Source organism: Mus caroli, unplaced genomic scaffold (assembly GCF_978045245.1).
Source record: "Mus caroli unplaced genomic scaffold, Mus_caroli_1 scaffold_19, whole genome shotgun sequence".
Lineage (NCBI taxonomy): Eukaryota > Metazoa > Chordata > Mammalia > Rodentia > Muridae > Mus > Mus caroli.
This window is the reverse complement of record NW_028227274.1, coordinates 74524531-74668709: the sequence shown is the minus strand read 5'-3', so window position 1 is coordinate 74668709 and position 144179 is coordinate 74524531. Positions and strand designations below refer to the sequence as shown.

The following is a 144179-nucleotide window of genomic DNA, read 5'->3' as shown; positions in this document are numbered from 1 at the left end:
GATCTATAGGGGCCCGAAGATACTGATGGCTTGCTTCTTTGTGTCCCTGTAGCTGTGCCTGCACTTGCAGATCTTTCCTGAGAGCCTTAGTGGAGATGCAGGAGAGGGGAGCGAGTGTGGAGAACCTCCCCCTTCCCAGCTGACTTGATGCAGAACTCTTCCCCAGTGCGCACTGGGCCAGACAGAGGCAGAGAAGGAGGAAGGACATGGGCCTCCGGCAAGAGAAACACAGAAGAGAGATGGAGGGAGCTCAGGAACAGAGAGGGAGAGGATACAGAGAAGAAGGGGAAGGAAGAAGAGAGAGCAGGAAAAGGAAGAACAGCAGAAAAGGCAGAACAAAGAGAGGAAAATGGGGAGAAAGGAAGAGCAGGAGGGGAGGAATAAAGAAGAGAAAGGAGTGTGTGAGCTTGCTGGGCAGGGAGGAGCAGAGCTGGGGAGGGACAGACAGCGGGCCCTGCTGCTTCCCGCCCAGGAGGGAGTGGAGAGAAAGGGAAGGCAAGACCTTGAGAGTCTTACATCTTGATCAAGGCATGACTGATAGCATTCCCGCCGACCATCTTTCAGGCCCCTTGTTTGATGACAAAGCTCATCCCCCCACCCGCCATCCATTACTGACTCTCCCTCCCCGAGGCAAGAGCATCAATAATGCTCCCTCTCCTCGATGATGCTGAGCTGAGACCGGCCGGCCAGCACGGGTGGGCATCCCGAACACCATTACTGGGCTCCCATCCTTCACCCCACCTGCTGGGTGGCTGACCGCCCTCCCAACAGAGTGGGCCGCGCTCCGCAACACCCGCAGAGGTTCTGCCAGGGCTGACCCTGCCGGCCAGCAGACAGTCAAGGGTCTCTGCAGCTGATCTCTGACAACTTGGTGCCGGGGCCTCCGATTTTAAAAATGATTGTTTAGTTTTGTTTTTGCTTTAATTAAGAGAGAGCCCCGAACTTCCCCATTCTGGTTGGCGCTTCCAAGAGACCTAACAGTTTGAATTTGAATATAAACATCTTCAAACATCTGTTGCCATAATTTGGTTGGATTAACTGACTAGTTTGCTGGGCCATCTGCTCTTCTCCCCCAAACCCCATCATTACTTCTTCCCCTGGCCACACCTGGGGTCGTCCTGACTCTCCTCTACGGGTGGAAGAAGCGTTCTAAGAGACAAGCGTCCTGGTCAAGGTGTTGAGTCTTCTTCCAGAGAAACTTGGAAGCAGATCATCCGTGATCTACAAATTCCAGAGGTCAAAGCCAGCCCTGAGGAGAGAGGGCTGTGTGCAGATCTCTGTTAGGCCACCCCTTTGGCCTGCCTGTTCTAAAAGAGGTTTTCTCTTTGATTAACTGAGCCTTCACCTCTCGGAACAAGGCTGCCTGGGAGGATATTATGGTGGTGCCTCCACAGTTCCAGATCCATTACTGCACAGGCGGCATCCCTAGAGCTCTGCAGTAGACCACATGGGCAGCTGTCTTGGATAGCCTTGTTTTTCAGCCCTCGCAGGACCATCTGCCATTTGTAGATGCCTTGACTATAGGACAATAGGCTAAATCAGGGAGGGCAGGGGAAACCCAGACCTCTCTCATCCTCCTTGTCCAACCACTATACAAAGGTCTCCACCAAGAGGGAGCCTCCTAGTCCCTGCCCAGACACACCTCATGGTGGCTGGCACACCCAACCTACCAACAGCTAAACTCAGGCTCTTGGGATCCTGTGTATCTTTGGAGGGAAGACTGCCCTCCAAACAGGACTCCACATGGCTCTGCAGGGGATGTCCCAGCCCTGTGGACTGAGAGCTGTTTTCCCAACAGGACCCAGTGCTAGAGATGAGGGTCACAGAGTCAGCTTCAGCAAGGACTCAGTGCATGTGCTCCCAGGGATCAGCTCTGTGGGGTCCTAGCCAGAATCCATTCTCAGGCCACGTGACAGCAAAGTGAGAAGAGACTGATACACAGCAGGGAGGGAGAAGGCGCTCCGAGGTCCATCATCCCAGTTCACCGGTTCCAGTTCACCGGTTCTGTCCCTTCACATAGCTCAGCCTCCTTACTATCTCCTAAGCAACATATGTCCCTTGGTGTGCACCATTTTTGAGTCTACATAGCTCCTTCTTTCTCTGTCTTCCATGGAGCCCCAAGAAGCCATCCTCCTGCCTCACACTCCATGGCATTTGTTTCGATCTACTTCCTCGATCCCTTAACTACCTGATTTCGCCTGCACATTCACGGTGACATAGAGTTTGCAACAACGCGCAGCTGAGAGAATAAAAGATTGACTGATTGAGTCTACCCAGTCCGGCATTAACATTATAGCTAAGGTCCCAGCAACTGCGAAACCCCTTGTGCATATTCAACACACAGACAAAAGACTCCCAACCCTTTAGCACCTGTAACTGATTTGAGAGTCCAGGAGAGCTGGCCTGGTGCTGCTGGCAAAGCCCTCATTTCTCTGGTGGCTGCGAACAAAGTCGCCAGCTAATAGAAACCCATTTCTAATTGCTTGACACAGAATAGAGACACCTCCAGCCAGCTGAGACCGCCCGACTCGCATTCACACCCTGCTTCCTGGCTTACACCTAAGCCTTTCAGGTTTTATTAGAGGTTTGTTCATTTCATTTCCTTTTATGTGAGGAGGAAAATGGTCCCTGGGTGCTGGGAAGGATGGTCACAGTTACTTTTACCCATTGGAGGAGGGCAGCTGTGTAGAATGCCAACCCCAGCATCAAGTCTGTGGGTTCAGATCAGCAAAGGGAGAAAAAGTAGGTCTCCTTTCCCTGCAACATTAGATGGGGGAGACAGAGCCCCTGCTCCCTGGCGCTGGCTGCATGGGTGGCTCTCAGAGTGCAGCATCCTCCAGCACATTCAAGCCATAGCTGGTACCCAGTAGAGTAGACAGACAGCAAATACGGTCACAGACCAGCATGCTCCAACAGTCCCCTGGCCCCTGCACCCTATTACCACAACCACCACCTTCACCACTCTGCTGCCAGAATGCCAGCAGCCTGGACCACAGCCACCAGCCTTGGCTGGGAATCCACAGCTGTGCTCAAGCAAGGGCCTATGCTAGGGTTGCGATGGACCTCGGCTCCTGAGGATTCTGAGAATAGCAGATCTCCTGAACTGCTTGTGTGCCTCTCCTCCAGCCAGAGCAGCAGGATGGGACTGTGTTCCTTAATTCATTGGCTGTGAACTTCTGTCTCTGCTAGACTAAGGCCATGCTTGGCTTGAGACACCAGGCCCAGCTGTTATCCTGTGTCCTCAGCCCTACCCTGAGCCCTACCCCTGAGCCGATTTCCTTCCATGGGTTAACTGCTCTTTCCAAAAGTTAAAGTAGAGAATTGCTTCTGATGGGCATCTCCATCCACATCCAAGTCCGAGACACTACAACCCCACGTGGTAGCTTTTAGAAACTGGGCGTCAGAGGGGGCCAGTTCCATAACCTCCCACCTCCCTGTGACAAGCAATACGGGTGTTTGTAGCAGCTAAAGAACTGGATTGAGCAAATGACATTCACTGTATCACAAGGTCACGGTCACCTCCCAGAACCTCCCAAAGTAAAAACTTGAACAGAGAAGCTTCACTACGGGACAAGGACAAAGTAGAATGGAACCTCAGTCAAGGTCAGCATCGCCCTCTCTCAGGAGCAGAAGCACACCTCCCCCGCCCCTTTTCTGTAGGTTAGAGATTTCAAGAGCAACACTGACCCCATTGTCTACCTGCTTAAAATACCTCACTGTGGGCTGGAGCATGGCGCAGAGGTATAACACTCACCTAGCATTCACAAGACCCTGGGTTTAGTCTCTCACACAGGAAAAGAAAAAGCCAAAAGAATCCTGACTGGGTCCCCAGGGCTGGGGTTGGGGATTTCACACCTGCTTGCACCCACCCTCAGTGCCTGACTGTTCTTTGATGACTCCTCTTTCACTTTGGAATTGAAGCTCTGATACTGACTCCTGGGGAAGCTTCCCGATAGCAGCTGAGAAAGGCAGGCCTTCTCTCCTTCCTGCTTAGCCCTCAAGCTTCTTTCTCATCTCCATCATCCTGCAATATGACCATCAGGACTCCTTTGACTTCCAGGTCTGCCTTCCAGTAGACGGTAAGCTCAAGGAAGAGAAACCGCTGACCATCTCCTGCCCGACTAGTGCAGTGCCCGACTAGTGCAGTGCCTGACACGAGACAGAGACTCCAGGTCTGCTCTCAGGGTGAGTGACCCCTGAGAATGTGTCATAGAAAGGTCAGAGCTCAGGACTCTGACTGGCAGGGCCCAGCAGGAGTGAAACCTGTGCTATACATTAGAAAAAGACCCAGTCTTCCCCAGTTGAAGGGCTATGCAGATTCCAGTCCCGTCCCTCTGATGAATACAAAATACACTCAATCCCACAGGGCCCAGAATTATCAACCAAGCCCAATTCCCAGGAGAAAGCAGTGGCCTCTGCCTGGTTGGAATAGTGTCACAGAACCCGTGGCATAGCAGATGGCAGCCTAGGGCTGCTACCACACATCTAGACCTAATTACCCAGGAACACTAGCGCCTGACATGTGTATGCCTCAGGGAGAAGGAGGACATGGGAGAAGCTCATCTGTCTCAGGTTCCCCTGATTCAGCTGGGTTATTTGTCTCAGCCTCTGCCTGCCTAGGGTCAGGTATGGAACTGCCTTAGTCCAGAAACCCACGTACCTGACCAAAGAGGGGTCAAGGGAAAGAGAACGTCTAATTGTGTTGGGAAGCGATGAGCATGGAGATCCTCGATCCTCGTTTTTCAATAATTTCTATGAACGCATACTCGTTGCACCTAGTGGGTCTGATGAAGACTTATTTTTCCAGTAAGCGTATTGTAATACATATTGTATATGCTTGTTTGTTCTTTTGTTCTGCCGCGTATCCCAGGTTGAGCTGGAGCCTCACCAGGGATCATCCTCAGAGATTATCCTGCCTCTGCCTGCCATGTACTATGATAACAGGTGGGCAGCATCATACCTGAACTTCAACTAGTTCTCTCGTGCGTGTGTGTTCATATGTGTGAGGCTGCACGGGCACATGCGTGCATAGACGTGTAGCAGCCAGAGGACAGCACTGGGTGTCACTCTCCTGGGTGTGACGTCACCTGTCTCTGTTTTAAGGTTTATTGGGTGTGGTTGAGTGTTTGCCTGCATGTGTGTTGCCTGTTTTGCTTGGTGCCTCTGGAGGCCAGAAGAGGGCATCCTATTTCCTAGAACTGGAGTTGCAGATGTTGTAAGCAGGCACATGGGTGCTGGAAACCAGTCTTGGATCCTCTGCAGGGGTAGCAAATGCTCTTGGCTGCAAACCCATCTCTCCCACCTCCAATTGACATTTTTTGGTAGTTGATGCAAGACCTCTTACTATGTAGGCTCGACTGGCTGGCAGTAAAGCCCAGGGCCCAGCCTTCCTCTGCGCTCTGTGCTGGGCTTACAAGTGTGTGTAGCCATGCCTGTCTCTTTTCACATGGGTTCAGCAAGCGCTTTCCTGGACGAGCCAGCTCCTCAACCCACAGCCTGTCTTAACCAGATTTTTACCTGTTTTCTTACATGCATCCAGATGCTCTCCCTTGGCCTCCCAGAGATGCCATGGGACCATCATCCACTCCTCTCCAGACTTCTGTAGACTGAGAGTGTGACATCATTCCGCCCAAGGAAGTGCAGGCCTTAGCCCTGTAGAATTTCCTTCAAACCCTCTGAGCACTACTGTCGACTGTCCTGCTTTCTGTGACCCCGTCACTTAGTGTCTTTCCATCTTCCTAATGTGATTATAGCAAACATTCCAAGGAAGGCGATATGGTACATTTCGTTGAATAGAGTCTAAAACTATATCCTGCACATGCCTTCCCCTCAAATGCCCACATCCGTAACAGTCGACTACCTTCACCAGCTCTTTCTCATTATAACTTGGCTCTAAATGAGCACGGCACCTGTCAGTGTCAAAAAGCGGGGAGCCCTGTGACCTGTCCACCTTTAAACTATGGCCCTACCATTCTTCAAAGTACTTGGGCTTTAGACACATGAAGTATTACATCCACTTCCTTAGCACTCTTGGAGTTCTCAGAGGGCAAAGGCTCTGTGACACCTTGCTTCAAACGCCTAGACTCCAGAACTCATAGAGAAATCTCTATCCCTGGAGGTCACCTGGTCTGTGGCATTTTGTCCCAGTAGGCTTTAAGACCTTCTTCCACTACCATGTTTTTCCTAATATGTGTCCTAGATTGTATCTATCGTGACTTTAGTCTTCATTGAGCTATGGCAAAGCACAGGGCAGAAGAATCCCCAACTGTTTCTGTCCAGGCAAGTCTTCACAAGCTAGGTAGAGGTGTGGGGAGGGAGCAGTGCCATGTAGATGGGCCATCAATCTAGAACCCTTAAGCAGATCAGTCAAAGAAAGGAGAAAAGGCTTTGCCTCCGCATGGAAATGGGTTCCAGAGACAAAGATGTGCTTTCCCCATCACTGTTGTCTGGTGCACGGCTCCAGGGGAGCCCTTGGTGGGCTTACAAGAATATCTTCTTTCCCAATGCCAGGACAAACCCGGGCAGCTCAGGGACCATCCCGTTTGGCTCTACACAAACTCAGCATTGGTGTTTAACTTTTTTTCTCCTTAAAAAAAATATGCCTCCCTGTTATTTAAATGGTTTTAAACATGAAACTAGGCCAGGAAAAGGGGGTAGCATTGTTTTAATAATTAGCAATTATGATCGCTGCAATATTAATTGCATATTTCCATAGCAAACACTTCCCCAGAGGGCCAAGGGTGGTTAGAGACTGACAGAGCCTAAAACTGGAATTCCTGAGAACAGAAAAAGGAGAGAAAAGCAACTTCTTCCATTTAAGCAAATTACCACGGGGACTGCAGGCCCCTCTAATTAGCCTGGCTCACCATGGCAGCGAGGCGAGGCTGCTGCGCAGTCTCACTCAGTATGAGGGCCTGTCGAGCAGTTCTTTCAATCCCATCTCCTCCTCTGTTATTTGAACAAGGGAACAACTTCTTTCCAAGGGTGGTTGTGCTGATCTGGGAGTCTGCCCCTCACCAGCTGGCTCCCCCGACCCCCAAGCTGGGGACCCGGAGTTCACTCCTAAGTTCATTTGTGCAGATAGTGGCCACCGCAGGGAGAAGGGCAAAATGGGACAGGACCTGAGGCAATTCTTTATGATGACACTCACTCACGGGAGGCCACCAAATCAGTCTCCCCAATTCTAGGACACAGATTGTGGGGTTCAGGTTGAAACGAGGTATCTAAAGAAAAAAGCAAGAAGGGAGTAGAGAGGGAGGGATGCAGAGAGGAAAGGAGATGGGGAGGAAAGGGAGGGAAGAAAGAAGAGGAAGTGGGAAGGATCGAGGAAAGGAAGGAGGGAGGAGGGAGAGGGACATCGGAGAGGGAGTGGGCAAACAGAGGAAAAGAAGACACAGAGCCAGAGCGAGCTGGCAGTGGTGAAGGCGCAATGGACACTCACACTTCCTGGATATGACTTCCTTTATAGATAGCTGAGCAACTCTCCCAAGAAGGGCCTTGAAAGCACCTGGCATTCCCACTGCACCCCATGCCAGCAGCCACCCAGGAAGCTGAAGAAGCAGGAAGGCTAGCTGCAGAATCACCACCACCACCCCCAATCTCTCCCGCGCCTGCCAGGGGAGCTCAGAGCCCATGGCTGCAGATCCCACACAGTCACACATGGTGAATTAGGGCATCAGAGGAAGAAGGCATTACCGACCCCATGCCACAGCTGAGAAGACAGACGCAGCCTGTCCCAGGTCACGGTCACACACTTAGAAAGAGGCTGAGGCTAAGTCTCTTTCTAGCACTAGGCCCAGGTCACAATCTTGGTAGCCTGAGTACTGCTGATCAAACCTGCCAATCAAACAGCTGAATTGCCTGGCTGCCCTGCTGTGGCTTCCAGCTTCTGGCTTCCGGCTTCTGGCTTCCGGCTTCTGGCTTCTGACTGTGACCTGGTCCTGTCTCCCAGAATCTGCGGGAGACTAATCAACAGGATTCCTAGTTTTGTCCTGGGTAAATCATCTCCATTGCAAAGCAAAACTCCAAACTCTCAAGTGGAGAAAGTTCAGGGCAATAATTCTCATTGTAAAAGGCCTCTCCCTCAGGTGCCTTTAAACGGGAGCTCCCTTGTGCGTTGAAGCAGTTGTTTACAGAGCATCATTCACATCTCCTGGGTGGAGAAGCAGGGAGACTTGACAGAGAGACTCACAAACAAAATGTCTTGGGTGATCAGCATCTGCCACACCTGTGGGAGAGAGAAACTGGGTGACTGGGCACAGATGCTCGGCATGCAAGAGCTGCTGCCCTTCCACAGGTCTCCTGCCCTTCGCTGGCCCCTAGGTCAGCATGGTAAGATGCTGTCACCTTAGCATGACAGAGAGCCCATAGCACACATTGTCCCCTTGGCCTTGGCCACATGAGCAGCTCGGGGGCGGGAGGGAGCAGAAGAAGTGAGCCCCTAGAGGTTTGGTCCTAGCCTGAGGTCATTTGTCCTGTCGTGTGGAGACACCAAACCCCACCCTGCTATCTCTGAAGCTATTGTGACACCTCATGTTGGCACTGTTGTCAAGGACAGTGTCCCCACCTGGGGTTGTGGGGACACCCAGACCCATGACACCTGGCACTGCACAGAGGACAGTGGCTAGAAATCAATCACGAGTCCCATGAAAGGAGGTTGCTACATCACACACTTGAAACACACAGGACCCTAGGAGCAGGCTTTGTCATGGGTCGGGGGTGAATGACCACCCATTCCCACAGGAGAATGTGATTGGCTTTTCTGAGCAGTCCTGCAGCTGACCGCAGGCTGAAACCCAGTCACTCTGACTCACCCCCCAAAACAAGGAAGGCTTGGCTGAGTAGCTGCTCCATGCAAAAAAGAGAGAAGAGAGCATGCTCTAAGCTCAGGGAGCCCTCCAGGTGTCAGGGGTAGCCTATGGCTTCAGATATTAATTTTAGGATTCGTGCTACAGAAAGCCCCAGCTTCCCCCAGAGCCTTGAGAAGCTCAGCATCACTATCATAGCCATAGGCTTCAAAGAAACAGATCCACTCAACACCCAGACCAGGCCAGGAGACCCAGGTTCTAAAGGAGGCTCCCTGCTCCAGAGGCTTCTGCAGTTCCGGGCTGGGCAATGGGCTCTGTAGCCCCAGCCTGGAGACTGCCCTGCCCACCCTCTCTCCAGGCTCCTCACAGACCTGGGCAGCTTTGCTCACTGCGCCAGTGTACAAACATTACCCAGCAGATTTCAGATCTTACTTATCCCTGGGAATCCATCTCAAAGCCGCCTTTGGAAACTCCTAAGTAGGAGATAATGCGTGGATTTCAGCCTCACCAAATAGTTTGTGGTATAGTTATTCCCAAAGCCTTAGCATGCAGGAAGAAACAACTCAGTGGAACAGTGTTTAAGCAAACAGCAGTGTGGGGTGGAAAAAGAAAGAGAGAGGGAGGGAGGGATGGGGAGGATAGGGAAGGCTAGACACATACACACTCATACAGACTCTCTCTCACACACACACACATACACACTCACATACATCCTTATTCATATATTCTCTCTCACACACACACTTTTATATAGACTCTCTCTTACACACACTCACACACACATACATACTCGTGTACACACTTATTCATATACTCTCTCTCACACACACACATACACACACAGCTATCCAGACTCTCTCTCACACATACACACACACACCTATCCAGACTCTCTCTCTCACACTCACACACACACATACACACTCACATACACATTTATTCATATACTCTCTCTCTCACACACACACACACCTATCCAGACTCTCTCACACTCACACACACACACATACACACTCACATACATACTTATTCCTGTATTCTCTTACACTCACACACACACATACACACTCACACACATACTTATTCCTGTATTCTCTCACACTCATACACACACATACACACTCACACTCACATACATACTTATTCATATATTCTCTCTTTCTCACACACACACACACTTATACAGACTCTCTTTCATACACACTCACGTACACACTTATTCATATGCTCTCTCTCACACACACATACACACACACCTATCCAAACTATCTCTCTCACACTCACACACACATACACACTCACGTACACACTTATTCATATACTCTCTCACACACACACATCCCCCGCCCCCAGGACAACCTCTTCCATCACTTTTCATACCTATCCACTCTCTCACCCCAAGCAAGGACAGAGAATGCTGGGTACGCTGGGTGACTGGGCAGGGCTAGCTCCTCGGCTGGAGAACGGAGGATGATACATTCAGCACCACATCTTTCCTGAGAGCTGCTTTGGAACGGGAAGAACAACTGATATAATGATGATGTCTGTGGGTTCACTTGACTGAGCCAGAGAAAGCACAGATATCCGGTTTCCTGCCTGTGCCATGAGCCTCTGCCCTGACATCCAGAATCCAGAGGAGCCACCTTGCTGGGTTTTAATCACGAGTCAGGCTCACAGTGGCCCCTAAGTCTCTGCTTTGTTTGTTCTTTCCCTGATGTCTGCCTTAGCCCTCACCCACCACAACGCCTGGAACCGAATCCCACCACTGACACACCATCCCCTTTTCGTGAAGCCCTACGATCTTCCAGGCAAGGCTGCACATGCCTGTAATCCCAGCACAGACAGGATTGGAAGTTCAAGGCAACCCTCGGGTGCACTGTGCGTTTTAGGGAAGTCTGGACTGCAAAAGAGCCTGTGTCAACACAAACAAATAAACGATCCATGATTGGTCTCTACTGTGTGTTCCCTGACGCCATCCTGAGCTGACTATATCTCATCTGCCGAGTCCTGGCCACTCTGACCCTCCCCAGTAGCCACTCCCATTTGCTACAGAATGTGCCATACAGCATCCTCCATCTGAGGCCCCACCACTGTCCTGTCGCCTAACCTGGACCTATGTCTCCCTTGCCAATCACCCTTGCTCAGAAGGAGTGAGAGACAAAAAGCCAGCAGAACAATGGGACGGTTGAGTTGAATTTCATTTCCCTCCCAACCTCTGGCTGTGTGAGGAGTTAGAAGCCAGGCTTTGGCTCGCTGTATGTATGTACACATTTCCTCTATGTGACTGCCTATTCTGTTTATCCTGGGGAATTTGTTTCAAAGCCACCTTTTGGAAACTCCTAAGTAGGCTGTAATTCGGTGGATTTTCTGTTCTGCTCACTGCCTGGCAAAGTCGTTTATTCCACAAACACATCAGCTTGGGGGTTGGGGGGGGGAGAGAAAGGGCTGCATAAAATATGGGGCTGGGCTTTCCCCAGATAGTCCCATAGTGTTCCAGCCTGGATTTGAGGAAGGGACCTCTTAGCTGGGCAGGGTTTATGCAAAGATTCTTAATGTCTAAACTTCTACATCCCCATAACCTGTGTTATTAGTATGAAAGGAGTTGTCTCTGAATGGCATTTAAGAGCAAATTGGATTTTCTTCCCCTAGCTGATACTGCCCTCAGATCCACTGGCCAGAGGATGCAGTTTACTTCTTGTCTGAAGCAGCCATTTATCATGTGTCACAGGATCTGAAATAAAATTCCTTTGTCGGCGACTGTCTAATAAAGAGGCTCTTAGTGTTCCTAATTTACTTCACATGTCATTTACACACCAACTCTCTCCCACCCTCAGTCTAAGGTATGGAGCTGAGAGGTTCCTGGTGATTTTCTGAAGATCCTAAATTCGTGTTCTGGAATAGCATTTCCATTAAACACCAGCTTCTTACAGGCCATCAGAAAAGCCACCTGCTGGGCGGGGAGGAAGTAGAGATCCTTGGAGCCCAGGGAGGGGGAAGGCTCCCCATCAAACAGCAAGAACAGGGTTCTGTGACTTCAGACATTCAGCAGTGTATGCACAGGGTTTTCAACATGGCAGCCTCTTGCTTGGTAGAGGACCAGAGTGGGGACTGAAATCTTTACCTTCAAGATCTTTCTGGATGCAATGCTGGCAAATTAATTGAGGAGTACAGATCAAACCAGCACATTCAACTTTATTTATTAAAAGGCATGGGGGGGGAGGGGGAGGTTGAAAGCTAGACACAGTTGAGCAAGGCTATACTCTCACATACTTGAGGCTCAGGAAAGATCACAAGTTCAAGACTTGCCTGGGCTACAGAGTAAATTCAATCCCCAGTAATACCTACATCAATCAAGTAATCAAGTAAAGCTTATGTGACCCCTACCCTGAACTTTGTCATCACTGTTAGATACGGGGCACCTCGCCAGCTCCTTTTGAACCTCAGTCACATACTCTTTAGACAGATCTTCATTGTTACCATGTATGTGTGGACCCACTGGACAAAGGTTTCTCAAGGGCCCTTTGTCTCCCCAACATTGGGGCCACTGCTTGTCACTTAGAGGGCACCAAACAAGCAGTTGAATAAACAGAAGAACCAGTCCCTTCTCCCATGTTGTACATTCCAATATAAGAGACAGGGCATACCAAGGGCCAGCACAGGGCCTGGTTGTCCATCAGCCAGCCCAAGCTGATGATCCCAGCCATGACAAGGGTGGACCCCAACTGCTGTGTCTTCCAACAGTAAGTTCTTCTTCTTCCCCTGGACATCGCAGGACTACCCGATTTGTTTTAGGAACAAGAAGAAAGGAAGCCAGTCTTAGGACAGGGGAAGAGACTATTAGTAGAGCCACACAGGAGGCTTCTGGAGCGTCTGAGCCAATGTGACACATGTCACTAGCCACCAGGCAACCAGGGAACACCCTCCTCTACACTTGGCCTAATAAGGAAAGGAATAAAGTACAAGACCACAGCACAACCACAGATAGCTGCAGACGCCATGATAGCAAGACCGAGTCAGGGAGGACCGAGGAGGGGAAATGAGAAGACTCTGCCCCAAATCATCCTAGAATGACTCGGAGAGACCTGTGGTTCCCAACTGAGTCCCTGTCGTTTGCAACCAAAGCAGTGCAGCTTGAGTGGACCCTTCCTCTCAGTCAGCTAGGGGCTGTTCACAAGTGTTAAGGCTCAGGCGAGACTCTACTCTCGGGCCATGGACCCTAGAGGTGTAAGCTGGCTTGCAACACTTCCAGAATGGCTGAAACCCATCTGGAGAGAACTGTTGAAGCTGTATCGAACGCGGTAGCACCTTACAATACTCTATAAAATGATGACTGTCACAGGCATTGAAGCACACCATTAACTTGCACGAGTCAGGAGAGACAGGCTAATGACTACAGTTAGCTGACACAAACACCTGAGTCAGAACTTTCACATGGACACTTTTCTCCACGTCATATGCTTTTCTCATTTTCCTGCTGTAATTTCTAGTTCCTTCTGTTGCTTGGTTGTAGATTAGTAATGTTTTCCATCAGTCTTGACAAAGGGTATCCACTCTACCGGTCTGTTTTAAAGGAAAGACTTTGGCTTTACCAGTGAGGCCAACCCTTTCTTTCACATTCATTTGAGATTTTATCATTATTAGCGCCTTCATTCTACTGTGTGTGGCTCTGGGTTACCGGTCTTTACCTAGTCTCTTCAAATGAAATCTTAGATTACTCGTTTGCAGGCCTGATGTTTCCTAATGACCCCTAACTCTGTTTGCATTGGCATAGTATGTTCTGGCGATTACTCTACGGTGTGCATTTGTGGTCTGACTAACCCTCTGATCCAGTTACCACAGAGGTGAGTGTAGTGCCTCAGTCCCAGGTGCAAGGGCTTATTTCCACTGTTCTGTGGGGTGGCTCGTTGCTATATTATACAACGCTGGCAGACATGGCATTGAACTATGACGGTCCTCTTCCAAAATCACGGTGAGTTATTTCTGACCCGATATATAGGTGGTTATACCATGTGTGTGTTTGAAGGGAATTTTCATCCATTACCGGGTTGGTAGCTACACAAGGTCAGCCTTGTTAATTGTGTTACCGCGTGTGACCTCCACGCCCTAACTTAGTTTCTTTGTTGGTCTGTCTTGTTGTTGATCTGTTGAGAAGTAAGTTAAAATCCCTGACTGTAAGAATATATTTATCTGCATCTTCCAGTGATGCTATCAATTTTTGCTGTTTATGTTTTCAAGCTTTTTGCTATGTGCATAATGGCCCATGATCGTTATATATCATCTTAACAGGGAACTTCCTTCCTTACCATAAAGCAGTGCTCTTTATCAGCTATTAATATCGCTATCCCTATTTCTGTGTTATTAGCCTGCACCGGCACATATCTTTATATTTTCCTCTTATTTTCAACTTTGCTATTTGTTTTCTATATGTATTTTCCAACTACCCAAACAGGATTTTTAAAAGGCTAATTTGAGGAGAATACAACTCATTCCAAAGCGGCGTGATTGCTGGAATAGTTAGAGTTGCTTGCACTAATGGTTGGGGGTGGGGGTGGGGATCTCGGGGGGAATGCCTGTGCCTGTCCACATGTGTCCTACAGAACATACTTTTATTTCTAACCCCTTTTCCTTCCTTTCCTTACATCCTTCACTTGCCATCACTCCGTTCCACTGTTGCCAGTGTTTGAGAGTTATCTTCTAGATCCTCATTTTTCTAGAGCTGACCATACAGAGAGTCAGCGCCTATTTTCACCCCCGCCCTGGTTAATCTAAGAGCAAACGACCTGTCCCTCCCTCTGTCCTTTGCTATCCTATGGAAGCACCTGACATTTTTCTTCTGTATTTCCTTTTAATTTTTTTTTTAATTTCTAATTTCTTTGGAGCTTTTGTGAGTTGTGCGTTGAGAGCATTGCTCACTCTCACGCGTGCATTGAGAGATCTTTGAGTGTACGTGTAAGGTTACGTCGTGAAGGAAAATACGTCATTTTCTCTATGGAATCATTTAGGAATAACCTGGGCTTTGCTTAACAAAAGCTCACAAAATAGTAGTTTAAAAATGCACAAATGTACATGATACATAGAAGGACATTTTTCTACCAAGTAAAGGAAGCCCAGAAACGCTGAGTCCAGTGAGGGTCCCTGCAGGGGCTGGGAATTTATGCCTTGTAATCCTGCTGCCTCACAGAACATGGCTTCTGGTCCCAAAGTTATCTATCCCATGGCTCAAATGTCTGCTAGGACATCCATCCAGGCAAGAGGGGAGAGAAGAAAAATAAGAACCCCCTTTTAAGGAACTTCCTAGAATATAATAGTTCTATTTATACTTATAGCCTATATATAGCTGAAAAAAAGGCTAAGAAACTAGTTTTGTTTTGTTTTTTAAATCGGGTGGTCATATGCACTCATTAGGGCTCATCGTTGTGATGTTGAAGAATAGCAAGAATCAATAGAAGGCCCTAAAAAGCTTCCAGGAGGGCAGGGAGAGGTCATGTTAAAAACAAAAGATGCTTTCAGACGATTCAGAATTCCAGGATTTGAAGCGATACTGGAAGCTGAGAGACCACATAGAAATACTTTGGGAGGTTTATGGGGAAATGGCCTCAAATTTGGAATTTTATGTCCAGCCAAAGCCCTAACTAGAAGAGTGTTCCTCTTTCATAGGAGGCTCCCAAAGCAGAGTTCACCGGAATGAGGGTGTTCAACAAGAGGAGAGGCATGCAGTCCAGGAAGCCAGCCTCACAAGAGGACGAAGAGAAATTCCAGTTTATCATCAGCTGGAGTAGCTAGTATATTTGGACACACCGGGAAGATGATCTCCCGTCTGTGGGACATTGAGAAATGGGTTCACAAGCAGGGCTGCTGAATTTGTAAAGCCAACCAAGAAACGTGAGAGTGGGGACCACTCCAGATCGAGAAGAAATTCACAGTCGACACACACCTGTGCCTTAAGATGAGAATGGTCACGCTGATCAACACCCAGTGGTGACTTGGTGAGAAGCTGTGCAGTCACTCTCAGAAGATGGGGGAAAGTAAAAGGTCTACCCGCAACTTAAAGCAGACATTTCCATAGATGAAAGTTAGTTGGTAACTCTCAGAATGGAGAAGAGACGACTGTGGTACGGCAGAAATTTCAAAATATAGAAGCAACTAGCTGTCGACAGCTGGGAGAGTGGAGATTCTAGGGTTTTCTCCCTACCGTAGAGTGGTTGCTTTGGGGAGTAGGAATCTAGGGTAGCAAGATGAGGTGCCGGCTGCTCTTCCCTATACAGACCTGGTCATACGTCCTGTCAAAGGAGCTTGCTAAACAAATAAAGTAAGCACATTTCTCTGTCAACATCAGGCAACTCCGGGTTCCTTTTTGTTTGTTGTCAAGGGAGGAGGGGGCCACGGCCAAATACAATAATTCTTCCAAAGAGGAATTCGGAGGCTGGTAAATGTTCTGAGTCCTTCTTTGTCTGATACGGCTTCATTTTACCCTCACACTTGAATGATAATTTATGTTCAGAGCCATTTCCCCTCCGTGCCTCGAAAACATCGCACCATTATTTTCTTGTATCCAATTTTGCTGATGAGGAGTGCGGTAGCAATCCAGCCCTTGCTCCTCTGTCAGGCCCGCTAAATGGAATCCCATCAAAATAAACGCAGGTCCTCAGTCAGCACCCGTGAGAGCGCCCCCATCAGGAAGAGGGTGGTACAGGTCAAGAGGGTCTGCAGGTGGAATCATTTAGGACAAGACCTACCTCCAAAAACCAGTGTCTCTGAAGGGGGGGGGGTACAGAGGATAAAGACACAGAAGAAGGCCACATTCTGACAGGGACAGCGGAGGGGACACAGAGCTACAAGTGATTGACTAGAGGAGCTACCAGAGGTAGGGGAGGGACTGGAAAAGACTCATTTGGAGCCTCCGGAGAGACCACTCACAGCTCCACTTGAGACTCTGGTCCCCCAGCTGGGATCATTATAAAGCCCTGGGAGTCACTCTCCTACAGCAACTCTGGAAAATTAATAGCACACACACTCTGTAAATATATACATATATATATATATATATATATATACATACACATATATATACATGTATATATACACACATATATGTATATATACATACATACACATATATGTCTTTTCTTATTCCTCTAGTGTTCTAGAATCTCATGTGTCTATGCTATCTTCCTCCTCCTCCTCCTCTTCTGATTCTTTTTTTTCTTTTTATTGGATATTTTCTTTATTTACATCTTCTGGTTCTTTAAATCTGAAAAGTGGTATTCATTTTTTTGGTTCTAGAAAGTTCTCTCCTGTGACTTCTCGCCTGTTGCCTCTCCCTCCTCCATTGTTTCTATCTCCCTGTTTACACTCCCTACAGAGGTGTCCTCTTATGGCGGTCAGCGTCCCCTTTGGGCTCTCTTCTTGTATTTGTCTTGTGCTGCTGGAGAAGTCTTGATCTTTTGGGCTGCCGTTCTGTCTTCATCTATGCACTCATCTTGCACTTCAACACATTGCTTTTGAGGTTTTAAAACTCTTCAACTACAAACGAGTTCATTTCTGTGAGCACTCGTTGATTGTTAGTATTTAGATGCAAGGCCTCCATGTCTCTTATAGAATATTAATCACCCTCACTGTGTCTGCTTTCTGCTGCTATAACAGGTACTCGAGATGACCAATTTTTAATTAGGTTGTTTGGGGTTCAAAGGTCTAGAGGTTTAGGATCAATTGGCCTATTGGTTCTCTGTGGGAAAGAGCACACAGAAAAGTCAGTGCTCACTTACAGATGGGGGAAGGAAAAGATGGGAGAAGGAGGAGAGGGAGAGGGAGGGAGGAAGAAAGAGAGACTAACCATCAAGGGTATTAGCATTCTGTCTAAGCTCTGCCCCACAGTCACCGGGCAAATGCCTGACTCACTATAAAGGGAGCTGCTTGCCCCCTCCTCACTCTCTTGCTCCTCTTTTGCTCCTGCTCTGTCCTTTCGCCCCTTCCCCCCTCTTTCCCCATCCCCCCCCCACATGTACTCATGGCCGGCCTCTACTTCTCTTCTCTCCTCTCCTCTCCTCTCCTCTCCTCTCCTCTCCTCTCCTCTCCTCTCCTCTCCTCTCCTCTCCTCTCCTCTCCTCTCCTCTCCTCTCCTCTCCCCTCCCCTCCCCTCCCCTCCCCTCCCCTCCCCTCCCCTCCCCTCCCCTCCCCTCCCCTCCCCTCCCCTCCCCTCCCCTCCTCTCTCTCTCTCTCTCTCTCTCTCTCTCTCTCTCTCTCTCTCTGTCTCTCTCTCTCTCTCTCTCCCTTTCTCTGCCTCTACTATCCTCTTGACTTCCCTCCCCATGTCTTGAATAAACTCTATTCTATACTATACCTTCACGTGGCTGGTCCCTGGGGAGAAGGGATATCTTGGCATGGCCCCACCGAGCCTCCCCCTTCCCCCACACCTCCATAGAACATATTCCTCTCCTATCTTTATCTTTTTATGAACACAACAAAGGGTAAGCCCCAGACCTAAAAGCTCCCATTATATTCCTCCTCCTAAAGGTCCCCACAGCTCCACAATGAGTCCCAGAAAACCTCCACTCAAGTCCACAACTGCTGCTTCCTCTTCTCCTTGAGGTCCATCTGATCATTCCTTAAGCTGGGCACATCCACTCAGTGATGGCACCTTGCAAATCCTCAGAGAGTCTTGATTGCTTTTTGGTCTTTGGGGAGAGCATCAAAGAACCTGGGTGTTCAGCTACCAGACGGTCAAGGCTCCCTCTGGGTGTGATGCTTGAGCCCCTGTGGGGGCCAGCAAGTGTACATGGCCACTCTCATCTGCCTCCGAGTGGTTGAGACACATCCCTTCTAGAACATTCCAAGTCCCAAAGGGACTTCTGGTGCTTACTTCCAAATCTCCCATATGCACCAGTCTCAGGTGTCCATCCCTATGGACATTCATAGAAGAGGCAAGAAACTGGACAGGGGTCACTCCTGTTCCCAGCATGGCGCCCTGCCTAGTATTGCCATGAGCTCTTGTCTCCACACACCTCCACTCTGGAATGTGTTAGCATCACCTCTACTGTAGCCTCTTGGTTAACACAGCCTCTCTGCCCTTTCATCTAAGACTTCTGAGTATGTTCCAATAAACTGTGTAAAAAAGTGTTTTCTGTGCTTCTAGGGTTGTCGCTTGAAGGATGGGAAGTCATGGTTTGTCTTTCAAACACCACGGTCTGGCATCTTGGCTGGTTCCTCTAATCCGACGAAGTCTCAAACTGCCTTCTGATTGTCTCCCCTGTTAATTGAGCCCTTTCAAAGTGCCAGGTAATCTGTTGAGCATTTAACAATTATGGTCTGGCTCCAGAATGCGAGCCCTTGGCTACTGGGCTGCTTAGTTTCTGACAACTGGACGCTACCTTGGTCACCTGGGAAGTGGGAATCTCAATAGAGGAACTGTCTCCATCAGACTAGCCTCTAGACGTGTCTGTGGGGCATCTTCTTGATTAATGGTTGGTGTAGGAGAGCCCAGCCAAGGGTAGATGGTCCTAGATTGTATAAGAAAGCAAAATGAATAGTTCGTGGGGGAGAAAACCAGTAAGTGTTCCCCCCATGGCTTCTTCCTGTGCTCTTGCTTAAACCTCTACCCCACTGTTATCAGGATACCTAAGCCTAATAAATTCTTTCCCCCTCCGAGTTGGTTTTGGTCAGTTATCACACCAACAGACAGCCTTCAATCATGGTCCCTATGTCACATGGCATGTCTGGGTATCAGCCTGTGCAATTGTTAAAGGAGATCATAGTACACTGGGTTCTCACTGGGAGTGACTCTTCTCCACAGGACATTTGACACATCTCTAGATACATGTCAGATGATCACAAGAAGGACAGCAGACATATGCCTCTAATGGGCAGAGCACAGGGACCCTCCAGTGTCAACAGTGTCTGTCCCTGCAGGTAGATAATCCCCTACCTCAGTGTGGACTATCTGAGCCTCTTCTTCATCAGGGTCTGTGGGCCACTGCACAGCTCTTGGTCAATAATGCCAGTGTCAGTGTAGAAGAGCCCAAAGGACATGAGTGGAACAGGCAGTTTCAGGGAGAAAGGACCTCAAAGGTGAGTGGCACATGTAGCCATTGTGAACCGCTTTGTCCACACACACACACACACACACACACACACACTCTTCCCCCATAATGGAGCACTGTGGCCCGACATTCCAGAGCTTCCAGGTCATGCTCAAAGCATCTTTCCGCCTTTTGTGATTTCTGACTCCCGCTGGCTGCCTCCCCTCCCCCACTCTCACCTGAGAAGCCTTGTCTGATCCAAACAAACAAGGCCGGCAAACAGAACCCACAGTGGACCCTGTCCTGGACACAGAGGTGACTAGCCACACGGGGATCCTGACGTAACTCAGTTAACCCCACTTGCGGGATTCTCCGCCTACTGATGAGGAACCATACATAGCGTGAATGAGACCAGGCTGGAAGACTCCAGACCATTCGTGAACCTCTCTAGCTCCCCCGTGTGGCCGCACCCCTTCCCCCCGCACATCTAGTCTCCATCCTGGCCTTGACCTGCCCAGTGACAGATGAACAGGGAAGACTTAGCTTATGACAGCCCTGGTTTTGAACTCAAATCGCATTTCCCTATTGACCCAGGACGGCTTAGGAGATCGTTAATCTTCATTTCTGATCGATTTTCTGTCAATACTTCCCTGCCGCCCCCACCAACCTTTCCATCACGTGGTTAATGAGCTGTAAACACCACCTGGAATGCACTGGGGGAGTTGTTTTCCCAAAGGCCCTTACATCTCTGCATCAACGACCCAAACTGCACTCTCTGGTTTTCTTCTGGTGGATTTGTGGGTTCAGATTTCCTCACTGGGGTTCCTATGACAGAGAAGAGGGGACCATGCCCCAGCCCTCTAGGCAAATTAAGTAGTAACTACCCAAATGAAACCCAGTACGTTGAACAGATCCCCAGTGTCTCCCCCTGGGCTTCCCAGCTGTGTATAACTGTTTCAATGGGTCAATGGTTCCAGAAGGTTCTGCGAAACAGGATTCGCAGTATTAGGCCCGCGAGTATGGTATAGGTACCAGATTCCATCTTGGCATGCTCAGGCTTCGATGGAATTAAATGGAGAAAAGTTTGAAAGCTGCTTTTGTGAGAGGGGAAAATCCAAGACGGGTACACCAGGGGTCTGTTACAGTCCTGAGAGCTTCGAACCCCCTAAACATGAGAAGAACCTATCCAGTCAGTGTTGGCCCTAGGATGTTACCAAGACCCCTACCCTTGGTCTTTCTCCTCAGTCAGATGGAGAGACTAGTTCCTTTATTTCTACCTTCAAGGGTCTGAAGGTCAAGCACACAGGGTCCGAGGCTAGCCTAAAGGTGTATAAATGCGAGGGAACCCATCTGGCCCCCACTCCCCGGGACACCCCCATCTGCCCTCCCTATCGACAAGGTGCAAGTTTCTCTGCAGCCCGCCTGCATGTTAACACGCAGGACAAACTTCAAGGAAAACATACAGCTGATAAAAATTTAATGCTATATGTAACAAAGCAGAATGAATATTTAATCCGTGCTTTTATGCGAAACCACATAACCAAGCAGGCCCTCGCGGCGGCCCCTCCCGGCGCCCGCGCCTGGCAGCGAAGCAGTTAAGCTGCTGGCAACAAGCAGCTCCTAATAAACACTCGGCTAATTCTGTAGGAAAAGCACTAATTAGAAAAGCAATAATAATCGGTGTAATTGCTCTAAATTACCCTCCTAACAGAGAATGGCGCTCCGAGCCCGGAACGCAGCTGCCGCGCCCAGGCCCGCGCATCGCGCCGCCGCAGCCCGCGCTCTGCTGCCCCCTGGCGGCCACCGCGCGCCCCGCCTGCCTGGCCGCGAGCTGACTCGGCGCGAAGCCCGACGTACGGGCGCCCCCTGGTGCCCGACCTGCCGCACGGACCCGCGGATGGGCGGAGGTCCGCCAACCAGAGGATGAGAGCGGAGCCAGCTTGCTGGACTCTGGATTCCCCCTCCTTCGACCTCATTTCTCCAGGCTCCAGGGCAAAAACCACAGCCATATTGTTCAAAACCAAAGTCGAGAGGCCAAGGCCAAATTGTGATTCAAGAATGGACCTCCACACTGTCCAGCTATTCGGTATGATGTGCACCCGGGGTATTGTTTGGGAATGGAGTACAAAATGAACAAGGCTGCTGTGCTGGTGTGTTTGCCAATGCTGAAAGAATCACTTCCGAGATCTATCTATCCCTGCCAGAAGCCCTCCTGTATCAGCCACAGCTTTTGAAGCAGGTCGTGCACCGTATTATGAGTCAGTTCTCTTGAGGCCAAACCACAGCGGTTGACTCCATCATCAGGGTCTGCTCAGCACCCGTGTATGCACACACGGGGCAGCAGGTACACACAGGCTTGTCATAGTGTGCCCAGTTCCTGATGCCTACAATAGCAGTCAATAAATGTTCAACGGGTGAACACACACAGCTCACTGGATACCAAGCTGAGGGCAGAGGACACCGTTTGGATGGGACAGCAGGTGCAAAGCCAGGACGGAAGTGGCCAGGGAGAATCAAACAAGAGTTCATGTGCTCTGCCCATCCAGGACAGAGACAAGTTGCCTGCTGCCCAGGGAGGGGCCGGGAGTAGCCTGAGTCCACTGCTGGAGGCTGACGATAAGGATTTGGGGGTTCACAGGGTCTCTAACCCCTGTCTCTCACGGCAAGGAGCACAGGAAATAGTGTGCTCCAAAGAAAAACAAAATATCGCTCCCCACCTTCCAAAACTCACATAGCACCAGTGCCCTCAACACAAGAGCAAATGAAAGGGGGCCTGCCTGGCCTCCTGTGACACTGAGCCCCCCACCCTCGTGCACACTCGCATGTGCACTTTCATGCACACACTACACACACCCCAACAGACACATACACACACAGAGGAATCCCCAAGAGTCTTCCTCCTCTCTGCAGCTTGTAATCTGGAATCTGGCTGTTCTCAGAAAACCAAGGTTGGAGACCAACGAAGGGTCTCTCCTGCAGTCCTACCTTGGCCTCTTCTGGAGGCTAGGGCTTTTGGATTAAAGACATTCCAAAGCTATAGAAGTATCTGATGACAGGAAATGTCTTCCTCCAGGAAGCCTTCCCTGACTTACAACAGATTTAGAACAACTGACAATACATGGTGCAGCCTGGGAACCAGACAGCATGAGATCTTTGTTGAGTGACAAAGGGCAAATTTCTTAACTCCTCTAGGCCTCATATTTCTATAAAAAGAGGAGGCTAGCAGTATTAACCTATTGCAATTATTGGGGAAATTAACTGACTCAAAGTACCTGCCCTTATAGTAAGCACTCAGTATGCATTTGCTATCAACATTGACTAATTTCTTCTTCTTCTTCTTCTTCTTCTTCTTCTTCTTCTTCTTCTTCTTCTTCTTCTTCTTCTTCTTCTTCTTCTTCTTCTTCTTCTTCTTCTTCTTCTTCTTCTCCTCCTCCTCCTCCTCCTCCTCCTCCTCCTCCTCCTCCTCCTTCTCCTTCTCCTCATCCTCCTCCTTCCTCTTCTCCCAAATAGCAGGCTTGAACGTGTTTGAAAACCTGTCAGATCTGGTGATTCCTGAGCTCCTCCTGTCTCCAAAAGTCTAAAATTAAAATGGCTTCTTTTAACTTGGTCACTTCCAAGCCTGTACACCTGCTCTTCTCCCTGTTCCCTCTCTGCCTTCTGGAAACTTCTTCTTGCCCTTCAAGTCTGCCTTAGAGCATGTCTCCCTGAGAAACTCCTTCAGTCAGGCATAACCAGGCCAGTTGACTTCCACACTCACCACACCCAGGTCTGTAAAGAACCGTGGGCACCGAGGAGGTTTACTTCACCTGGCCTGGCATAGGCTGCCCAGATGATGGGTCCAATAACAACTATGCAGTCAGAGAAACTGAAGCACAGGGAGCAAGTGGCTGGAGACACTCAGCAGGTCAGAGAGTGGGAGACACTGGGCCTTTAGGCTGCCAGGCTGGCACTGATGCGTCTCATCTCAGACTCTTATATCCCAGGGATAACATCAGCACAGCCAGGTAGGAAGGTCTCCACCAGAGGATGCTGAGAAGGACTGAAGGTAAGAGGCCAGCCCGCCAACACACATGCACACACACACACACACTCATCATATCACACACTCATCACATCACATACACACACATACACACACACCACACATATACAACACACACATACATATCACATACATACACACAGCACACATATTACACACATACCTACCCACAACATACACATCACATACACACACAACACACATACCACACACATACTACACACATATGCCACATACACATTACATACACAGACACAACACACACATACACAACACGCACAACACACATATACCACACACACAACACACATACTACACACATACACCACACATACATATACACACTTCACATACTACACACATACACCACACACCCACACATACTACACACATACACCACACATATACCACATACACACACAACACACACATACACATCACACACACACACACAAAGCATTTGCAAACAAGCACTTGGAACCCTGCAAACAGGCAGTTGGAACCTGATGCCATCTTGAATCTAGACCATTGTGGTGGCCTCTGCTTGGCCTCATGGCTTCTACCCACACCTCCACTTAAAGCTTCCATGTATCAGCAGGGGTAAATGGTGTCATGTTCTGTGCCTAATCACCCAGAAGTAAAGCCAACGTCCTCTGGACCTTCCTCCCTCCAGCTCTTCTCCTCCCTGCCCATGTGTGCATGTTTGAGACCCAGAACCAGCTCTCCTAAGAACACTGTCTCTCCCTGTGCCTGCAGAGCACCTCCCAGGTATCCACGGCAACACCCTCCTCTCGGGAAACCTCTGCCACATCTCAAGAAGAGCTCCTCACCCCACCCTGTTCTCCATCACTTTCTTCTCTTAGGACTTCTTCGCTAGAAACTCATCTCTGTCTCTGTTTTTGTTTCCTCTGTTGGACTGAAGGCTCCAAAGAGCGGGAACACAAAATCCCTCGATGTGCATTGCGCTTGGGTACCATAGTGCTAGACACAATGTGGGACCAGAAACCACTTAGAGAATGCCAGGCCTTTCTGGTGGACTATTTAAGTAGCCTCGTTGCATGGCACTTTGGACTAGTTAGCTGTATGAAGAGAGAACACACTGTGTGTGTGTGTGTGTGTGTGTGTGTGTGTGTGTGTGTGTGTCCCGGGTCTCCACAGTTGGAGGGCTCACTGAAGTACACAGCACTTTTTCCCACTCACTTTAGGTCCCCACACCCATTTGTTTCTGGCTGACCAAAAGGAAAATTTAGTTTCCAGCTAGTTAGCTTTGAATTGGGTGCCCCTCTTCAAGTTACGGGACTACCGTTCTCCCAAGGGGGAAGGGGGTGTCCTTGCACACACGTGGCCACCATTTGACACTACTCTTTTGGGAAAGAAACAAAGGCCTCCCCAGCCCAGCCATTGTCTCTGTGCGGAGTTCGCCCGCAGGCTGACACAAAGGTTGGATGAATTCTTCATGACTCTCTGAAAGCCTGCCCCTCCAGGGGTCCTCCTAGCTTTGCCCACAAGTGAGTCCTTGAATGGGGAGACAGACGTCATCTTCCTCTGGGAACCCACTTCCTTTCTGGGATATTTGAACGGGTCTCCTCTCCCTCTTTCTCTCCCTCCTCTCAGAGATGCCACCTTAAAGGTTAGCTGAAACCGGAGGTGTCTCCGTCCCCCTGACCCACACGTGCACTCTATACAAGACAAGGTCACCTAACATCCAGAGTAATTCTCTAGTCATCCACGCCAGGGTCTGCTGCTAGGCCAGGCGTTCAACACAGAGCAAGACCCTGCTTCTCAACGGAGTGTCCCCTCCCTGCTCCAGTCAGGGTCCCCAGAGACAGTGTGCCCTTCCTTCTATGGGGAGGTCCAGGAGTGGTTCTCCTGCTTCTTAGCCCTCATTGAGCTCCCACGTACAAGGCTGGCTGTGCCATGCCGCCCTCTGCCGGTAGGATTTAAGCATTGCACGGGCTGCAGTGTTCTCCCAGGTCCTGACCCCTTCACCTGTGTCCCTACCTCCACCCCACATCTAAACCACTGTCCTTCAACCCAAGCCCCTTCTTCCGCCCGTCCCTCGAGCCTTCAGAAAGAAGAGACAGCAGTAGTCTGGAAAAAAGGAGGGAGGGAGGCCAAAGCCTGGGGGAGGGGCTGGATTTGAGTTAATGAGCTATGTATTTTCCTCTCCCTATAATCCACGGTATTTGATGCAGCAGCCAATTTAACATAGCAGTGGGATAATTTGTCATGAGGTTGTTAGGATTCAGAGGGAGGCTGTATAGGATGAGGAAGAGTAGGAAAGGAAAGCAGGGCCACGAGAAGAGATCTCTCTCTCTCTCTCTCTCTCTCTCTCTCTCTCTCTCTCTCTCTCTCTCTCCCTAGAAACAAACCAAGGAGGAAGAAGACCCACGCGCCCATGTCTAGCAAGGATGACTGTCCTACCAAGGATGAGGGAGCGCCTTACTTGAAGGCAAGAACCTGGGGCTCTTGGAGCCTGGGATGGCTGTTTCCTGCACGCTGACTGCGTCTGTGTGAACCATAGATGGCTGGCTGGATTGGGATCGCCTGATCCGTGACCCAATGCCGAGTTCCACTTCAATCTCCACTCATCGCAGTATAAGGCATCACCTGGGCGCTCTGGCCTGTTGCCTGTGACCCTGATGGTCAGAATTCAGAGGATCCAAGTGAGAAGGTCCTGGAAAAGCCACCATTGCTCAGGGAAGCTGAGAGGACATATATTCTTGTTTGCCCAGGACAGCCATCCCAGAGCAATTTTTTCCATTATTTTAAAACTGACCAGGTAATTCAATGGCTGGGCGAACAATTTCCTAGCCTAATCTAACAGTATCCTTTTCCATTCTCCTTGGCCTCTGCCGGTGGCGGAGACTACATACTATAGGTACCCCGAGAGACCTACAGGGCTGTGTTTCCTATCTGCTCCACAACCTGGTCTGAATTCCCCAGTCCTCCCTGAGTCCCCTTTTCTTCCACCTGGGACCCGGAAATCCCACCTTTTCCTGTACACCCAGCAATTGGCTTCTGCTGTCTTCGTTGACATAAGCAAGAAACAATTAGGGAATCAGATTTCAGTTATCAGCTCCACACTCTACGTCACAATTTTTTCCCCAGATTTTTTACAAAGATGCTAAGTGGTTTAATTTGGATGTTCACCATAGAAAAGTTGCTCTCTCTTTCACTTTCACATAATAAATGAGGTTTCCCGTGTCCCTGTATACAAATACATACATTTTTTTTGGATTGGATATTTTCTTTATTTATATTTCAAATGTTTTCCCCTTTCCAGGTCTCCCCTTCGGAAGCCCCCTATCCCATCCCCCTCCCTCTGTTCAGGGTGATTCCTAACCGTACTCCTTTCATGTGCCACATCATTCTAGCATGGCCAACAGATGTGATTATCCCACCAAAGGAGAACTCAGTCTGAGATGAAGCCACTGCCCACAGATAATCCACAGATAATCTTAACAACCTGTGTGATTTAGGCTTGTTTCCTTTATTTCTGTTTGCGTGTCTGTTTTGTTTTCCTGCTAAGTTAAACTAGCACCGAGCTCTGACACTGAAGGTTGGAGGTCCTCCTATCAGGAACCTCCTCTCTGGAAGCGTTCTCTGGTCCACACAAACACCACCCACATACATCCATCTATAACTGGTCCCTACAGGTATGGGACCTCCCAGTACTGCACATAGCTTGTGTTCTCCACCAGGACTCAGCCAGGCCAGATAGGAACATGTTGAAATGTCCATGGAAGAAGATGCTCTGGTGACAGAGGATTGATGACCTCACGCCAAAAACTTCACAGCTTCCCCCAACATGGAAACTCAACAATGGGGGTGCCACTAGGATATACTAGGACTGGAGTCCGCTCGTTGACGGCCATTTGTGCATTGTGGTGCTGGGCAGGGAGAAAGGCAGATCCTCTCCACCAAGAGCCTGAAAAGATGCTTTTCTATCAGCTGGCCCTGTCTCCAGTCCACCCAGAGCTGTGGTCAGATGACCACTGAATTGGCTTCTCCGTAGTTGGGTTCCATTTTTCTGACTGCCAGCCTTTCTGGGAAGGAACTTCAGGCACCAGTGAAAGCTGTAAGTGTTCCTCTCTCGTCCCTCTCCTCCGGAGCTATGAGTCTTTTCCTTCAGCACGCCTTCCAACTTCTTAATGGACCATCCATCTCCTTTCCCAATGTAATGAACCCAGGGCTGGGTAGCAGCCATTGTCCACTAGCTGGGGTGCAGCGCCATCTAGTGTCCACATTCGACCTGGCAGTTCCACCGGTAGAATTTCAGGGTGAGGTTTTATGAAATAACCATAGAGAGTACATAGAGCATGGCACACACACACACACACACACACACACACACACACACACAAAAAAAAAAACTTATTGCATGCTTCTGGCACCTGAAGCACTTGCTACCCAGTAGGAAACTGAGCCTAACACAGTGCAACAGAAATAATGCAGCCCGATAGTCATAGGCACACGTTCTAAGTAACTCCACCCAGGGACAAAATCCTGGTTCTCTCTGCCACTCACAAGCTGAGTGGTCCTACATCTATTATCTATTCCCTGTGAGCCTGGGTGCCCTATTGTAACATGGGAGTGATTAAAATGTCACTCTTAACAGACAGTTGTGAAGATCTCATTAGAAGTACCAAACATAGCACAATGCTTGACAGGCAAGAAATGGCTTCTAAATGCATGCTGTTTATTATTATTATTATTATTATTACTGTTTAAATGATAAAATATTTATTCTGGCTAACTGCTATAAAAAAATTGGGGGAAAAAGTCAACCTCGATGGAGATTACAATGAAGAATGTAATGGGGGAGGTAAGAATTGGAGAAGCCCTGGAGAAACGCAGGTTGTGTGACTGACCATGTGCCAGTCAGCGATCCTCTTTAGGCCTAATCTGTAAATAAACATAAAATAAAGCACTTAAACATGGGACCTGGCCCAGTGAAGCCTCTGGGTAACGTGTTTGAGTGATGGACATACACTAACAGCTATGATGTGCAAGGTCGTGAAGGTTTGCAGAATGGTTGCTGACCTCAAAGTTACAATCTGGCTCACATCACAGAGAAGAGATGGAGGACTTCTAATCTCATCTTGACCTCCACTGCAAACCCAGAAAGTTTAGTACATTGTCCCCAGCAGACCAAGATCTCCAGAGTCCATCCCAGCTTGAATGAGAATGACACCCGGTGGGTGGAACTGTTTGGGAAGGACTAGGAGGCGTGGCCTTGTTGGAAGAGGTGGGTCACGGGGGGTGGGCTTTGAGGTTTCAAAAGACTCATAGCATTCCCAAGAGCTCTCTCTCTCTCTGTCTGTCTCTGTCTGTCTCTGTCTATGTCTCTGTCTCCCCATCCCCTCCTTCCCTCCTCCTCCTCCTCCTACCTGTGCATCAAGATGTGAGCTCTCGGCTGCTCCTGATCCCATGCCTTTGCCCCTCCATCGTGGACTCTAACTCTCTGAAACCATAAATCCAAATTAAACACTTTTCTTTTTTCAGTTGCCTTTGGCCATGGTATCTTATCACAACAATAAACAAGTAATTAAGACAGATTCCAATCCTTCCCACCACAAAAGCGCCAAGAGTTTGGGAAGACCAGGTGGTAGATAATGATTAGATTCCAAGCCCAAGCCCAGTCTTCCGAGACTTCTGCTCTGTGACCCTTACACCTAGATCTCCCCCCACACACACATGCACACATTCACACATGCACACATACACACACAGACACACAGAAATACATACACAGACACATGCATACACAGAACATACATACATACACACACACACACACACACACACACACACACACCTCAGCTGGAATCCCTCTCCTCCCCACCTCAGCCCAGATCTGAAATTTGGAGACACAAGGCTCAGGAGAGGAGTGTTCCAGCCATGTGGTTCTCCAAGGAAGGCGCAGTAATATTCCAAAGTGTTTAGTGGGGTCTGGAGAGAGATCATGATGGTGGGACACACATGAAGAGGCTCCTTTTAAGTGTATGAGTAATTTAATTAAAATTTTGAAAGGTAACCCACTGCAAGCCCATTCCTCAGGCCTAACAGCATCATACACGAGGCCTTTCAAAATGTTTCCATCCCTCAAGGTCTCCTTGCAGAACAGTGGTTCTCAACCTGTGGGTCTTGTCAGAAACGCTGCGTATCAGATTCTTACAAGTCCTAGCAGTAGCAAAGTTACAAGTATTACTGGGTAGCCATGAAATAATTTCATGGTTGGATATTAATGGATGGCAGCGTTAGGAAGTCTGAGAACCTCTGCCCTAGAGGTGAAGAGCATGCAGACTCTTCCTAGCCATTAGCCCCAAATAGCATGTTTGATCTATTCTACTCACCATTCTACTGTGTCTCTTTTTGCTGAGTACAATGGCAAATTTCTTGATGGCTAAAACTTTCTTAGTTGTTGAACATTAATTCACTATAGTGGACTTACGCTAAGCATGATAATAAAGAATATTATCTGGGCCAACGGGAAATTATTTCAGACAGAAGTTTAGAAATTCAGGAAGAAGGGCTGGAGATCAAGCTCAGTGGTGGGGCACTTGTCCGTCATACATGAAGCCCGGGGAAGGAGACAGGCAGACAGATGGACAGGCAGGCAGGCAGACAGACAGGCAGACAGAAGACAGACAGGCAGACAGACACAGTTAGGCAGACAGGCAGGCAGACAGGCAGAAAGACAGACAGGTAGGCAGACAGACAGACAGGCAGGCAGGCAGACAGACACAGACAGATAGGCAGACAGGCAGACAGGCAGAAAGACAGACAGGTAGGCAGGCAGACAGACAGGCAGGCAGGCAGACAGACACAGACAGATAGGCAGACAGGCAGGCAGACAAGCAGAAAGACAGACAGGTAGGCAGACTGACAGACAGGCAGGCAGGCAGACAGACAGGCAGACAGACATAGACAGATAGGCAGACAGGCAGGCAGACAGGCAGAAAGACAGACAGGCAGGCAGGCAGGCAGACAGTAATGGGAATACAGACAGGAAGGACAATGCTCATGTGGAGAATAACAATTGTGTGGGAAACTGGACGACTCTTGTTATTCCCTAGCAAAGAACGTGGCGGTGTTCTTCCCATATCCTGAAGTTTTGACTGAGGCTGAATTGAAACGCCATGGATTAACTTGGTAGACCTTTCAAGTCACTAAAGCACTTAGACCACGACTTAGTTATTGATCACGGCTTGAAGCCATGTTTACAATGAGAGAGAACTGAAAATTGAACAGCAACAATATGGAAAAAAAATTGTGTGTTTTGTCAAGGACAAAAATGCGAAGAAAGGTAAGGTTGCAGACAAGGCGGATGTGAGTAAAGCACCTTTAATTATTAGAGAATTATTGACATTAGATAGACGCCTTTGACTTCGCACTGGGATGATAGGAAAGATACATTTAAAAAAGTAAGACTCCATCTGTCGAGGGCTCCAGAGTAAAGCCATGCAGTTCATTTGGATGGAGTGTGCCTTGCTGGAAGGCAGCTGCCTGGGCACAGAGAGGCCCATGGCAGCTGTGGTTCAGGTAGGTCTGGCTACTCCATCTCAGACCCGGAGCAAAACTTGGGACTGTCCACGTGACGCAGATAGAGGAGTGAGGGTTGTGGAGGTTTGTACTATGGCTACGGAAAGTTGCTGGTGCCAGACCCTGCAGTGGAGCCGGGTTCTCTTAACAGACCTTTTGAGTGGTGTGTGAATGAACAGGTGAAGCTACATTCCAGTGGAGATAGCAGAGATGCCAGAAACACGAATATTCACCAAAGAAAGCTCCAGGCACTGTGTAGATCTGACCTAAGAGGGAGGCTAAACATGTCACAGGTAATGAGACGAAAGGGGCAGAGCTACTGACAGATTGCCAGAGCCCAGAGGATGCTGTGTGTTACTCCAGGTTCCCAGCTTTTGTGAGCGGTCACCCACACTGGGGTGGGCTTTGATAATACAGCTGTCTGAGTCATTTCTGCTCCTAAAAGTAACCCTTCACCCATATTCCTGTAAGTCACTCTGTGGTGGTTTGAATATGCTTGGCCCAAGGGAAGTGACACTATTAGGAGGTGTGGCCTTTTTGGAAGAAGTGTGTCACTGTGGGGGGAAGGGGGTGAGCATTGGAGGTCTCCTCCTATGCTAAGGCTCTACCTATTGCAAAAGAGTGCTTCCTCCTAGCTGCCCAAGGGTACCAATCTCTCCCAGTTGCCTTCAAATTGAGATGTAGAATTCTCAGCTCGTTCTCCAGCACCGTGTCTGCCTGCACACTGCCATGCTTCCTGCTATGATAATAATGGACTACACCTCTGAAAGTGTAAGGCAGCCCTCATTAAATGTTTGCCTTTATGAGAGTTTCCTTGGTCGTGGTGTCTCTTCATAGCAATGCAAGCCCTGACCAAGACAAGTACAATAAGACTCATTGATTACTAAGTTGGACTTTGGTGGCATCCACACTTTGTCTGTTGAGGGCTCCCTATCTGGGCTAAGTAGACACTGGTGGTCCATCTAGCCGAGAAAAGCCTTACATAAATATGAGAGCCAAGCAAATGCTCCTAAGCCAGTGAGCCCAGGCTGGGGCTTCCAGGGAAGATGTAGAGAAGCAGATAAGGGTGAGGCGGCTCATGCCAGCAAGACTACCAGTGAGACCAGTTCTGATCTGTCTAGCTGTGCAGCCTTAGGCAAGTCTTATCACCAGTCTGGGCTTCTTTGGGAAATGGGTGTGACTTCAACACACCTCTCAGGATGCAGTAGAGTTCCAAAGTTAACCTAAGGGAAGTCTCCCAGTGTGTGCAAAGCTACGTCTTTCTCCATATGTCTACCAAGATTTCTTAGCAATTCTGTCCCCAGAAGCTCCCCCCTCCTCACCCAAGTCCATTCTAGGCTCACCTCTGTGTGTGTGTGCATTTTTATGTGTATGTGTGTGCTTACTCTGTGTGTATATGTGTGTATGTGTGTGTGTTTACTGTGAGTGTGTGTATGTGTGTGCATGTGTGTATGTGTGTATATATTTACTCTGTGTGTGTGTGTGTGTGTGTGTGTGTGTGTGTGCGTGCACGCGCTCTGGGTTCCTAGAGTACCTCTCAGTGAGACTCGGAGAGAGCCAAATACAGAGTGAGCTGCCCTTCTAGATTTGGACCAAGACAATTTGCATCCTTTGGAAAAGAAGGCAACTATACTCAGACATTAGAAATGTCTTCGATCTTTCCCACGGCTTCACCAGACAAGAAGCAAACTCAGAGGCTGTAGTTCATCCGAGCAACTACCAGGTAGCCCCAGGAACCAGCTAACGCCTGCATCCCTCCTCTTGGGGCTCTGAAGACAGAGCCAGAAGCCTGAAGACCAGACGAGCACCCCTCACCTTCTGGAAGTCACAGATGTCTTCAAGGATCCCACAAAAGCTATGGGTCCTCTTCCCACAAACACACACACACACACACACATACTACAGAACACACAACAGCACACATGGCAGAACACTCTGCAATCTCCAAACATGCCCGCGCACACCCTAGGAGTTCTCTTAACTCAGCCCAACTAGCCTGCCTTGACCTTGGCCATGCCTCACCAACTCGGCAAACAGAAACCTCATACATAGCTCCACTACGTGCAGACCTGTGTTCATCCTGACCAAATCAACAGCATACTTCAGCAATGAAGTCAGATTAGCTTATTAGGAAAAGACTAAACAGGAGGAGGGACTTTGAGGTTTGAGGGATTATATGAGTCCTGGGCCTGAAATGTGTTTAAAAATCAGTCACCAGGGCTCCTTTTCCCTGCCACTCCCCCAGTGTGTCCACAACTCAGTGTACAGATGGATCAAGGGTATTAGAAAAGGGAAATGATGAAAGAAGCGTAGGACATAGAAACATTGTATCCTTTTTGGTACCCTGGGGGTTGCTCTGAGGTCTCAGTGGGCCTGTGAACTAAGGAGAGCAGGCACGAAATCTCAGGAAACATCCCACCAGTCCCACCACCACCGTGGCTACACCACTGCAAACAAGATTGTAAGCTGACTAGGTGTAATAAAAGACAAGTGTGAAGGTTGGGAGGTTCGCAAAGGACAAGAGGTTCAGTCAAACCAGGGAGCCAGAAACTCAGTCATCATCTCTCTTCCTTTCCAGCACCTTCTATGTCATTCAGCCTGGAACAAGAGTCAGTCGTCACAGTGTGCCTTCAGGGTTATTATCATCTGTCAGGTCAAAGAAGTCCGGGAGTGTCCTGATGACAGAGACTCCCACCCTGTCCTTTGAGAGCTGGAGCTGAGAGGAGAAGCCAGGCACTGAGAAGGGCAGTTTTGAGAAGTGTCCAGGAAAGCAGCCTTCCAGCTGGTACAGGAAGAGCCTATGGTTAACCTGCAGGTTACTTGTGAGTCCTTCGGTGAGAACAGAGGTTAGGGTGGTTACAGTTAACACGGCAAGGGGACACTGGGGAAGATGAACAAGAGGGCTTGTATTTGGATATGAGATAGTCAACTAGACAGGTAAGTGTGAGGATGGGTCTCTGAGCCAGTGGTGACAGTCTGGCAGTACCTCTATCCCCCTCCCCATAAGCCCTTGAGGGATATATGTAAGGCCCTTTTGCCTCTCATATTCTTGCTTCTAATGCAGATAACTGTAGTATGTTAAATAAAGGAAGTTTCTAAGAAACACTCCACCTCTTTCCAGAGACCATCCCACAGACAAGGAGCTAAACATGATGTCACCCAGAAAGACTGCAGCTACCGCTGGTGGCTCGATTAGAGTTAAGTCTGCCATTGTGTAGAGGCCCAAGCAGATGACGTAAATGTGAGAGCGTGCTATAACTAGCAGCCCTTGAGATACCTGCAGAGCTAGAGTGCAGTTAATGCTGGCCAAGTGAATTATAGCACCAGACGGTCAAGGTCAATAATTATCAAAGGCAGAGTCTGAGACGGTCAATGAGTGAACAATGCACCCTCATCTCTTTGGTTAGGCCAGAAGGACAGGCTTAGGGAGAGTGTGTAGACCCTCCATTGGCTTGGCCCATGGTAGCCCAGGAAATCAACCAATCAGAATAGAGATTACACCAGTCTTTGTCTGGTTTCTTCCTTCCTATTAAGAATCCCAGACAAAGGAGTTTGAGGGCTCTTTCCTTGTTTAGAAATGCCTTCCATGCACCCAAGTTTCTTCTACTTAATTTCTCACTTCCTGTTGGTGATGGTGGCTACCGTTGTTATTGAGTCAGGGTCTCACTATATTTCGCCCTGGATGACCTGAAACTCACTATGTAGACGAGGTCGGCCTCAATGGTGCAGAGAGCCACTTGCCTCTTGAAAGCTGGGGTCAGAGACATGTATCATCAGGACTGGCAATTTCTATAATTCTTAATAAAACTTGCTTACTTACCACCTTGAACAGTCCCATGGGAGTCTGAGCCATTTATCGTCACCCGAAGGAGACATGAACTCATATGCACTGTCCCAGATCATAAATGACCTTGCCAGGCATGCACAGCTGGGCTCTGAAAAGGTCCCGTCACACTCAAACCTTCATTACGGGATATTATCAGGGACAGCATGACAATGGAAACAGGGTATGACCATACATGACCTTTTAAAAAAAAGATTTTATTTATTATACATAAGTACACTGTAGCTGTCATCAGACACACCAGAAAAGGGCATCAGATTTCATTACAGGTGGTTGTGAGCCACCATGTGGTTGCTGGGATTTGAACTCAGGACCTCTGGAAGAGCAGTCAGTGCTCTTACCCGCTGAGCCATCTCTCCAGCCCCCATACATGACCTTAATATGTAATACAGGAGTCACATCAGCAAGGACCCAGAGTCTAGAGAAGCTAGCTGGAGACACCAAGACAGAACACGGAACGTTCCGGATATCACCAGTCACCTTTGTCTTCCTCTCTCTTCTCCACTCTCAGAAGGAAAAAAAAAAAAAAACCTCACTGAGATGTGTTTTGAGCACGTCTATCATAGTCTATGCATTCCACGAGTTTCATGTGCATTTCACATGTGTTGGGTGCTATCCAAGGCAGTTTGAGTCTCAAGGGAAAAAAAAAACAACTAAAGGAAACAATATTTTGCATAGGACAGTTTCTTGAAATTAGATTTCTTTTCTACCTCTTGGCAAAGCTTCAGACTCCAAATTTAATATTAACCTTCTTGTATCTCTCAGAAATGGACCCAAATCCTTAAGTTCTGACAATGCAGAAGACCACGGGGCTGTCAGCTTCCCTTGGTCTCTAATCCTAGGCATGGATAGTTGGGTCCAAATAAAGAGGTGCTCACCCTGCTTCTATCCGTTACGAGCTGAGACGAAGCGAGACATCAGCTCCTAACACTACCTTATGAGTGAGTAGAGAGAGATTCTGAGCAAATGACATTACAACGTGGCTCCAAATAAGTCACTGGAGATCTGGTTCTGTCTATTAGAGATTTGTAACCATGCCCCATGAGTTAATGATAGAATTCAAGGAACTACTGGGACACATGGCAGGGTCATCTATCAGTCAGGTTCTCAGTGATCTAAGGTGATCCATGACAGACTCATGTTCATACACAGCTGTCAACTATGTAGCAACCCTACATGGTGGTCACTGTCACTTTTCCAAGCCCACACCATGATCCTGCTGCAGAAACACCCAACTAGGTAGTGAACTCCTGAGAACCCATTCACAGAGCGAGCCAGGATTCCTGTGAAACACCAAGGGCTACCATTTGAGCTCTTCTTCTCGGGACCACTTTCTAGAGGATCATATACAGTCCTCCTCACTATGTAGCTCCAGGCTGAGGTTGAACTTGCGCCCCTGGCTTTGCCTTACCTGTACTGGTGTGAGAGGTACACACCACTCTGCCTTATTTACTCTATGTCCTCTTAAGGGGAAAGAACTGGAGAGTGTGCAGACTTTTCTCCACTTTTCAGAGTGAGTCTTATATCTGAATAGTCTGGGTAGGTGGCAACTTTGTGCCAGGCACAGGGATACCATAGTGGCCATCAACATCCATGCCCCTGTCCTACAATCCAGTGAAACAAAATTAAATCGAGGTCTAGAAAGACGCCTGACTGGTTAAGAGCACCTGCTGTTCTTGCAAAGGACCTGAGTTTGAGTTCCAACAATGTCACGTCAGACAACTCACAACCACCTATAACTCCAGTTGCAGGGCATCCAATGCCCTCCTCTGGCATCCTCAGGCAGAGGCAAACACACAGTATATACACTCAGGCATACATGCATATATGTGTATATATATATAAAATATATAATAAATACATAAACATATGTATTTATATATACATAAAACAAACATGTATACAATATACAGTATATAAAATATATAAATAAATATGTTATATAATATATATACATGTACATATACATAAAATAAATACATCATATTTACTCCTAAAAGATAATTGCACTATAATAATTAACTGTAGCCAAGTGGTAAGCATCAAGAAATGGGCTCTGTGGGTATGAAGAGTGATCTGAAAGAGGACAAATTTTTTTTTCCTTGAGAATAGGATGTTTAAGCTGAGGCTCAGGGAGCGTAGAGGAACGCGAAGCAGAGAAGAAAGGGCCTGGGGCTTTCCCAGGAAAAATGTGGCTGGTGACAGCTCCAGTGGCTAGGATAGGGGCATCAGGAACAGTGGTCGCTGCTCTGCCTTGTGCCTTGGAGACATCTCAAAGTTACAGAGCTGGCAACTGCACAGAGACAGAAGGTAGATTTGGGCAGCTCAGAGGGCAGTCGCTACCGCTACTGCCCATGCTAGGGGGGTCAAGCGCTTGGTTTAGGCTGATGGAGATGTTTTACAATGAATTGTGGTGCCTCCGTGAACGTAATAAAAGCCATAATATTATACACTTTAGATGGTTGGGCGGTATGGTGTGCGAATTGTATTCCAGGAAAGCAGCTTTTAGAAAGTGTCAAATCCCATTACTTAACCTGGAGGAGGCGGGGCCGTGGTTTTCGTGTTACTTCATGGTCTCTACTGTTTTCTATATTTTGCCCCACATGTCTTACCGCTAACCTGTCTCTCTGCTGCCTCCCTCCTTTTCCGCCCCATCTGCCTTCCCCCATTCTCTCTTTCTCTTCTTCCCTCCCCATTCTGCTCCCTCTTCTCTTCTTCCTCTTCCTCCTTCCCCTGCCTTTGGGACCCAGCCACTAGGTTATGAAAAAGCTCGGACCTCATTGGAGGACACACGTGGGCTCCAGCCAACCGTGGAGTGAGAAGCCTGCACGTGACTCCATCCTCAGTCTCCTTTTGAAACTGCATTTTGCCAAGGCATTAGCAATCTGTGCCGCATAACAACGTAAGTCAGTGGCTAAGACAAAGCGGGTTTCCTTACAGCCTTTGAAGGCAAGAACCATGAGTAAGACAGCCGGGGTTTGGGTCAGGGTCTTTCTCAGGCTGAGCTTGTTGACTAGGTAACTCACGTGGAAGGGCTGTCTCCCAACCTCTCTCATCAATAGCTGCAGAGAGGCCCCCTTTCCCTGGGGACTGCTGAGTTCTAGCTAGCTTTCAGCTCCTTGTCACTGGGCGTCTCTCACAGGACAGCCTACAACAGGGCAGTGAAGTAAGCAGTCGGGAATACAGAAAGCTTAACTTAGGGCCCCATTAGGATTGGGTTAGTCACATACACCCTTTGTAACAATGTCCGTGGCAGCCTAGTTTCTTCACCTGCAGGCACTATGAACATCCACCCTCTTCAAACCATGAACCTGGCAACCGCAGTGCTCCCTCAAAGACCCGATCAGCACCGAGCTACGCATATCCCCATCTTTGAATGATGGTATGAGTTTTCCCATTTCTAATAACAATCAGATTTAGACAATTTATATTCAGGTATGCTCTGGATTGTGTCTGGATTTGAGAAACAGAAGGGCCACCCCAGCCTGAACTAGTTTTGGGTGCATGCATAGTAGGGCTAACTGTATCTTCTAGGAACCTTTTAGAGTGATATCCCTCTTACCATCGCATGCTTATTCGTGAATAACTAATGCGTTAAATTAAAATCAGATGCATTGTAGGAGAGGAGAAATCTATCAAACAAAATAGAAAACAGGCTACACCATGCTGCTTAATAACCAAGCCCTTCTCTTGAGTCCCATAAAAGGAAGTCCCAAGTGGACTCTCCTGTGGCCCGCTGTCGACAATGTTTCCCTCTGCATCCCACGCTATTGCTCTGATCTAAATGAAGCTATCTTGCCTCTTCAGCAAATCTGTGTGAGTCATTATTTTCAATCACTGGGATAAGAGGCTAAGAACCTAGACACATCCAGCCCAGATACCAACCACCAGCAACAAAAGCGACACCCAAACCCAACCTCTGATAAGATAACCGAAAGATAACTCCCTCGCTCCTGCGCTTTCCATCCATTGGAAGCAGGTGGTGACCAGCCCCACCCAGGAGAAGGGAGTCTGTGAGATGAGAACTGCAGCGGGCACAGCAGAAGCCCCCTTGCTGAATGAATGCTCTGTCATCTCAACTCAGAGGTTTGGGGGTGGCCCATAAGGCGTTATCAGCTAGACAGCAAGTGGGGGAAGAGCTAGAGAGGAAAACTGTATCTAACATATTTGCTATGTGCCAGGATCACTTTACAGATAATAATGGAGGCTTAGAGAGGGTCACAGCAGCTGAGCCAGAGGGGAATCAACAACCGTGTTGGACTCTGTGACCCCTGACCTTTGCACGTTTCCACTCTACTTCCTGGGCTCTGAAGACACAAAATTTCAAGCCTTCTGAATATCAAAGAGTGTTTTAAGTGTAGGTGTAACTGCCTGCATGTGAGCCTGGGTACCACATGCATGCCAGTACCTCAGGAAGCCAGAAGTGCCAGTGTCCTGGAATTGGAGTTACAGACAGTTGTGAGCCACCGTGTGGATGCTGAAAACCGAACCCAAAGCAGCAAGCGCTCTTAATCATGGAGCCATCTCTCCAGTCCCTCATCTTTAAAACAAATTGTGTTTTAAAGATGACTTCATCTTCCACCCCTAAATTTAAGCAGCCAGAGGCTATTTCCAGGCACTCTCCCTACACACAGCCCCTCAGGTCTGAGTTATGAAAGACTTTCCTCTTAATGCAGTTCTGTATTTTATGAAGCTGGCAGGACCCGTGGACCAGGTTTAGCTGGATTTTCCTCCATAAAAACAAGCTTTCGGGAATACTATCACTTGCCCGTGGTGAGGACATAGATTCCAGGAAGCTGGCTTCAAATGCTAAAAAAAGCATATGAGGTGGCCATCTGCTGGAGTGGAGAGGGAAGCTAAGAGCCAACTGAGCCGCCGCCTGCTGCTGCTGCTGCTGCTGCTGCTGCTGCTGCTGCTGCTGCTGCTGCAAGCCCACCCCTGCAGAGGAAACTTAGACTGGACACACACAGGCACACACATAGAAACACAAACACATGCACACAAACACATATACACAAACATACACACACAGACACATACATAGACACACAAACACATGCATACAAACACATATACACAAACATACACACACCCACATACACACAAACACACACACAGACACACACATATGCACAAACACACACAAACACATACACACACACAAACACATACACAGAGACACACACAGACACACAAACACACGCAAACATACATAGACACACATATGCACAAACACATACAAACACACATACACACACAAACACATACACACAAACACATACCTACAGACACACACACACATTTGTCTATATTGATTGAAAAATACAAGAGTTAAAAATACTGATTTTTTTCCCACAACAAATACTTGTGTATGGAACATAAAAATATGTGCCGTGCCTGTTAGCACCTTTTAAAAACTCTCCTTAGAAACTGATCTTGGATGGAAAATTCCAAAGAAAACTGAGGCACAGGTCAGGGGGAAATCCATGAGCAATGTGCTGCCCGCTTTGGGCTGATTCTGTGCTGCTCTGAGCATCTGCAGCCCGGGCATTCAGAGGGAGCACACGGGCAGCCTGTTTAGAAGCACCTGGTTGCTGGGTGCAGACAACTTAGAGTCAAGCCCTGGACACTCACACACTGAAGAATATTCTAAAAAGATGATCAATCAGATCAAAGCCCAGCCCCGCCTTAATGCAGCCTGTGGTGGAGAGGGTGGCGGTAGTAACAGGGATTGGGACAGTTTTATTTTAAAAGGTTTTCATGCTATATATTTTGTTCATATTTTCTCATCCCACAACTCCTCCAAAATCTTGCCCACCTACCAAACAAACAAACCAATAAAACTAAAAATGCCGAAACAATGGCACGTGCCTGCACACACACACACACACACACACACACACACACACACACACACACACACACACACACAGATGGAGTCTGTCTGTTTTATGTTGGTCAACAACTGCTGGGCCTGCCTTTGAGTGTGGTTGATATACCCAGCAGTGATTTTTACTCTCCCAAGAGGTATCAATTGCAAATTGGTTAGGGGTAGGATTTTGTGTCTACTTCCCCCTCTCTGTGCTGGGATTTTTGTCTGGGCCTCTGCATGCCACCACAGTCTCTGAGTTCACATGTGTATCAGCTCTGTTGTGTCTGGAAGGTGATGTTTCCATGGAATCACCCGCCATCTCTGGCTCTCGCCATCTCCCCTCCTCTTCTGGATAGACAGAAACCCTGAGCCTTGAAAGGAGGAATGTGATAAAGACATCCCATTTAAAGTGGAGTGCTCCAAGGCCTCTCACTCTCCACACATTATCCAGAAATAGCAACTTCTTAATTGAATGATATATTCCCATTCAATTATTAATATGATTGGAATTAGGTCTACCATTTCATCATTTGGCCTCCATCTGACAATTCCAACTTTGCTGTTGTTCTGGTTTGATTCAGTTTGGGGATTTTCTTCCTCTCTTCTCATTTTCTTTCCCCTTCACACAGTTTGAGCACATTTCAGAATCCCATTTTGATGCATCTGGTGCCTTTCCAAGTCGAATTATTTGCATTATTTTTGGAGGCTGCTCTGAGGATCACAGTTAGACACTGGTTTCTCCTGGTGTTACTATCACGCCCTTTGTATATAACAGATATTTTACATCGCTGTGGTTGGGTTAGTCCCTTCTGCTAAGCCACCCAGAGCCCTCTGTTTGCCACTGTGGTTATATGCATGGCATTCTTCTATTTTGATGGACACAAAACCCACTGTAGCAAACATCCTCGTGGTGTTACCTACCTGGAGAACATGGGCAGTGTGAATTTGTGTCACACCTTTGAATGATTGCTTTTGGCCTCTGTGGTTTTGCAAAGCAACATATTGACTCCATTCTGTGAGACCAATGACAAAAAGGCATGTTAAGCTTTCATTTGGTGGACTTTCCCTATAGGGAAGATGATTATGTTGAAAATAATTTCATACTCAACACTAGAGTTGAACAAATAAGTATATAAGTTATAGAGGAGAGTCAAATTTTGTACAGCTGGAGACAGAAGTTACAAATAAGCATGGGAGAGGAGAGACAGAGAGGGAGAGATGGCTCAGGAGTTAGGAGCATGGACTGCTCTTCCAGAGGACCTGGGTTCAATTCCCAGCACCCACATGGCATCTCACAGTCATCTGTAACTCCAGTTCCTGGAGATCTGTTCTGGCTGGTTCTGTGTGTCAACTTGTCACAAGCTGGAGTTATCACAGCAAAAGAAGCCTCCCTTGAGGAGATGCCTCCATGAGATCCAGCTGTAAGGCATTTTCTCAATTAGTGATCAAGGGGGGAGGGCCCAGCCCATTGTAGGTGGTGCCATCCCTGGGCTGGTAGTCCTGGATTCTATAAGAAAGTAGGCGGAGCAAGCCAGGGGAAGCAAGCCAGTAAGCAGCACCCTCTCCATGGCCTCTGCATCAGCTCCTGCCTCCAAGTTCCTGCCCTGTGTGAGTTCCAGTCCTGACTTCCTTTGGTGATGAACAGTGATGTGGAAGTGTAAGCTGAATAAACCCTTTCCTCCCCAACTTGCTTCTTGGTCATGATGTTTTCTGCAAGAATACAAACCCTGACTAAGACAGAATCTAACATCCTTTCTGGCTTTCTTTGACAATGCATGCTGTGGTGCACAGACATACATGCAGGCAAATCACCAGTACAAATAAAATATAATAAATAAATCTTCAAAAACATAAGCAAGCAGAAGGCTGGGATTACCCCTGTTGGCTGGATTAGCACTACAGATATCAGCATAAACTCATTTTTATTATCATAATGGGGACAAGCCAGAGCAATGATAGATGACAGCTTCACGTGAATAAATATGCACACCTACATCCTTCCACCCTTAGATCTGGCTGCTGAGAGGATTTGGATCAGTGATAGCAAGAGCAATGGCTCAGCAGTACCACCAGTGGCCAGTTCTCAGTTTCTAAATATCAGACTCCGATAGAAAGAGACAAGGTTCCTTGGAGAAATGGCTGGAGACAAAGAGACAAAGATGAACAACTGAGTGTCTTAAAGTATTAGAAAATAAAGTCTCTCTCTCTCTCTCTCTCTCTCTCTCTCTCTCTCTCTCTCTCTGTGTGTGTGTGTGTGTGTGTGTGTGTGTGTGTGTGCTTGTCAAAGGTTATGTACCTCTCTGAAAGTGATCCCAGAATTATTGTATTGAATTATACCCCAAGAAATAAAATAAATTACTATCTGTCCATTCCGATACAAATAAATAATTGATTACATAAAATAAGGGTTTAAAAATATCAGGAGGGAAATATTAAGGAATTATGTTACATAGTAGTATTGTCTTAGTTAGAGTTTTACTGCTGTGAACAGACACCATGACCAAGGCAACACCTATAAGAACAACATTTAATTATGGCTGGCTTACAGGTTCAGAGGTTCAGTCCATTATCATCAAGGTGGAAACACAGCAGCATCCAGCTGGCATGGTGCAGGAGGAGCTAAGAGTTCTACATCTTCATCTGAAGGCTGCTAGCAGAAGACTGGCTTCCAGACAGCTAGGATGAGGGTCTTAAAACCCACATCCACAGTGACACACCTAATCCAACAGGGCCATATTTTCTAATAGTGCCACTTTCTGAGCCGAGCATATACAAACCATCACAAGTATCTTCTGAAATGAAATGTTTTCATCCTGGCAAGGAGCCTGTTAAGACTCCAGAAGCTCCAACTTGAGGCATTCTATCCAAGAACGGGGTGAACAACTCACAAATCTCAGGAAGCCCCTGAAACCCAAAATATTCACAAGACCCTTCACTCCCAAAGTTATATAAGCAGTAAAGGTTACTAGGAGACAGGCCACTCTCCATCACGCCCATCTGTCTGTAAGTCATGCAGACAGCCCCAGGGCTTCAGCTTTCCTGAGTCATTCCCCATGATAGTGTGGACTCTTTTGTAACACAGCTGCCTTTGACTCGTCCATAGTCTTTTACCCATAATCCTATAAGTAACCACAATAAACTTTTTGGTTCACCAAGTTTGACTCTGGTAGAATGTGGAATTTTGGGGGGTCGGTTGGTGATAGCCTATCAGGGGTATGTAAATGTTTTTCACATCCCCCCACCCAGCAAAAGTCACACAATAGTGTGCGTTGCTCCCAATGTTCTCAGTAAAAATGTATTGAATTATTGTGCCTCATTTGAGAGCCTCAAAAGACCATCAAGGAGCTGACTCTGATACAATGGCACTAGGGTCTCTTTAGTCTAAGCTCAGGCTTGGGCCACACTGCCATCTCTGGTGAAGTAGAAGGGGAGGATGAAGCCCTCAGCTCTCAGTAGGACAAGGTTTTCTAGGAAATGGCAAGCAAGCGAGGGGGGTCTCTAGCCTGGCACACATTTGATTGGGGGGCCATTATGGAATTTTGTTGTCCTTTAACATAATTGGCTGGTGTTGGGAGCCAAACCATAAACTTGACTTCTGCTTTCCTCCTGATTGGTGATAGTTAGGAAGTGAAGTGCCAGGGATAGGCTTGTAATCTCCTCAGGTCTGTTGAGGAGTAACCTGGGTGCTAGAGAGTTCAACCTTAGGTCAGGTTTTCTAAGATGGAGTGTGAACCCAAGATGCGGTCTCTTCATCCCTAAGAATAAAATAAGCATGCAATAGTCCACACCCATGTAACCAAACGATTAAACAGATACCTGGGAAAGACAGAACACTCTTCCTTTATAAGTCCTTTATAAGAACTCCAAACTAATAAAAACAGAACAAATGAAGGAACTGAGTCACCATTACGTCATCACGACGGCAAATCACTGTGGGTGGGATCCAGCAATGAATGATAAAATTAGTGACAAAAGGTTTAAGGAGAAACAGGCAATAGTTTCAAAACATCTCCCTCAAAATGTTTACTAATTCCCATGGCAGGTCCCATTCACAAACTCTGACGCATCCCTTTCCAGGGGGTGCATTTCGACTCCCCTTCCTGTGAATGTGTGTTAGATTCAGAAAACCTGTTCTAACAATAGCATCCAAAGGTAAATATACTGATGGCCGTCAGGAGAAATGTAACTGACACCATCTTCAGCAAGTAGCGGAAGATAAGATCACCAGGATTAAGGTATAATGACATCATGTGCCCTTTGGTGAGAACAACACCTCGGTTCTCTACCCTCCTTCCCCAAAGCCTGTAATCTTGGTCTCATCACGGGAAACATCAGAAAAACCCAAATTGAAGATCATCCTACAAAATAGCCAAACAAGATGTGATAGTTAATTGTGGCTGTCAACATGGCTAGACTTACGAGACATTCCTCTGGGCATCTCTGCGAGGCATTGTCAGAGAAATGAAGAGAAGACGGGGAGAGGCCAAGGAACATCGCAGTTTGGAAGGGACCAGGGAAAACACAAAGATCGGTGTGGCATGGTGCCCTGGGTTAGATCCTGGACACAAAGCAAATGTTGTTATGAGGTGGGTGGCCATCTAGGGGATCTGTTAACTTCATTCATGGAACAGACAAGGGGTTGATTGGATGTCAGGGAGAGCCACTAAAGTAGCAAAGGGAGACACCCCACAAGCTGCAAGCACAGCACACAAAAGGGCAGGAGCAGGGAAAGTGAGTGTGGCTGGATGAGGATATAGGGGCCGAGAAGCAGGGAACAGGGAAGTGATCGTCAGAGAGAGGCGGGGAGAGGAAGAGAAAGACACATTTGATTATGGCAGACAAACCACTCCCATTGGGGTGGGAAGAACCTCAGGGCTGGGAATCTGCCCGTGGACTCTGCGTTGGACATTTTATAGGATGCCAGAGCCTTCCTCTTCCCAGATTTCCTTATTGGTCCCACTAGGGTATCCTCCTTGGGCATACCATTTTCCTCCCACTGAGCGCTTCTCTTCCAGCTAGCCATTAATGATTGGAACAGTCAGGCAGGGCACAAGACGTAGCTCCTCTTAAAGGGATTTCCTTGCTTTCCCAACCTGTCTAAGGTCCCTTGACCCTCCTTTTGAGGTTACTAGTACAAAAACTGAAAAAATCTGAATTAGGGCTTTGCCATTGTTAATCCATATTGGATTGGGTTGGTTAGATCATTAGCTATATTAGTCTCTCTCTCTCTCTCTCTCTCTCTCTCTCTCTCTCTCTCTCTCTCTCTCTCTCTCTCTCTCTCTCTCTCTCTCTCTCTCTCTCTCTCTCTCTCTCTCTCTCTCCAGATCATTGCACCGTGATACAGGTTACTGACATTCAGGGAAGCCAGGTGAAGGGGGTAGATAAAGTCTCTGGGCTCCATAGCAACTCCTCCGTAAACAGAAATTATTTCCAAGTAGAGAGTTGTTCTCATCTTCCCACCAAGAGTAGATAAGAATTCCTGTCTCTTTGGCCCCTCACCAACACTAGAGATTGTTAGTCTTTGAATCTCTACTAGTTTGATGGGTAAAATATATATGGCTCTTTTGACACCTACTTCATCATTGTAGGGAAAGTGCTTAGGCATTTGTCATGTGCAGTATATCAATTTGTGTTGTGTGTGGACACACACATGCACGCACATATGCACATGTTGCCTATTCAATATATTATCCTGCGTTTCTTCAATATCCCTATTCAATAATTATTATTCTGCTCATTTCACAGCTGTAAAAACTGAGGCTGAGTAGGGTAAGAAACTAACCCCCAAACACCCTAGCAGCACATAATTCAAGGTGCTTCAGTCAAGAGCCACATAACTCCAAGGCCCATGACCCTCCATTATCCTGGATAAGTTGGGACCCAGCTAGACATCAAACTCTCCTGCTTCCCACTGCCTCCTGGGACAAAGCTCAACTAAATGCTAAAAGTCCCTGAGGCAGTCTGGTGGGTCTGACTCAAAATGAGAAGACGTGACTAGTTACCAGGCGAGGACGAGAATCCATATCTCTTGGCTCCCAGCCATGGAAGCCTCAGCAGTTAGCAGTCTAGGCCAGAGAGGTCACATGTCTGTCCTCACAAGCTCAGAGATGGAAAGTCTTAGCTGTGATCTTCCCAGCCTCCCATTACCTCACCCAGCAGCAGTGGGACCACGTTCTTCATTTTGTTTCTCTACAATAGACATTTTCTATTACAGGTCAAGTGTTGAATTAAAAACTTTAACAGGGCTGGAAAGATGGCTCAGCAGTTAAGAGCACTGATTGCTCTTCCAGAGGTCCTGAGTTCAAATCCCAGCAACCACATGGTGGCTCACAACCATCTGTAATGAGATCTGATGCCCTCCTCTGATGTGTCTTCGGACATATAAATATAATAAACAAGTAAATCTTTTTAAAAAATAAATGAACAATTTTTTCTAGAAATAAAGTTTTAACAAAGACCTTCATTAAACCCTAATTGTATGGAAACAGATGCCAGAGTGGCTGGAGAGAAGGCTCTGTGGTCAAAAGCACTGGCTGCTCTTCCAAGTTATTTCCAGCACCCATGTGACAGCTTACAACTGTCTGTAACTCCAGTTTCAGGGTATCTGATGCCCCTCTTAGGCACCAGACACACACACTGGTGCACAGGCAACACATTCATTCACATAGGATGAAATAAAAACAAATTTTAAAATATTTTACAAAAGAAAATGAATGCCACATATTCCTTCTCTTCATGGTCATCTTGGGATTCAAATTGAAGGTCACCTGACATGGCAGAGTTTTCATCTTCAGTGTGCTGGCCCTCCATGGTCTCTGTTCTCACATTGCCATGTTAAGTATGGTATTTGCCTTTGTGCTGAATGCAAAACTCATCTTCCCACTAAGACGTGAAACTTTCTAATCATCAAAATAGTGACTTCACTCCAAGTGTTTAACTGCTTACTGTCGACACCACCTTACTGGTGTGTTCTAGCCACCCTCACAAGAATCACAAGGGCCAGCATTTATTGAACACTTAATGTATACCAGCCACTACTGGGTACTGGGTACTTTCTATACACTTTGTCACTGGACACCATCAGCTCCATATTGCAAATGGGATGCAGGTTTTTTTCGTTTGCCTAACATCACACGACTAGCAATTGGAAGAGCCGGGGAGTCTGGCTTCAGAGCCCACGCGCTCTATGATGCTTGGTCTGTGGGGATCTTTATTGAATTACTGCTCTGAGATGCTAGGAAAACCCATTCTAAGCATACTTTGAATCATCAAAAACAAGAGCCATAAATGTCACAGGAAGCAATATCCAGTAGAGATTCTCTGGGGCAGCCCACTCTAGAGCCTTCATTCCCAGACATCTGGCATCCACCAGCCACTCCACAGCCTTGTTATATTGTTTCAGATAAAACCTATTCTCTTAGTCACTTAATATCTTTTAAATGGACTCAATTGTTTCTGCTTAAGCAAATTATTTAAAAAGGAAAGTGACCTCATGTCACTATTGTAAATGGAAAGGCAGTATCATTTACTTTAAGTAAATGGCAACCTAAAAATAAATACTATGGAAATGAAACAATGCCAATAAATTATAGTCAGATGCCCTTGCCTGCCAAAGCACTGAGGCTTGCTAAATCCAAGTCTCTCTTTGCTAAAATGGGAGATTTAGCAAGCCTTAAGAGGGGTAGTTGTGACAGACTTTTAACGATAATCAAAAGTGCAAGAATATGGAAGAAAAGAGTTCCTGTGAATTTAAGCTTTGGGGACATGCCGTGTCCCATCACTGAAGGAAGTCAGGGCAGGAAATCAAAGCAGAGCCTCGAGGCAGGAGACTGGAGGCAGGAGTCGATGCAGAGGCCATGAGGGTGTGTTGCTTACTGGCTTGCTCCTTGTGGCTCCCTCTGCCTGCTTTCTTATTGAACCCAGGACTACCAGCCCAGGGTTATCCTCATTCACAATAGGCTAGGTTCCCACATCAATCATTAATCAAGAAAATGTCCCACAGTCTTCTCTAGAGGCCAATCTGATGGAGGCAGTCCCTCTATTAATACTCTCTCTTCCCCAAACGACTCTATCTTGTGTCAAGTTGACATAAAACTACCCAACCAAACAAATAAAAGAAGAAACAGTGTTGCCGGAATTACTAGAGAAGAGGGAAATGGCTAGCTGAAAGTGATCTGCGGTCTGAACATTTCCTTCACTACACCCTGGTGTTCTACAACTACCTTAGCTATTACATAGGTCTACCCAAGCCTGGGTCTTCAGTAGTCCCCAGCCCCTGCCTCCGAAGGCTGCTTAACCCCAGGGCTGCTCTGGACACAGCTCCTTTAGAGCTGAGGAAAGTATTTCTCTTTCCCATTACAGGTGCATTTAATTCTCACATCTCTGAAGGGCTGCCCTCTGGGATCCATGGTTTACAAGCGCTCCAGCCAAGGGGGCGGTGGTGTAGCATGGTACCAGGATGGGGAAAGCATTGCTTATGGGCTCATTTTTCTGCCTTGCACCAGGGATTTAACAGTCCACTCTCTGTGCCTTTTCCTTGTGGAACCGAATGCTGCGACCCAAGAATCTCTGGCCACAAGCTGAACGGACTCACAGCCCTAGACTCTGGATGACTGCGGCTATTAGCATCCTGGTGTTTCAGGAATTTAAGATCTTAACAGGAAGGTGTGCCATGTCATCATGAAGGCATACAAAAGCCAGTCCAGCAGCCAAGGATGGCCCTGGCAAGCGTCAGCAAGTTGCAGACAGAACCTCCCAGGTCAAGTGACCTTGCAATATAGTCTGCATCAAGAAGACCTACGTATTTCTTCCTCCAATATTATGGCTCCTGCTTTTAATAATTCAAAGTATTTTTGGTTTGTTTTGAATTTTTAAATTAAAATGATTTATTTTACATGCATGGTTGTTTGGCCTGCAGAGAGGGTCTGTGTGAAGATGTCAGATTCCCTGGAACTGGAGTTACAGTTGTGAGTTGTACTCCATGTGAGTACTGAGGGTTGAACCTGGGTCCTCTGGAAGAGCAGCCAGCACTCTTAACCCCTAAGCCATGTCTCCAGCCCCTAGAGGCACAGGCTTGACAACTCAAAGATGAGTCACAGATAGTGGACCCCTTCTACCTAGGGAACTGTTTGATTGTGAAAACTTGCCCGTAGCTTTTTGTACTTGGGTCTAAGTTGCCAGGTAAGCTTTGAAGGAAAAGACTGGATGCTGAGGGCTTGACCTATAGGTGAACAAATTCCTTGATAAGCATTATAAGGTAAGGAGTAAGAGGTAGAAGGATGCAGGTTACTGTGGTCATGTTGTTGGGGCTCTGCTTGCCTTTGCCCCTTCCTGTGTTCCCCTTTCTCTGCTTTTTTTTTTTCAAGACAGAGTTTCTCTGTATAGCCCTGGATGTCCTCAAACTGACTCTGTAGACCAGTCTGGCCTCAAACTCGGAAATCCTCCTGCCTCTTCCTCCCAAGTGTTGGGATTAAAGGCGTGCACCACCACTGCCCGGCTCTGAGATTTGTTAATGTGAGCAGGCTGTGCTTTAACATATTCCCAACCATGATGGACTGAGCTCTTTCTGAAACCACGAGCTAGCCAAATAATCCTTGTTGAGTTGTTCTCTGGGTGTTGTGGTCACAGCAATGCAAATGTTAAGTAGACATGGTGGGGGAGGGGAGTCTCCTGGAGCAGGGGCAGATGGGAGACCTGGCCAAGAAGATGCACTTTTTAAAATCAAAAACGTCCTTTCTGAAAATTTCCAATGTGGGGGGCTAGAGAGATGGCTCAGCGGTTAAGATTACTGACTGCTCTTCCAGAGGTCCTGAGTTCAACTCCCAGCAACCACACGGTGGCTCACAAGCATCTGTAATGGAATCTGATGCCCTCTCCTGGTGTCTCTGAACAGCTACAGTATGTATATACATAAAATAAATAAATAAGACCTATTTTTTAAATTTCCAGTTTTGAACACCTACTTTTATAAAGTTCTTTACCAGTTAAACTGGACAAGGTTTTTAGAATCCGATGCATTGCTTATGTTTCCACCTAAGACACAGATCTACTGATCAATGAGTCTGATAAGCCTGACCTGAGGGATGCTGGCATTCAAAGAGTCTGCTCAGACACATACAAAAGGAAACCCAGCGCTGAAGATAGGGTCTCTTTTTTCAGGTTTTAATTTATTTGCTGGGTATGCATATCTGCATGTCTCACAGATGGACTTCAGAGGTCAACTTGCGGGACTTGGTTCTTTTTCTCCACCATGTGGTTCAAGGGGTCAAACTTGGGTCACTGGGCTAGATAGCAAGTGCCTTTATCAACCTGAACTATCTTGCCAGCCCTACTTAGGAGTTTCTAAAACCCCCAAGACCGTGGATGAAGCCATCCTACCTTTAGTATCTTTTACCATCTTGCTGACCTCTGATCTTCTGGACTGCATCACACGTTCCCAGAGGAAGGCTTTCAGGACCATCCACACCCAAGAAAGTAAGAGACTCCAGGGTCAGAAGGCCAAAGCCACGCCATAAGTGCCTTAAACTAAGCAGCCAAACATGCCCGACTTGTTCTAATTACCCAGAAGACTGGCAGTCTGAAGGCTGCAGGCTGTGTGGTGGGGTCACAGTGTGAGTCCAGCTCATTATATGATCTCTGAGAAGTGATAAGTGAACTGTTGCCTCTCCCGATCGCCATCTAGATAAAGTTCAGGGTTAGACCACCCAGAAGGCACCTGTGTCTCGTCACACGCCACAGAACCCGCTCACCAGGTGTTATTCCCAGCCTGTGATGAAGTGCACAGAGCACGCTCACAACTGTGGTGTGGCCAGAGATGCTGGTATCAGCCTTATGTTCTCATGGATTAGATGTCCACAACTCTCAAGGGCTCAGGTCCAAGGTCTCTCAGTCATAAAGTGCTAGTTTAGAGCCATTGTGTTGCCTGCTAGAGCCACAGCAACAAAGTACCAGAGCTTGAAAGACTTAAACAGCAAGAACACATCGTCTCAACTCTGAATGTCTAAGTCCAAGGTTAAGGTGTCTGTTAGCAGGGTGAGACATGTTCCAAGTCTCTGTCTTCTCCTTCTCCTTCTCCTTCTCCTTCTCCTTCTCCTTCTCCTTCTCCTTCTCCTTCTCCTTCTCCTTCTCCTTCTCCTTCTCCTTCTCCTTCTCCTTCTCCTCTTCTCTTCCCTTCTCCTCTTCCTCCTTCCTCTCCCTCTGTCTCTCTGTCTCTCTGTCTCTCTCTGTCTCTCTGTCTCTCTGTCTCTCTCTGTCTCTCTGTCTCACTGTCTGTCTGTCTGTCTGTCTGTCTGTCTGTCTGTCTCTCTCTCTCTCTCTCTCTGTTTGCTAGTAATCTCTGCACACCCTATCTCTACCTCTGTCATATCATGTCCCCTGCATATGTATCTGGGTCCCGGTTCCTCTTTTGTGTAAAGACACTGGTCTCATTGGTTTGAGGCACACGACCTAGATGGCTTACAACCATCTAGGTCCAGGGGTTCTGCCACACCCTACTGGACTCTGTAGGCCTTGAACACATGTGGTGCACAGACATACATGCAAGCCACACATCCATACACATAAAATAAAACTATAATATATTGTTCTATCAATAAAAATATACTGAGAGTATCCATACACCTTTTATATCCACCTTTCATTGCATGTTTAAAACTTGATAAAATGCCACCCAACTGGTAGTCCCTCTGCAGCTTCTTTCCACTCAATAATCCATCTCTGAGGCATACTCACATTGGCCTATGTCCACGGTCATTTTAGCTGCTGTGTAGACAGGCAGCTAAAGTGACATCGGGAGTTTGTTGTTGTTGTTGTTTGTTTCTTTCTTTTTTCTTGTATTTTGTTTTTGCAGCCGACCTCATGAGAAGATTCTTTTCCTGCCAGGTTTCTCGTTCTCCTCTACATTGTAGCCCCAGAGCGAGACGCCAGGAATGAGAAGAATGCCCTCGAGTCTTCTGGCTGCGACTGAAGCGACTTCCGAGGCTTTCCACTCCCATCCGTACACCTGTAAACCCCACCCCACCGGAGCTACCTTTATCAGACCTTTTACAATGTTACCAAGCTCACATGTATGAAATGATATGTTGGTGAAATTTTCATTTTCATTTTTTTTCTCTTTTCAGCGGGGAAGGAGATCATTCTCTCTACCTGTATTTAAACGGTCTAGTCTTAGATATCTCTCCTGGTAAAGACTGGATTCAAGGGAAGAGAAACGGAAATTTGAATTGAGTCGTGGCTCTCAATAACTCCTATAACTCCTATCCTGATCCATGGGAAAGAACTCAGTTACCTGAACTATCTCTGCCAGTTGACCTTGTGGAGGCTGAAGGTTAAAAGGGAAGGATCTAGTTCCACCCGACTCCACTTGGATGACTGGAGGCAGACAGTGCCCCTGATGGTAAACTCTGGTATGGCAAGCGCTATAAAGTTTAAGGGGCTGGAGAAATGAAATGGCTCTGTGGTTAAGAGCGCTGACTGTTCTTACAGAGGACCTAGGTTCAATTCCCAGAGCCCACATGGTGGCTTAAAACAGTCTGTAAGCCTAATAACAGGGGATTCAATGGCCTCTTCTGGCCTCTGGGAGTACCAGGAATACATGTGTACAGACATATATGTAAACAAAACACCCATACATGTAAAATAATAATCATCACCACCATCCCACCATCATCACCATCACCACCATCACCATCATCATCATCATCATAAAGAAAATTCATTTTATCCAAGCTCAGTGACACACAGCTATAATCCCAGGAATTTGGGAGGCGGAGGCAGGACAATTATAAATGCAAAGCCAGTCAGCTCTACATAAAGAAACTCTGAGAAGAGACAGAGGAGACAGAGGAAGGGATGGAGGGAGGGAGAGAGAGAATGAGAGAGACAGGGAGAGGAAAAGAGAAGGAAAGATTATCTTGGTTTCAATTTTAAAAAAAAAATATTTATTTTATGTATGTGAGTAGCCTGTCACTCTCTTCAGACACACCAGAAGAGGGCGTCAGATCCCATTACAGACGGTTGTGAGCCACCATGTGGTTGCTAGGAACTGAACTCAGGACCTCTGGAAGAGCAGTCAGTGCTCTTAACTGCTAAGCCATCTCTCCAGCATGGCCTTGGAACAGTAGGCTGCTCCCGCACCCACAACTCGCTCCTCAGCCAACCTGAACTTCACACCAAGCTCCTGTCATTGAGGCTGACATACCAAGTGGCACTTAAATATATATATTTAAATCCTCATTTAATAGAAGAAGCAGCAGCCAGGGCAATGTGATTAGCAGGGATCACCCAAGCTTGAGGAAGGCAATTGCATCACTCCCCATGGCTCTTAGGTCTGAGCTCCAGGAACCAGCTCTGGAGCCACAGGAGTGACCACTCGCAGGAGTGTCCACTTGCCTGAGGGCTCACAGCACCTTCTTGTTGGTCCTCTCCATGCTCAGGGGATTGCTAGAGGAGAGAATGGGATCTCTTCTTCCTGCAGGCACACAGCACTCCCTCAGAGAGAAAAGTATGAAATGTGGGTGTTTGCCAGAGCACATTGGGATTGCCACAGCTGCCCCTCATCAGCTGTGCTCAGGCCAGGACAGAATTTGGCTTTGATCAAGCCCTAAGCAGAAAGCCAAAGCAAACAACAGCCAGGACCCCTGCCCCACCCAGGCCCTCACCTCAGTACCTGGTGACTCCGACCTCTTCCTCTCCCTCCCCCCTTCCCCTCCCAGGGGAGCTGTCTTTGCAGGAAATGGCCTCAGAGCACAAAGGAAGAGCTGTGTGTGGATGAGTCTCAGGAAGGCCCCGGTCTCCAGGAAGGAAAAACAGAGATTGGATTTAAGTCACAACATTTGACAACAGAAGTCTCCATGGCACCAGGTACCTGGTGAGTGACATGCAGGAAGCATGCAGGGGAGGGGGACTGTGCTAGGCTGGATCCAATCCATGGTTCCCTGGCCATGCTGGGACTCCCTCTCCAGCCTGGTGGCAGGAACAAAGATGGAATTGGACCCAAGGGTCCTGTCTTCTACAAAACAAGATCTTGTGACTGACGCGCTCCGCCCCAGGCTCAGGACAGGACTATTTCAATACCACTGCCCAAGGCTAGCTTCTGAAAACCTTTTTATAACTGTATGCCATATTTTCATTATCTACTCTCTCTCCCCCACCCGCCCCGCTTCCCTCCAGCCCCTCCCATGTCCCCTCCTCTTCTCTTTTGTGGCCCCTTTCTCTCAACTATCATTGCTACATAAATAAACAAATATGTCAATGCAACCTGCTGAGTCCACTTAGCATTGCTTAAATGTGTATGGTTTTTAACTCTCATCACTTGAATAATGAGGATAATGAACTAGGGGCTCATCTCTGGAGACCACTGACTATCCCTCCCTCAGCAGTCATTCATTGGTTACTTCAATTAGGGGTGGAGCCACAAGGCTAGCTTTTTTTTTTTTTTTTTTTTTTTTTTTTTTTGCTGGTTCTTTATGAATTTCACATCATCCACCCTGATCCCACCCATCTTCCCCTCCCCCTGTGCCCACCCTCCACTCTTACAACCCCTCCCCTATAGGGGGAAAAAAATCTCATTGTGGAAGCTGTAGTGTGTCACGGTGCGTCCCACAGTATACCCTTTTGTCCACACTTTCTGCTTGCAATTGTTCATTGCATTGAGTCATTGGTAGGTTCGAAGCCTCTGGCTTCTGCTGCACTATCAATACTGGGTCCTCACTGGCACTCCTCTCAGATACCCTGTTGTTGCCCTGTGTCACGGAGAGCCAGCAGCCTTGGATCTGTAGGGCAGGCCCTTTCACATGCTCCAGTGGTTCATCGGTGATGTAGATGCTGGGGTGGGACAACTCAACACCCTGGATCTGAGGTGGTCAGCCTGCCGGCCTGCCAGCTCGCCCGCACCCACATCACCAGGGTGAGCTCTGCAGCATTGCTCCGGCTAGCTCATCCAATGCCACCTCCTGGCAAGGGGCAGAGTCAGCTCTCCTGTTCTCTGGGCTGGCACACCCCTGGCCATCAGGCCCAGCCCTACTGTGCTACTCAGGCAAGGGGCAGGGCCCACTCTCCCAAGTAAGGCTAGCATCTTTTAAAACTTCTATTTCAAACTTCTGACCATAAGAGTAGGGGCCATCTTTGCAGGAAGTCACAGATACGGTGAAAGCCTAATGAAACAATGTAGACTTCCAACTCCAAGTCCTGCACACCTGCCACCAGCTCTCAAAACTCTTAACTAAAGCCACACAGCTCAGGCGATCTGGAGAGGACGCTAACATAAGGGTGTCAGGGTCCAGGGCTCCCAGAGGAGCTGCTCACAGCTGGAGAGGGGGAGAGTCCAGGACGGGATGTCTGTCCTTCCTACATCGGTCCCGCACTCGGGGGGGCTGAGAACCATCCCTGTCAAGCACTGTGCTGCAGGAACACTAAGTTACAGAATAAAGTCTCTGTCTCCAAGGCCATGGTGATGGTGCTGTGTGAGGAAGCTCCTAGAGAGTGAGGATGAGCAGAGAAGAGAGGTATAGAGAGAGTTCAGACCGAATGTGCTGATCATTCTCCCGGGAGAGAGGAGAGCAAAGACGGAAGATGGTCTGAGGCTCAGGTGGGCCCTGGCACCTCTTAGTCATCAGAGCAGGACAGACATGAGCAGCAAGCAAGGCTCCAAGAACCAGCCCCTCCCTCTACACCCTCTGCCCCACCCCACTGGGAAACTCTTGCTTAGCCGAGACCCCATCTCCCACCCATTTAGGACCCACCCTGCTCCCTTTCCCACCCCACCAAGACCAGCCTTGAGGGTTTTCTTCCTCCCCTCCAGCCTCAGCCATCTCAAGGTCTGAATGCACTTTAAACCCAACTCCGTGCAACCCCTCCTTAATCCTGCACCCGGGCCAGTCCCACTGCTGGAGGAAGGTATTGGCTTCGCTCTGGTCCAGTGGGGCTCATGGAGGAGGGGGACACAGGGCTGGCCCTCTTATTTTTCCTACCACCTCCATCAGCTGTGTGACCCTCTCCTTCCCGCCCACACAGAAGAGGAGGACCAGATTCACCCCAGCCCAGGACTTGCCCTCAGGACCCACCAAGGAGCTAACAGCAGGCACCAGGGTGCAGAAAAGCACAAGAAGGTCAAACGCCAGGAGCGTCCACAGGAGCGCCTCAATCCTGTTTGGGCTTACCAGAGCTACTCTGCACACACCACCCAGAACAGTGTTCTTTATAGCTCCAAAGTCCTCTTTTGATAGAAAAATATAAAATGTCTGGGTATATGACACCGTATCGTGTTGATATAAACTGTCTGGGAAGCCAGATCCCGTTCCCCCCCCCCATTTTCACATACATTATCATCGCGGTCTTCAGAGAACGAGAGAGGCTGGGATTGTCAGCCCCCTGCCTCAGAAACTGACTGTGGGGGGGGGGCTGAGAGGAGCTGGGGTGCACAGGCCTGCCCCCAGCGTGCCATGTCAGATTGGTTAGTTTCGTCATGGTCCTGCGCTCCTGAATGCTTTTTTTTTCTCCGAAATGTCTCAGCTCTAAACGATCGTGACCCAAAGCAATTTACGGCTCCTTCCATTTTTTTTTTTTAATGAAGTCTGATTTAATAGTCGGAATGGTTAATGGCCTCGTCTGTCACACATAATAAAACAGAGCCTAATTGTGTTTTAAAAAGGCCCTTTTGGTATGAACAGAAGCAACTTGATTGAATTGTGAGAGGGCTTTGGCGTGCACTAAGATGGCTTCCCAAGGGTTCCAGGCGAACTCTTGCTGAGCTGCCATTCCGTTCTCCCCTCGCCAGCCCGCCATCATCCCTTCTTCAACAGGAATTGCCAAACTCCCCAAACCAGTTCCATGCCATGCTGTCTGCTGGCTTCCTCTGGATGCCCCATCCCAGTGCTCACTGAGGTTAACACAGCCTCTTATAATTATAGCCCTCCAGACCCTCCCCAGCAGCAAATGGCCTTGTACCCATTTCATACCTGGGAAAAACAAGCCTGGCTTGTGACCAAGTCTCCAGGGTGGGGATGAGTCAGAGCCTCGGCAACTGGCCCTCCTGCCCAGCCAGATCCTGAAAAGCCTTCTCCCCCTGTGACTGGAGAAGGCTCACAACCAGGCAAGTGCAGACATGTGTCTTGGCCTCTCAGAATCTCTGGGGTGAGCCACGGAATCTAAAACCCATGGGGAGACTGGAGCAAAGAGAAGCCTCTCACTCAAGATCTCAGAGCTCATTTAAAGGGGCCCAAGATTTGTTTTGGGATCCTTGAACAAATTGGCCTCTATAAAATATACATGGTGCCTCTGATAGGAGAGACTAGAGAGTCACAGAGGCAGGATATGGCTGTCTCTCGACCCTGGTACTACCCCTGAGGTCCAAGCACCTATTGTGTAAGCCTAGCCGGGAATCTTGGCCAGGCACAGTGGTTTTGTGAAGGCCATGGTTCAAGAGAGGTCTTGCTTTCCCTGGGGTAAGAGCACCGTGCTCCCAGTGAAAAGCTCACAGGGCTCGGGATCCTAGGACAGGAATGGTCCATGGTTGTTCCTTTCATCAACCTGCCCTGTGTCCTCTGATGAGTACCCTTCTCAGAGGACCAGCCCTGTCTTTAAACACACCCTGGTCCTTTCTGCATCAGGGGACTTTGTAAGGGTCACTTGCACACACCCTAGAAGACCACGGGAATGTGAAATAGCATTTGTAAGTTAGGATAGCCCCTCCCCAGCCAATAGCTGTGGAGTTACCTCAGACATACCTCCAACTTCAGTGAAAACCTGACTTAGGGTGAACAAGGGGCTGGGCATTCACAGGTCCAGCCTGGAGCTCTATTCTACAATATCCAAAGGACAAAGGAACATGTAGGCCTTTGACCAGAGGGGCTGGTGACTGGGAGAGGCAACCAGGAATGACAGCAAGCTCCCTCAGCACCTGGCTGGGCCAGAGGCATTCTACAGCTAGACAAGGCCCCCTGGCTTCTCTAATGTGGTGATAAGGGTTGGGCAGAAGGGAGCCTGTGGTGCCAGGCAGCTACAAGATATAGATGCAGAGTAAGAGTAGAGCTGCAGTCATTCAGAGTGGGGCTGCAGTCAGTCAAAGTGGTGCTGCAGTCAGTCAGAGTGGGGCTGCAGTCAGTCAGAGTGGGGCTGCAGTCAGTCAGAGTGGGGCTGTAGTCAGAATAGAGCTGTAGTCAGTCAGAATAAAGCTGTAGTCAGTCAGAGTGGGGCTGTAGTCAGTCAGAGTGGGGCTGCAGTCAGTCAGAGTGGGGCTGCAGTCAGTCAGAGTGGGGCTGCAGTCAGTCAGAGTGGGGCTGCAGTCAGTTGGAGTGGAGCTGTAGTCAGAGTGGGGATGTAGTCAGTCAGAGTGGGGCTGTAGTCAGAATAGAGCTGTAGTCAGTCAGAATACAGCTGTAATCAGTCAGAATGGGGCTGTAGTCAGTCAGAGTGGGGCTACAGTCAGAATAGAGCTGTAGTCAGTCAGAATAGAGCTGTAGTCAGTCAGAATAGAGCTGTAATCAGTCAGAATGGGGCTGTAGTCAGTCAGAGTGGGGCTACAGTCAGAATAGAGCTATAGTCAGTCAGAATAGAGCTGTAGTCAGTCAGAGTGGGGCTGCAGTCAGAACAGAGCTGTAGTCAGTCAGAATGGGGCTACAGTCGGTCAGAATGTGGCTGCAGTTAGTCAGAGTGGGGCTGTAGTCAGTCAGAGTGGGGCTGTAGTCAGAATAGAGCTGTAGTCAGTCAGAATGGGACTGCAGTCAGTCAGTGTGGGGCTGTAGACAGAATGAGACTGTAGACAGAGTAAAGCTGTAGTTAGACATAGTGAGGCTGTAGACAGACACTAGGGCTGTAGACAGAGAGGGGCTGTGAACAGAGGGGGGCTGTAGTCAGACAAAGTGGGACCTGGACAACACAGCTTCCACGATGTGACTTGATCCTTGTTTCTGTCTGGTTGGAAGGTGAATGACCCTATAGGACTATCTTCACCCAAGAATATAGGTGTTGCGTAAAATCCATCAACAGGCAGGGTGATTATTTTCCCCTCTTTGTCTCCCTCTATCTCTGAGCTACCTTGGATGGCTGGCACAAAGGCTACGCTGGAAGGATAACTAACTGGAGGCTTGGCAGGGTTTGGGCCATGGCTCAGTTAGGTAAGAATGTGAGGCCCTGAGTCTGAATCCCTCCCTGTGCAGGAGCCATCAGGGGAGTGAGTTCTTATTACCCCAGCATTTAGGAGGCAGAGAATCACTGGTGCTTGCTGGTAACCAGCCTAGCCCTAGGTTCACTGAGAGACTCAGGAGGCCCTCAAAGGAATACGGTGGAGAAGGATAGATCATGTTATTCATCCAGTTTCTGTACATATGTGCCTGTGCAACATGAGATACACGTGGATGCACACATACATGTATACATACATGCACACATACATGTACACATACATACACATGCACATACATATATGTGCACACACACACACACACACACACACACACACACACCAGACGGAGAGCTATGTCCTAGTGTGTACCTGTAGTCTCAGCTACTCAGGAAGCTGAGGCAGGAGGACTCTTTGAGTCTAGAAGTCCAGGATCAGCCAGAGACACCACTTCAAGGCTCCAACACAAAAATAAAACAAAAAAAAATTTTTTTTTTAAAGAAAGCCTGGAGCTTTGTCTTTTGATGCCTGGACACATCATCACTTCTGACTGGACACAAGAACACGTTCTCCTTGGAGATCTGAACAGGGAGTGGTTTTGTGGTTTGGTTTTTGCTCCTCTCTGGCACCATCTTGTAAACATAAAGGAGTGTCTCTCATGGTGACCCTGTGAACCTGGCATTTCACCTACTCTCTGTGCCCTTGCTTAGCCTCTGGTAAACATGCCCTGATGTCAGTGGCCTGTTTCCCCTAAGCCCCAGAACCCACCACTGTTATTACAAAGGGCTCACCACCACTATACTGTATACAGACAGAGAAAGATGGCTGAAAGACTTCCAGATAGGAAGTCAGGTGATCTTTGTTGTCAGCATTGAGCCAAGGGCTTCAGAGCTCGGGGCTGTCCACCCATGAGGATCGCTTGCCCCTCCCACCGTGCCCAGAGCACTGGGCTGAGGCTCACACCCCCATTGTCTTCACTCCAGCACCCAGGGTGATGGAGAGGGGACATGGATGTCTCCAGCAGAGGCTTCTCTGGGGAAGGGAACATGGTGATGCCATCGTCTCAGAAGCTCCTGCCTTGCATATTTTTGTGCAACTTTAGCACTCAGGGTTGGTGTCATCGGACAGGTAACGTTTTTTCCAGAGAAGAACTGCAGAATATTTTCACCTGAGAGTTAGACTCTGGAGGGACCAGTGACATTCTCCACTTGTCTAGTTCCCCTGCACTTCCATCACTGTTGTGTCACACACACACACACACACACACACACACACACACACACACTCCAGCCAGTTAGTGAGTCTTTTTACCCATCCTCAAGAGAACATTATTTACGATTTACTTACTATTGTCTGCCCTCAGCAGCGGCTCCCCCAAGCAGGCATACACACCTGTTCTGCTCACACTGGGACTTTGTGCTCCGAGATTCTCCCCTTTCCCTCTCTCCTCAGATCAGCCTCCTGTTACCTAGCATGGCATGCACACCCCACTGCTTTCCATGGTCTGCTGAGCCCTCTGAGAACCAGATATGCTTCCTCAACGCCCATCTCCAGAAACCCTCCCCGGTCCAGCTCGTTACTCTGTACTTACTATGGGCAAAACTCCTTGGAAGCTGTTTGTACCTGTCTCAGTTAGGGGTCCTAGTGCTTGTTCCTGCCTCCGGATTGCTGCCCTGCTTGAGTTCCTGCCTTGGCTCTCCTCAGTGATGAACTGTGATAGGGACATGTAAGCCAAAATAAACCCCTTTCTCCCCAAATCGCCTGTGGTCATGGTGTTGTATCACAGCAATAGAAACTTAACTAAGACACTGAGCACAGTGACATAAATATTTTTTAAAAGCCAAAAAGGCAAATAACAACAAAATACGCACTGATTTTATAATAGTTTCTAAAGTTTATTGTTGCTATTCTGCTTATAACTATTTTATAGTCTTCCAGAATTTAAGATTTGTTTTAATGTTCCACCATGATTATAATAGGGTTCTGTGTTTTGAAGCAGAGTCACTGACGTGGTGTCTCTTTCATGTTTCATAGCAGAACGGTTATACTCGTTATTGAACATTGGATTTTCATATTCTTTTATGACAAGTCTATTTTCCTCCCTTTAATTCACAAATTATTCGTTCTGTTATCTAGATCCCTCAACCACGTCTTTCCCTACTGGCTTTGGTATTCACTGATGGCTCCAGCCTGAATCAGTTATCACAATGGCATAATGACTCGCACACATTTACCAGCTTTGTGAGAACATGCTCTCTCTTCTCCTGGTGGAGACACTCTAGGGTTTAACGTTAATGTCACCTTCTCTGCCATATGAAGTTACAGATTTTGGATAGAGATCAATACAATATGGGAGACACTAAGCTCAAACCTGATGATGGAGGACCCAGTAAATCCAAAACCTTGAAGATGGGACAGAGTTGGTGGATTCAAGGGCAAACAAGAAAGCCAGGGAAGCTGGAGCACAGCAATGCATCCAAGGGGGAGTGTGAGGGGTGAGGTCAGAAAAGCGGAGTGTCTAGGTCATGGGGAGCTTGTGGGTCAGGTTAAGGCCACTGGCTTCATCCTTAGAGCACCAGGAAAAGAATGAAGGGCGTGAGATGATCTAATTTGCTTCTTTGAGAGATTACACTTCTCTTCCTAGGAGGAGAAAACTTGGTTGAAGTAGTTTTCTAATGCCTTGGGTTAAAGAGGGCATGTACCCTTAATCATAGCACACAATGGCATGGCTTTATGGAAGGCAATTCTGTAGTGACTCAAAATTGCAAACAATTTGGTCCAGCAATTCTACCAGGGAGAATTTCTTATTTGCATATGCAAAATGACACAAGTATAATGTTACTCAATGAAACATAATTTATAATAGTGAAATACTGGCAACAATATGTGTTCGACAGCAGGGGACTAATTGAATATGTTATAATGCATCCATACAGTGGAGTATTATGCACTTGGCAAAAGAAATGAGTGTGTTCTTCACCCACTAACATGGAATCATTTCTGAGAAATAATAAATGGCAGAGATGACAGAATGATTGGAGCATCGAGGGAGGGATGAATCATACCGCGGCTTCTTTGGTCATGAGCTCCATCTTGGGAGGAGATAATATAAACTGGTAATAGTGATTGTCTCTGAAGAGGGATAAGAAAGACTTTAATGGCTACTCTCTTACAGACTCTTCCCATTTGGTTTTCTGTATGTTTATTCCTCTTAAAAAGGAGAACGAACATTAGAAGGTCTTCTGTCATACAGGTGGAAAGCAGTGAAAACTAGAGATCAAGGCCCATGTCGCCTGGCACAGCTGATGGAGGCAGAGGGATAAGTGTCCTGTCCTCTATGGGCATCGGGGCCCCAAAGGAACCATCTCCAATTGCCTTGTGATCCCTAAGACAGAGGGTGGGTAGCCCACGGGTGGGTAGGCAGTGATGAATGAGTGGGCAGGAAGCCTTTAGCCTGGTGCTGACCCAGTCCTCATTGTTACCGTAGAATCAAATCCACCCGTCCCAGCTTCCCAGATCCTTTTCTGTCCTCCTGGGTCTGCAGCCTGGAATCTTCTCCCTCCAGACCTCTTTCTTGCCTGCTGCCTAGCTTTGCCTTAGAAACAAGTTAACCTACCCATCCATTCTCTGAGCTACACACACACACACACACACACACACACACACACACACACACACAAATCAGTTACCTCAAGTAGTACCACTATAGTGTCTCTCTCATCCCAAATGACCTTCCAGGATGACCCTAGCACATCCCCATGAACCTGATCTCTCGTTCACCAGTCTCAAAGTGTATCTATTCCATTTCCTCAATCCTAACCCATTTGGTAACCGTCCTAATTAGTAAGAATAAGTCTACTTCCCATCTGTGGAAGAACATTCCTTTCATCTTTGCCCTGGGTAGGCGTGTAAAAGACCAGGCATCACAAGCCGCCTCCTTTCAATGCTGAGCACTAAGCGTGGGTATTCACGGTCACACTCTACCACTGTCCCTCCCGATGCTCAGATTGGGGTTCATATCCTCTGCACCCCATGCTGGTCATGTTTCTTTCTTCTCACGCTTCCTCTCACACTCAAGTTAGAACCTCAGAGACTTTGGGAGGTGCCAGTAAGGATGATCACTATGGGAACGGCTCTTTCCAAGCAGCCACACCGGGATGTTTCTGGGACAGCCTGTCACTTAGTTTCAGTTCTGGATTCAACATGTCTCCACACTTCCTGGATTTCTGCAGGCCTTTGGAGCTCAAATACAAGTTTACACTTTGGGGGACTTTCTGTGTAGAACTGGATGACATGCTCCTTGGGACACTGATGCTTTGACCTTGGTGCTATCCTCGCAGTTATGAAGTGAAACAGACTTGGACAGGCTCAGCGTGAACAAGCTACAAACCACAGACCTCGAGGTGAAAGTTACTTCCCAAATGCCCACAGAGGCATGGGTTCTCTCAGACGCTGCCCTCCCTTGTCTAGTATTCTACAGAGGGGCCCACAAAGTCACACATGGAGAACTTATAATAGATGCCTTATTGATAACTGAATGCATATGTTCAGCGCCATTTTACAGTATGTTTACTGTGTTATTCTCCACCAAGCTGCAGCTCACTACTCTGTGCAAAGCCGCATGCCACATATTACTCTAACACAGGATTTCTACCTGATCCTGTGTGATGCCTTGCCTCGGATAACATACATCTTTGATTTATACTAAATAAGCCTTCTCAACAGCAAATCTTAGAAGACTTACTCACAGGGCTCAGTCTGGAAACAAAACAAAACAAAACAAACAAACAAAAAATACCTGACAGGATTATCCACACTTATTTTTTTTTTTTCTGTTTTTAAAGACAGAATCTCTCTAAGTAGTCCTGGCTGAGCTAGATCACGCTATGTAGACAATGCTGGCCTCGAAGTCCCATAGATCCTCTTACCTTTGCTCCCATCCCCAAGAGCTGGGGTTAAAGGTGTTTGCCACCACACCCAGCTCATTATCCACAATTTAAAATTTTACTCCACTCACCAGCTTATGAAGCCCCTTGGAATAATTATGCGTTGTTCCCGGTGCTTCTTTCTGACTGCCTGGAGCCCAGGAAGAAGCCAAAATGACGTCAGACGTCTCCCGGAGACATTAAGCAATCTTAAAAGGGTAGAAGTTCTACTGGCGTTGCCTCTTGTTCCTTTGCACGGAATTATGGCCGGTCTCCACCATCTTTCACACGATTTCTTAGATCAGAGGAGCCGCCTAATTTATGAAGGCCCCAGGAACTTGGCTTGAATGACTCCATGTTGATTTGGTTTAATGAGGTCTGAGGTCCACTTCAGTGCAAAGCAGTGGATTTTATCTGCGAGCTCCTAACATGGGGTCCGGAACATGAGCGCCGCCCATATCCTGCCCAAACGTCTCGACTTCTCTGTACAAACTGATATGAGGGCTTACTGATGAGCCACAAAAAAGATGCCGTCTCATTACTTTATTTCCACTTTTATTGCCAACACCAAATGACATCTTATATGGCCACCAACTGAGACATTTGTGACTGTTGCAGCAGTCTGCCTGTTGGCCTGGTAAAGAACCCAAGTTGCTGGCCGACCTCAACACTCAGCAACACCCTTACCTCCATGGAGCTGGACCAACATGATGCCCTGCACCTGCACCTGCACCATCTTGGTGAGGATGCAGGTCTGCTGTGCTACCATGGAAACAGGCAGTCTCTGAACTTTCCGTCAGGCATGGGGAAGTGGGAGTTGGTTGGCTTTCTCTATTCCTTCTGTGTAGAAGCTGAGCAAGGTGGAGGAAGTTAATGAAACCTGCAGGAGGCTGCGAGCTGCAGAGTAGAATAGCCAGGCTGCAGGTGCTACAAGAACTCAGAAAGAGGATCTCCCTGCCTGTGCCCTACCCTCTCCCAGTGCCCAAGGAGGACCCCAAACCAGAAAGACCATTAAGCACCCACCCATCCTGTGCCAGGTCTCTCAGGTTCTTTCCCTCTAGGTCAGAACCTGAGACAGGGGCAGTGGCTCATCTTTTAAGAGCTTAATTGGTTGGGAGCCAACCTTCGCATGTGTGCAGTCCTCTTTAGATCGCCCGGCTTTCTCCATTGCAAAGTGCTGCCCCCTCTCCTTGCCTGATGAATAAGTTTGTAGAGACTCGCCATGATTTCCCATCATGTCCCTGTCCCTAATGTGGACAGTTCCTTTATAATCCCCAAGCCAAAAGGAACAAACTCTCGCTTCCTTTTGATTCCCGGTCAGGCATACTTGGGTATAGAGTTGAGAGGGCTCGATGAGGAAGCCTCTCAGAGACACCCGGTTGATCCCAAAGGCGATGTTCTCACAAAGGCTAGTGATTATACAATCAAAACACATTTCTTTGCAGACATGAAGTCAGAGGGCTGGCCACACCATCGCAGCTGAGTGCTGTCATGGAAAACCATAGCCCAGATAAATAGGCTTCGCTTTCTGGAAATTACCTTACTAGAAATGTCAAAAACAACAACAACAACAACAACAACAGAAACAAAACAAAACAGTGAGATTTCAAATTGTATGCACATGAGAATAAACTCCCCCAACCAAGCCATTTCCTTGTTCTGAGGTTTCCACTTGCTCTAACCATCACTTATTTATTTATTTATTTATTTACTTACTTACTTACTTACTTACTTATTTTTATATGAGTACACTGCAGCTGTCTTCAGACGCACACCAGAAGAGGGCATCCAATCCCATTACAGATGGTTGTGAGCCACCATGTGGCTGCTGAGAGTTGAACTCAGGACCTCTGGCAGAGCAGTCAGTACTCTTAACCACTGAACCATCTCTAGCCCCTAACCCTCACTTTTAAACCCCATTCTTTTTTTTTTCTTTTTGGTGTTTCCAGACAGGGTTTCTCTGTATAGCCTTGGCTGTCCTGGAACTCACTTTGTAGACCAGGCTGGCCTCAAACTCAGAAATCCACCTGCCTCTGCCTCCCAAGTGCTGGGATTAAAGGCGTGCGCCACCACCACCCGGCTAAACCCCATTCTTATTGTCCCAGCTCACCAGGCCCAGAGCCTGTGTTTCTGTGTAAGTGGGACTCTCAGTGAACCTCCCCACTATGGAAATTCTGACTGCTCTCCTGTGATCTCTCTGCTTGCAGGTCCCCCACTCTGTCTTATAATTTGCTCTGGTGGCACCTATGACAGCAACCAAGGTTCTCCCAATAGGGAGAGTATTTCTCCCATAGGGGTCCGAGACTAACCAATCCTGAAAATGGTTAGCTGATCAACTGATCAACTAAAACATTTGATTTAAACTGAAATTGAAATATACCCATGTGTCAGCAAAAGCCATGACTGAGTCCTCATATCTTATTACATTTGAAAATGTTTGTGTGCACATGAAGTATGTGGGTGGGGTACTGTGTGCCACGGTGCATGGGGGTGGGGGCAGAGGAAAACTTGCAGGAGCAAGTTCTCGTCCTGGAGACTGGACTCCAGGGTCAGGCTTCACAGGTACCCTGCTTTACCCTCTGAGCCACCACACCACACCCACTTGCCACCCTGACCCACAGGTTCTTGCTCCATTTTCTTTCTTTCTTATTTTTTTATTTTTTACTAGATATTTTCTTCATTTACATTTCAAATGCTATCCCAAAAGTCCCCTATACCCTCCCCCTGCCCTGCTCCCTACCCACCCACTCCCACTTTTTGGTCCTGGTGTTCCCCTGTAATGGGGCATATAAAGTTTGCAAGACCAAGGGACCTCTCTTTCCAGTGATGGCTGACTAGGTCATCTTCTGCTACATATGTAGCTAGAGACATGAATTCTGGGGGTACTGGTCAGTTCATATTGTTGTTCCACCTATAGGGTTGCAGACCCCTTCACCTCCTTGGGTACTTTCTCTAGCTCCTCCATTGGAGGACCTGTGTTCCATCTTATAGATGATTGTGAGCATCCACTTCTGTATTTGCCAGACACTGGCATAGCCTCACAAGAGACAGCCAAATCAGGGTCTTTTCAGCAAAATCTTGCTGGCATATGCAATAGTGTCTGTGTTTAGTGGCTGATTATAGAATGGACCCCTGGGTGGGGCAGTCTCTGGATGGTCCATTCTTTCGTCTTAGCTCCAAACTTTGTCTCTGTAACTCCTTCCATGGGTATTTTGTTCCCTATTCTAGGGAGGAATGAAGTATCCACGCATTGGTCTTCCTTCTTCTTGATTTTCTTGTGTTTTGCAAATTGTATGCAAAACATGGCTTCATGGCTTCTCATGCCAAACAAAGTCTACCCCAGGCCTGATTTTCTTCTTCCTTCTCTCTCTCTCTCTCTCTCTCTCTCTCTCTCTCTCTCTCTCTCTCTCTCTCTCTCCCCTTTCTTTCTTTCTTTCCTTCTTTCTTGCTTGCTTGCTTGCTTGCTTTCAGGAAAACACTTCTTTGCAGCCAGGGTCCTTTATTTCTCTTTTGTACATTAGTCCATGTATTCCTAAGGATTGGGCTCCAGCAACTCCAGCTCTTTTCCATTGGTCCTTACAAAGTGTGCTTCTCTGGGTGGCACAGGCTGGAGCTTCAGCTGAGCCCAGGTGCCCTTCTCTTTGGCTTCCTTTTTCTTTTGATTGTTCTCCTTCACCCGCTTCAGGAAGCTGTCTCTGTTCTTTGAGTGCTTGATGTGCTCAGTCCACACATTGATCCTCTCAGCCAGAATCTTGCCCTTAACTTGCTTGTTTACAGTGATGCCCATGGCATGCTGGGTGACACTGTAGACTCTTCCAGGTTTGCCGTGGTAGCACTTATGGGGCATTACTTTTTGAACAGTGCCCATTCCCTGATGTCTACAATATCACCCTTCTTGTAGATTCACGTGTATGTTGCCAAAGGAACAACTCCATGTTTCCTAAAAAGCCTAGAGAACATATACCAGGTGCCTCCTCTTTCCCTTCCTGCATGTCATTTTGGCGAGTTACTGGAAGATGGCTGCCACGTTGGAAAACCCAGTCTTGATTTTCTAAGGATGGTGATTACTAAGTTCTTTGTTTCTGTTGCAGGGCACACTTCCTTACCCCAAATTGTAGAGAAACATAAGGTGCCATTAGGACTACAGTACAGGCTGGGTTGTGGCTCAGTGGGTGAGTGATTGTTTAGCATGCACAGGTCTTCACTTTGATTCCTAGCACTGGAAAAAAATAAAATAAAAAACAACCGAGCACACACACGTACAAAGAGGACCAAACTACAGTAGCTGCAGTTTTAACTGCGACCCAGGTGGCCTCCACTGCTGCTTCCAGATGTGCGGTACAGGCTGGATGTAGCTCTGTGGGTGAGTGAGTGTTTAGCATGCACAGGTCTTCATTTTGAGCCCTAGCACTGGGAAACAAACAAACATCAACCCCCCAAAAGGAAAAAAAAAAACAAAAAACAAAACAAAACCAAAACCGAGCACACACGTAGGCAGAAAGAGGGCCAAACCTCCTCCAGAACGTCCTCTATTTAGGAACCTGCTTTATAACACGTGACAACATCCACTCTGCTGTCTCCTTTAATACAACCATCACTGCCCCTCCCCCAGGGCCCTCTTGGTACTTTTGTGTGTGCACGCATCCCAAGAACACCCAAATGCTATTGTCAGCTATTGCTATAGGAGGGGGCATCATTTTCAACAGAGGTGGTTATGGAAGACTTCACGGAGGAACTGAATTTAAATTGGGTCTTAAAGATGTGAGTGAATTTGAAATGCAAAGTAAGGGCCAGAAAGCTTCCCAAAGCAGAAAGCCACTTTCAAGTTAGCAAGGGCGAAAGAGGGGTGCAGTTATTGTCAGTGTGCGGTCACTGGCACGAACAAAAGGCCAAAGCAGGGCTGAGAAGGGGCTACAGGATCTGGGGATGCTAGGAAAGGGTCAGAGGGTACCATCTGAACTTGCTTGGTTTTTGAGACAGGGTTTCTCTAAGTAGCCTTGACTGTCCTGGAACTCACTCTGTAGATCAGGCTGGTCTTGAACTCAGAGATTCGCCAGTCCCTGCCTCTCAAGTGCTGGGATTAAAAGAGTATGCCACCACTGCCCAGCTCTCTGAACCATCTTTGAAGAGAACAATGTCATCTTCGTGGATCAGGAAAAAGACATTCAAAGTCCTTAAGATCCAAATAGGCAAAACCACTAGAACCAGAAGCAAACCCAGAACAGTGTCTGCCTGGCCAGCACTAACAACCTTTACCATCTTCTCTGCCTTTATCTGCTCCTCACCGTACTGTCAGTAAAGGTAAGCCACAAAGCTTAGACCAGGGAAGGAGATGGTGTACACTGGAGTGCTAATCACACCACGACACAGCTGTGCCATTGCCAGAGCACTTGTCTTATTACTCTGTTCTCATGCCCACCCTCTCTTGTATACAGTGCACTGCTCTCATGCCCACCCCCTCCTCTCCTTTCCCACTCAGGCAGCCCCTCCCCCACCGTGTCCCATTTACACATATCTTCCTGCTTTTATTTATAACTCGCTGATTTTTAACCAGGACTCTCTGTAAACACAGCTTAGGAACTAGCCATTGGAATCTGATAGGCTCACTGTTGACCATACAGTAGAACACAACAACAGACTCCTCTCTTTGGAAACAGTAGCCAATAGCTAGCAGGGAAGAGTCCGTCCTAATGAACCCTTTTTCCAATCCATGACTAGCTGTTGACAGGCCCAGGCTGGTAGAGACCAGATGCCGGCACCACAGCTGGGGTACGGTTTGCGTTGGCTGGGTCATACTTCAAGGATACCACTTTTCAGCTCTTCTTCCTCCCTTTCTTCCAGCTCTTACATTAGTGGCTCCGCTCTTCACCATGTTCCCGGAGTCGTAGGGTGGTGTAAATGTCCCATTGAGGTCTAAGCATACAGCCCTTCCCATCACCTTGGGCAGCAGTGAGTCCCTTCACTCAGTGCGTTTTGGTGCCTGCAGCTACACAGTGTTCAAAGGCAAGCTTTGTTAAGAAAGGGGAGCTCTAAACGTTTAAGAATGGCATCCATATAGCAAGAATAACCTCGGTGGACTAAGCATGAGAAGGAACCTGGGTAAGGTATAAGGAGGCCTCTTGTTGGAGGAAATGAAATTACTCTCAGCTAGAAAGGCTCAGAAGGGGAAAGCAGGATTAAATAAGACCACCATGACTGTGTGTCCCTTCCCTCTCATGGTCAAGCACCCAAGGGTAACTGGAAAATGAAGAGGTGACAGCAGTCAGGATGGGTGTCTCAGAACATAGACACAATTGGCATGAACTGGGCTCCCCAGCCTTGGCTGTGAACAGCAGAGATGGGGCATAGCAAAGTTGTCTGAACTTTTCACATCTACAGTTATAGTGCCTACAGGAAACATAGGAAATGGAGATGGAGAACTGGGTGGAATCCTACAGAAACCGTGCAGAGCCAAGGGCTCAGAGCAGATTTTAGCAAGCATGTGACTTGACCTGGGCCAGTGAGCTACAGAAGAGTGTCAGGGGCTTGAGGATGGGGTTTCAGTCCCAGAGGGGACAGCAGGAGTCACCTTTGGAACAGTGAGGGCACACCTCACCCATGATCTCACGGGCCTAGGTCTCAGTCAGTTTCTGCTGAGAATGTTAGCACCCACTGAGGAGACAGAAAGGACAGTGAAATGCTGAGATGGAAGGGACCTCAAATCTTAACTGTACTTAATATTCTCAAGTTAGGAAACTTAACAGGTGTAATTAGCTTTCTTTTTTTTTTTTAATTTTATGTGCCTGCATGAATATATTGTCTGTGCTTTGGTTACTGCTCTATTGGGGGTTTGCTTACAATTTTGGAGAGGTTAGTCTATGATCATCATGGTGGGAAGCACACGGGCACGGCAACAGAGCAGTAGCTGAGAGCTTTATATCCTGATCCTGAGGCAACAGCACAGAGAGACACTAGGACTAGCGTGGGCTTATGAAACCTCAAAGTTCAACCCCAGTGAGACATCTCCTCCAAGGTCACACCCCCTAATCCCTTGCAAACAGTTCTACTAACTAAGGACCAAGCATCCAAACATGTAAGTCTGTGGAAGCCATTCTCATTCAAGCCGCCATAGTCTGCGTTATCACCTGCATACAGGGCCTGTGCAGGTCAGAAAAAGGCATCAGGTGTCCTGGGACTGGAGTTACAGGAAGTTGTGAACTGCCATGTGTTCTTCATGCTGGGAATTGAACTCAGGGCCCCTGAAGATCAGCTGGAGCACTTAATCACTAAGCCATCCTTTCAGACCCTATTGTGTACCTTTAGAAAACATCCATAAATGAATACCCTAAAAGTACTTTGGGGGTGACACAATCGCAAACTTTAAAAAGCGACAGATTCTGACCCAGTATCTGAACTTCTCAAAACCACAACTAGCAAGTGCCCACAACCCTTCTCAGGCTACATGAAATTAGCTGAACATTACGCGTGTGCCTGAGGGACCATGCTCAGTGGATCTGAATGCTGCTGCTAGCCGAGCGAATTCTACTTCACTGGGCATTCTGATTTGGACACCTGCAATGGACTAGTAGAACAGGCCATGTTTAAAAAAAAAAAACATGCATGACATATTTTAGTTCTCGCATTTATTAATTCCAAACACCAAATTTAAACAGGCCAACTATCTTTTGTAGTCCTTACTCTAAGCCAAAAACTTACATTTCTACATATCTACTATGGCTTGCTGTTTGGCTTCCTACATTTTTCCCCCCACTCTTCTTGTGACTGTCTGGTGATTTCTATGTCTAATGGTCTGTGAGGGAAGCGTCCACCATTTCCTGGTGTGCACACACAAACCATTAAGGCCGAAGAAGAACGCATACCAAACAATAGTTCTCTCCGGCTGTTGGACTTCAGGCGAATTTTGTTTGTAGTGGTACTTTTGCATTTTATAAAAATAAGAGAATACTTAAAAGTGTAGAATCAGAAGAGTTAAAACCAACAAAATACCCCAGTCACTAGATGCCAGTTAAAGACCACAAAATATTTTGTATTCACAGAAATGTGATTGCCAAAATAAGTTAAGGGGCTGGCAGGCAGAATGTGGGGCAGGGGAGCCCATTTAATCCTACACAAAGCAATGTCCTCGGTCCTCTGAAAGCCATAGTAGGCAGCGCTGGGCACAAGATGGGTGGTCACCTTGGGAGCTTCTTTGGCCACAGAAGCTAGCAAGGGTCTGGTAATGCAGAGCAGGATACAGGTAACTGGCCTTAAAGGAGGAGAAAGGGAAAGTTAAGGGGTGGGGGGGGGGGAAAGGAAATTCAGCACCAAGGTCAATCCACGCCTTACAAGCTACATTATTGATAAACCTTATCAATAGTTTCCTTAAGCATCTGCAGCTTCTTCAGTTGGGCAGCATCTTTGCGTGAGGGAAATCCCAAGCAGGCTCTGGAAGTGGCAACAGTTGTACACTGCACAGAAGTGGTTTCTCTCCATCAGTGATCCCTTCTGCCACTGGTGGGAGGTGAGAGTGCTTTCTTGTTCTGAAGAGACCAGCAAGTGAACTTTCAGTCACATGACAACAGCCAGGTACACTGGTAATTATTAAACTCTGTGAGAAAAACCACATGGCTTTGGTTTTAACTCTTTTGTGTTGATTCTATGCTCTATGAAGTCAAATACCTGGAACTAAGTGAACATTAAGACTCTGCTTAGACTCTTCAGTCTCTCCATCTTCCTTTGGCTTTATGTCCATCTCATAGTCACAAAGCAAGAGCCTGGCAGAGGGATTCCCAAGGCCCCCACTTCCCACATTCCTTGGGAGTGTCTCCATGCTTTCTTCAGCTCAAAAATGTAGCATTTCCCACCCTGGACCTGACCTCATGCTTACTTCTGGCAAGTACTAGTTAGCATTGGATCGTGCTGACTTGACAGACTGTGTGGACTGGGCTTAGTCACTGTTGCTCAGCGATGTCCACAAACGTACTAGTGTGAAAGAGGATGAAGTTCACAAGGGAAAATGCCTTCCTGATAAGGGCACAGAATGGCCAGGCAGGCAGGCTTGTTCTAGATGCCCAGGTGATCCCAGGCCTGGCCCAGAAGCAGGCTGCTGTTGCTGCTGCTGCACACTTGGCACTTCCTACAGAGCTTCCTGCGGTTGCCATGCATTAACTAGTTCTGTAGCCAATGCTAAACTGCTCCAGGAGAGCTTAACTCCCTCCCTCCAGGTTTGACAGTCATTTTATAGACAGTGCCGACCCAGGTCACTTCTGTGTTCTACGTTCACAGATCAAATGCTCACTTTCCATCCCTTAACTATCCTCAAAAAATCAATACTCCACTATCGGGAAATCCAGGAAACAGGGACATTAGACCGACTGATGAAATGATTTAATCACAGAAACAAGCACAATCGGATCTCTGAGCCTACGTCTAACTTATTTCTCGTTACTCGGAAAGTGGTAAGCAAGGCTTACAACTATCACAGTATTCCAATTCTCCGACAGCTGAAGCAGGCAGCCGAGGTTTGTCCCATCAATGAAGAGTGATCATGACAGCGCAATGTTCAAGTTCTCCATCCTGTGCTCTCGGTTAAACTACCTTTTAGATGTGCTTCTTCTGTTGAGAAATACTCAGAGCACTTGCAAATTATACAGACCCTCCCACCAGGACCCATAATCTTAAAGGGCTTGCATGTTCAAAGCTTTCCAACCAGCTACTGATGGTGTTACGCTATACATAAAGAACTGCTCTCCTCGGTGACCATGTTGGTTTGAGTAAAGGCACACGGACTGTTAGGAGTCAGACATAAACTGTAAAGCTGTGGACACAAAATACTTACTTTTAATGGTAACATCGCTCTCGACTCTGGACATTGCTGTACTTAACAAATACTACAATGACATATTCTGGTAATGTTTTTTTCCTCAGGGTTTCTTTAATTACAGGGGGTAAGGAACAGACTGTAAAAATGTGGAAGCAGGGTAGAAAATGTTGACATTCTGGCAAATAAAATTGCGCCCTGTAGACTGTTAGCAATTCCAAGCACCAAAATTTAGTTCTCCGAAGTTCAACTTTATTCACCTATATCTGGTTTTATTTAAAATGAGTAACAGGGTATGTCGTGTGTAGAATGCTTTACTTAAAAGTTAAAATCTAACACTCTTTTCAGTGATTCTCATTTTGAGAAAAGTAATTTTTTCTGTGCCTATTGCTTCCCTTACACAGGTAGCCTATGGTGGTGGTGGTGGCACACACCTTTAATCCCAGCACTTGGGGAGGCAAAAGCAGGCGGATCTCTGTAAATTCAAGGCAAGTTCTAGGACAGCCAAGGCTACACAGAAAAACCCTGCCTCAAAAAACAACCAATCAACCAACCAACCAACCAAATCAAACCCTCAGGTAGATAATAAATAATAATAATAATAATAAAAAGTAATAAAAAAGGTCCTCCTGTAACTACTACAGAGCATTTCGAGAAACTAGTGCTCTGCAGGCCGCCGATCCTGTTGCACATGAAAGCACGCACTCATATCTATAAAATTCAATTCCTGACAAAATGTGTTCATGGTTGACCAAGAGTGCTCTGAACTGCCACACGCAAGAGCGTGGCTAAAAAGTGAAAATGAGGTTGGGCACGGTGACACTCGTCTTTGATCCCAGCACTCAGGAAAGAGAGGCAGACAGATCTCTAGTGAGCTCTATCTAAGCCAGCCTCATCTACAGAGTGAGTTCCAGGACAGCCAGAGCTGTTACACAGAGAAACCCTGTCTCGGAAAACAAAAACAAAAGGTGGAATAAAGAAAGTTGGGTTCTTAGGCAAAACAATTTTTTTTTTCTTTACCCCTTTTAACAGAAAGGGGCAAGCTAGACCTTCCTATTAAAATGCTTTATTCCAAGGGCAAAATGGGCTCTTCTCAGTCCTCACCGTCTCACTGTAGCCCACTTTTATACAAATAACTACCTAAAAGGTGAGTCATGTGCATAAACATGGTATTTACATGATGCAGTATGATTAAATGCTGCTAATGACAAGCCAACAGAGACAAGATCTCCCGTGGAAACATGCCATTTAACAGCAGAGGGCATAATCCTCCAGCTGCTGTTCAAGTGTGGCTTCACAGCAAACTGCTGCTAGGCAACTGGCTGAAAACTGTCGATCTGTTACCATCAAACACGTAGGCACCACTCGAGTCTCGGGGAGTTCTCTAGCAAACCAGCCATGTAAATGAACCAAAACCAGTATCTTCACACCCAGAGGCTGCTGGTGCAAACGGAGCGTACCACACTGCCATGCACCCCACCCTCATGGGCACACTCCTGAACGCTCCCAGCACAGACACCTGTGGCACTTGCCGCCAGCTCCCCAGACTTTATGGTAGCTCGTGGCTGTCAATCTTCTGCTAGGCACTGACGGTGGCTGCTTAGTAAGTAATGTCTGGGTTTCTTCCATGTTCACATGCACATGGTGCACTCTAAGACCTCAAGATCACTCTAAATCACTCCCTAATGGGATGAATCCTTGGACAATGACCTCACAATGTCCTTCCTGGATCGTGTTCAGAGCACCTGTGCTTTCCTCTGGATCACATTTTTTTTTCCAATTTTAGAACTTTTTGACGTAATTAACAGTATTATGAGGCAGAGAGGGACAAAAATCAAACAAAATAACCTCAAATTCTATTCACATTGTTAATTCTTATGGTAACTTTCAACTCCCAAACTTACTAGGGGAGCAAGCTTGATCTATTACTGATTTACCCCTGAACATCTGTGTGAATCTGGACTCAATGATCTTGCCTTCTGTTAGTATGTTTAAGAATGCAAATCCTATAGTCCTAACATGTACAAAGTAGCATAAACCTTTTTGCTACTTTGCACCAAAATGATCAGTTAAAAGGATTTTTACAAATACTCACATGCCTATTCACTGAAGACTTTCAGACTCCTGTTGTGAACTTCTAAATTGTAACTGTCTCGATTTTGATGGAAACCAAGTCTGAGATGAACAGATGGGAAGGAGGAAGAGACGTAACTTCTTACTATTCTGTGTATGCTGTGTGAGTAGGCAAATGTGGAGGCCAGAGGACACATTTCTTCCTACCTTCATGTGGGTTCTGGAGATCAAGCTCAGGTGTAGAAGTCTGCACAAGAAGGGTTTTTACCTACTTAACCCTCTTGCCTTACTCCCACAAATACACTAGCTAATGCAGTCCTCACCCTCCCTCTTGGACATGTGTGCCACTGAAGAACGATTCAGGGGATGACATCAGCCTGCCATCATCCACACTTCTGCCTCCTGTACTAAAGGAACGCAATTCAAGTTGAGGAGGAAGAGTGATGTCCAAGTGTGAAGAGCTTAATGGTTCTGCCACTTCACACACACAGCAGCCACACGGTCTGCACTGCAGAGAACCAGCACTACAGCAGGCTGGTCCACAGGCCTTCCTAAGGTTGGGAGACACTCCAGTCAAGTTACCTCAAGGGTTGTTGCAGCAACAAGGTTAACAAGTGTTTTTTAGACTGTTTTTATTATAGTTAGATGCTATGTCAGTTTTAATAGTAAACCTGCTTTACTTGCAATAAAAATGTTAAACTCATTAATGTTTGGGCTGTTCTAAGCCAAACAGGGCTGTGCATGTCAGCTTCTAGGCTCTTTTTCTCAGACAGGAAGTTATGGCTCAACCAGGAAGCTTCTCAATTACTTCATGTTCATCATGTAACTCTGAGATTAGGTCTCTAGTTCTTTTCAAGGCCTTAAAAAACAAAACAACAAACACTGTTATGTGGTGTTGTTAAGTATATTTACAGGATAAGCTTGAATTTCATTATGTTTGTTTAAAACATAAATGTTGCCTATTATCACTAACTGGCCATAAGCAAACTGGAATTAAAACATGTAACTAACACTGTGCAGTGCTTTTGGGTAAGGAGGGCCTATGTCTGAGAAAGGCACAGGCAAAGTCCGTGTGTGCCACATCAAATTAAAAAAACAAAAGACATACACTTAAGAATATACCTGTACATATACAAAATCCCTTTTTCCTTTTGCATTCACATAATTTAGACAGTAGATACCAAAATGTAATCATCTCGGAAAGACCACCTTATACCCAAATCAAAACAAATTGGATCCCATAATGACAGGTAAATAACTCAAATGTTTCTTTTTAATGCTAGGAAGAGTGTCCACCTTCCGAGGGCAACAGGACAGTTAACACAGAGAGCAAAGGCAGAAAGTGAATGCACAGACACACACACAGATCGGTATAAAAATGCACCAGAAATCACAGAACATTTAAGCAACATTTTCTTAAGCAGAACTATTTCTTTAATACATTAAATAGACTGAAATATTTGGTGTGGACAAGAAATACATATTTCACAATTTTAACTGGAAACCAGCTATAATAAAGCCTCAGCTCACTGTTTCTCTCTCTCTCTCTCTCTCTCTCTCTCTCTCTCTCTCACACACACACACACACACACACACACACACCACAGTTGTCTGACAATCACTGAGAGAAGACTTACAAATAACACACGTGTTTTAGTATCTCCATCACAGCGCGCTGCATCAGCCACTGAGGACCACCAGAGAGCAGGAACAGGGTTTATGTCTGCCAAACAGCATTGTTAAGTCCATGGCGTCTTAGAACATCCCTTGTCTCCTGAGATTAGCCTAGCTGGTGAGCGCCGTGAGAGGAGGACAGAAGACTTGAGAGCAAACGGCTCCAACTGCACAGGGAAACTGACTCCTTCCGGGTGACGCATTTAGTCATTTTAAGACAGCATCCACCAAATAGAAACCACATTCTGGCTTCTTAAGCAGGACAGACTGGGAAATAAGAGACCAAAGCATCAAACACCATGTTTTTTTTCCCTTATAGGAGAAGACATCTATAGTTTCACACTGTTTCTGTTACAAGAACTCCTAAGGAAGGACACAAAGTGTACTTACACCTACACAGATCATCCCTAGCTTGTTGCCTCTTTTCATTCCATACTCAACCCCATTGTTCTTTGTGTTATTTATTGTAAATCTTCGGTTGCATCCACAGTAATGAATGATTACAGAACACATAGGTTGAGTCCTAAAAATGCTGACAGCCATGGGATAACCCAACACAGTTATCAGCTAGGATGACATCAGTATGAGTCCTGAGGACAACCAAGGGGACAACTGTTCCCAGGACCCCTAGGACTCACTTTGGTTGACACTTAGCATTGCATATCTGGGACCCTTGTCTTCCCTTGACATGTGCAGAGAAAAGAACGTCTGTGTACACAAGGCTCCTTAAGGACAACGCACTTGTAGCTCTCTTGCTAAAGGCTACTTCCTCCAAACTGGCTCACCAGCTAGAAAAGCTGGGAAAGACCAAGTACATTTAGTGGTAGTGTATCAGACTTCACTCTTGAAACCCACTCTCAGACAAGACGTCCCGAGTCTCCCGTTCCCGTAAGTTACATAGCATCTTACCTACCACGTGTTGAGATTTTCTGAGCTAAATGAGTATTCTAGTTTCATGTATCGCTTTATATCCCTTTAAATGTGAAAACCTTCAAAGCCAACTACTTCCACATTCTAATTTCGTATGAGGACAGCCAAGCTTGAAGGCCCTTGCAGAGGCCCAGAGCCAAACTACTGTGTACTGAGCTCCCAGGAAGGCCAGCCTTGAGGCAGGAGGCACTCTCTGATGCTTTTTCACTTGGCTTCCAATGAAGTTGCAGCCTTAGCCAGTCATTGTGGATTTTCTTGGTTTAGCTCACCTAGAAAGTGCTGAGTGTTACAGATCACTGCCACCAACAAAGAAAGTCAAATACTCACACCTTATGTTAGAGTCAATAAAAGCGCAAATGAAGTTGAAGGTAAAGCTGGTCTAACGTGTGCCCAATCTGAGTTCTGCATTTTACCAAGAAATGGGCTGGATCAGTATATGTGCATACATGGTTCAGAGGCCAGAGGTTGGTTAATTATTCTCGTGATTTAAACCAATCTCTGTAAACTACCTCTACAAGCCAATAATCCACCACCCTACAGAGGCAAGGACAAGTGTGCACCAGCTAGGCACTGGCCCTTCAAGGCAGGTTTCTTCTCAGCTCCCCAAAGCCAACCCCCTATGACACAACACTGTGAAGGGCACAATTTAATACAGCCTTAGAAACATAAAGTTACTTAGTGTTTAACACTGCAACCAGCCAGGAGCCTTAAAGCCAGAGAGAGGAAGGGTTACAGCTGGCTTGGAAGGAGTACACTAATCAGAGCGTTTTCCAACACGCTAAAGCTTTGTATCTCTTTTGGTTGTTTAAAAATTACTCCAAGACAAAAAAAAGGTGCAAACCCTTACCTTCCATCCCAAAATAGCAAACCGGAAAACACCCCTTTTCCCAAGGGATCCTACATCTCTAGCATTTGTGAAATCTAGGGTCCACTCTAAACTCAGAAGCTAGCAATGAACATGTAGGTGGTTAGGATACAGAGGTTCCAAGAAGTCTTGGGAAACCATTCCTTGGTAGTTCACTGCCAAGACAGGCCTGAACTACTACCCTCCTTTAGAGTAGCATTAGGTGTGGGACTCTGACCTCATAGAGGTCCTTCCCAGGTCTCTGGGATTTCATGGGGAGACACAAATGAAGAACAGATTTTCAAGTTAACCCTCAGCGCTGGGTGTAGTTTAGGGATGAGGTATATGGAAAGCTTTATTGGTGGTAATTTATTTCTTATGATTTTCACCACAGTGCCTGAACACCAGCATACCAGCTGAACTGTCAAATAAGGACTGGTAATTTCATTTTAAATACACTGATTGTGTCATGAGTCTACAAGCAAATGGGATCTCTTTACTGAGATCTGAGATTTAAACAATGTATCTTTCATCATTGTTAAGATAACCCCACTGTTTGTTTTCTGAGGGTACATGTGTGTACACTTAAACACACACACATATCATATACGCTAAAACTAAAATGTTTGAGGCAACTCTCATGTATATAAGTAGCTATAATGGCCAAGGTAAAAGTCTCTATTCAAGATATAACACATGAGGCCAGTTCTTATCGCAAAAGCACTCATGAGATTAACTCAGCATTTTCTGGCTCCAAGTATTTAAACACATAAACTATATTCCAAGAAGTAACTTGTCCCTCAATCTCCCTGGACAAAAGGTAGTCTGAACAAGTAAAATAATCAAACAAGCTGGAAAACAGAAGAGGAGCCGACGGCAGACGTCTACCTCTGCAGACCACAGACCACCATCACTCTGACTGGAGTAAATCGGACACTTTACAACAGTGGTTTCTCAACCTGTGGGTTGCAACCCCTTGGGGGAGGGGTGGTCAAACAACCTTTTCACAGGGGTCACCTAAGACCATCAAAAAACAAAGATATTTACATTACGATTCATAACAGTAGAAAAATTACAGTAATGAAGTAGCAATAAAATAATTTTATGGCTGGGGATCACCACAACATGAGGAACTGTACTAAAGGGTCACACCGCTGATCTAGACTGTCCCCAAACTGTGATGGAGATGCTGTTACCATCTAAACTATGATAAATAATGTTGACAGTTTGCTACTTGTCAGTCACAAGGACATTTTAACTGGGCAAAAATTCCAGAGTCATTTGAAAGACTCCAACAGCGGTCCAGGAATGAACAATACTAGCTTGCCTGCAGGGAAATGCACCGCACTAAGGGAAGAATACAGAATGCATTCAGAAAAAAACAGAGCTGATTGACTGGAGAGGATAAGGTGCAAGGAAGCCTGGGTTTAGCAAGGTGCTCAGGCAAAAGCATGACAAGTAATAAGTCTGAGCTAACGGGACACGAAAGCCTTAAGCCACAGTATGAGGAAAGGCCCCTGGCTGCCTGTGAAGACATACTTGAGACAGTTGCACAGAGAGGTGGAACACACAGGCAAGCTGGAAGGGTCAACTTAGATTGTCTCCTTACTTTATACCTCACCGCCAAACCAACTACTCTCCAGCAAAGAGGACACCTAAGAGAACAACTGTTCCAAGTAGTTAATCTTAAAAAAGGGGGGAGGGCTTAAAAATACATATGGGCAGCTCTTGGCAGAGGTAGGGAAGGCAAATGGACATCTGCTTTCTTTGACTTCAACCAGCCTGACTGCTTCCACTTGGACTCTTAGTCGGGATGAACTGACAACCAAGGCATGATGAAGGTGAAATTAAAGAAACAAAGAAGGAACTCTGTACATATACATACATATATGTACACCATTAGAAGATTCAGCTCTCAAGAAAACATACACAAATTCCTTCTGGCAAAGTCACAGGCCCTGAAAACAACAGGAACTCTCACAGGACTAAGCCCAACTCCAGAGCCAGGACGTGGTCCCAGAATCACAGTGGCTGGGTAAACAACAGGCAGAAACTATGCTGACTAAATGTATATAATGATGGATAGTAAGTGTAACTGGTGTGGCTCAGACCCTAGCAGGAAAGGGTCCTTAAGTCAGAGCCCAGTTTAGTGGCATTCCAAAGACTGGCCTAATCCAACCAAATGTTTGAATCTGGTAGAAAGGCTTTCAAATTACTGCTGAGACATGATGCTAAATAATGTGGAGAAATTAAATCAATACAAATCAACCAAGAGAGGCCGTAGGAATCATATGGAACAAAAATCAGTCTTGCAAAAGAGGTGAAATCAACAAAATCTGGGCGACAGTAGCGCATGCCCACAGCATTCCGGTGAAAAGCAAAGGTAAGCACTGAATTCTTTTCACATGAGTTTACACGGTGACATGTCCACGCTCGGTGGTACAGAAAACCTACTCCTGAACCCCAACCAAGGAGCTGTGTCTTACTGTTGGCAACACTTTAACATGTCGGATAACCTCCTACCACTTTCAAAGCTGCCCTCTGCCCCAGAACTGTCCCAACAGCTCAAGTTTTCCAGGCTGTGGAAACTCCCAGAGAAGGGGCAGTTTTATGTACAAGGATCTCCAGCAGGCTCAACAGCAATAATGCACAGGGCAACAGCTCTATCACCAGGTGGGCAGCGGAAGGGAAGCGGTGACAGCCAATAGATATGCAGCAACAAGTCCAGAAGCAAGCAGGGCGGCTCCAGACTGGTGAGCATTTACGTAACGGGAGTTGTTAAATTAAGTGGCACTGACCTGGTGCAAGAAAGCTGTACATGGTCTGAGAAATAGATTACAGTGAGATGACAGAAGCAGCCTGTCACAAAGCAGTCCCACCTTCAACAAATTCTAAACTGAACACGCATGTCATCGCCACGTGTGGGTGTGTGCAGGTGTGTGCACAATCATGATACCTGACAGTGAGTCTCTATGAGCCTGAGCCTCTGGATGCTGATGCTGTCCCAGCAGTGTTAAATTGCCCTTGGCTCTTCACATGGCTTTCTCTTCCTAGGTCAGGGGTTAGCTTACACATCACTCTCCAGATGCCTTCCCAACATCCTACCAAAAGCATCGTCTCTGCCATTCTCAAGATATACCCTGTTTACCTCCTATGCAGACACTTGAGTATGGGTTAAACCAACTGCTCTTAGCAAAGGCAGGAACTATAGCTATCTTGTTCACCTTCACCCAAAAGTTAAGGAAGTTCATGGCACATTAACAGGTGAACAATAAATATTTGAATAAAAATTACTATACCAAATTTACATGAACACATAACATACAAACACAAATATAGGAAAATGAGAAATATCAAATAGAAAACAACCAATGTTGAAAAGCATCAAAAATGATTACTGTACATACATGTGAGTATGGTCTCAAAGAGTAAGTACCAAAGGTATTTGTCTGCAAAAATATGAAAGTTTACAAAAAGGAGACCAGGCATTTGTACGGAGTTGCAAACGAGAAAGGAGTCAACACTGGACATGACTGTCGTGTGCTGCAGGAGGGAGGGACCAAAGGACAGCTGGGATCTCCTTCCTGCAGAGCTGAAGGTCAGCAAACCACACACCCAGGGTAAGTCAGGAAGAGCTAAGTCCACAGCTAACTGCGGGCTAGAAATCTTGCTAAATGGCTTAGCTCACAATATTTAAACCTTTGAAGGTAGGTAAAATAACATTCTATTTATAAATTACATACAATACACTTTAAAAACAGATGGCCCTATCTGCTGACAAGACCTCAGCGTCACTCTAACACATTTACAAAAGGTCTGTTCTGTAATACAACCTGGTAGTAAAAGTGAAATGAGGCAAAAGGTCGGCTGCCTTTACAGAAAGGTACTTTATTATTAGACTGGCTTTGGAAGAAGGAAACAGACTGAGATGACTCTAGAATAGCCCTGAAAATAATTATACTGCCACCTGTGCATGTTTGAGACAAAAGTTAATCAACAGAACAACTGGTTATACACATCAGTTATCATCTGCTGACGTCTGGTTGTTTGACAAAAGGACTTAGTGCCCACACAAACCTTTACTGGACTCAGAAACAACTAACCCAGAAGCCGTCAGTGCAACTATTTCCCACGATGTCATTATGCTGCACTGCTCTGAACCAGAACAGGAATGGGATGAAGAGCCTGGACGGTTCCAGTAAGGTTTCCTTCTAATGCAACTCAGGAGAAAAGGATCACAAAAGAACGACTGCTAAGATCCACTGGACACATTAAGGTCAAGGACTTCCAAGTTAATCCACTTGTCTTCCCCCAAGAGTTTGTTTATTTTTGGTAAAAGGCAGAAAAATTAGTTTCTACAAGGAAAATCTGCTTCTAAATGATAATTTGAAAATCTTGATATATATATTATATATTAAAAAAGACACAAAAATAACGGAGAAGTGGGAATAACAGATTAGATACTGTAATTTTATAAAGGCTTGCCTAGACCAAGAAGCAGCACACACACCTCATTTATGCAAACTAAGAATGTATACAAACAGCATAGTACTGCAATACTGGGTCTGGACACATCCCCTGTACACAACTACTACTGTTATTAATAACCTTTGGGATACTGTCTTATGCCCAACAAGACATCATTAAGTCTTTAAGTCTTCTTTTTCCCCGCTGGGGAGGGCATTTCTAGACACTAATTTTCCCATCTAATATTCAAATACAGGAAACAGATTCCACAAGGTGCTTTAACTGATGAGACCTCAAGTGCTGTTTTTGCTCTGGAATTTTTGGATAGCAAACAGTCCACGGGATCATACATGAATACTACGACGGAGGAGCTGTTACAGCGAGTCTTTGATGGGTTTACGACATGCTTGAGCATCGCACTGAAGGGGATCCCATCTGAGTTAATACTTTGTCCAACCACTGCAGAGGGCCGTTCAGATGAAGTTCAATCCAGCAAGGAGTACTTGTTACTGTCTGCCTCCTGTTTGAAAGAACACAAAAACAATTAGGAAACTAGAAGGTTGTATAAAATAAAATCTATTTCTTTAGAATAAGTATTAGTTTTGTGTATATAGTTATTAATTTTAAAATGGTTGACATTTACTGCTAAAAATGAACTAGTGAGTTTGGTCCTTTTTCAAGAATTTTATTTATGTGTGGCACATATGTATGTTTACAGGTGCACACAGAAGCCAGAAGGGAGCTGGGTGTCTTCCTCAACTTAACCTCGTTTCCTTGAGTTGGGGTCACTCCCTGGACCTGAAGCTCCCTCGCTATTCTAGCTGGACTGACTGGCTGGCTGGCCAGCAAGCTCCTAGAATCCATCTGTCCCCGGGCCTCAGTTCCTCAGTCCCAGCACCCCATCTCCACCCAGGATGGTGTTATAGACACTCACAGCCATGGCTGGTTCTTTTGGGTGCTAGAGCTTCACACTCAAGTCATTGTACTTGCCAATTTTTGAGCTCTACCAACTGAGCCATCTCCCCAGAATTCCATCTTTTTGAAAGATTTACAAAAACATCCTTTTTTTCTGAAGTTAAATTAATCTACTGATACTATTATTTAACTAACACCTCAAATGATACACCTATAGGAGAAAATTTAGGTACTACTTAGTAATGAGGCTGGAAGGAGAGACAAAAACCAGAAAAGATTGCCCCAAGTAAACTGACACATATGGCGCCCTACTTTTACACGTATCAATGAAACCTAACTGGAACAAGGCTCAAATTTAAAGTCTGCTGACCCAAGCTAAATCCTTGCCATACAATGTTAAGACTTGAAGCTAAAATTCTCTAAGACACACAATAAGCAACATCCTTGTCAGTAACATCCCTCAGGCTTCTAGTTTAAAAAGCAAAATTAAAACCTTCTAGTGCTTTAACAAAGGGGCCACTGCCTACTCCCTGGATCACAGAACATTTTGTTACCCTATTCTCCGACACTGGACTTAGCTCTATCTCATTTGTTACACAGAGTCAGTCAATACATTTACTTTTGCTTCTTCAACATGATATTCTTCAATCATGATAAAAGGCCATTATCAGCTCTCCATCTCTAAACAATTCATGCCCAATAGAATTTAGGACTAGATACCCAAGAGGCTGATGGCTCTGCAGGTAAGAGTATGCCCTGCTCTTTTAGAGGACCACGTTTAGTTACCAGGACCCACACCTGGCAACTCATAAACACCTGTGACTCCAGCTCTAGGGGATCTACAACCCTCCTCTGGATTTCTCGGGCACTGTTATTCACACAAGCACAGACCCATATATACACACGATATACACATAATTAAAAGCACTGTAAGGGAAGCTCAGTGCCTAAGCATATATACAGTGCTCTTTATCACATGCTATCAACCCAGTAGATGCCTGGGTTTTCAGTATGCTCTAGCCAACTTCCAAGTACAGGCGTCTGGTTTTCTACACACGAGAATTTCTGCCACGCTTGCATGTGTAGCAGGCTGGGAGATACAGTACACTAACACCAGCAGCCTGGGGAATGCAGAGTGAGACCAGAGGTGAGGGGGCTACACTCAGCTGTTCTCAACTGAACTGTTCAATCTTACTTTCATCCTCCTCCTAATCAAAGGGCTGCTCTGCTGCCAGGCTGACATTTCCTTTCCTATCTCCTGAAACCCTCCATGTATCCTCTAGAACCCAAGTCTCGTGCCATTCCAATCAGGAAACTTCCCTTGAGCACAAAGTAGACACCTCTGGTTTCATAAAGTACCTGTTTACATCCAATTTAGTCTTCTCTTCTATAATACAGTCATTTCAAGTTTCTTATCTACAGGCCTCATGCAATTCATGCATGGCCATGAACTCCCAGACACATCCCAACACCTGGCTTATGTGTTTCCAAGGATTAAATCCAGCACCTCACACAGGACACACAAGCACTCCACCAACTGAGTATATATACTTAGCCCTCTTTCTTTTATTATTTTATATAAAGATCTGTTGAAAACAGACATACATGAACTACAGAAGATGCAAAGAAGAGAATAAAAATAATCACAGTGAACAAACTAGAAACGAGCGGGGAAGTCATACCGATATTCCGCTCCCCAGCCCTTCACAAAACTCATTCTTATGGTGCACATTCGGGTTAGCTGATAAACGGCTTCAAAACCCTGGTTGACAGACTGAGCCAGAAGAGCAGCAAATTCTTGGTTGTTGAAGATCTTCAGGTTACAGCCTAAAATTGAGAAACAGTAAAATACATTATGAAAAAATATTTTTAAAAGGATCCATGTTTTAGAATGAGCATGCAAATCAGCTCCTAATTCCTAAAGCCAGGAGCAACTAGTGAAGTTAATGAAGCAAGTGAGATGAGAGGTTTATTTACAGGGTTGAATCCATACCTGGTGGGATCTTACACACTGTTGCAGGGTGCCAGCCGTATCTCTGGTTACAGTTGGGGCTCTGCACAAAGATTGCACTATCACTTAGGCACTCAGCAAACACTTCCCCACCTATGTAATACAAGCGCACTCCCCTTCCTAAAACAAAGCACAGGTGATTAGCTTCGGAAGGCTGGCTCTCTCCCGTGGGCCTGCACATCATGCAGAACCCGTTCTGAGGCATTTCCATGACTTTCGCTCAGTCATGCTTTCCTCAACTGCAATTCCAAAATATACCACAGCATTGCATCTTTCTCTAGGATTTTTAACAATAATTTTGACTTTTCAAAGTAATGCTCATAAAAATATTTCAATGATATAGGAAAGTATATGGTAATGAGATGGTTTCATTTAAATTACCTGTTGTTTTAAAATTACTTAAAAATTGAGTTAATTTTGAGTAAATTAACTAATGACTGGGCAAATTTTCCACTAAGTTAAGACTTAAAAAAATTAAAAAAAAGATCATGTCCACCCTGCTACGCAACCGCCTACTTGCAGTGCAAACACACACTAGGTTAACAGACTTTCCTAAGTAGCAGCACAGCTGCTTTCGTTATGAGGCAGAGGGGATAATCAGTCAAACCAACAGCAAACCACAGGGAGAGGATAAGCAGAGATGCTGCCATTCTGCTGTCTTAAAGACTATGTGAGGGGCTGGAGAGATGGCTCAGGGGTTAAGAGCACTGACTGCTCTTCCAAAGGTCCCGAGTTCAAATCCCACAACCACATGGTGGCTCACAACCACCCATAACGAGATTTGATGCCCTCTTCTGGAGTGTCTGAAGACAGCTACAGTGTCTTTAATAAATAAATTAATAAATTAATAATTAATAAACAAATCTTAAAAAAAAAAAGACTACACGAAACAGCAATCTTGCATTGAGCTTTGAGTGAAGGATGAGGTTCAAGCCGGAGGCTATACCCAGAGGGCAGTGTGCCTGAGAAACAGAGTCCTGGAAACACCCATGCACGGAGGTGCGTGGGCGGGAGGGAGAGCAGGTAAGTACAAAAGTAGACTTTTCAGATAATGCCCTGACCAAATCACATAATAAGCTAGCAAAAGTTTTTTTAAAAATATAAAAGATAAAATTATAGTAAAATTCAGTTGGTTGACATGAAAAAGGGCAGAGTAAACTACTAATATTCTTTAAAATAAAATGGTCTCATTAAAACACAAAAACACGGACAATAAAAACCTGTGTAAGTCAAGTCAGGGAGGCTATCACAGCCTGTATCTGCAGTGGTGTCTGAACTCCTCAGCAAGATGGTCCAAAGTCACAAGCTCTGAGAAGCTCAGACAAAGCCACCCATACATTTTCTAGCTGTTACCATTTACAGTGTCAGCATTAATTTCTGGTAATCAACGGCATTTTTCAGGTGAGGAAATGGTTGATCCCGACGAGGCGGAAGTAAGCTGAGGTTGGAGAAGGGATCAGTGATGTTCGCTATCTGTAGTTTTACACTCTTTGCCTTGTTGGTTAAAAAATACTAAGCTCCCCAGACAATTTATGTATATGCATACTATAATCATGGAAATTTACCACATTAGCTGTGTAAACTGAGATAAAAACTTAAAACAACAAATCTATTAATGCAAACAAGGTTTATAAAAAAAAAATAACCATTTCAAACTTAAATCAGGACCAAGTGGGAGTGTTTCAGTCTGACAAGTTTCTTAATGTCTGGCACAATAGAAGACCTGAATTCCCACATCAGGTCTACACTCATCTCTTCTAAATCCTATGCGCGATGCCTCCAGACTGCCCCACTTTGCTGTGAAGAAGCAGCAGGCAGCACCTCAGTATTACTGGGAAGTAATGCTGACCTCACACAGGGCCACGATGCACTGCAGGACTGTCAGAAGTCCCTGCATTCTACACTGAAGCCTCTAGATTGTGCTCTCAATCATATATGACATCACTGGGAGAAGAGGATGAAGACGGGTGACTCAACATGGCCTTTTTGGTTTTTGTGACTAACAGACTGAACAAGTAGGTCATTTTTACACATATTTATCAAAGAGTGCTCAACACAGATAAAGTTGAAGACAAAAGTTTGTAATAATATACCAAAGGGTTTCATGGGTGGAGATGAAGCTGAGCTTTTCTATACAAGCTTTTGGTTGAACACTATATACTACTGTCTGTATTATGAGTAAATTGCACCTTTTCGCACAAAGAAATTAAAACATACCTATATGCCTTCTTGTCATTTCTACAGTGGCATTTCGGTTAACGTTGGAGAGCAAGCCTAAGCAGAACCTCTCCGAGTTTGATGGGTCTGTGAAGCCGTCTACAGTGAGCGAGGGCTGTGACGCATGGAAGGTCTCTCCAACCCTCTGGTTTAGTTCATAGTATGCGATTGAACACCAGAACGCAGGTTCCGAGTAAGTAACTGGCTGCAAATCTGAAGTACAAGAAGAGATGCTGCATGAACAACGAGAGATGCTGAGCACAAGGACACTGGATACCACAGACAGGTGAGGCTGATAGTCACTGGGACATCTGTACTAGTCTCCATAGACAGACTAGAGGGTCAGTGTTTTTCATATAAAACTTATTCCCATAGATCATAACAGATACAGTTTTTTTAAACTTCCGATCTCATAAAGTTAATTTATGCTGGATTATTTACCCGTTTTAAATAATAACAACAGGGAAAATTGGTCACCCTACTGTACTTGGGTGGGTATCTAAAATGCATTGTGAAGGTAATTCTGGACAGGACGAAATATAGAGTTGAATAAACAGCAAAGTCAAAAGCCCTAGAAAGAAGAGATACTCCATTGGGCGAAGACTCAGCACACTTCCCTGACCATCTACATACATATAAGAAGCAGAGTGTGCACAAGCGAAAACTAATGACGTACTAACAGAAAACAAGGACTGTGACAGTTTGTATATATATGGGCTTGGCCCAGGGAGTGGCACTATTAGAGGGTATGGTCCTGTTGGGGTAGGTGTGTCAACTGTGGGTACGGGCTTCAAAACCCTCATCCTAGCTGCCTGGAAGTCAGTATTCTGCTAGCAGCCTTCAGATGAAGATGTAGAACTCTCAGCTCCTCCTGCACCATGCCAGTCTGGATGCTACCATGTTCCTGCCTTGATGGATTGAACCTCTAAATCTGTAAGCCACCCTCAATTTAAGGTTGTCCTTTTAAGAGTAGCCTTAGTCATGGTGTCTGTTCACAGCAGTAAAACCCTAACTAAGACAAGGACCATGTGCAATTAACTTTGTCAATTTTTACCAAGATGTATCAAAAGGAAGATCACAAGAGAAAAAAATATGACAATTTTATAAAATAAATTTCAATATATAGAAGCTGAAGAATATGAAACAGCAGGGGAAATGTGGGCTCAAAACAAGCAACACAAATGTGTGTGCACGAATATATGTGACTTGTGTATATATACATCTTTCCTACTGACTGCTACTGTAAAATACACCCTAAACACCCATAAAACCTTAAATTCTACAACTTCATAAAGAACAGTTCTAGTGACTCAGACTGTTTCATAAACTCCTTACCACCAAGAAAAAGCCTTTAGGATCAACTATAGTACCAACTGTTCTTAAAGACACTAGTGTACACCCTCTGAGTAATCTTCCTCAGACACACAGAAGCAATTTCCAGAGAGAACTTTCCTTCATACAGGGAGAATGGAGGAGTCCCAGCTACTTACCCAAGCTGTGATTAACAGGAGAGAGAGTAGTAGGAGACAGTTCAGCCGGAGAGCCTAAAGTGGAGGAAGAAAGTGGACATTGATCAAGTAACAAGGAAACGGTGCTGACTGTATTTCAGTGTAACTCAGGGAGCTGCACACATGAGGTACAAAGGGTTAAGCACTGAGTAACTTGTTTCTCTCTCAGGACAGACTGACTTGTCTTCTTACCATCCAGGTCCCCACTCCGAGCTCACTGCTGACCTATCCACAAGTATCCTATAAAGTACATCAGCCAATATATTTCTATTTCGTGTCATCTCCTTTTCATGACCAACAGGAACACTGGTAAGCATCTGTATGAGGAATCGCATTAGACACCTTCTGTGCAGATGTTTCTCTATTGCTCATCTACATACCTGTGCCAACTGCAGCCTGCTCATGGTCGCTAATGACAGGAGATTGTTGACTTTAAGAACCCAGCTGCGCCCTAAGAAGTACTAGGTCTAGGGGGGGGTGCCTTCCCAGTTTTGATAGACCCTGGCTAAGTTATCATCCAAAAGGCTGTACCAGTACACATTCCCATTCACACCAACAAGGCGTTAACTTGGATGGCCAAGGTATAACTGACCACAGATGCAAACATGGTCTGCATAAGCAGTTTTGAGCTGGGATGGTGGTATAGCTGTAAGCCCACATCCTAGGAGGCCGAAACACATGATCAGGAGTTTACATCCAGCCTCAGCTACAGAGCAAGTTAGAGACCATTGTGAGTAGGCTTTTTTTTTGAGGCAGAGTCTCAATATGTAGCTTTGGCTGTCCTATGAGTTACTATCTGGGCCAGGCTGGCCTTGCTATCAGAGATCTGCCTGCCCTGTCTGCTGAGTGCTGACTGGGATTCAAGCTGTATACTACTATGGCAGGCTAAGAGGTCCTGTCTTAAATGGACATTTCCATTTCTCTTAGTTTATAATTATTTATGTTTTACTTCAGTTTTGTGACATCTGCTCTTCTGCTGACTCTCTTGTTCTGGTCATTTACCCATCTTTAGGTGACTCAGGATATATTAAAAGTTAAAGTAATTATGTCTCTTCATAGGCAGGGTTGCAGAGCATGTGGTAAGTTGTTTGGTGACTCGGTTCTAATTCTGATAATGTAGCATTTATTGGGGCTCGTGTTAGTTAAATAGAACAGCTTTGACAACAGATACACTTGTCTGTATTGTGCCTAGGGTTTTCCCACTAAGCAGGACACCTGGCTTTGAGCTGAGTCACATACTCAGAACTTCCCCAGCTATCTCAAGGAAGACTAATAAAGAATTAGTAAACACAGGAGACAGAGTTCCATCCATTAAGACAGGAAGTGCCTGTCTTCACCTAAAGCACCCAGAGAAATACTTTTGTGGATCTTTTGCTTACAAGTTCATGTATGTTTGTAGGGCGAAGGTCTCAGAAAGGGAGCTTTGTGTGTTTTTTACATATCAAAGTTCACTCCCAAAATGTGTAGTTCTACCAAGAACTGACAAGCTCATATTTTTGTTTGTTTGTTTGTTTGTTTATTTGCAGTATTACTGTGTGGTGACATCTGCCAAATTAATAGCCTTAGAAGAACAACTCTTTTATAACTGTTTTTGTTTATAAGTAGTATATTTTTAAGATTTTTAAAGATTTATTTATTTTATATGTGAGTCCACACCAGAAGGTGGCATCAGATTCCATTAGAGATGGTTGTGAGCCACCATGTGGGTGCCAGGAATTGAACTCAGAACCTCTGGAAGAACAGTCAGTGCACTTAACTGCTGAGCCATCTCTCCAGTCCAATTTTTATCCACTTTTTAATATTAATTATTGTCTTTCCTCTCACTTTTGACTTACACATTTTAAAATCTAAACAAGTTTCTAGAAATCAATTGTAAACACTTTCCCCAATTTTGGGATCTTCTTTAATTAATGTAAGCTTAAAGCTTCACTAAACTTAATTGCAAAATATAAAACAAAAAAGTTCTATTTCTTTTTCAGAATATTTTTAGGGGCACAGCATGATTGAGTAGCAAGTACAAAGAAGTCTCATATCCCTGACTCTCCGTCCATGTTTCCCTGCCCCAAGGGTAGATATGTTACATTTGTTAAACATACCCTCACGCATTGTTATCAAGAGTCCAAAGTTTCCAAGAAGGCTTACTCTTGTGTTTCTGTAAGTTTTGACAAATACATAATACATTTCCCCCATTTTTGCTTTCACACAGACCAGCCTCACTGCACTATCAATGTATGGGCTTTACCTACTCGATGCTTCTTTCTCTATAACCCGTCAAGTCTTTACTGTCCTCAGAAGGTTTGCATTTTCACAGTGTGAGACCACTGGGCTTGCGCAGCACGCCCATGGCCTTTATAGATCACGGCTATTCATTTAGTCTATACCCAAAGTGCCACCACATCTTGTCATTTCTGACATTGTCTGGATGGACTGTGTTCAAATGTTTTAAAATTATGAACCAAGCTGCTGTAGGCACCCAAGCTAACATTTTTGTGTGGAGGATGTAAGTTCACCTGAGTAAATACCAATGAATCAGACTCTGTTTGCATGGTGAGTGTAGAGGTTGTACTACAGAGCCACAGTTATCAAACAGCAAAACAGACACATAAACTGAAAGCAGCAAATAGCAGACCCAGAACAAAACCTACCTAGCTGCAGCGACAGTGACCCACACAGGCCCTACACCCCTGTCCACACACTGTGCGCGCACACACTTTCCTACACACACATGTACTCACCTCACCTGCAAGCCTCACACTCACACACATTCTCACAATTAACAATATCATCAGAACCTCACACAATACAGGAGTTGTGCTGACTGACGGTCCAGAAGAGTGGCAATGGCCTTGCCTAGCGTGCATGAGACAGTGGAATTTTCTATCATCATAATTACACAAGATATTCAGTTAACATTTTCCTTGATAGGGAATTATGCATGTATTTATAGTTGTTATTTTACTAAAACACAAAACTCGTGTGCATGACACTTGTGTCCCAGTGCACGGGGAGGCCAGAGGACAACTCTCAGTTGCTTATTTCCTGCCCTTCCTGTGGGCTCCAGGTACAGGAGTCATAGGTTATTTTCTAGTTCTTTAACTTTATTCTTTGATCTCACTTTTCTATGTATGCTTTAAAAGTACAACATGGTCTGGATCACAGTGCATGCGGTTTCAGACCATCCTGTGTGTGATGATGGCCCTTCGTGACTGTGGTCCAGTCTCAAAACTTTAAAAAAAAGAAATTAAAAAGTAGAATACATTAATTACCTATATAATTCATACACTATAAATGTTATCAATAAGGAAACGCATTCTCAGAACCTTATTGATTTTTATATTAGTCAACGAATACTTATAACAACAGTAGCACAAGCTGAATGGCTTTAAACTATTTCCTTTCACAGCTGTCAGCAGGGCCATGCGCTCTCCCAGGTTTCAGGCCATACTTTAGGAACACACCGCATGTTGTTCAGCCATTCAAAATGTGGTAGACATCTGGGTTGTTTCCATTTGGAAATGATACATATAATATTTACAATACAAACATTCTTGCACAAGTTTTACGTGGACCTGTTTAAATTCTCTGGGGTACAGATCTAGAAGTCAAACGATGGGACTAAGCAGTAATCTTATACCTAATATCTGAACAACAAACTTACTTAAATGATTATAATTTACATTCTTATCAGCAATATATGAGGACTGCAGTTTTTCCACAGCGTCACTGATAGTTGCTATAGTAACACTCCTAATACAGAAGCATGAGTAATATTTCACTTGAGATGCTCAACAACTTTATATGCTACCTACTTTCAAGACCATTGTAATGGCTACAACAGTGCAAAACAAAAAAATAGTGTTCACTAAGAAATATTCAGTGTCAAGGAGGCTTAACTGAAAAGCCAAGTATAATGTGTATTAACATGTGAAACACGCTATTTCCAGTGGTCATTGCATTATCATCTATCTATCTGTAACTCTTACAGCCAGACATAAATATTGGCTACAGCAAAGGCATCTAACATATGGAAGGAATCAAACAATGAAATTGATATAAAGCCCTCCCCTCTCCCTTCAATGCCAATCCATTTAACAATAACTTAGGCTAGAGGTGGTGGCTCATACTCATGGCAAGTAGATCTGAGTTAGAGGGCACTCTGGGCCCCATACTGAGTTTCAGGCCAATTTGGATTACTGTGGTGATTTGAATAAGATGGGTTCCCCACAGGCTCAAATATTTGAATGCTTTGTCATGAGTGAGTGGCACTATTTAAAAGGATTAGAAGAACTGGTAGGTGTAGCCTTATAGAAGGAAGTATGTCATCTTAGGTTTCTCCTCTTTCTGCCTATGCAGGCTACCGCTTCAGCACCTGCCTGCACAGTGCCATGCCCCCCACTGTAATGACAAAAGACTACAAAGGCTGTAAGCAAGACCTCAACTTAAATGCTTTCTTGGTCCTGATTTCTCTTCAGAGCAATAAAACTGTGACTAAAACACTAACTAATCCTTAAGGTTGGACAGGTTGAATAAATCACACTAGACAATGACATCAAAGCACTTACATGGGTACCCTACTTTGTTTCCTTGGGTTATAGAATCTATCACTTAACAAATAGCATAAAGCTCAGAGGTATATAATATTCATTATTATATGCTGAAACTTTCCCAACACTGGATTTATATAATAGCTAACTATCAGAAATTAATCAAAATTAGACCATGAAAGGAACTAAGTATTTTATGTAAGTAGCTTACTATAATTCAGACTTCACTATTAAGTTAAAGATACACAGAAATGCAGGTTCCCCTATTCTGTTCTCAAATCCTTCTTAGAAACCTGCTACTAGGGTGACCATGGTCTTTTATGAAAGGTATTCTTCACTCATGGGGTGATTAAAACTTTAAACAGCAGCTCAGAATACTCAAAACAAAAAGGCATTGAGAACTTTCAGATTTTCACTCAACTCTAGTAAGGGAAACATCTACCACCTGCACAAAGTAATACACATTCATTTTTATGACAGCAGAGCCTCATTTGATGGTTCAGATAGTGTCAAGATGGGGGGTTTGCTTTTGGGGTACATTTCTCAACTTCTAAGTTTGGATGCCAGCAAACATCATTCTTGACACAACTGTGTTGTTCCTCCCACTGTGGTGGGCGGCTGTCAGAGTCACTCCTTCTGCTGTGTGGGATCTGAGGACCAAACCCAGGTTGGTATAGGCACTGAGCCATCTTACTAAGCCCGTTCTATCCTCACGTTCTATCCTCCCATATTCCTGATGTGTCGTACTCTCCGAGATCACAGACGGCTAAAGCAATGGCTAACTACTGACCTGTGTCCATACTTTGGTTCAACTGCTGGTCACTTGTTTCTCCATCTTCACTGATATATCCAGGTGGTGGTGTTTCTAGAAAAGTTTAGAACAAGTCAAGTACAGTTGATTTGAATACTGCTTTTTCTCTCAGCTACCAAATACAAGCAATTAATCACTTGGAAACCCAAGAAATTATGTATTATAATAAAAACCAAGATTGAGTTTGCAATTGAAGCTCTAATCTATCTCTTGTAGGTGAATCCATAACACCGCTAGTAACATAATCCAGCTTTCTTGGCATATTTTTTTAGAGACTATTTATCACCTGGTTCATGAGTATATATTTTGGGACAACAGCCAAAAACCTAACTTTATAGATGCCTCTCATACCATTCAAAGACATTGGTATTCTCATTAAAAATAAAGCAACAAAACAAAAAAACTAGTGGGCACCAGGCCTGGATGGACATACAGCTCTGATTTCAGACTACACCAACTGTATCGAGAGAGAAAAAAGTAACATGACTCAATGATTCAGGACTGACTTAACCTGGATTCTTCTTTTTTTTTTTTTTTTTTTTTTTTTTTTTTTTTTTAAATATAAGTACACTGTAGTTGTTTTCAGACACACCAGAAGAGGGCATCTGACCCCATTACAGACGTTTGTGAGCCATCCATGTGGTTGCTGGGAATTCAACTTAGGACCTCTGTAAAAGCAGTCAGTGCTCTTAACAACTGAGCCATCTCTCCAGCCCCCTAACCTGGATTCTAACTGAAAAAGCTCCCACCTCCCCTGCTCAGCTTGCTAACTGCTTAACAATTCTAAATGCTTAAAGCAGAAAACAGACATAAGTTACTAGAAAATTAGGATTCTAACATCATTTCTAATACATTTTCTGAATAAAATATTTATATTCAAGAGGCATCTGTATAGCTGAGTAAATTTCAAAGACAATAATAACAGCATGCATACAATTTCATCATTTGTGATTTTAAGGGGAAAAAAGTACAAAAGATTTTCAGCAGAGTACCATTTTCAATTCTTAACAGTAACTCAAAATAATGCAGGCACCTGACATAAAAAAGATTCTCACATCAGTCAACAGGGAGAAGAGCACCTTAAACCCCAGCTTTTGGAAAGCAGAGGCAGGAAGGTCTCTGTAAGTGTGAGGCTAGCCTGGTCTACATAGTCAGAACCTGTCTGAAAAACAAAAAACAAAAACAAAACAATGAGCAAGCAAAAGCAAGCAGACTGCCCCTAAATTCTCATTAGAAGTCAGTGTACCAAAATGGCTAATGCTAAAATTTTTCAAGTTATTTTAATATAACCAAACAATAAAAAATAAAATAATTGATATCATCATATACTATTTTAAAGATTAAAACTAAGAAAATTTAAAAAGCTGAGCTCTGCCAGTCTGAACATCAGTGTTTCTAAGTTCTAAGAAGTAGAAAGCTCAATTTTAAAACACTTTATCTCATTTTATTTCTTTACCACGCTCTATTATTATGTATCTATAAGTGGATAATAAAGTATCAGCACTTAACAACTGTCAACAGTTCTTTCAGGGCTGGAGAGCTCAGCAGTTAAGAGCAGGGATTATGCTTACAAAGAACCACAAGTCAGATCCCAGCACCCAAGTTAAGGGGCTCAGCTCCAGGGGAGCCACCGTCTTCTCCTGAACTCTGGGCACCTGCACTCACATGCACGTGGATATACAAAGATAGATATTTCAAATAATAACAATAAAAATTTTGAAGAAAATTATTTTGAAATGGACCAAAAGTGAGTTCTCTGGGTTTGCAGTCACTGGCAGCTGACAGTGTCCACAAAAGCAATTGTTATATTTTATTACCAATTTGCTACTTTATAAAACACTAATATCTTAATAAATAAAAGAATAAAGAAAAAACCCTAAGTCCAAACCTCTTAATATTTGAAGACTAAGCACTTTGAATAATGCCACAGTAAGTTAATCTCTAGTGTGGATCTCAGTGTACTCACATTTTAAATTGTTAGCATTATGGAGTAACAGCAGCTGCCACATGAAAGACTTAAATCCTACCCCCCCCCCACACACACACTTATTTTCTCTCTCTCTCTCTCTCTCTCCCTCTCCCTCTCCCCCTCTCCACTCCTAGCCAGTTCTCCAACAAAAGACCCAATTCTCCCACAAAAGGCACTATTTCATTTTATGATTCTTATCTCCCTTCATCTCACCTCACTGTGCTCACATCTACTCTTCCTTGATGATGTCACAAGAATGTTCTATACACCATTACCTGGGGCAAGAGGGGGGTGGCATAGGACAGGGATACTCTTGGCCTGTTGCAATGGTGCATGCCTTTAATCCCAGGACTTGGGAGGTAGAGGCAGGTGAATGTTTGAGTTTGAGGCCAGCCTGGGGTCTATAGATATATAGATGGAGTTCCAGGACAGGCAAGGTTACACAGAGAAACCCTGTATCAAAACAAACAAAGCAAAATAACAAACCCTACTTTTTAAAATAAAGGGAGAAAAGTCAGGCAGAGACTGAAAGACCGATTAATTCCTAGTTAGTTTCTGTTGGTGGAAACACAAAGGGATGGTAGGTAAGAAAAGTAACAGCACAGTAGTTGTTTTTCCTGGAAAGCAGTAATAGCTACAGGGCTGGTACTGCATTGTGAACTATCACGAGGTCACAGAGACCTGGAACAGGAGAGAGCCATGAGCTGGGTCGGTGGGCAGTGTCCCACACCGTGTGGCCACCTGAGCTGACCCTGTGTTCATGAGGGGCTAACTGAGTCCACAAAGCTCTCCGACTCCTCCCACATGTGCACACATACAGACTGCAAACAAAGTTTTAACAGCAGAATTTGAGAACTTAATGTAGTTGAGTTCAGTCATTTTTCAGTAGAAGACCCAGGAGAAACATAATTAAGTATCCTCTATTTTTCAATGTGCTGTTTATCTACAAAACTAAAATGTGATATGTACTAAGTATTCATTTACCTTACCAAATGACCCATGAAAAAATGATTCTTAGATGTTTGTTTATGTTTGTTCTACAGATGTTTTTCTTTTTTCTTCTTCTTTTTTTCTCTTTTTGTTTTTTCAAGACAGGGTTTCTCTGTGGAGCCCTGGATGTCCTGTAACTTATTCTTTAGACTAGGCTGGCCTTGAACCCTGAGATCCACCTGCCTCTGCACCCTCCACCCTCCACCCCCAACACAGGATTAGGGCTTGGCCTCCACTGCCTGGCCAGGGATGCTTTTCTTAGACCACACACTATGCCTACGCTCTGCAGCTGTCTCAACTTCAACAGTTTTATCAACCTTACAAGGGCCTTTTTCTACTTCTCATAGTATTTTGTTTAAAGCCACTGCAAAATAAAAGGTAAACCTTTATAATAAAAATATTATATAGTTTAATTTTAGAATACATTTTAATTTAATATACTAAAAATATTTTTATGTAATTAAAAATAAAAACAAGCCATTTAATGTATTGAAAGCAAAATAACCACCCCACCCATCAGGCTTTTCAGTCCAAAGTCAAGAGCATCTGAAATGAAACCACATTACTAACACCTGGGCGTTTGTTACAAGATTGCTATTTACCTAAGTTTTAAGAGACTCTTAAGGCAAAAGTACCTGGGATGTAATTACTCTGTGGCTCAATTCCTGCTGGGAAATTTGTGTTTTCTGGAATGGAGTGGGTGTAGTCATCCAGAGGTGGCAGTTCTGTTAGAATCTCTGTGTGCCGAGGCACTAAGACTGGAGGCAAGACTGTAAAAGTTAAAGAGATCCAAGTTAGTGGCAAAAGGGGTAAGTGGAAGGGCCTTTACTCAACGCTCTCACAAGGGAGAAGGCAGTAGCTCACCTTTCAGTCTGGCCACACCTATCTGCTATTATAACACTAAAGAACTGACAAATCTCATCATGGAGTTGATTTACATAATTTATCATTTAAAGTCTCCAAATAAAGGTTTATTTATTTGGAGAACAATGTGACCCTATCAAATACTATATTACCATGAGAATTTATAAAATCCCATTAGAAATGGGGAGGGAGCCCAAGCATATGTCTTTAATCCCAGCACTGAGAAGGCAGGCGAATCTCTGAGTTCAAGCCCAACTTGGTCTACAGAGAGCATTCCAGACAGCCAGAGCCACACAGAGGAATCCTGTCTGAAAAAAACTCATGAGGGAAAATGGGAAGACGTCTTCACTAAAGTGGGAGTTAGTTATTTTTTCTAGTATGAGTTTTTTTGTTTAAGGTTTTAAGCTAAAACATTAAACCAATAGCCCTACTACAAAGTTCACTAAATTACTGTATAAAAATGTTGTCATTCAAGTTCTTCTGAAAGCACTTAAAAGAATATACTGTTGGAAGCAGGTGGTGTTCGAGACACACAGCTAGCTCTCAGAACAGCAAATCTGAGGAACTGCCTAGATACATACTTTGCTGTCCAACTAAGTATGCTCCCAAGAAATGGACGTGTCCCTTTTCTAAGATACTTTTTTCATGAAAGTTTAAAAAATAAGAAAACATTTAAAACTCCTACCAAATAACATGATCAATTTAACACAGTTTATTAGAATTCTGTATTAAAGCTTCCCTGAGACACAGGAATACTAGCCTTTGGTCACTCTTTTAGGTTAAAACCAGGAAAACAAAGCCAGAAACCATCTGCAGTTTTCCTACCTGGTGTCTCAACTCTCTGGTAGTGGTAAGGATTTACACATACTTCATCTTTTTTCAGATTAAAAGCATATTCGCAGTTTTCGATTGCCTTGAGCTCATGATGACTGTGAAGGTCCGGCCAGCGCCAGAGCCGGCAATATATAACATGTGGCAACCCTTTCCGGTGTGAAACCTGAAGTCGGCCATCAAGAGACCTATTTGGAAGCAAGGGAAAAAGGAGGGCATTTTTAAAAGGAGAGCTTAGGTGTCATCAACAGGGCTAAGTGAACACACTAAGAGGACATGAAGGAGAGCCCAGCCGTGGACTCAGTTTTAGTGACTCCCAGGAAGGACACAAGCTGGTTTGGATAGAGCAAGCAGTGGCACTTGCGCCTGTCCTCTATCAGTGTGCATATAACAACTCACATGCCAGTGCAAGGGTAGCCTTGTATGGCAAGTGGTCTACAAAGTGTTATGTGATTATACTTGAAAACTTCATCAAAATCCATTTTTAAAAAGCTAAACTCTTTCAAAGGCATTAATTCTGAAGGCAACTGGTTGTCAAAAAAAGGAAGTAGTATGAAAATGGCAAATATCAACAATGATGTGACAGTAACTTACTCAGACTACTGTAACTTGTTACTGAAGTGTGACTCTTGGTATCTGGGGCTTACTTATGAGGCTCACACAGAAATGCAGATGGTGATGAAATGGAATGGACAAATACCGATATGCTTAAGAGAGAATGAAGTGATTTTAAAAAACCGTGACAGAAAAACAAGTTAGCCTACTGTTAACTGTGATGTAAGAGGTTCATCAAATACATGCTAGTGCAAAGATGAGCTTTAGACGGTAACAAGCAATTTAGAAAAAACTAGTTATGTATCTACTGAAAAAATTAGGCCAGTAACAAATTTATCTAATATTGGACTACAATGAGTATATAGTTATAAATAGGTCTTATTCTTATGGGACACAATAATTTAATGATTCAAAACTAAAATTGCATTGACCAAAACATTAGCTGAAGCATTAATACATCTTTAATACTGGCATGCGAGTACTTTACACGCCATGCCTTACTCACAGTACATTAACATTCTAGGCACAAGGTACACTAAACAACCCAGTTGAGCTCATCCACAGCACCCTCCCACGCGGTCTCTAGGGTCCCATGGAGGGCGGATATTCACCTGGTTTGTTCAGAGAAGCTGTAAAGGCCTGTTGTGTCCCACTGATCTACCGTATTTGCTGTACTCAGTCCCCAAATTTCAGAGCAAGTGCTGTGCATAAATTGAAAAACAAAAAGTTGATGTGAACATGGAAGCATGGTTATTCAAAATACCATGATGCAAAGCATGGAGAATGTACAGAACACTTCCTTCACCCAGAAAATATACACAGCCTTACCCAATGGGTCAGCATGGGCCACTATATTTTCTATATGAAGGAAGCCAATAAATGGAACATGTGACTCCAGATAAGTCATGGTTATGTTTTATATGTGAACACCAATGCTTGCTCACCTAATGAAATCATACCTACAAACGTCCTGGACAATTTCTATTCAGAGTTCATCCTATGCCATCAAAGGGCCTTCACTTCATTATTTAGTTTAAAAAACAACAAAAAAACACTTCAGTTAACAGCTGTCAACTGGTACCTTTAATATAGAAAGGGTGCAGCTAAAACAACACTTATCATTTGGGTGTGGCAGCACACGCTTGTAATCCAGCACATGGAGGATAGAAACAGGAAGATCAGTTCATTGCTTGCCCAGGCTAACCCAGTAATTTTAAGGCCAGCCTGGTCTATGAGATCCTGTCTTAAAATAAGTAATTAAACTAAACAGACACATCCACAGTTAATATTTCCGGGTTTTCTGTTTGTAATACTCAAAGAAATTCCATTTACTGAAAAGCTGTAACTAACTGCTTTCGTGCCACTACTTATAAAGAGCAAAATAACATAAACTAAAGTTATTTTACTATATATAACGCATCTTTGTTTGTTTGTTTGTTTGTTTTTTCACATCTCTTTCCAGAACCTAGGCTGGTCAAAGATAATCCACCCTAATCCCCCTGAACTACTACTTCATTTCAGAGTAACTACTGGCCCGGGGGTGAAGGAAGACTTCAAAAGGAGCCTTCAGAGTGGACCTTTTGATTGCCTTGTCTCTTGGCTATGAAGCTGTACTTTTTAAATCAGTCAAATAAAATTTTTGAGACTCAATTTTACTTTTCACATATTACCAAAGTCAATAAAATTTGAGGAAAACCAGGAACATTTCTAATAACTTTTACAAATAAGCAACTGATAGGCGGGTGGGTCAATAAAGGGCTTCCCTGAAGTTACAGATGGTAAGTGCAGCAGCTCTCAGCCTTCCCAGGGCTGCAGCACTTTGATACAGTTCCTCCTCATGCTGCCGTGATCCCCAACTGTAACATTATCTTCATTACTACTTTATAACTGTAATGTCGCTACTGTTGAAAATCGTAATGTAAATATCAGTATTTTCTGGTGGTCGTGGGTGACCCCTATGAAAGGGTAGTCTGAGGACCCACTTCTCAAAAGGGTTGTAACCCACAGGTTGAGAGTAGCTGTCTAGACTGACCCAAGACCCTTAAAACAGCTAGCAGCCTTTTATAGTACACAGTAAGTGGAACTGAGCAGTACCTGGGAAAGGAGCAGGGCAGAGAGAGAAGAAGGAAAGAGCACACTGGGACATGTTCCTAAGCTGCCCCAATGTGTTTTAGACAGTCTCACTTTTTAATAGTGCATCACCACAGTATGAAAAGCAGAAAAAGCCAAGAAATGCGGGTAATCTAGACTTTCCTCTGTGACTCTGAACTGAATACTATGTAGCTGATTCTTTCTTTGAAAACAATATAGAAAAAATAACAACAGCATAATTGGAGGCTACTCTGTTATGGTATTAAGAACATTTCACTTAGGTTCCTCTGAGAACACGAGAACCAGAATCTAGGGCACAAAGCATGTAAGCTGTCCCCTGGACCTGAAATAAACCCAGGAACAAAGGACAATGGGTGGGAAAGTGAATGGTCCAGACAAGATGATGCAGACCTCAGCTTGACCCAGACTGACCGCCATCATGCCACCATACAGCTCACAGCTTTCACTTGCTATATTCCCTCAAACTGAAAAGACTGTTTAAAAATGGTAATTCTAGCTAGTAAAACATTTGCTTGTTTGTTAGGTAGGTCACTCAGGCTTGCTTGAAACACAAAATCTTGCTTCAGCCTCCCAAGTGCTGGATTATGGTTATTCGTCACCACACCCAGCCAGAACACTTCAAAAACAGAATCACTTTGTAACAACACCTACAAAGCAACTAGTAAGTACGTGTAGTTATTAAAGAAAACAACCTTAACAAAACTAAACACATAGCGCATGAAGAGAAACATGCCTAATTCATCGATTTTATGATCCAGACAAGATTCTCTTAGTATATAAGAGCCACAAGAAGGCCCAGGAGAGACTGGTCCTACCAGTTGAGAATCACATCACAAACTCTCCTGAGTTCAAAAGCATGCAGACACAGAACATGCTAACTCAAAGCAAACTGCTTCCAATAAAGTCCAGGAGCTTCAATTAGGTCAGTTTTCTTAAATCACAGCTCTGACCAACCAACCATCAAAGTATTTAAAGATAAATAGGAAGAAGTATACAATGTGAAAGGTGTCAACTTGCAGATGAGTAATGCCACACTGGATGTGAGCTGTATTCTAACACTTTTTACTTGAGGGCAGTCCCCAGCCTCAGGGATTCAGGACAACTGGAACACATGCATAAAATTGTAGTTTAACTGTAATGTAAATAAAGGAGCCACAGGGGAGAAATCTTCAAACAACAATGACCTCTGCCCAAATCCTTGACTGACAACACATGTGGATAGGCTGTGGGGGGCTGACTGATGAAACCAGCACTGGAACAGCACAAAGATCTGAGAATGCAGCCTCTGCCACAGCAGAAGTTAAGCCTAGGTTGGGAAGCTACTAGACACCTGCTGAAACAAAACTCACAGTCTTCAGAGGGTAGACAGCAGAATTCAAACACTGTTTCACATAGCTAGTATACAACTAAAAGCCACACAATTAAAAAGTAACAGAAACAACTGGATGAGAGCTTTAAAGTGATTTTTATGAATATGTTTCTGAAATCAATGAACAGATCAGGAATCTCAACAATGGTAAACTACAGAAATGCTAAAACTGGAAATTATAAACTCTGAAATAAAAAGCCCAATGGCCAAAGGTTGTATCAGTAAATTTATACATTAGCAGAAATGACCTCACCAAGAATAATAGTAAAAGACTCGCAAATAAAATGAAGCAGGAGTTATGTGTGCAGTTGTATAATAAAGAGGAAAAAATAGAGAAAAAAAAACCTGAAATAAATTAATGGCTAGGGAAAATGGCCAGAACATTTTCAAGTCTTAAAATATTACAACTTAATAAAAACCTAAACTGAAACACCCAAGAGGCCTGGTGAACACCAAAGAATTTAAACTACCTAACAAGTTATGACAGGCATTGTCTTCTCTTAGAATCTGGTACAAATCTTTCCAAACTCTCTTGAGCTCCTCTAATAAAGACCCTCTGGCAGACAATTCCTCTGAAGGCCCCACCCCTACTCCAGAAAAAGCCAGTTCCTACCCTGAGCAGGTACCAAGTCAGCACACGAGGAACCTGCTTGTCCTGACACCAACGGCTCTTCTACTGCCCACCTGTCCCTGCCTGGATCCCTACTGTTCTTCCTTTAATGCTCTGTCATCTCACAAACCTGAAACCACACCTTCCCTGTGGATTTTTACTGCCTTTACAATCCTGTCTGCTTTATTTTGGCAGCAGCCTAGGAAGAACAATCCATTACACAGAGACAGAAAGAAGCACAATCTCTCCTAAGAAACAATGAAAGCTGGAAGACAATGGAACATCTTTATGCAAGGGAAAGAAAAGAACTTTTAACTCACAAGCCCATACATAAGCAAAGTAGCCTTTGCAAAGTCAAGACACAAATATGCTCTGAAGACAAAAAGCTCAACCAACTTGTTTCTGGCACACTTTCAAAGGAAAATAAATACTTCAGGATAAAGAAAAATTGTAATAGAAGAAAATCCAGTATCATGAAAAATTAAAAGCAAAAAATGTTAATAGATAAATATAAACAGTGGTATTAATTTCTTATAATTTCTAAGAAAGAGAGGGTGTAGAAAAATTTGCAACCTAAAGAACACATGAATGTAAGTTTTAGACAACAGTAAACAAAATTGTAAAAGCAACTGCATGATTATAAAGCTAAGGATAATGCTATTATAACCCAAAGAGTAGCCAGAATTAAGACAACACCAAAAGGAAAGCCAAAAATAAAATAAACCTCCAAAGAGACACGACACCAGAAACACAAGAAGCACATGTAGACGACAAAGCCCAACTGATACTTAAATCCAGTCACAGCAACAGTAATTAATAGCAATATACCACTTCCAAGGAAAGGTAGAGAGTAGCTATATGAAAACAAAGACTCCATACAGAAATATTTTAAATACGGAACAGTTTTAGTGACCTGTGCCTGCACAGGCAGTGTTTAATAAAGGGAATGATAGAGCCCATCAGAAACAATGGTTGGCAGGACACAGAAGCGATGCAGGCCCTGTAGGACTGAGGACCAGACTCTTGCCCTTGGCCAGGAAGCTAGAAATAGCCCTGGTCTCGTCCTGGCTGGAAGCCAGAACTGGTACAAGTATTTGGGGATTTATGCCAATCCCTGGACTGGTTTCTAAATAATTTAGAGTCTCAATTCTTGAAGAGGGAACGTTACAAGGATTAACAGCTCTAGGGGACATTGAGGATGGGACATCCTTCCTATGACACTACGAAAGCAACGTCATAACTGCCTCTCCTTAACCCTCCCTCCCCGGTCACATGAATAGAATATATTTATCCCTGTGTAATAACATGGCGTTCCAACGTACTTCAAAGATTAGATGAGCACATACTATTGTCTTTTCTCTTAAGAGGTAATCCAGTTGGGTTTGTCAATAACCTGGCTGGAAGTCCACTTGAGAAAAGCTGATATATCTGAGAACATGATGAAGAGATGTGAGAAGGGCTGGAGAGATACCTCAATGATTAGTACTTGTCGATATTACAGAATGCTTTGGTTCAGCTTCTAGCACCCATACAGTGGCTTACAATCACCTCTAACTCAAGCCCCAGGGGACCAGGCACCATATTTCAAACTCTGTGGGCACACACATGGTACATACACATACATGCAAACAAAACGCTCATATTCATACAGCACACATATACATAAAATACACAAATCTTTGGGGGCAGAATTACTCCTTTAATGAGTGAGGTGCTTGTCATCTCAGGAGACCCTTCCTCCATGAAGACACTTACAGTGCTTCCACCATGCAGTGCCCTGGGACTTTTCCTGTTACCCAGGTAAGTGCAACTTCTCCTTTTCCTTCTTTTCCATGTCCTTGTCCTTTCAGATACTGGACAAAGCCTAAGCACGATTTCCTGAGATCCTTAGGACTTCTTCACTTTCTCTGAAGCCCTTCCCCTCTTCTGCCTCCTTGTGGTCTGTCTCTGTCTTTCCCTCTCTTGTAATCACCAGGACAGTTTCGTCTCTGAACTCATAATAAAAGTGTCCTTCAGCTTTCTTCCAAGTATGTCTGTACGTTCCTTACTGACAAGACTTAGAATTCAAAAGAGATATAATATTTAAGACTAAAGATAAAATATTTAAGATAAAGATAAAAAAAGACATAAGACACTAACAGTCCTGAAAGTATCTAAAGTCAGACCCAAGATGCATGTTGGCTGGAGATGTAGCAAGAGGCCACTGCTCTAAGAAACAAGGTAAGAAACCAGGAAGCAAATCTGACAGATCAGTGAGAAGTCAGTACAGGAACAATCTCAGTAATTAAACAGACACACGCCCTACTCACTGCAAGTCACACAAGACCTGCACAATGCTAACATTCAAATATGCACAAAGTATTGAAACACACACACACACACACACACACACACCCCACACACATGCTGGGGTCATAAAAGGTCAATGAACTTTAGGATAACCAAGAGAATCTTAAGTGAAAGAAGAAATCACAAAATACATTTTAAAATATTTTAAATGAGAATAATACCACAATATAAAAATGTTGGAGAGGTGGGTGAGCAGTTCAGCTTAGAACACTTTAAACCAAGCAATTTTGAACCAGGCTTGCTGGTGCAGGCCTGTAATACCAGTTACTGAGGAGGCTGAGGCAGGAGGATTCCAAGTTGAATAGCTACCATGGCAATGTTGTGAGAATTAAAATGAAGGTTGGGACACAGCTTAGTGGTAGAGGTGCCTGCTTGAATGAGGGAGGGAGCTGGCCATGGGCTCGATCTCCAGTACTCAAAAAGGAAGGCCCTGGGTTCAATTCTTACTCTTTTTTTTTTAAATCAAATTGTTGTTTTAAAATTTTACAGAAAATGATATAAGACCAGCATTGGATGGCAGGTCCTACTTGGCACAACAAAGAAAGAAAAATGAAAAGCAAACCTGTAGAAAAGGAAGAAAGACTAACTGCTTTCTTGGGACGAATAAACTTTATACAGGAATCCTAGGGTATCTATGAAGAGCTTTACAATGGACTGGTGAACTAAGCAATGTCCTAAGATATAAAAGCAAATGTAAAACCTACTGTATCCCCAGTACCTCAGTAATAAATTAAGTATAAAACAGTAAAACACTTAGAAAAAGATTCAACAAGACACATAAGACTTCTTTAGCAGCAGCCAAAAAGATAGAGACATTTTCAAAAGCTGTGAATATCCACTGTATCCACAGATAAAATGACTCCATATCATGATGCCTAGTTTTCTTTAACATGGTCCATGGCTTTCATGGCTTCCCAATTTATTACAGCCATTATCTTTGCAAAACATTTTTGTGACACTGCAGTTGATAAAACTAATTCAAAGTGTATGAGAGTGCAAAGAATTCAAATGTGAGGATTCGTGGTAAGACTGAATCCAGGGTTTCTGCATGCTGTCCACACTGCACTAAGTGCACTAGGGAAGGACTCTGCCACTCAGCCACCCCACGCCAGCTCTCCAGGGATTCTGAATAGCAGTAATAGTGATATACTGACAAATCTCAGAAATAAATATTCTGTTGACCAAAAGATGCTCAACAGTTAAGACTAGATATTGAACAGATTCATTTACATGAAATTCAACAAGGCACAACACACTGAAGTCAATTCAAACATTGCTTAGCAGCAGAACCACTCAGAAAGAACTGTCCAGGTAACTGACAGGTTCCTAGGGGGAAAAGGGGGAAGGGCAGAAGGGGAAAGGGAAGAAGGGGGTAAAGGGGAGGAAGGGGAAAGGGGGAAAGTGGGGGAAAGGGGGAGGGAGAAAGGGAAAGGGGGAAGGGGAAGGTAGAAAGGGGAAAGGGAGAAGGGGAAGGGGAAGGGGCTCAGGCCAAGCTAGGCCAGGAGAGAAGCAGTCCTTCCTTTTATCCAGCACTCAGAAAGCAGATGCAGGTAGATCTGAGTTCAAAGTTGGGGAGGAGGAGTCGGGGAGAGGGGGACAAAAAGAAAAGAAAAATAAGCACTAACTTTGGGCAAAAGAAGACACAATCCTCAGAACCTAGTAAATCTTTAAGCTACTTTTACTATTCATGTTATCTGCATGGTATACAACAGTAAACAACTGTTGTTTGACTTGTTTACAACCTTTGCCAAAAGAGTTTTTCCTGCATATCCAAGTGGGTAAGAATATAGAGAACCCCATGGAAAAATTAAAGTAGGTTGAAAACTGAGCAAATTGGGGGGGGGGGGCTCAATCTTTTGGAAGCGGGCACATGGAGGCCAGAAGACAGCCTTGGGAGTCACTCTCTGAGCTATGTCGTGACACCTGCAGGCACCAAAAGGCAACCAGACATTAGTCCTCTCCACTTCAGACACTAGCTCATCTAGCCACCAGCGGCTCCCTCCACCTCCCAGTGAGGCTGTGCTGAGGCAGCAGACTGCTGCTCCTGCCTTTGGCTTTTACATGGCTTCTAGGGATATGAACTCAGGTCGCAGGCTTGAGCAGGCTGACCAAGTCCACCTCATGTTTATGACAGGGTCTCTCCTGGGCTTCAACTCACCTAGCTGTCTAGGCTGGCTGTTAGTTGAGTCCCAGGGTTTTAGCATTCTCTGCCCCTTTCCCCACCAAGTGCTGGGGTGGGTCTCAAGACCTCCTGCTTGCTTATGCCTTCTTCCCAGTCCCCTTCATAGACTCATGGTCCTTTTATGGCACCAAGAAAGGAGTTTTGAAATCCTCATCTTAACAAATTAGCAAAAGATAAAGGTAAACAATGAGTAAAACACACTGACAAAAAGCACATCTATTGTATTAAAATGTTATTATATGCCTTTTACAGCTGAAGAAGCTACAAGGCCGGACACAGTAGTGCATACCTTTAGTGCCAGCATGGGGAATCTTTCACTATGTGTTTGAGTCTTGAGAATTGAGCTCAGGTTGTTGAACCTTAGGCCGGGTGGCAAGCACTTTTACCCACTAAACCACTTCCTCAGCCTCAAACATGTTTCAATCTATTTTACACCACTTATTTCTTTTTATGACAATACCACACTGAAGTATTAAAGCCCATTAACTAATACAACTGAATGTTTCAACTAAGAAACACTGATTTATCTGTCAATTTATCATCTGGCAGTTTCAACATCTAAGGTATTGTCTTGGTTGGCCACTCCACAAGGAACAGAGACACGTTTTCTTTCCCTGCAGTTGTGAGCTGGACCTGGTAGAGTCTGTGATGAGTCTATCGTTAGTCACATTCTTCCACCATCAATCCCTGTTTCGGTTGGCTGGACTCAAATGGACAGAGATTCAGTGGGCTCTGCACTGGCGCTTTAGCAGCCCTGTGACTATTCACTGTCCTCTCCCACCTGGCTATCTAATGCTGTCTAAGGTGTCTGCTCACGTCTCCCCCGCCTCCTGCTGCTTCAGCTCCATGCAGCTCATTAAGAGTCACAGGATCAGTATGTACCGTGGCCATGCTATATGAAAACCGATTCTTCCTTGCATTTTCCTTTGATTTCTCTTAGCAAAGCCTTAGAATGTCCTATAGAGATCTTCTATCTTTTAAGAAAACTGTGTTGCTAGGTATTTTATTTTCCTGAGCTGGTATTTATAAAACTATTACTGGCTTCAGACAGACAACAAGTCTGCAAGGGACAGCCTTGCTGAATTTACTCACTTGCTTTTTCCTTGTCAATCATGTCACGGAAAGAACAGTGATCCCCTCCATTTTTCTTTCCATTAACTCACTAAACTGATCAGTTCCTCCACAGAAATAATGAGCTGAGACACAAGAATAGATATTTTTGTCTAGTTACTGATCTTAGAGAAATTAAGGCCTTCTGTAATTAAATGTATGAATGCATCTCTTTTCTTCAATGTCCTTGATCTGACAGACTGTGAATTGTGTTAAGATGCTTTTGACCATAACCTTCACGTTTCTCTGTCGCTAACCCAGCGAGCTGCAGTGATTACATTCTGAAAGCTGCACACTAATTCTGCACTGTGAGTAGTGTACAGATTATACTCAAACCTGCCCCCTTCTTTGGTTTGGCACAGGCCTTCCTTGATGTTGAAAGACCCCAAAGGGCACCTGTCCCCAGTGTTTTCCATGTCTAACTTTAAGTGTTGTCACAATGCGCTATCTGAGATCCTCATGGATGTGCCCTGATTTGAAAACTAACAACAGGTCTCCTACAAACAAACCACATCCTTGGCCATGGAAATGATCTACTAGCAAGTCTAAAAATGGTTTGTGGGATTATTTCAAACCTTTTGAAAATTAACTTTTTACTTAAAAAAACTACCTAATGTTGAAAAGAGTACAAAGACTTTAACTTTAATAATACAGCAAGTGGTTTTCTAATTTAATTTTCACATATAGTTTAAACAATTCAAAAAACAGTACCCCAAATTGAAAAAAAAAAAATCCTAATAAAAATGCATCATTTAACTTTCAAATTAGATGCAAAAAAATCTGAAATATACACTAGACATAAAATAGGGACAATAAAGAATGGACTCTTGTAAAAGTCAAAGCACACATTTTCGCAATGCTCTATGGACCCAGAAGCTGGCTCACTGAGGCAGCAGCATCAGGTCAAGCCAGATGAACTCATTTCCAATCCTGGGACCCACACAGCAGCAAGAGCGAACTTCTGTAAATTGTCCTCTGACTTCTTCTACATACCTACTCTCCTACAAATACATGTTTTATAATAAGCAGTGTTCTAAAATTAGCACACCACCAAATAGAAATAAGCTTTCATTTATATTGCAAGGGTTTTCACACAGAGATCAAAATATTTAGGTAGAGTACCTCTTATCTACACCTGTTAATACAAATGCCATAAACTACCATAAACAGGCAATAAGGAAAAAGCTTTTTATTTATTTATTTGAGACAATGTCTCACTACATAGCTCTGGCTGGCCTGTATTCTCTATGACCATGTTGGTTTCCAACTCAGAGATTCACCTGCCTTAGCCTCTGGAATGGCAGGATTAAAGACATGTACCAGCACGCCTGGCTTGGGAAAACTCTTTTATGTTACTTTTTCAATATATGATTAATATACTGAAAGATAGTTTTAAAAGAAAAAGGCCAAGATGAATGATTCAACCAGTGTCTCCTAACATGTTTCAAGTCTCATTTCAGGATTTATTGATCAATTTCTCAAAAGCATCAAAACAACACCTCCTCTAGTATGTCCTGCCACAACCCCAAAGCAGAGTTTTGAATAAAGATTATGCCAGGGCTGAGAGGCCTCAGTTGGTGAAGTGCTTCTCAAACACGACAGACTTGTGTTTAGACCTCAGCACCCACACAAACAAGTCAGGCACAACAGCAGACAGACACACAGACAGACAGGTCATCCTGTGACTTACTGATTGGCCAAGTCTTGCTGAAATAATGAGCTCCAATTCAGTGAAATCTGTCTCAAAAATAAGGTAAACAGTGGTTCAGGAAGACATCACTGTCCTTCTGTCTTCCCTATACCTGAAAACACAAGTGTTTACACACACATGCACACATAGTATGGCAGAATGATGGTAATAGAGGGAAATCCCAATTAAAGATGGTTTATGATAAAATCATCTCCAAGAATAAAGTATTATTGGATAACTTACCAGACTTCTATGGTCAAATAGTTTAAGTTGCTAAAATGACACAGTTGCCTACAAATGCTTGTGGTGTCTCTCCAACCTCTATTTCCCTTTGTCCCCAGCTACCAACTTGGAACTCTCAGTTCCCAAAGAAGACAACACATGGAACAAGCTGGCCCTGGCTGAGGGCCCTTCTACTGCCCAGTACTATTCCCCGACAAGCTCTGGCCAGACTGATTTCCTACAGCTACCATGTCCAGACACTTATACATACGGGACAAGTATCTTTTGTTCCACATTTAACTGTACTTGGCCATCCTCAGGACAGTTCAGGTGTCACTTTTATTGCCTGCAAATTCAGGCCTAACAAACAGGAAGGGCTCTGATTGATAAGGTGAGGTAAGACCTTACAGAAGGCAAGCACCCTAATGCTGACTTAGCTCAGGGAGTAACCTCTCAGGCTGCTCTGCCTAGACTTTGCAGACCTGAAGTTGGGGTCCTTTTGATGCAACTGTCACTACCTTGCTACCTATCCAGTCCCTGGGATGACTCTTGCACCTTTGACCTATCATACCCAAAAAGGCAGGCCACTCTCATCATGACCTTTCTTTACTTCAATACTACAAAGGACAGCTCTGGTCGATCTCTCACTTTTTAGGCTTCTCCAAGAAGTCAGGTACTAGTTTACACATCTCTCAAACCTCAGCAGAGACACCCAACAAGTTGACAAGCCATTCTGAAGACCTTCAATCTGAAGGGAATGAGACATTAAGATCACAGATCCTACTCTCTCCAAGCAAGTTCTCATGCTCGGATTCTTCTCCTGAAACCATTTCACGCTGTCTACACGTGACCAGTTAGTTTAAATAGAGTAATTATAGTAATCCTTAAGCCATCAAAATGACTCAGTGGGGAGGGTAAAGGGGGGCTTGCTATCAAGCCTGATAACCTAAGCTCAACACCTAGGTCCTCTCATACGTAAAGGAAAAGACAAACTCCTTCAAGTTGTCCTGACAGTGGACACAGAAGCCTCTAAGCACTCTTCCAAGGACAGGAAGCAGGAGAGGGAAGCACTACTCTCGGACCTTGAATGATAATGATCTCCCAAAATGCAGTGGCCACACAGGAATGATGTGGGCAAAGTGAAATGGCTTCAGTTAAAACTGGAAACAGATTAAGGATATTAAGAAAACTAAAGGGTTGTCACTACTACTTTAGCTAGAATGAGTTTATCACTGAAGCCAACACAGTAAGTTATGGCACAAGAAGAATCATTTGCCCCAGATGTTAAAAATTAGTACTATAGTTACTATTTAATCTGGAAATAATTCACTAATTTTTATAAATGAACAAAAGTCCTAAAGAAGGTGTGTTTTCTCTATTATAAAATAATGATTAAAAAAAAAAAAGTCCTGTGTGGGCTGGGGCAATGGCTTAGTGGGCAATAGCACTTGTTTCAAAAAAAAAAAAAAAAAAACCTGGGGGCCATGAATTTGAGAGAGCACAGGGAGGGCTTGGAGGGAGGAAAGAAGAAAATTAAGTAATTGTAATCTCAAAAAATAAAAGAAATAACTTTAAGTGTTTCAATGAGAAGAAAGAAGAGACAGACATCTTGGGAAAAAATAAAAGCCAGAAAAGATGCAGATGTCAATAAGAATCAAAATGGAATTTTTTTTTTCCTTGAAAAATGCAGAGGACGCACCTAATCGTGCAGAGACTTGATCTACAAGAGTGGGGGGATACTGGTGGGGTGGGGGAGTCACACTCTCAGAGGTGAAGGGGGATGGGAGGAGTAGCCCTGGGAGGGGGGACTTGGAAGGGAAAGCATATGGGATATAAATACATAAATAAATGTTTTAAAATCTGTAAAAAAAAAAAAAAAATCTGGGCAAAATCAGGAAAATCCTAAACACTGTGGGCCCAGCTAGCCTGGCATACACAATGGAAAACATACGAAGTCTTGTCTCACACATGGTGAAGGCAGGGTGCCACCTGAAGCTGGCTATGGCATGTGGCTGGTGCACACATGCACGCACAGAGTTCTATGCCTGAATGTGTTGTATTTACAAAAGGACTTTGAATGTGTTATAACAAGAGATCCCCTTACAAAAACCCTAAAAACCATAAATGCAGGCATCTGCAAACCATCAAGAGTCTCAAAAGTGTCCTTCAAAGCACTTTACAGGATCCTTAACCACAGCCAGGCACTTTCACAATTTATAAACAGAACACATAAACACTGTAATTGCATGCTAAGGTTGATAAAAGGTATCATTACTTACAACCTCAAAGTTCTACTTTTGAATTTATAGTTTCATTGATCTCATTGATTTTACAAAGAAACTACATGTTTGAATTAAGTTAAACTATAGGTACACAATGTTGCCTACCCAAACGATGGGTAATACAATTAAATAATATTTTCTTGAAAAACATAAAAAGAAAAAGTGAAGACATGGACTATGTGTGAATGTAATTCACAACTCTCGCACGACCTCCGATGGGCCAGAGACTGACCTGCATAAATACTCACACAGCAACACCGTCTTTCCCAAGCAAGGAAGCAATAAAATAGCAGCCACACTCACTGCACTGGGATCCACTTTTCAGGACTGAGTAAGCTGATGAAGTGCCAGGCAATCAAAGCAAACGCAGAACTCCCCAATCAATGTTTCACACAGAACCACACTTACCCAACACCATACATAGAGGGGAATGTCTCTTCTGAAGTATTTGAGAAAAATAAAATACCATAGTTTGTGTTCCAAATGACTTCTCTGTGACTATTCCAGTTTATGAACAGGAAGCCAGAAAAGAAAGTTGACAATCTAAACAAAGTTCTTTTGATTTTCTCTGAAGTTTAAAGTTTAAACGATGCAAAGATAAAACCAACCAAAAACAAAACAAAAACCCACCAAGTATCAATCGAGGACCACACTAGAAAGTTACTATCCTTAAAGGACAGAAGCCTCACAAGCAATTAAGACTTCACTGGAGAGAAAAACTGGGTGACAAGAGAAGAGGGTGTGAGGCTTTTTCCCCAACAGTATATTCCAGGCTGACTTTCAACCATGTACATGTAGTTTCCATGGGCCTAAGTAACACTCTCCCATATTCTTGTGGAGGCTCAACATTGTGTGCGTGTGCGTGTGTGTGTGTGTGTGTGTGTGTGTGTGTAGGGGGTGGGGGACATGTGAAAAGAATACTAAGAAAACAGACTTGTCTTTTAATTTTAATTAGATTTTGTTTTCTTTGTCTTGCTGTGTATATAACCCAGATTTTTGTGGCATTATGAACCTCTAAGAACCAACCGAGACTACCAGGTCCAGTTCAAACTGCTTTTAACAGAAAAACTGACTTCAAAGAACAGCAAAAGCAGTGCTAATTTCAGCAGCACTTGAACTACAAACTGTGATGATACAGAGAAAAGTGTAAAAAGTGAACAAGAAGTATACATACACACACACACACACACACACACACACACACACGTATAGATTTATTTATTTTTATATGAGTACACTGCAGCCCTCTAAAGACACACCAGAAGAGGGCATGGTATCCTGTTACAGATGGTTGTGAGTCATCACGTGGTTGCTGGGATTAGAACTCAGGATATCTGGAGGAGCAGTCAGTGCTCTTACCCACTGAGCCATCGCTCCAGCCCCGACAAGAGGTATTAAGACGACAAGAATTAAATTACCCTAAATCCTATTTAAACATTTAATTGTATTAACTCTAAGAGTAAAGCACAATTTTACATATGACATTAGGAAAAGATTGTAGAGCATTTTTTTCTTTCTATCCATAAATAATCACCGTTAAAAATTTAGTAGGCCTCTCTTTTAAGTTTCATTATCATTTAAACCTAACATTTTAAATACACTCTTCATCAAACTATGAGTATAGTTATTTTTAGTTTCCCCAGTATAAACAGTGAATCCAAAACAAAGTTTTCTTGATTCATCAGGATGATGCCTAAGTAGAAGTGCTGGGTAAGGAGACTCACTGCCCTTTAGGGCACCCTTTAGTGTGTGATAATCTTCACCTTGTCCCTGGGGTTTGTTTGAATAAACCGATGGACTGTAGTTAGCATCTGTAACTCTGCAGTGTATACAAGTAAAATCAGTGGAGCTGTCTGTTTTGCTATCCTTGTTCAACTGTGGCATAAAACAAGTTGGGTAGTTTTCTTTATTATCAGAGTTCAAGAAACTGAGGATTTCAAACTTTCCTTGCCTATAATAAAAAAACATTGTCAGAACATGAAAAATCTTTCACTGTTCCCTTAGGATGAAAGACTAAGAAAACAATTACATGATCTCCAACGTAAGCTTGAAAAAGTGAATTCTGCGTGCCTACATACACATGGTAATGGCTATGGCCACCATGATGCTGCACTGTTAGGTCTCACAGTAACTTGCTTTGAATTATTTTATAGCTTCAGCCCCATCAGAGGGTTTAATTTTGCTTTACTTTATTGTAACTAAAATATACTAAAAGGCTTTATGCTTGTTTGTTTGTTCCTGAGTCAATTCCCATTCTGATTATATGACTACTTTTTCTCCCTTTCCCAGATCTTAAAAATGCAGATACAAGTATTTCCTATAACTGTATTGTTTGGCCTAGGCTCGAGGTCCAGTTCTACATGAGTTGCTCTGAGCCATTTGTGCTACTGCATACCATGGTACAGATAGGCAACCAGTGCTGTTAAGGGTCCAGTTTCCACACCTCTGAGGCAGCTGGGGGCGGGGGAGCAGAAGGACAGAAAGCCATGACTGTCCTGGGCAATTTTAATCCCATTCTAATATTAGTGGGGCAAAGGGCACAAAGGGGAAAGTGCTTCAGCAGAACAGGCATTTCAGCTGTAAACACTGGCTATGCTTTAAGACAGCGTCCAGCGTGCTCTCCACCAGCCGACCGTGCAGTGCTAGGCCTGTAAAATCCTAAGGAATGTACCTTATTAACGCCTTACTGCAATGTTAAGTGAATATGGTTAAATACATTTTTATATCACATTTTAGATAACTGTTTAAATTGGGCTTAGATTACCTACAAAATTCTTTTTCAACTCTCACCTCTCATCTTCATATTTACTCTAAATGAAGTGACTGAATTTCAATTTATTGTTTAAAAATATTTAATAGATGGGCTGGAGAGATGGCTCAGCGGTTAAGAGCACTGACTGCTCTTCCAGAGGTCCTGAGTTTAATTCCCAGCAACCACGTGGTGGCTCACAACCATCTGTAATGGGACCTGATGCACTTGTACAGTGTGTGTCTAAAGACAGCTACAGTGTACTCATATAAATAATAAAAAAAAAATCTTAAAAAATATTTGATAATTAAGAAATGACTAATAATTGACTTAATTTTTCTACTTCTACTGAAAAGTTTTAAAATATGCAACATCAAACTACAATGTAAGAAAAAACTATCCTTCCTTCCTTCCTTCCTTCCTGATCAACAACAATCCATACACACAAATCTACATTTCACACAGCACACTAGGTCACAGGCATGGTGATTTAGGCTGAAATGAGTTGTACTCATGAACTCACACAACTTAAATGCCCACGCGGACTATACAAGATCAAGGCAACTAACAATCTAGCAGAATGGGAGGGGCTTGCAAGTCCCCACCCCTACTGAGCAGTATTGACAGATAATGGCTCTGGAAGAGGCTGAGTCCCTTTTTTTAAGGTATGGTCCCTTTCGAGTCAAGTACGTTTAAGTGGACGGCCCACACCCATGCGAGTATCAACAGCAAAAACTGGAATCAGTGGGTTCTTTTTACGAGCACAAAGTGGAAAGCCAGTGAGAAGGATGTGGGGTAGGTCTGGAAGGATCTGGGGAGAAATGCAAGGGGAAGCGATTCAAAAAAATGCATAAAATTCTCAAAAAAAGTATATTTTTTAAAAAGCATGGTAAATCAAATAAGGTTTTAAGCTTAAATAAATTTTAATAGTAAAACCAAGGTAATATTTAATCAGGTAAGGGTACATTTCAAGCAGAATACAAAAGAAAGGAAGCTATTACTATGGTGACCGCCCAGGTTACACACCACATGGATTACCTGTAACCAACCAATAAGCACTGTTACCTGCTACCTCACCAGTCCCACTCTGGCCAACCTCACTTCAACAGCAGTGGAGACTTGGATCCTACTCTCATTCCAAACAACCTCACGACCCACCTCCTCATAGAAACAGCAAGTTTCGGGTATAGTAAGTAAGAGACTCCCAAAAACTACTACGGGAAAGTGATCAGAAGACATTTCAATACAGCCTCAGGCCCCCATGTGTCCACATGGGGAATAAGCTCACATGCAGCTTCAACTGCCAAACGGGGTATGCAACATACCTTCTACAACCCTAACATCCTAGAGGCTGAAGCAGGAAAGTCTCAAGTTCAAGGCCACCAGGGAGGGACAGAGAGAAAGAGCTAGGGATGTAATTCAGTGGTAGAATACTTGGCTAATGTGCACAGGCCCTGTATTTGTTTAATCCCTAGCACCATAAAAACAAAAGCAAAAACAAAAAACCTGTAAAGATAAACAAAATTAAGCTGCCTTCTGGGTCTTCATATTTTAAGACTTTTCAACAATCCCATCTTTCCAAGCCATGCTCAAGTACAGTCTCAAGTCTGCACAGCATGTGTGTCCTTGCTACTTCAGAGTCACCCTCACCATCACTAGTCCCAGTTTATACCCAAGGGACATCTGCTTACAGAGAATGAACAATTCTTTACTATCCTCCCATTCCCAACTTCTACTATCTCCATCCCACAGTGATTTCTCCTGACTTTTTTACTCTCCAAACTTCTAGTCTCTACCGATTTCTAGTTTTCACCAAAGAGACTCCCAAGAGGCTTCCCATGGCTTCCTCTGGATAGAGCCCCTGAGTTCTTTCCCAAAATACTATACCTGGAAAATTATTTAAGTCCCCCAGTCCTTAGCAGCAAGCAATTCCAGTGCTTATCAGTCAAGAAGTGAGCATTTAAATATTTACATACAAAACCACAACCAAACACACAATGTAAAACCAACAACTAAATCTTGGCTTAATCTTAGCCAATCTGCCTGAGTCCTGTCATCTCCACTTCCAAACACGGGTCAAATTCAGTCACCCTGAGGACCAGTCCATCAGTCCAATCTTGCTGTCTTGCACTAGACTGTGACAACATTGCAACTGATTTCCACATTTCTATTCACCTAAATACACTCACTCACACGCGCACAACACTTCTTCTTCCTGTTCAGCAAATGTCCACTGCCCAAGATCTCTTGTTAAGATAATCTTTTTTAAAATGCAGTTTTTTTTTAAAAAAATCCTTATTTGATCCTTCATTATTTAGTCAAACATTCAAACTTCTCCAGCTCTCTCAAATGCTAAGTGAACTTCCTCCCTTCTTTATTCTCCCTCATGAGTCCTTCAAGGCAGGGAGGCACTCACTGGCTGCTACCTTGGGATCTTGACACTGGCCCTTTCCTCCAGCTCTGAGCCTCCCTCTCAGTGAGGTGCTGCTCCCTAGAGATCAGCTCAAACCTTACCAAGCCAAAGCAGCTTCTTTAACCTTTAATATCCCATTACTGCACTTGTCTTCTTTTGAGTTCATTACTATTTCAATCTTCTTTAATGGGTAAATCTCCCTCAGGAACTTCCTATTTGCTCATCACCACACTCCCATTCGTCTAGGAAACAATATGGTGCACAAACCAAGCACTTCATCAGCATATGTAAAAACAAACTGAGACTTAAGATATGCATGAAACAAAGTAAAAGAAATGGGTAATTAGTCTATCAAACAAGGCAGAAAACAAACTACTCTATCTGACAAGCAGAAAGTCCAGTGTTACTGAAACCCATTATCTACAGGCATCAGGTGTATACTTCTCAAAGCTCACTGGAAACAAGCAGAGCCAGCCCTCACCTAAGGCACTGCCATCACTCAGGAAGTTCTGTCTTCTGAGCAGACACATGCTATAATGTATAAAGAAAACACTGGAATATACTTTCAAAACAACCTGTCACAATCTCCTAACCGTTGTACTCACAAATAGAATGATTACAATTATACTCCAACTTTCAACCTCTTAAGAAGAGGTCCTTCCAGCGTAAGATGCCAGCCTCTGAGACAACTTCCAACTGCAATTCCAGTTGAGACTGCCTCACCTACTGTCCTTTCTTAACAGTGTGTCTCAGCAGCCTTTCTATTTACTGATGGTCCAAGGCGACAGGAAACTACTAGCCAGCACTTGTCAGCTATAGTTTTGAGTATTTGTTTAACATCCATCCAATGAATATTTATTCAGTTTTCAGTCACAGAGATGAGAAGAACATGTAACTTTAAGTAACAGAGATAAAACAATATATCTCAGTACTGCTTAAAAGTCACTACTCAAGAAAATAATCCCTAAAATACTCAAGACTTAAGAGAACAAAATATTTTACTTTAATAACCACTCGACTCTGTGCAGATGAAGTGCTGCAGGCTCCCTCCCCCAGCACAGCGCCCGCCAACTTACCTTGGTATGGTGACACACTTAGTATTGCAATTCTGAGTGGTGATGGCTTTCTCAAGCTCATCTAACCGTCCTGTTTTCTTTAGCTTTTTCACCAGACTTTTCACTGCTTTTTCACACCACTTTTCTTCCTGTCCATTCTGCTCTCCACCACCTGCTCCTCCAGACCCACCGGCTGATTTTTTCCATCCCAGAAGTCTCTTCACCACTGGCGGAGTGAATGGCAAGATGGACGACATTTTCTTACCAAAGGTAACAATCCACACTCAGAAGCAGCCTGGTAAATCTACCCTAGAAAAGACATTGAAACATTAATTTTAAAGCTAACTTAAAATAGTGATTTCAATATGCTACCAAATGCGAACCACAGCACACAACAGAAATTCAAACTCTTCACTTATTTGAAGTTTTTTCTATACTGATGATGATGCTGTCTTTACTACTTTAAATGAATTGTGGCAAAGAATTCTTCTGAAAATCAAGAAGACTCAAATCTTGGGCAAATATAGTTTTGAAAATAAAATCTTTGTTAACGCTTTGGGAAATTCACTTTTCTAAGGCCATCTCTCTTTATTAACCTCTTCAAATTAACACTTGATGAAGATTAAGGCATTTTCACAAACACCAAGTTTTTCACATTTTTAGGACTTCAGTCTATTCTCAAAAGATTTAGCAAAAATCTCTTGAGACTATATAGTTAAGTGGAAGTATGTTTGCCTAACATAAATAGACTCTGGGTTTAAACACCCCACCCCTCAACAGTAAGGAGTGGAGGACACTTACAAATAAAATATATACACACCCAATGTTCACAGAGTTTTACACTTTCATTAAGTGGGGGGGAGGGTATGGGGGACTTTTGGGATAGCATTGGAAATGTAATTGAGGAAAATAATGTAATAAAAAAAATATTAAAAATTTAAAAAAAAGAATAAAGAAAGAAAAGTGATCAAACTTGTAGAAAAAAGCTTTACTAAACACCTCATCTGCTTGAAGAAATCCCTTCAATGCCATCTATCTTAATACCCTTTTCATCTTTATCTAAGGATGCATACAATAAAATTAAGCATATTTTTCTTCCTATATCAACGTGTCAGTCTGTAATATCTTTTATTTTATGTACAGTAACAGGCTTGTAAGAGAACTCTTGCAAGCATCAACCTCAGGTGTCAGCTCTTATTCCCTGAGGAAATGACGAGCTGATTCCTCTATGGTGCCACTTACTTTCCTCACTATGAAAACCATCTGTGGTTCTAAGACTTATGTGTATGGTATCTGATGAGGTCAGCAGTAAGTTACTATGTAAGCACATTTTTGTACTTACCAGAATTAATGTCTTTTCATTTGCTTATTTTTATGCCCTTAGCACCAAATTTTCCTATTCTATGCCAGTCTTTCAAGTAAACAATCAGCTGACTGTTGTTAATTCTGCACGCAGCCTCGCATCCTAGAGTGTAGTAGTGTAGCAGTATGTCCCCATGCATGTCCCCATCATCCTGATCTACTGCATCTATTGTTTCATGGAGTATTTCCAAGAAAGAGATAAAGATGCCAGTAAGACTTGGTTGAAACACAATTTTATCACTATTACTTACTTTTGTAAGTAGCAATACTGCCTCCTGCTGCAATGACTAAGATATGGTACTACCTTAATTTTCCTTAAACAACAACAGCAAAACAAATCTCAGATAGTTATTTTAACCTTTTCCTTAGTAGCCATAAAGGAAGGATACCAGAGCCTAGAATCACCTATTACCCACCATTTGCCTGGATGGTTCAAAAGAAACCTTCAGATTATGGTTGTTTTAAGTCCAGGTACAAAACAGACAATAGAACTGATCTGGACAGCTTGCCTCCTGAGTTGTTTTAAATCTAGAGTTTAAATTTAAAACTTTTACCCTCTGCTTTTCTTTTTCTTCATAAACGGATTCAGGAAGTAACATCTAGTCTCTATGTGAGTTCACATTCTTTCAGTGCTGTCTTCCTGGTGTCACTACTCTTCTATTTGTACAACAGGAGGTCAGCTATACACACTTTAGATTTCAACCTACATCAAGACACTGTATGCTCTACCTGTTGTGACAGCTAGTGACAAACTATTAGTTTGTAGGCTAAGAACATCTTCCATCATCCTTCATGCAATATGATCTCCCTTTAACAACAGATCTATTTATTAGGATTGCTTTCTAACTATAGTCCATCCATTATTAGATTTAATTCTTTAGAAGGAACTTTTCCTCATCAACTAGGGCTATGTGGTTATCCTAAAACACATTTACTTTATTTAAGCTAAGTCAGGTTCAATAGTTAAGTATTTCATTTTAATGTCCATTATGTCTAGTTTCCTGGGGCTGCTGTCATAAATCACTACAAACCCTTATAAGGGCATTTGTCACTAGGTTTGGGGCCTATCAAGAAAATTCAGAACAATCTCATTTCAAGATTCATAAGTGCATCTTTTAAAACCCTTTTATCCAAATAAATTCACACTCACAGGTGTGTGTTTGGAAGGGGGTATGTGTCCATTAGTGAACTCTTAACTCTGACTTAACCTTGTTTCCTTGTCTCTAATACTGAAAATCTTGGTCTGAATGAATACACAGTCACTTGTATTACCTTTATATTACCTTACTATGTAAGGAAAAAAATTCGAAATAATAAGCTCTAGAACTAGGATTACTAGGCAAAGTTTAAGATTTCTTTGCAGCTCTATCTACTGATGATAATAAAAGGCCTGCCTTGAAAGTCACCTAAAATAACTACTTTCTCCAGAGGTATTAGCAGCCTGGGAGAGTTACAAGTCATTTCTGTTACTTAAATTTGACACTCACCATGTCCCTGTTTACACATAACCAGTGTCTGCCCACCCTGCAGGCTTCTTCATCCACAGAGACGGTTCCTCTAGCTTTCTGCCGTCTGTGTTGTTTGCAGCAGACACCTGCCCCCACTCTCACACCACGCTTACATGACGCACAGCACTACTCTGTAACTAGGGATCTGCACCAACTTTACTTCCTGAAGTCATTCTATATCCGTTCATACAGTGAACTTGAAGACAGGCCAAATTAAAGTATCAAACTGAACCACAAAGGTGTGTGCAGGGTGGAGATCCCAGAACATCTAAGAAGAAATGTTAATTATGCTTATTTAATGTCTAGTCTCCCCAGTCTGCAATGTCTCAGCACGTATGGCTGCAGTCGAGTGCAGTTCAGTGGGCAGAGCCTGCAGAACATGAGTGAAGCTTGGGCTTCATCACCAGCAGTGCAAGAAGGGAAGCACAAAGACTCACATGGAAACAAAGATGGAGAATGGTCAAACCAACTTTGAGAATAAAAAGGGAAACCAAATGACCTACATTGCCTTATTTCAAGACTTGGAAAAAAAAAAAAAACTAAATAAAAAACCTGAAAAGCCTTAGTAATTATAGAGTAGGCACAAAGGGAAAGCTTACCATTTAGACGTAACAGTTCGTCCAGAAGAGCCTACTGTTTACAGCCTCCTTCCCACTAAAGGTACCAAGTCACCTCAGGTTTAACCCTTTTTAGTATGTAAATGACAAGCATCTACCACTTCCTCATATCATTCTCCAAGGCTAGGCAGAATCTTAAGCTCTAGGAGGACTGTATTTCCATAACCTTAAAAACTTAAAAAGCACCAACTATAAATTCCTATAAAGTAAGCCATCAAAACTACATAAAACTCACATAAAAGTTACACTAAAAGGTAAGTAGACAAGCCACAGACTGGGGGAAATTTTACAACACATATCTGACAAATGACTATAGTTTAGAATATATAAAACTGAAAAAAAATTGAAAGAAATATAGTTTGCTAAATAAGAGAAAAAATTACAAACAAATTTAATTAAAGAGAGTAATAGAACATACTAGGGGGTGTTAAGTACTACCAACTATCAGAAAAATGCAAATTAGAACCCAAATGACAAACTGTTTCATATCATTTAGGATGGTACTAAATGTTTCGGACAGCACCAAATGTTGGTAAGGACACAGGCTACCTTAGTAGCCTACCACTGCTGTACCAAATTCCCCACACTCATTGCCTCAAAATGGCACAAATGGACTAAACCTAGGTGTCAGTCAGGCTGGGTCCGTCTGTGTGCCTTTCCTTTCTCACTTGTGAGGACAACCCTCTGAGCTCACACCTGCCACCTCCTTTTTTGTCATTAAACCTCTCACTCACATCTAATAAGGACATTGTGACTACATTTAGGGTTTATCCAGATCATCCAAACTAATGACCTCACCTCCAGACTTTAACTTTTTTATATGTACAGAGTCCCTTTTGCCATTCACAGGTTCTGGTCACTGTAGCCTATACATCTGTGGGGAGCATTTGGCCTTCCCTGGAACAATGCCATGCCCTACATCGTGAAATACTGCTGATACAAGCATAAAATGACACAATGCCTTCCTAAAGAGTCATGCATCTCCCCACAATACCATTATACTCCCAGAGACATAGTCAAGAAAAAGGAAAAGGGGGGCTGAGGAGCTGAGTTCCACCCCCAGCACCCACACGATGGAAGGTGAGAACCAGTCCTTCAAGCTGTCCTCCTATAAGCACTCCATTGCACATGCTCCCTGCGCCCCCCCCCCAATAACAAAGGTAGAACAAACTCTTCAAAGAGAAATAAAACCATGCCCCAAAACAAGGACGTGTACAAACTAAGAATATAGTGACACAGGGCCTGTAATCTCAGCCCTCAGGTGACTGAGAGTCAAGGCTAACTTCAGAAAAACTCACTGGTGGACAGGGACTGGAAGTATAATGGTATTGTGGGGAGCACTGACAGCTTTCACAATTTATAGACACCAAAAAAAAAAAAAAAAGCAAATGTTGCAAATAAGATCCTGTACCTTTCCTTAGCAATTCAGTAGACTCAGTGGGCAGGTAGGTTTTGCTCAGCTGGGGAGTTGTAAGGCAATAAAGAAAACAATCAGAATGCAACAGGAGCTGTTAAACTGTCAACAGGGGCTGACTAATAAAACATAAGCAAGTACCATAATGTATCAAGCTTCATTAGACAAAAAGGCAGACATATAAAACCCCATCAGACACATGATAACCTTCATACCCAGAGCAGGAAGCAAAGGGTACGTTTGGCACGGTTGTGTTCCTACTGTCCCATAAAGTATGCTCTTGGGAAGCCAACTGTATAATGCCATGTGACACAGTCTCTTCCTAGCATAGAGAACATGATCAATTCAACCTTTGGAAGGGAGGGGGTACCACAGAAGTGACACCAGAGCAGAAGTATCAAACAAACAGCCCACAGGCTAAGAGTCCACCATGTCTTCTTAGGTTACCAGTTTTGGAGCTAATAACTAGTGTGGATACTGGAAGCATGATCAGAACATGGGGGCAGTTAAAGCCAAGTTGGCTTTGTGCTTATCAAAAAGACTGTTAAATTAGTAATTTCAGAAACAATTTATATGACTTAATAATGTCCAACTGGATGTAGGCACTTATGATTCAAAGGCTTTGCTTCTTAGTCTGGCAGGCAGTATGCACAGGTATGTTCAAGACCATTGGGAACACCAGGGGGCAGCTTTCCAGAACCAGGCCCCAGGATCAGTTTATACATGCTATCAGACTAGATGTACCAGTCACACAGCTAGGGCCACATAAAATACAGTAGAACCGGAGAGGCCAGAAAGGGCACACGGACAGGCAGACCAAGCTTAGCAGACAAAACTGCAGGCAAGTCAAACCCAAGACTTGCCTCAAGGCCAGCCTGTTATGCTACTGAGAATTTAATCTTTCAGGATAAATCATCTTTCTGGGTTAGTGACTGATCTCTGTGCCTGTGAAAAACTGTTAGAAAAAGAAAAGTTCTTAAAAGTTTCTATACTTGTGAAGTGGAAACTTCTAGTTTCTTTGGAAAGTTATGTCAAATGATGTTTTGCTGGGGCACACAGGTGAAAGAATGTTTTGATATAAAAAACACACGAAAAGGCCCAGGATGCAGGAGTATAGCTATGACCCCACAGACAGTGGGAGAAGAGCACTGAGCATTGGTTTGGTTTGCTCCGCCTTGCTATTCTTTGCTAACAACACACTTTTATGTATTGGTTTGCCTTAAATAGCACTGTTGAGCTTAACATGTGATAATGCAGCCTAAGAACTGCTCACAAGGTTCCTGCAGCAGCTTGCTGTTTCTGCCACCTCTCCTCAGGCTGGCTGGTGAGCCTAGTGGCTTCCAGGACTGATGCTGCTGCCAGTTCATTCCCAGTGTCCGTCTGCCTGCCTAGAGGCCTGGTCTGCAGCCGCTGAGTCGTATTTGGTGTTTGCCATGGGACTGAACTGCTGCCCAAGAAGCCTGAGCTCGCCCCTGAGAACTAACCACTTCCGCACATCCCAGTAATCGCTCTCTTCCACTACCTCTGCTATCGTGGAGTAGAGGACAGGTTGACCCTTATTAAAAGTAGGTTGCAAAAATCTGTGCCTATAACTTTGAATTCAAATATTGCAGTCACAAAAATTTAGTCAAAACACAAATGAAAATTAAACTTCTTGACCATTAGCAAAAACTCAAGAGATTCTCCTTATTATCAGAAAAATCCCAGCAGATTCTTACTATTAGGAGTGAAGATATGAAATGAAGACAACTTAAATTTAAACCTGTTTTGGGTTATCTGAATCACATGACCTGTGTGGTCATGTATCAGTGTCCCTTATTTTACCAGATCAATTATGACAATCTGGAACTAAGAAAACAGTTACCAGCAACAACTTTCCCTATCACAGTAACCAGGCTGGCTGACCCTCTCTGGATGATTTTTACATTATATCCTAACATTTTTCAGCAATACTAATTAAAATATTGGATGGTCACTTATTGTACTTTAAATAAAAAGTATTTAGCCATTGCTTGAAATGAAAATGCATTGAAAATTAAATGAGAAGACATGGCAATTTGTTCCAAGTTAAATACAAATGTAACAAAAATAAAACTCAACGTCTAATCATACTACAAAAATATGACGTGTCATTTACAGAACAGAAAGGTTTTCTTCAATAGCATGGCAGCAAGCGCACTGCTAGCTTCTGCGAGAACTAAGTTCAAATGCTACCTGTTTCTAATTCCTGCAATACATGATACTTCTATAATGCAATGACAGCCTTGATGCCAAAGACAGTTTAAAAACTATCTTAGTAAAACTAAGAGTCCCAGATTACTCACTGGAAAGTTTCGATCAGGTAAGGTCTAACTATCCTGAGATTCTAGCAAAGTCTTCTAATTATTAATCGTTCCCTCCTAACTCTAGCAAACAGCATTATCTACATACTTTATTGAACCATGATTCCTTTTTTATGCAGTATTCAACTGTTCTTTTTTTTAAACCGTTTTTGATGTAGATGATACCTGAGAATATGCATTCTTTAAAACAACAACAACAAAAACCTCCCCAAATGACTAGGGTGGTTTTTCATGCTCTGATCTTATCTTCTGGGCAAGTTCCATATAAAAACCCTACAGAAGATCAATTAGAAGTGCAGTACCTTTGGGAAGCATGTGTATGAAAGCATGGTATTTGCAATTATTTTGGACTGGATATCCATCAACATGTCACTGATTTTTTTTTTCCACAAAGGTCTCATACATTTTGCTAAATGTATTCCTCCAAGCATCATTATTATTGAGATAGATGCTTTTTTAGAAAAAAAAAAAACAAAAACAAAAACCAGTTAAGGTTCTGAGAATCTGTCGCTGTAGGCAGAGCAGGTTTAGGACGTGCAAGGAGAACTAAGTTCCATTCCCACAACACACACTTTATATTAAATACTCTCCTTGACCCATTATGAAATGTTAGGATTGTGCAATAATCAAACACAAGGCAAGCCAAGTATAGTTAACACGCTCTAAACGTCTCTCTAATCCATTCCCTCAAGGGACTTCTCAGGAAGAACTCTCCTGTCTGCTATGGGTTCTGTCACAAAGTTTTGTTCACCTTAGAAGCTTATGTTGATCCTCAAACTCTGGTCAACTGGCTTTCTTCACTCAATGATACAACTATCTGTGCTAGTCTATACATAAATAAGATCTCTATCCTTGCCTGCAGCTGCTTGAGTTCCTGTTTCCCACACTTAGGGAGTCCTACAGATAGTCTGGTACATATGCTTTTCTACACTATGTGAATGCTGTCCTGCAGCAACTACTTTGAAACTTTAACTGAGAGTCCCATGGCAAACACACTTCACATTACAACCTAATGTGCATCCATGCCCACAACTCTTCAGAGACATTCCCTATATGCTGTACTCTCAAGAACCATGACTGCGTAGGAGCAGCAAGGTAGCAGATCCTAAGACCTGCCAATTCTAGAAAATCAAAAGGAAAAAGACAGGTAACACATTTTGATTCTATGTTTCTAATATTTTAAAAACATAATAAAGCCATTACCTTGAAATATACTATCTGCAAGGAGAGATGGTACAGAGAACACACATGTCCAATTTTACCAAGTTCTACCAAAGTACTTAACCAACTGCCAATCCTCCAGAAATCATGAGCCTTTTCAATTATTACTAATACATGACACACTGGACCTTCTAAATGTAGTTGTTGGAAAGGTTTCATATACAGGGGTCACATGTGATAAGGAGCTTGGGGACATCTGCCACTGCTGACTATCCAGGATTCTATTCCTAGCAACCCTTGGTTCATAGTCACTATCTTTTGTCTTAATTCATAACATCACATATATATTCAATTACATAAACTTTATATGTCTCCAGTCAGCAAGTGATTTTTGAAGGTCTTTTGTATACTTTAACATTTCACACCAATGTGTTCAGATGTATCAGCCAGCTACTCTAAGGGTTGTTTAGTGGTCACTTCTACCTTTAAGATCATCCCATGTGATTTGCCTTGTACTTGTCTAACATTTCACCTCTAGTAGCCAAATAGGAATGGATTTATACATATAGTGTCCTCCTCAATACAATGTGTTTCTGGGCTCTTTGGTTTTCCTATGGTAGCATACACCCAAGGCAAATACCACTATACCTTAACCACTAAAGCTACATGCTACATCCAGGTATGTGCTTCCTTCTTGCCTCTCTAGATGCTCTCAGCTGCTGCTTCAGCCATCATATCTTCCTGTGGCTATAGACACACACCATCCCATGATAGAGGCTCACTTTTTCTGGATCCATAAACCATTCTGACTCATCAGAAGCCCCTCCTTCTGTAAGCTGCCTTTATCACAGCAATATAAAAGTAACTAATACAACACAAGCTTATAGATACATTTAATTTCCAGCATTTTATATTTTCTAATTTCTATATATGTATTCACGTTTTTCTCATCCTTCCCTACGAGCAATTTTTTCTTCATTTCTATCTACTTACCCCAACTGACTTATCAAACTACACATTCTATTGTAATTCTTCAAAGGGTGACTCTTACATCTATTTAATGGGAAGCCTGACCTCATCAGTGGATTTCAGGTAAAGAGAGCAGCCTACTAAAAGGCCTAATAAAAGTAACTTTGAATTATAATAATAAAGGATCCAGATATACTGTCTTACATAGCAGATCTCAGCTACAAGGATGCTACAAAGGATGGTCTCTCAAGCCCACAGGTTCAAGATGAGCACAACCCATACTTCCCTTTAAAAATACATGAATTAAAAAAAAAAAAATCTTGTAAGACTAGGTAAGGAAAATGGCATATAGTTAATAGGTAAGAAATAAATATAACTGTAAATAACTTAGAAACTATTACCTCTAGGTTGGCTGTAGGGGAAGCTAACTCACAAGATTTTACTACAGCTACAACTGGGGGTCAGGAAGGAGAAAATAAAACTGAAGGCTGTGAGAACTGATCCTTAGGGAAATCTATCCTTAAAAGTAATTCTCGAGCTCTCTCTAGGTAACTAACTGCCTCTGTCTCACTGTTCTGTGGTAAAACACAAGCCCAGACCAGGGACTGGCTGGGCACCACTGAGAACAGAGTCAATGAGCACAAGTACACACTAAAGACGCTCCCAAACCCTGTACCGTTGGCATCTGCCTCTTAAACATGAGTAGCCAGACTTCTACCTTGATGTCAGATTCTTAAGACTCTTCAAGAAAGTATCAACCAAGCTCAAAGAAGACATACACATAACTACTCCTGAGAGCATACAAACAGCCCACTCAGCTCCCTCGTCCATAAAACTTAAAGGGACAAGCTTCCCCCACAGCTCCTGTTTCTGTCCAGCTTTCTGTCCCTTCTTAGTGAAGCAATCACAGACTATCTAAAGAAAAGTGGCAAATGAAAACAGAAAAGGGGAGCCTCAAGAAAACTGAGATTGCATAGAGGGAAGAGAAGTCAACCATCAAGACAGAGCAGTTAAGACAGCAACACCGAAGCAGAGCAGCAGTGCTCAGAGGGTGAGGAGAGAAGAAGAAATCCAAGTGTAAACTTGATTTCTGTACGAAGGCAGAGAATGGGAAACAGAAAAATCACACACACACACACACACACACACACACACACACACACACACAGAGCAATAGATTGAGAAGAAGAAAAATATATGAAAACTCCCCAATCTCATTATCAGAAAGAGCAGAAAGGTGAGAAAAACAGGAGGGTGAGGCACAAAGTCCAAATAGGAGTTCTAGAAAGACAACAGAGGTGACAGAGAGGAAGGGCCAAAGACGCCAAGAAAACTGCCTGAAACTATACAGGTGCTTCCACATAGAAGGCCCACCAACCGCAGCACAGCAAATGGTCACAACTCCCCTGGCCCCACAGCTAGTGACAACGAAAAGTTACAATGCCAATACAGAGTCTTAAGAATCTGACAAAGTATGACCGTTAAGAGGGTTAACTGAACAACTATTGCCAACCTGAGTTTCTCTTCTAGCAATCAACTGGCTTTCACTATGGTTTGCTTTAGTGGTGGTCGTGCTGTTGAGTGTACTTTCAAACGCCTCTGTCCATTGTAATCTTCAGAGGATTGTCCATTTGAGTCCTTTACCCATCTTTTAGGGGGTTTTGGTCTAAAATTCTTTAAATATGCTGAGTAGAAAACCTTTATAAGACATACTATTTCCAACTACAATCTCATTTTGAGAATTATCTTACACTTTCTTTTCTTTGATGCACAAACCCTTTTAACTTTCATAAAGTCCAGTTTACCTTTTCCACTGTACACATGCCTGTTGTGTCATTCAGAGCCACAGCCACACCTCCGGTACGAAGTGGGCTCAGCTCTGCTTTGGCCACTCTTTCTCCTTCAGCCCCTTGTGCTTCTGGAAGGCCTTCTTTGTAATTACTGCTCTGGTTAGGAGTATTAAAAATACTGAGATGGTCTACAGCTGTGTTTTACACCTATGTCTTCAGAGGCCTTGTAGTTCATCGAAATCCACACTGACCAGTTATTTTAAGAGCTGCCAAGCCTGTGTCGGCTAAAGACCATCATACCAGACTGCAGACCAACATATGGAAGGAACTAGTAATAAGACTGACATTTCTGCACAGTCAAACTGCAGGCAGGAGAGAAGAGGGAAATTACTTTATACTTCAATTCCCTATTTTGTACTATATACGTAACTATTACCTATGTAAAAGATAATTAAATTACCTTTCCTTAAGACAGATACTGGTGGCCTACTGGTCTAACTCTAAGAGATAAAGCTGTGCAGGTACTCAGTGAGTACAGAGGACCATCCCCTGCAGCACTAGTTCTAGTCTCCCAAGACTGAAAGGAACTTAAATGTCCACCGTGAACAAGCGTTCTGGTGGAATGGAAGACTGTCACACACTCAGGGTAAAGGCATTTGCCATCAAACCTGAGGAGCTGAGTTACTCCCTAAATTTAACTCCTATGTAGACGGAGAACCAACTTCTCTAAGCTGTCCTGTGACATTCAGAAGTATGTAACATACATGTGCATGCACAAGTGTAAATATGAACACAGCACACACACAATCCCAATGTTGACATCACCAAAACAAAAGGCATTCACTATGAACTGACATAAAGCAACCTACAAGATGAACTTCCAAGTCCAATAGCTGGCCATATCCGCTAAAAGGCAGTACTTGTCCGAGTGTGCTTAGAGGTGAACACAAGCTCGGTAGCACTGTTTGCCTCTGCAAAGGCAGATGAGTGACAGGGACCAACACATCTTACATGTACATCATGCCACATTTAACTGTGGTTGTACTTTCTTTTTACATTTGTTCTGCTTCACCTTCTAGTGATATGAAAATCCAGCTGAAAACTAGTGTTTCCTAGTCCTCTACAGGCGGGGCGTCTCCCAGAAGCAGACTGTTTCAAACACTAGAAGAAGCTTTCATTTTGACCTACTTTTTCTACTATCTCTCAGCTAACACGAGAAACTATGTAGTCTATTTTATCTGACATGTCTGTGTTTGCAGTGGGAGAAATGGGCCTAACCTGTGTCTGTTCTGTCAGTTTATGTCACCACAAGAAATCGAGATTAGGTATGACTGCACATACCTCTAAGCACATACCACTGAGCCCCAAAGGGCTGAGTCAGGAAGATCCCAAGTTCCTATCCTGGACTACACAGGGACTCTGTCTGGACAAAGTAAATAAGCACACAGCATTGGGATAAAGTGGCTCATTCAGGCCAACAGCCACGAAGACAGCACAGCCAGGAGAAAATACCTCAAAACTTGCCATTTCATCTTGGAGAAGAGGGAAAATCTGGCAAGAAAAATTCTTGGCAAAAGCTGAAATGGGGAAGAGAAGCAGGTGGTAAATACAGAAAGCAAGTGCAGGGCTGGAGAGATGTCTCAATAGTAGAGCACTTGTCTAGCATGTAAGAGCCTTTAGGTACAGCCCCAAGTACAGAGAGGGAGAGAAAAACCAAATATAAATTGTTCTTTTTAAAGCTATGAAAGGAAGAGAAATTTCAAATATCTTTAAATGGCAGAGGAATATAAAGTATTCCCTAACACATACATGAATTTTTACTTCAATAGACTCTGGAGCTGGGAAGATGGCTCCGTGGGTAGGAGCACAAGCATGAGGGCTGGAGTCTGATTCCCAGCACCCATGGACAAAGGTCTGAACCAGCTGTGGAGGGGGATAAAACAGGGAGTTCCAGGTTAAACAGAGGAAATAAGGCAGAGATGGGCTGAGTTAGACAACTGATATCCTCGAGGCTCTGGCCTGTACATAGGTGCATGGGTGCATGCATGCACGCACACACACAGAGGAAAAGAACCAATTCCAGGGCCAATCATGTGTTCTGATGGTCACATGAGCACCTTGCACTCACTCCCACACCATACACACAACAATAAATAAAATAACAATGCTTAAAAAAAAAAAAGAGTTAATCCTGGAAAAAAAAAAAAGCAATGCTTAAGAGAAACTCAAATATGTTAACCACAACAAAAAAAAAAAGAAAAGAAAAAAGAAAAGACAAGACAAGACAATGATGAATGCCTTTAGAATACTAAAAGCTGAAATGGAAATACCATAAAAATCCTTATTTTAGACTGTTGGTAATGTATGTTCAAACACAGCACACTAAGCAGAGAAAAACATCACCAACGATCTGAAATTTCCTGTGTTAGTCAAAGAAATCACTGGTAATGAGGCAATAAGGGTTTTAAAAATTAAAATGCAAAGCTCAATGGAAGTGCTTGCTTAGTAGATTCAATCACTACCACCAGCGCCCCCCCCCCATTAAAATGTGTATTTTTAAAAATTGAGAACCAGATTTCTCAATTTTCTAAGTAATAAGGTTCTTTCCAAAGTTTTACATTAGTAAAGGACAACACCAAATGGAAACCCAAGCCAGTCCCCTGGAGGACGGTGGTTCATACGCCTTCTAACCAAGCAGAAAACGTTCACAGGTGCACTGTCATGGACTGCTACAACTGAGTGTGGGTCTGGCCATTAGTTCAGTGACTATCCACCTCACTTAAGGGTGAGCTCTGTGTAGACAAGTGTTCCATTTAATTCAGTGAACAGCCTCCTGACACAGGGAGCACTGTGTAGACATCTTGTTCCATACTGGCCGAATTTACACCTTTAATAGACTGCACAGAAGCTGCATCTCAGCTCGTAAGAATCAACTTCCCCATATCATAAATGTGCACCAACACAAGACTGCACAGGCCCAAATGCAAGTCAGCAGAGTGCCGTGCATTCTCAATGGCCTTCCCGGGTCCCAGGCTGGTCTTGTCTTACTCCTGAAGCATTACCTAGTACCACATCAGACATGCAGTACAAGTTTGTGGGCTACAAATTCACCTAAGCATATCTAAAAGCAGTTGATGCCACAGAACCTCCTACAACGGTGACAACGGTCTCTACTTGTGATGCCTTATACAGCAGCCAATACTTGTAATATTGCCGATTAAAGTTAACTAAAATAATACAGAATTTAACTTCAGTCCCTCAGTCTCACCATCTGTATTTCAAGTGCTAAGCAGGCACCAGAGCTGGCTGCTACCTGACAGATACAGAAACACAAGCTTGATTTTGTTTGAATCTTTTCACAGTCTATTCTTCCTTCCTGAGTACATTAAACCTACAACTACCCCACCCGAAAAAGGAAAAGAAGCTGGGCTTTGCAGATAACTCAAAGACAGACTGGCCTTCCTTCCTTCAGAGGCAACGTCTCCTTACTATTGCTTTATAGACTCAGGCCAAGGAAATCCCAGAGTCTCAAAAAAAAAAAGTCAATCTAGAAAAATCATAACAGTTTCACATTAAGTTTCAAATTTTAACAACAAATTGAGAATTTGTTTAGGATATTGTCATGGGTACAACCATAAAGACAGAATGTCTGTAGAGGCCAGGAAGCCAGAAAGGAAATGCAGGGAATGAGGAGGTGGTGGAGAGGATTAACAGAACTAATGATGTATAAACTAGTCATATGGAATCCTATTTTATAAGCCAATTTACCTTTCCATAAGTTGTTATCAGGGAGATTCCCAACCCTCTGCAAAACAACAAAACAAAATAAATAAAAAACAAGCTATTCCCATTTGTCTAAGTTGACCACCAGAATTAAGAATTAGATGATTATTGTCAGAGACATCACATAATTTATTTCAGCACATAAAGATATCAAGCTATAAACTGAGCTAGAAGCTTCCCCCTATCAAGATAGTTTTTATAGTTCTGAAAGGCAGAGAAAAGTCACCCACTGTTTGACCCAGCTATAAGCCTTGAAACCTACCAACCTTCCAGGAAGATGTACCCACAGGTGCAACAGTGGCATGACCGTTCCAGGGATAACCAACTGATTCCTGGTGCTGTACATCTCATCAAAAGCCATGACTAGAGAGGTCACAGGCCGTAAGGAAGAACCTACTACTTGTGTTTTGCTAAATGGGCAAGGTATCAAATTGTCTTCAAATTCTTACAACTAGCTTCTATAGTGAGTTGGGGTGATGGCTAATGCAGAGATCACAATCTGTCAGCGTGCTCAGAACAAGAGATCTGCTGAGACCAGCCCTAAACAGGACATCTATTTCACCTTCCTCCAAGGCTCAGACATCATCAGTGGAAGAGGACAGGAAGGAGCACTGCAGAGGACGGATTTGCTGGGAGGGGAGGGGAGAAGTAAGGGATGACAACGAGGGGGTGTTTTCAAAGGACACTACACTTGTATAAAGCTGTAAAATATTTTCTTAAAACAAATATGAAAACACACCAAACCACCAGGCAACTGTCCTAAGAGAAGATTCAGTTACAACTGAACAATACCAACTGAGCTACAGAAAGAGCTACTCACACTGTAGGATGTGAGGCAAGTATGGAGATCACAGAACCACTCTAACATGTCTAGCTACCTGGACAAACTTGAGGCAATGTCTAAATCCAACTGACTTAGTAAAATTATATTTTTTATATCAAATTACTGAAGTGACTTAGAACCATGTTTAATGACATAAATCTAGAATCATAACTGAAGGCATCACCACAACATGTAGAGAAATAACCAAAACTGATCAGTGGCAGTAAGACTAGTTTCTTTAATACAGCTAACCCAGGCAAGGCTGGCTTCCTTACTAGAAGGTCACCAACAATGATCTGATAGAGAATTTGAAAATAACCCTGAGGTAGAAAGGAGGACCCAAATAAATAAAGTCATCAGACATAGTGGCTTATACTTGCAATCTTAACATTTGGTAGTCTGTATCACCGAGTTCAAGGCCATGCTGGTTTACATAGAAAGTTTGATCTACAGAGAGAGACCATGTCTCAGTAAGTAATTTTTTTTTCCAAAAAAAATCAAAGCTAGTGATATGAAGAAACCCCTATCAGAGTTGGGTGAATTGTCACATTGCTCTATCCAGGAAATTTCTAGCATACTGTCTCTTAAAGCCTGAGTGAAATTCTTTCACCTGATACCAGCAGGCTAACAAAACGGATGGCCTCCTGTCAAGTGTGATCCAGCACTGTATCTCTAAGGTCACCTTTCTTAAGTGCTGGCTAGCAGAAAGTCTTTTCAGTCTGAAATCAGAGCTCTCTCAGACAAGATACTGTGGGTCTTTCATGAAATCCTTAGCTACAGCACAATGCTCCATCACCCACTTGTTAACCATCCTGAATAATCATGTAGGTATAGTAAGTAGATAATAAGGTCTTAAAAAGGTTTTCCCAAACCAATTCTAAGCTAACTGATGGCCATTTACTGCTAGGCTTTCAGGTCTGGTCCTGCTCTGGATGCCACAGGCGTGCTAGTGGAGCTATGGGTACTTGCTTTGTGTCTACAAGATTATCTCTATTATCCTCTCCAGGCTGTTATCTGCTTTCTCTTAACAAAGGACAGAGAGCTTCAAGTTCCCCCACTGTCCTGTCTACTCCTCACCACACCCTGTTAAGCCTCCCACACTACCATCATCTACTAGTTTCAATCTACTGTGGACTTAGATGCCAGATAACTCTGCTAAGAACATTTTAAATAAATACCATCAGGTTTTAACTAAAACTGAAAGGATTCCCCTATGCTTTAAGGTACAAACTTGGACAATTAGGCTCAAGGCCTGGTTGCTCAATTCCATTTCACCATTTATAAGAGGTCAGGGACAATGGTGCTGGCAAATTATCTGCATTAAGAGCCCAGAAAACTAACCAAAGGGCAAGAACTTTAACTTGAGAATCTGTCTCAAAAAATGTTCTCAATCTTCTAACTTATCTTTTAGCAACCTTAAGAGTAAGAGGTAGTTTTCCCACTTTTAGTAAAAACAAAAGCTAAGACTTGGAAGTTTAATTCATCCAATACCATAACCAAGAAACCAAATATCAGCCTTGGGCTTTGATTCCAAACTCCATTATGTGACTTGCTGCCCAGTCTGTATTCTTGGCTTAACTATTTGCATACAATACTCCTTTCACTGGAACCCAAATGACTCAAGTTCCTTTTCTTTCCTAACCACTTTCTTTAACTACAGGGCAATGGTTAATCAGATTGAGACCAAATTAAGCTGGGCAACTGTACATCTGCTCCACAAGCATGCTTCTCAAAGATTAGCTGTATCTCCAGTTTGAATGAAAAGTGGCAGGCAGTGCCCCTACCCCAACAAAGAGCTTATTCTCAGTGACAGGAGCTAACACAGCCCATCGCCCTAGTGCCACCCTCTACACTTGACAGAAAGCAAGCAAGTATAAGGCAGGAAGGGACTCTGGATGGATTTATTGAATGCTCAAGCTCAACTTAGGCTCTAATATAATTAACTTTCTTACTTTGGGGCCTTGGCCACAAGACATGGAGTTCTCATTTCCCTAATTCCACTGAGGAGTAGTGGGGTGACTAGCCACAGAACGTTTGTTGTGTAAGTGTTACCTGTCCAATAAAGTGACTCTGAATTCTCTATAGTCAGTTTCTGATACACCTTTGCAATACTTAGTAGAAAACCTCTTTGCACTTACAGAAACCAAGGGCCTAAAACTGTCTCTTCTGCTTTTACTCAGACAAAGCATCTAAAAAGATATGCCTCTCTCCACCCTCTAAAAAGGATTCTTGTCCCAAGAATATGAATAAACCTCCATCTGCCAGACTACACTATATACAGCTGCTGCATGCGTCACAAAAGCACCTGTATGAAGAGGCTGCTGCAAACATGCGGTTCTGGTCCAAACAATTAAACCAACGGCATCCAAGCCAAGCATGAAGGGAACCATTAGGCCCAAAAGTCAAATCTAAAAACTCAAAAGGCCTCAACCACCAGTTCTGCAGCTAACCTAGTTAAGTTTACTTGTCTGTTCACCCAGCCTCCCTCGTGCAAAGTACTGACTACAGCAACATGTTCTATATGCATCAAAATGAGAGACCTCTTGTTCTACTGAATTAGTATTCTCTTTGTCCACATGAAGGAAAGGGCTATATAGAAAACCATCCCCAATATTCCTAATGAGAGTTAAATCACACAACCAAGCCTGACAGGAAATTACGCTGCAGTTTCTCCCAACACTCACTTTATGAGCCATACAGATTGCATAGCTATTTAGTGACAAGTACTTCAGAACCCTAAAGACCACACTTTGCTGAACACCTACAACACGAATCACTTTATGTGTAGCTATAAAACAGGAAACAACAGTATTTAAGAGCAGTGTCTTGCTAAGGAACACAAGAGATGTTTGTAATCCCAGTTCGGTCATTAAGCCTGGCCAGTGAGGACCCTTAAACTTAATTAAGTTAACTGGATTTTAACATTAAGCATGTACCTGGGCACTCAGCTTTTAAAAGTCCACGAATCTTCTCATCACCACAGGTAAGTTTATGCAAAAACAAAGAAATTTTAAAAGTAACATCAATGTTACTTTATGGATTTAACATAAACATTTGCCAAATGATCTAATGGGGGGAGGGAACCCTCTTTATGGAGCTGTTTCATAGCTAAATGGGAGAGGGGAAAGAAAGAAAAAAAAAAAAAAAACCTTAAAACTATAATACATTTTGCTTCTCCCATGTCTGGATTCCATCTGCTTCACTAACTCATGGATTGAAACTATTCCAACTTCGTTTTAACTACTTAACACTCCTCTGTAAAGGGGAAAATTGCTTTTTACAGGAACCAAAGTAAACTAATAGGAAAGATATTTCCAGCACGGCAGCAAATGCATTCTAGTGTTAGGCTCAAGAGAAAAATCCTTTCCATCAGTGTTATGGGGTTAACTCAGGAAATCAGAAACAAGAAATTTTGGAAATTGACATACCAGGATGCCATTTTTTGTAAAGATAATCTTCAGATAAATTTGCCTGATGGTTCATTTATTTACACGTCGTTTCATTAGTTACAAACATCGCCATTTGGAATGTCCTAACAAGGAATGACAATAAAGCGGGATGCTGCTGCGAAATTATTTTCACCTGGGCATTTTTTGTTGTTGTTGTTATTGGCGTGACAACAAACAGGTAGTGTTTGCCTTTAAGTGTAAAAGGAATGAATAACAAAACCAACCTCGATTTTTGTTTTTCTTTTGTTTAGATTCAAAAGGAAACCATAACACGCAAGGGTAAGAGGACAAAAGTACCTGGCCCAAGGACAGTATCCCTAGAAGAAAATAAATCCAAGCACCGATTGTGAAAACCAATCTGAAATAAGTGCACTCAATTAGCATGCTTCCTAAAGGCGTGTGATTAGAAACTAATAGGCTGTACCCACGGAGCAACTTTCCCAAGTGCGTGGAGGATGAGCCCGGGCAACCTCAGCCACGAGCGTGTTTCTGAGTACACACAGTGATTCGGAACCCGCGACTGTTACGGTTAACAAAGGCCACAGGAAAGGAAAAAAAAAAAAAAAGGAAAAGTATAAGCAAAGTACCACACGCCCCTAACTCGGCTCCGGGGCCATTCTGCAAGGCACAGATCGAGAGCGGCCGCGCGCCGGGACAGAAGCGGGCCGCAGCCAGGCTGGGCGGGGCGGGGGCTCGCGGCCCTGCCCACGGCGCCGACCCCGGCCCGCGCGCCACGGCCCGCCGCCACACCCCACACGGGCGGCCACGTGACCCGGCCCCGCACACTCCTGCCCGGTTCCCCCGGCGCCCCGGCTTTACCTGCACCCAGCGCCTGGTCCCGGCCCGTCCGAGCCGGGCCCCGGACCTTTTGTTCCTTCCTCTTCCGACGGGCTCCGCGCTGCCGGAGGAGTGGGCGCGCGCAGGCGGAACTGCGCCGCGGGCCCCCGCCCCGCCCCCAGGCCCGCGCTCGCCGCGGCCGGCCCGGGAGGGCGCCGCCCGCTCCGCTCGGCGCGGCCCCGCGCCCCGGCACCGCCCGCACCCCGCGCCACCGCCCTCCGCCCCGGCCGCCGCGCACCTACCTCCGGGCGGCTCGCTCGGCGCTCGCGAGCTGCAGGCTTGCTTGGCGAGCTGCTCCTCCACCGCCGCGCGCGGTAGCCCCGCCTCCCTCCCCGAGCCGCGGGCCCCGCCGATTCGCCGGCGCAGCCCCGGGCTGGCACCCTGCCGCCCGCTGATTGGCGCCCGCGGCCGCCCGTTAGGCGTGAGGCACGCCGGCCGAGCGGGCGCGCACGGAAGACGGAGGGAGCACGGCAGGGACGGAAGGAGGCCGGGCGCCGCGGGCAGGGCCGGGGGCCGAGCGGGGCGCTGGCAGGCGCGGGGCGCCGCCTCCCGCCTCCGGCCGGACCGGCGGCGCGCGCAGCCAATCAGCGACCGGGGAGCCCGGGGTGTGAGCACCGCGTCGGGGGCCTGGAATCGGAAGGGAAACGTCGCTCGCTGATTGGTTCCGCCTTCCCCGTCGAGCGTGAGGCGAGGCGAGGCCGGGTGGGTTGGTACGCCCGCGGTTGCGCTTGAGTTCGTGTCCGGCGCGCTCCCACCGGGCTCGTGGAGGATCGCGGAAGGCCGCGCGGCGTGCCACGCCCGCAGACCCCCGCCCCGGCGCCTCTGGGTGGAGCGCCGCGGCTAAGCCCTCGCCCACCTCCGTCGTGAGGCCGGAATGGACACGTGCTCGGGCCCGGGCCCGCCCTCAGCCGGGTCTGAGCCGCTTGGGCTGGCAGAGCTCTGAAGCAGTCTGGGTGCTGGCCGCTGAGGGGCGCGCCCTATGCAAATGAGTGGGCGGGGCCTCGCGCTTGGAGGGGGGCGGGGGCTGGTGGCGAAAACCGCGGAGCTGGGGTTCTTGTCTGTGCGGTTGGTGTTAGGGCTGGGCAGCTCCTGGGTGTGTTTCTCCAGCCCGAGCCGTGGGTTCTGAAGTAGAAGTATTAGTGCTACACACTTCGAATGCTCATTGTGAAGTGTGAACACCTATGCGTGTGCTCCTTGATTTGCTGGCTTCTCCCTACCACATTTTTCCTTCGCTGTGCCCCTGTTCCTAGACTTTTCTCACCAAGTTCCCAAATTTGAGACTACTCAGTGGGGTGACCAGGTTGATTTTAACTCAACCCCGGCAGATGAAAGACTGTGTTAGGATAATAAACCTAAATTTGAAATGCCTCTTTCAGGTTGCTCGTGGTAAAATACAGTTTCGTTGGTCGTGCCCACCTATACCTACCTACCTCTTCATAGGATTCCTGGGAGAGGCGAGCTAATCCAGCAAGCCTCACTAGCACTCCAGAGCAGTGTAGGAGTACCAACACAATAGTGCTTGAAGCAGTTTAGCGTGGAGCATGCTCTCTCCTCAGATGTGAGGGCATCCCAGAGCAGGGGTCTGTATGTGGACCTTGAATTATTTGCTCTTCCCTTCAGACATACAGGATTTTTAAAATAGGCTTTCAAAATCTTCACCACTATTCTTATGGGAAAGATGGGGCTCACCCCAGATGTAAGCCAGTCATAGTTTTGAACGCAACTCTAGTCCAAATCCAAGACCTTTGACAGAGTGGTACATACTTACATGATCGTGATACCAACTTACATATTATAAATGAAAAATGT

At 44.6% G+C, this 144179-nt stretch overlaps 1 protein-coding gene across 5 annotated transcripts; it reads right to left on the bottom strand.

Annotated features, from left to right (window-relative positions):
• Positions 1–78286: 78286 nt before the first annotated feature.
• Positions 78287–143222, bottom strand: Smad2 (SMAD family member 2). Of its 5 annotated transcripts, none has more exons than XM_021150250.3 (11): positions 142613–143218; positions 122337–122624; positions 102784–102873; positions 101612–101805; positions 100558–100692; positions 96943–97017; positions 91591–91644; positions 90101–90313; positions 87866–88003; positions 87555–87699; positions 78287–85477 (listed from the first exon to the last, which is right to left on the bottom strand). In XM_021150250.3, exons 2-11 carry the CDS (start codon positions 122570–122572, stop codon positions 85354–85356), a joined length of 1404 nt encoding a protein of 467 aa, XP_021005909.1. In that variant the 5' UTR covers positions 122573–122624; positions 142613–143218; the 3' UTR covers positions 78287–85353. The 5 variants fall into 5 exon arrangements, with proteins under 5 accessions (XP_021005909.1, XP_029327668.1, XP_029327669.1 ...); XM_029471808.2 differs by lacking the exon at positions 142613–143218 and adding an exon at positions 142353–142456; XM_029471809.2 differs by lacking the exon at positions 102784–102873 and having other exon boundaries at positions 142613–143221.
• Positions 143223–144179: the final 957 nt, after the last annotated feature.

What these genes read in the sequence shown, in the direction of transcription:
- Smad2 (XM_021150250.3), bottom strand. Translation starts at nt 122,572, where the DNA reads ATGTCGTCCATCTTGCCATTCACTCCGCCAGTGGTGAAGAGACTTCTG. An exon ending in AAGTGTGTCACCATACCAAG is followed by an intron (nt 102,874 to 122,336) that starts GTAAGTTGGCGG and finishes ATTTATGCACAG; the next exon opens with CACTTGCTCTGAAATTTGGG. An exon ending in AGTGTGTAAGATCCCACCAG is followed by an intron (nt 87,700 to 87,865) that starts GTATGGATTCAA and finishes TCTCAATTTTAG; the next exon opens with GCTGTAACCTGAAGATCTTC.